The sequence below is a fragment of the Tursiops truncatus genome, chromosome 8, assembly GCF_011762595.2.
Source record: "Tursiops truncatus isolate mTurTru1 chromosome 8, mTurTru1.mat.Y, whole genome shotgun sequence".
Taxonomy (NCBI): Eukaryota; Metazoa; Chordata; class Mammalia; order Artiodactyla; family Delphinidae; genus Tursiops; species Tursiops truncatus.
In genome coordinates this window covers 25,014,044-25,158,222 of record NC_047041.1, presented here as the reverse complement: position 1 = coordinate 25,158,222, position 144,179 = coordinate 25,014,044, and the positions used below count along the sequence as shown (strand labels likewise).

The window sequence follows — 144,179 nt, the reverse complement described above, 5'->3', positions numbered from 1 at the left end:
GGTAAGTACATATTCATGGGTACTTGGCTTATTTCCATATCTTAGCTATTTTAAATAATGCTGCAATAAGCACTGGGGGGCAAATTTCTTTTCGAATTACTGTTTTCATATTCTTTGGATAAATACACAGAGGTAAAATAACTAGACCATATGGCAGTTCTATTCTGAATTTTTTTGAGGAATCTCCATGATGGTTTCCATAGTGGCTGCACCAATTTATATTCCCACCAATAATGTATGAGGGTTCTATTTTCTCCACATGCTCTTCAACACTTATTTTTTGTCTTCTGTATAATAAATATTCTAATGGGTGTGAGGTGATATACTATTGTGGTTTTGATTTCATTTCCCTAATAATGAGTGATGTTGAATATCCTTTCATGAACCTGTTGGCCATCTGTATGTCTTCTTTGGAAAAAATGTCTATTCAAATCCTCTGTCCATTTTTTAATCAAGTTGTTAGGTTTTTTGTGTTTTTTTGTTGATGTTGAATTGTATGAGCTCTTTGTATATTTTGAATATTAACTTCTTATTGGACATATAATTTGCAAATATCTCCCATTTGGTAGGTTGTCTTCTTGTTTGGTTGATGGTTTACTTTGCTGTACAGAAACTTTTTAATTTGACGTAGTTTCATTTTTTATTTTTGCTACTGTTTACCTTGCCTGAGGGGACATATGTAGAAAATTTGTAAGTCAAATGTTTTCTTCCAGGAGTTTTATACTTTAATGTCTTACTTTCAAGTATTTCATCAATTTTCAGTTGATTTTTGTGTATAGTGTAAGAAAATACTTTCATTCTCTTGCCTGTAGCTGTCCAGCACCATTATTAAAGAGACTGGCCTTTCTCCATTGTATGTTCTTTGCTCCTTCACATATGAATTAACTGTTCATATATGTGTGGGTTTATTTCTGGGTTCTTGATTCTGTCTCATTGATTTGTGTGTCTATTTTTCTGCCAATACCATGCTCTTTTGATTACTATGGCTTTGTAGTATAATTTGAAATCAAGGTGTGTGATACTTGTAGGTTTACTCAGGATTGCTCTGGCTATTGGGAAGCTTTTGTAATTCCATTAAAATTTAAATAATTTTTTGGTCCTTTTTCTGTGAAAATTTGTCATTGGGATTTTGATAGCATTTACTTTGAATCTGTAGATTGCTTTAGGTAATATGGACATTTTAACAATGCTAATTCTTCTAACCCATAAGCATGGAATATTTTTCCATTTCTTTGTGTCTTAAATCTCTTTCATCAATGGTTTTATAGTTTTCAGTGTAGAGATCTCCTTGATTAAATGTATTCCTAGGTATTTTGTTCTTTTTGCTGCTATTGTGAATAAGATTGTTTTCTTAATTTCTTTTTCTGCTTGTTAGTTGTTAGTGTATAGAAGTGCAGCAGACTTTGTATATTGAATTTGTACCCAGAAATACTTGTTTATTGTTTCTAATAGGCTTGTGGTAGAGTCTCTAGGGTCTTCTGTATCTAAAATCATGTCATCCACAAATAGTGACAGTTTACTTCTTCCTTTCCAATTTGTATGCTATCTATCTATCTATCATCTATTGATTTATTTATTTTTGTGCCTAAGTGCTCTGGCTAGGACTTATATTACTGTGTTGAATAAGAGTGGTAAGAGTGGGCATCCTTGTCTTGTTCCTGATCTTAGAGGGATAGTTTTCAGTTTTTCACCACTGAGTATAAAGTTAGCTGTGGGTTCCTCATATATAGTCTTTATTATGTTTAGGAAAGTTCCTTCTATCCCCATTTTTTTGAGAGTTTTTATCATAAATGGTTGTCAAATGATTTTTCTACATCTATTGAGATGATCAAATTATTTTTATCTTTCATTTTGTTAATGTGGTGTTTAACATTGATTGATTTGCAGATATTGATTCATTCTTTCATTGCTGGGATAAATCCCACTTGATCATGTTATGTGATCCTTTTAATTTAACTGTTGTATTTCTTTGCTAATATATTGAGGACTTTTGCATCTGTGTTCATCAGACATCCTGGCCTGTAATTTTCTTTCTTTGTGTTGTCCTTTGCCTGGGTTTGGTATCAGGGTAATGTTGGCCTTGTAAAATTTTAGAAGTATTCCATCCTCTTCAGTTTTTTTGGAAGAACTTTAGAAGGATAATCTTTGAATATTTGCTAGAATTCCCCTGTGAAGTCACCTGGTCCTGGGCTTTTGTTTTTTTGGTAGATCTTCACTGATTCAATCTCCTTACTAGTGATCGTTTACTCAGATTTTCGTTTTCCTCATGATTCAGTCTTGGAAGTTTGTATGAGGCTAAAATTTCTTCTAGGTTGTCTAATTTCTTGGCATATAGCTGTCCATAGTTCATTTGGGATTTTCCGTAACATCTTACGTGAACGAACTTTTTGGCCAATCTAATAGTTTCTATAATCCTGTGTGTTTCTTTGGTATCTGTTAATTCTCCTCTTTCATTTCTTTTTTCTTTTTTCTTTTTTTTGGCTGTGTTGGGTCTTCAGTGCTGTGTGTGGGCTTTCTCTAGTTGTGGCAAGTGGGAGCTACTCTTCATTGCAATACGTGGGCTTCTTGTTGCAGAGCATAGGCTCCAGGTACGTGGTCTTCAGTAGTTGTGGCATGTAGGCTCAGTAGTTATGGTGCATGGCTTTAGAATGCAGGCTCAGGAGCTGTGGCATGCAGGCTTATTAGTAGATCCATGGTATCTTCCTGGACCAGGGATCAAACCCATGTCCCCTGTATTGGCAGGTGGATTCTTAACCACTGTGCACCAGGGAAGTCCCTCCTCTTTCATTTCTGATTTTATTCATCTGAACTTTCTCTCTCTTTTTTTTAATTGAGTCTAACTAAAAGTTGGTCAGTTTATCTTTTTAAAGAACCAGCTTAGCTTCACTGATCTTTTTCTGTTGTCTTTTTAGTCTCTTTTTATTTCCACTCCGATTCTTTTTTTATTTCCTTCATCCTACTGAGGCTTCATTTGGGCTTCATTTATTCTTCTTTTTAATAGCTTCTTTAGATATAAAATTAGATTGTTTATTTGAGTTTTTTCTTGAGGTTGGCATGTATTGCTATACACGTCCCTCTTAGTATTGCTTTTGCTGCATCACATACATATTGGTATGTTGTATTTACATTTGTCTTCACATATTTTTTAAATTTTTTTGATTTCTTCATTGACCCAACAGTTATTCAGTAGTATGTTGTTTTGTCTCCACATATTTGTGACTTTCCCAACTTTCATCTTTTGGTTGATTTCTAGTTTCATACCATTGTGGTCAGAAAAGAGGCTTGATAGGATTTCAGTCTTCTTAAATTTATTGAGATTTGTTTTATGTCCCAACATATGGTCTATCCTTGAGAATATCCATGTGCACTTGAGAAGAATGTGTATTCTGCTGCACTTGGATGGAATCCTCCGTATAAATCTATAAAAGTTCTTTTGATTTAATGTTCCATTTAAAGCTGCTATTTCTTTTTTTTTTTGCTGTACGCAGGCCTCTCACTGTTGTGGCCTCTCCCGTTGTGGCGCACAGGCTCCGGACGCGCAGGCCATGGCTCACGGGCCCAGCCGCTCCGCGGCATGTGGGATACTCCCGGACTGGGGCACGAACCCATATCCCCTGCATCGGCAGGCAGGCCCTCAACCACTGCGCCACCAGGGAAGCCCCTAAAGCTGCTGTTTGTTTATTTTCTGTCTGGATGACATATCCACTGGTATAAGTGAGGTTTTAAAGTCCCCTAATATTACTGTGTTGCTGTCAGTTTCTCCCTGAGGTCTGTTAATAATTGCTTTATATAGTTTGGTGCTCTTTTGATAGGTTCATATATATTAATAACTATTATATCTTCTTGATGAACTGTCTCTATTATTAGATACCGTTCAGTTTTGTCTCTTGTTACCTTTTCTGACTTGAAACCTATTTTGTCTGATATGAGTATGGCTACACCCAGTTTCTTTTGGCTGCCATTTGCTTGTCTTATTATCCATCCTTCACTTTCAGCCTATATTTGCCTTTAGAGCTGAGTCTCCTGGAGGCAGCATATAGTTGAGTCTTATTTTTTAATCCATCCAGCCACTCTATTTTTTGATTGGTGAATTCAATCTGTTTACATTTTGTGTGATTATTGATATATGAGGAGTTAGTACTGCTATTTTAGCTTTTGTTTTCTGGTTGCTCTATATCGCTATTATTTCTTTTTCCTTGTATTTCTATCTGTCATTTTGGTTTGGTAGTTTTCTATGATATTTTTCTCAGTTTCCTCTGTTTTTTAATGTCATGTTTCTGCTCCGGATTTATATTTTGTGATTGTCATGATGTTTGTATAAAACATCTCATAAACAAAATAACCCTTTCTCTGCTGATAACATCTTATCTTCATTTGCCTATATGGATTCCATTCTTCTCATCTTCCTCTTTTATGTTTTTTTGTCTCAAATTATCCCTTTTTATGTTGTAAGTTCATTACCAAATTGAAGTAGCTATAGTTTTTACTGCTTTTTCCCCCTTTAACATTTATGATTTAATTAAGCATAAATGTTATGCTTAATTAAGCATAAACTCTATTCCTGTATAGAGTTGCAATTTTCTGATTTTATTTTTCACCTTACTCAATGTTTTGTGTACTTTTACCTTTCATTTCAGGTAGACTGCAGCTGCTTTCAGCATTTCTTGTAAGCCAGGTCTAGTGGTAGTTAACTCCCTCAGCTTTTGTTTATCTGGGAAAGCTCTTAGTTTTGCTTCACACCTGAAGGGTAAATTTGCCAGATTTTTGGCTGACAGCTTTTAATCTTTATATATGTATATATATATATATATATATATATATATATATATATATATATATATATATATATATATACATATATTTTTTTGCGGTACATGGGCCTCTCACTGTTGTGGCCTCTCCCGTTGCAGAGCACAGGCTCTGGACGCACAGGCTCAGTGGCCATGGCTCACAGGACCAGCCGCTCCGTGGCATGTGGGATCTTCCCGGACCGGGACATGAACCCGTGTCCCCTGCATCGGCAGACTCTCAACCACTGCGCCACCAGAGAAGCCCTAATCTTTCAATATTTTGAGTATGTTATTTCACTGTCTCCCGACCTGTAGAGTTTCTGCTGAGAAATCTGCTAATAACCTATTCAGGGTTCCTTTGTAGGTTACTGTCCTTTTTCCCTGGTTGCCTTTAAAATTCTTTTTTGTCATTGACTTGGCAATTTAGTATTGGAGAAATTCTTTTTGTTGTGAGGTAGTTAGGTATTCTCTTAGGTATTCTCTTAGCTTTATGGACTTGTATATCCAGTTCCTTTCCCACATTTGGGAAGTTCTCAGCTATTATTTCTTTAAATAAACTCCCCATTCCCTACTCCTCCCTTCTCCTTCTCCATTATCCTTATGTTGCCCTTCTTAATGGAATCGGATAGCTCTCGTAGAATTTCTTCATTTTTTTTTTAGATCGTAGTTCTCTCTTCTACCTGTATCTTTTGTAGATTTCTTTCTTAGAGCTTACTAATTCTCTCTTACATATGTTTTGTTCTGTTTCCAATGCTTTCTAATGCATTTTTATCTCATTTATTGAGTTTTTCAGCTACAGAATTTCTGTTTGGTTCTTTTTTAGAGTTTCAATCTCTTTGGTACAGTGTTGCTTCAGTTCATTAATTTTATTCATGAGCCCATTGCCCTGCCTTTCTGAGTATTCTTGTAGCTCACTGAGTTTCTTCATGAGAGCTATTTTTTTTTTTTGGCCACACTGTGCAGCTTGTAGGATCTTAATTCTCGATCAGGGACTGAACCTGGGCTCACGGCAGTGAGAGCATGGAGCATGACAGCTAGTTGAATTCTCTATCAGTTACTTTAAGTTTGGTTTCTGGAGAATTGTCATTTTCTTTTTACGATATTGTGTTACATTGGTTCTTCATGGTGCTCAATGAGTTGTTCCTCTGTTAGCATATTTGAACTAGTGAAACCTTTCTTTAGGTAAAGCTTTTTTTTTTTAAACTTGATTTTAACTTAACAGGTCAGTAATTGGAGGCCTTTCTTTGGTTTTTCAGTAGGTGGCACTATAGAACAAGGTTTAAGTTTCTGTTGCCTGAACTGCCTCTGGTTATGGAGTAGGCACTTTCCACCCTGTACAGTCTCTGCCAAAAGTGTTCTCTGGTGGCCTTGTTGTCACTGCTTGTGCCTCCAGGGTCACTGGCACCTTGCTGCTGCTGTTGTTGCTACTGTCACTGGCGTTGCTGCCTGGGGCTCTCGAATGGCAGGCACCTCCACCATGTCCAGTGTCGCCTGGGTTGTCAGCTCTGCTGCTGCTGGGAGTGTGGTGGTCAGAGTTACAGGCATTTCCATTGCTAGAGGGATGGGGTCTCAGGCCCTCCTGCTGCTGCTTCTTGATTACCTGTGTAGCTGTGGCTAGGTTGTGCAGGAAGCTGTGCACCATCTCCCCTGCTACTATTAGGTTCTCTGGAGTTGCATATCAGCCTCTGTGGTCAGGGGGCCTGGATTAGCACCTCTTCTGATGTTCCTCACGTTCTGCCTCCATGTGTTCCAGTCTACCCACCTTTTGATGTACAGATGTATGAATTCTCTGGTGTCTTGATATGTTGGGCAGAGGAACATTTGTTGTGTTATGCATGTTTTGCTGGTTGTAGATTGAAGGGGAGCGACAAAGGGAACATTTCATGCCACCATGATGCTGATATCACCAAAATGTGCTTTTTATTTTTTTTAATTTTTTTGTTGTTACAAATGGGGTTTTCTTTTCTACTGTTTTTTTTTTAAAAAAAACTATGTATATAATTAAGAAATTGTGCATTAACTGGTATCTTATATAGGTGAGATTTTCAAATATTTTTGTCGTATTACTCCTTTTCACTCCTAAAAACTATTGTGTATCCCAAAGAGTTTTTGTTTATATGATTTTTATCTATTTGTATTTACTACATTAAAAATTAAAACTGAGGAATTTTTAAAATATGTATTTGTTGACATTTAAAAAACAAGAAGCCAATTTCATAATAATCTATTAGCACAATTTTAATGAAAAAATTGGCATATTTTAAATACCAAAGAGAAAATTAGTGAGGAGTGGCACTTAAACTTTTGCAAATCATTTTCATCTTTAGCTAAATAGAAGACAGCTGTATTCTCATGTCTGCTTCTTCAGTCAATCCATTGCTATGTCACATATCATATAATCTCTGGGACACTCTACTGTACACTATTGAGAGAATGACAGTGAGAAAAGCACATAATGTCATAGTATTTTTATGATAATTTTGACCTTGCAACACCCTTGAAAGAAGACTGCTGGTGTAGAGTGTTGTTTTTGTTTTCTTACAAATTTATTTATTTTTAAAAAATTTTTGGCTGTGTTGGGTCTTCATTGCTGAGCATCAGCTTTTCTCTATTTGTGGTGAATGGGGTCTACTCTTCATTGCAGTGCACGGGCTTCTCATTTCAGTGGCTTCTGCTGCAGAGCACAGGCTCTAGGCATGTGGGCTTCAGCAGTTGTGGCACATTGGCTCAGTAGCTGTGGCTGGTGGGCTCTAGGGTGCCGGCTCAGTAATTGTGGCGCATGGGCTTAGGTGCTCTGCAGCATGTGGGATCTTGCCGGGCCAGGGCTCAAACCTGTGTCCCCTGCATTGGCAGGCGGATTCTTTTTTCTCCTTATATCTATTAATAATATGTGAATTTTCTTAATGTGTTGTTTTCTTAATGTGATATTGAATTTCTTTGTTTTTATCTATTTAGGACTTTTATTTCTGTAATGAAATATTTACTGTAAAGTATCACAATGGTATTAATTTTGGCATTAATATTTCCATGTTTCAGAAAAGCCTAATACATAATTATGTAATTTCTCTAATGTAGATATCTATGATGCGAGGTAGAATAAAGCAACATTTTATCATGAGCCCAAATGATGGATTACACAAAGCTTGACAGAGAGAAACATTTTGCTTACTTCTATTCCCAATCCTCCGACCATGCATAAGCTTTACACACTGTGGTTTCTCTTCATTTATATTTTCCCCCTCTCAAATGCTAAGGACTAGGGAAAAGCTAATGCAGCCACAAAGTTCGATGTTGTGCATCAAAAGAGTAACAGCAGCTAAAAAATACGTAGCTCAAATACCAGTTACTGCCTAAGTGTGTGATTTTACTAAATGTCTTCAAGTCTCAGGGTCCTCATTTGTTAAATGTGGATAATAATACCTACCTCATCGGTCCAGTCAGAACACTTTGAAATAATATGTGTAAATTGCTTTTATGTACCCGGCACATAGTCATTGCTTAATGATTGGTGGTTGAAGTTTTTTTAGTAACCATGCTTTTAAAGGGAGACAAAAAATGCAGGAGTAAATGAGTGTAGAATAGTTGGCATTATACCTTTGACCTGGTTTAATCAGGGAAGACTTTTGGGGATCAGAAAACTTGAATTAAGGTTTGAAGCTTGAGTAAATGTATTAGTATCTATTGTCGCATAACAAATTGCCCCCAAACTTCACAGGATAAAATAACAAATTTTTGTTTGTTTGTTCTGAGGGTCAGGAATCTGGGAGTTGTTTTCCTGGGTAGTTCTGGCTTAAGGTCTCTCATGAGATTGCAGTCAAGTTGTTGGCCTGGGCTGCAGTCATCTGAAGGGACTGGAGAATCTGCTTCACTCAAATGCTGGGTGGGAGGAGGTGCTTCAGTTCCTTACAACATAGATCGCTACATAAGGATACTCAAGACATGGCTTCCCCTTGACAACCCAAGATAGAAAGAGCCCAAAGTCAGAAACTTCATCTGAACTAATCTCAGAAGTATCATACCATCACTTGCACAATGGTCTATTTGTTCACACAGACTAACTCTGGTACAACATGGGGACTATACAGGGTGTAGATACGATGAGGAGGAGGTCATTAGGAACCATTTTGGAGGGTGAGTATCACAGAAGAATTTGGGCAATGGAAAAAACAAAACTGGGAGGAAAAAAAACTAGGTCAGATCCTAGCATGAACATCCCTGTCCTTGACATGGGTGACCCATGCAGATACTGATGGAGCTATCTTACGGTAACCTCTAAGCAAGAGGTGGAGAAAAAAGAGCCCTGGATCAATGGAGAAGGGCTAACGCTACACACTTCTCCCAGTTGAACAAGATAATTTCCTTGCCAAACCACCAGAGGAATAACATGAAAGAATAATTCCTAAAGAATGCCTCTTGCTACCCATATTAACCTTTAGGCAAATTATGTATATGTTCTCAACTTTAATTTCCACATTCTCTAAGCAGAGCTATAATCTCTCTCACAATATTGAGCAAAGCAAGCATTGAAAGTCGAGTGACAGGCATGAGGTGGTAATCATCCCCTTATAAGAAGATAGAGTCCTAACACATATAGTCTGCTTGCCCCTAACTATATTCAGCCAGTGCCAGGCATATAGCAACCTAATGTTGTATCATAGATGTATTTTGATTCACCAGTGAATTAATAGTACCTGCTCTCCCTTGCACACACCTTTTGAATGACACTCATTGGCGTAGTTTAAAAGGCACACAGGTTTTTTCTGTCACTGGGCTCTATTTGAGCCAATCAAGGGATCGATGGTCAGGTTCAAATCAATAGAACTTTGTCAGCTATCACAAACCTCAATGATTTCTGGCATTGGCCATACACTAAAGGTACTTAGCTGTTCAAGCTGTGCCTCTGTTCAGATGTACGTTTTTCAACTGAAACGCATGTTTAATGTGTACAACATGGACATGAGTATAATAATACACATGGATTTCTGTTGATGATAAGAATATTGATTAGTACCTTTATGGAAGTATCTGATTACAAAAGCTTTTTGCATACATTATGTCACTCATACTTTACAGGGACCTTGTAGGGTGGGTAACTATTGTCTTTAATTTACAAACAAGAGAAGCAAAACGCTGAGGCGTTTTGTTGACGATCATACAGCTAAGTCTCAATCTTTACTTATGACTAAAAGATGGGCATTTGCTCCAAAACTCAATGTAATCGCTATTAAATAGTATGTAATCTTTCTTTGTCAATTCATAGTGTATATCAGGATATTTCATTGCATGAGGGTCAGCTTTGTGCACATTAACTAGTTTTTATTTCATATTACTGAAACTCTGCAACTGGAGAGGCCACAACAGTGAAAGTCCCGCATACCGCAAAAAAACAAAAAACACTTTTTCCTAAAGGTGAAAATAAAATAAAGTTTTGGTATTTAGTGATAAGTATGTAATCTGGAAAATAACTTTATTTGAAACCATCTTTTCTGACAAAACCGAATAAAGTACTTATCTTTTTCTACTTTTGGAAATCAAGATTAATGCAATATAGTGTGTTTCTGAAATCTTCCTTTCTACAGAGGTCTTGCTAACTGAGATTTCTGTTACATGCAGCCTTTCTCTGTGTGCCTGGCCTGTAAAGGGAGGTACACCTCTCCATGTGGAACATATGACTTAGGAATCTCTCATATCCGTTGGAATTCAAGGCTATTGAATTCAAGGTCACTTTTGTAATTCAAGGCACTATTACATTCAATATATGTAATTCATCATATATTCCAGTATATGATGATTTCTATGAGCTTGTCATTTTCTAGTTGTCTCATTGTTATCTATTGTAACAATTATTGTAAGTCTTTGAACTTACTGTGTGTTATTTATACTGGCAAAATTTTATTTGGTTCTTCTTCACCACTTACATTACACCATTAAATCACCAGTACTAGCAATAGTAATATTTACAAAATTAAAAATTGTTTTCACCAATTCAGTAACTGATTCATATCCCTCCTTTTGGGCTCTTCATTTTTATGGTGTAGAAATTTGTTGTTGTCATCAGAAAGCTGGCTTAGGTTTCATTCCTTCATTCTTACATTCAATAAGCACCTTAAGAATTAAAGTCAAACTTTTTAACTCATTTAATGATATGATGATATGGCCTGAGGACCAGGGATTCCAAAATTTTGTGTTGCTCCTTGAATGAGATCCCAGAGAAACAACACAATGTGAAACAAAATGCCACTTCACTGATGGTTACAGAAGTGCCCTTGAAGTCAATCCAGAACTCCTCAGTTTATGGCAAGTTGGAGCTTGTGTGTTAAATCCAAGAGGGGCTTTTTCGTCTCCCATTTGAAAATCTTTGCATATCCCCAAATTGCAAGTAGAGTTTTGTAAGGAAAAAAATCATAGAAAGTGCTGGGTATCTGTCACTTGTGTACATGGCAGGCTAAGTGCAACAGAACAGAAGGATCCATGCACGTCTGCCTCAGGCCTTTGTCTCTTCAAGGAGCTCATATTTTATTCAAGGTAAGTAAAACAAATCAGCCTCTACTCAGTAATATTTTTTTTATTCCTAAATGATTCTTGCTGGGAATATTTTCAGTATTTTAAAGCTGAACCTGAAACATGAGTCATGCCAGTGATCACAAAAGCAAACTTACTTGTTAGACTCCTATTGGTAACTTACTGAGAACTGTGACAGTCGTCTGTGCCTACACCACAAGTAGTTTATAAAAAAAGGAATATCACTGAAGGATGAACAGAAAGGTCACAGATGTTAAATGGAAGTGGTCTGATTTCAACCAAAGCAGATTAGGAGAATGTGAAGAATAATTTAGGGAAGTACAGCAGAGGCTCTGAGTAATAGGAGGCTGCTCTACCACCCTCTTGGTAATTGACCAGTAGATAATAATCTTGCACAGTCAATGATGTGCTCATATTGCCAATGATGATGCAGAAAGGCAAAGACCCAAAAGGGTGGGCCAAAGACAGATTATTGTACATTTATGCTGGAAATGATCTAAGTCATGAATCTTGATTGGGACTGCACAAAGAGCTGCATTCCAACTGGAGAATTCAGTAAATATTAAAATTGTCTGTAAATACAATCCCGGAGTCATCCTTGATTCCTGTTTTCACTTACATTTATTTCTCTCCCAGGATTCTTCACCTCTCCCAGGCTTTCTCTTCCCAGTTGCCAAAACCTAGGAGTCATCACTGACTATTCTCTTCCCCTTAGATTCCTGACCCAACCCATCAGCAAGTTTTAACACAGATGTGCAGATGCCATCACCATGAGCTCTTGCCTAAATTATTGCAATAACCCTGTTACTGTTGTCCTTGCTTCCACTTTTGCCCTGACCTCATCCCAATAAACCGTCCCCAAAGTAATCACAACTCCTGAGTTTTTTTTTTAAAATAAGCTTTATTTCTTAGAGCAGTTCTAGGTCCACAACAAAACTGAGCAGAAAGTATAGATAGTTCCCATATCCCCCCTGCTCCCCCCACACACAACCACCCCCATTATCAACATCACCAGAGTGGTACATTTGTTATAATTGATGAACCTACATTGAAACATCATTGTCACCCAGAATCCATAGATCACACTAGGGTTCACTCTTGGTATTGTACATTTTATGTGTTTGAATAAATGTATAATGACATGTATCCACCATTATAGTATGATACAGAGTAGTTTCACTGCTCTCCCAAATCCTCTGTGCTCCACCAATTCTTTACTCCCTCTCCCCAACCCCTGGCAACCACTGATTTTTTTACTCTCTCCTTAGTTATGCTTTTTCCAGAATGTCATATAGTTGAAATCGTACAATATGTAGACTTTTCAGATTGGCTTCATTCACTAAGATGCATATCAGTTTCTTCATGGCTTTTTATGTTCAACAGCTCATTTCTTTTAAGTGCTAAAAAATATTCCATTGCGTACCTGTACCACATTCAGCTACTGAAGAACATCCTGCTTTTAAAATTTTTATTGGAATATAGTTGCTTTAGAATATTGTGTTAGTTTCTACTGTACAGCAAAGTGAATCAGATATACATATACATATATCCCCTCTTTTTTTGGATTTCCTTCCCACTTAGGTCACCACAGAGTACTGAGTAGAGTTCCCTGTGCTATAGAGTAGGTTCTCATTAGTTATCTAGTTTATACATAGTATCAATAGTGTATATATATCACTCCCAATCTCCAAATTCATGCCACCCCCCTCCTTGGTATCCAAATATTTGTTCTCTACGTCTGTCTCTATTTGTGCTTTGTAACTAAGATCGTCTATACCAATTTTTTTCAGATTCCACATATATACATTAATATACGATATTGTTTTTCTCTTTCTGACTTACTTCATTCTGTATGACAGTCTCTAGGTCCATCCACGTCTCTATAAATTACCCAATTTCATTCTCTTTTAGGGCTGACTAATATTCCATTGTATATATGGGTCACATCTTCTTTATCCATTCTTCTGTTGATGGACATTTAGGTTGTTTCCGTGTCCTGGCTATTATAAATATTGCTGCAATGAACACTGGGGTGGATGTGTATTTTTGAATTATGGTTTTCTCTAGGTAGTGGGATTGTTGGGTCATATGGTAGTTCTACTTTTAGTTTTTTAAGGAACCTCCATACTGTTCTCCATAGTGGCTGTATCAATCTAAATTCCCACCAACAGTGCAAGAGGGTTCCCTTTTCTCCACACCCCCTCCAGCATTTATTATTTGTAGATTTTGTGATGATGGCCATTCTGACCTAAGGTGATACCTCACTGTAGTTTTGATTTGTATTTCTCTAATAATTAGTGATGTTGAGCAGCTTTGCATGTGCTTTTGGGCCATCTGTATGTCTTCTTTGGAGAAATGTCCATTTAAGTCTTCTGTCCACTTTTTTGATTGGGTTGGTTTTTTTTTTTTTTTGATATGAGCTGCATGAGCTGTTTGTATATTTTGGAGATTAATCCTTTCTTCGTTGATTCATTTGCATATATTTTCTCCCATTCGGAAGGCTGTTTTTTCATCTTGTTTATGGTTTCCTTTGCTGTGCAAAAGCTTTTAAGTTTAATTAGGTCCCATTTGTATATTTTTGGTTTTATTCTCATTACTCTATGAAGTGGGTCAAGAAAGATCTTATGCTGTAGTTTACGGCAAAGATCATTCTGCCTGTTTTCCCCTAAGATTTTTATAAAGTCTGGTCTTACATTTAGGTCTTTTAATCCATTTTGAGTTTATTCTTGTGTATGGTGTTAGGAAGTGTTCTAATTTCATTCTTTTACATGTAGCTGTCAAGATCTTCCAGCACCACTTATTGAAGAAGCTGTCTTTTCTCCATTAGGTAGGTTTATTCCTACGTCTTTTTGTTATTACTGTTGCAATAGGAAATGGGACTTTTTCCTTAATTTCTTTTTCTGATCTTTTGTTGTTAGTGAATGGGAATGCAAGAGATTTCGCTGCATTAATTTTGTATCCTGCAACTTTCCAAATTCATTGATTAGCTCTAGTATTTTTCTGGTGGCATCTTTAGGATTTTCTATGTATAGCATCATGTCATTTGCAAATAGTGACAGTTTTACTTCTTTTCCAATTTGGATTCCTTTTATTTCTGTTTCTTCTCTGATTGCCATGACTAGGACTTCCAAAACTGTGTTGCATAAGAGTGGTGAGAGCGGACATCCTTGTCTTGTTCCTGATCTTAGAGGAAATGCTTTCAGTTTTTCACCATTGAGAATGATGTTTGCTGTGGGTTTGTCATTTACAGACTTTATTATGTAGATGTAGGTTCCCTCTATGCCCACTTTCTGGAGAGTTATTATCATAAATGGGTGTTGAATTTTGTCAGTAGCTTTTTCTGCATCTATTTAGATGATCATATGGTTCTTATTCTTTAATTTGTTAATATGGTGTATCACACTGATTGATTTGCATATGTTGAAGAATCCTTGCATTCCTGGGACAAATCCCACTTGATGATGTTGTATAATCCTTTTAATGTGTTGTTGGATTCAGTTTGCTAGTATTTTGTTGGGGATATTTGCTTCTATGTTCATCAGGGATATTGGTCTGTAATTTTTTTGTGTGATATATTTGCTTTTCGTAACAGGGTGATGGTGGCCTTGTAGAGAACGAGTTTGGGAGTATTCCTCCATCTGCAAGTTTTTGGAAGAATTTGAGAAGGATAGGTATTAGCTCTTCTCTAAATGTTTGCTAGAATTCACCTGTGAAACCTTCTGGTCCTGGACTTTTGTTTGTTGGAAGATTTTTAATTACAGTTTCAATTTCATTACTTATGATTGGTCTGTTTATATTTCTAAATCTTCTTTGTTCAGTCTTGGAATGTTGTACCTTTCCAAGAATTTGTCCATTTCTACCAGGTTGTGCATTTTATTGGCATATAGTTGCTTGTAGTAGTTTCTTTTGATCCTTTGTATTTCTGTGAAGTTAGTTGTAATTTCTCCTTTTTCATTTCTAATTTTATCGATTTGAGTCCTCTCCGTTTTCTTTCTTGATGAGTCTGGCTAAAGGTTTATCAATTTTGTTTTTCTTCTCAAAGAACCAACTTTCAGTTTTATTGATCTTTGCTATTGTTTTCTTCGCTTCTATCTCATTTATTTCTGCTCTGATCTTTATTGTTTCTTTCCGTTTACTAAATTTGTGTTTTCTTTCTTCTTTCTCTAGTTGCTTTACGTGTATTGTTAGACATGGTGTATGGTTTTTGAGATTTTTCTTGAGGTGCTATTGTATTGCTGTATTGCTTCCCTCTTAGAACGGCTCTTGCTGCATCCCATAGGTTTTGGGTCACAATATTTTTATTATTATTTGTTTCTATGTATTTTTAAATTTCCTCTTTGATTTCTTCAGTGATCTCTTGGTTATTTAGCAGTGCACTGTTTAACCTCCATTTGTTTGTGTTTTTTATAGTTCTTTTTTCCTGTAATTGATTTCTAATTCCATAGCATGTGGTCCGCAAAGATGCTTGATATGATTTCAAATTTCTTATATTTTCTGAGGCTTGATTTGTGACCCAAGATGTGATCTGTCCTGGAGAATGTTCTGTATGCATTTGAGAGGAAAGTGTATTCTTCCGCTTTCCGGTGCTATGTCCTATGACTATCAGTTAAATCTGTCTGGTTTATTTCATCATTTATTTGTTTTAATAAATTTATCTATTTATTTATTTTTTGGCTGCATTGCTGCGTGTGGGCTTTCTCTAGTTGTGGCAAGTTGGGGCTACTCTTCATTGTGGTACACAGGCTCTAGGTGGCTTCTCTTGTTGCAGAGCACAGGCTCTAGGCACACATACTTCAGTAGTTGTGGCACATAGTCTCAGTAGTTGTGTCTCGTGGGCTCTAGAGTGGAGGCTCAGTAGTTGTGGCACACAAGCTTAGTTGCTCCGTGGCATGTGGGATCTTCCCAGACCAGGGCTCAAACCTGTGGATTCTTAACCACTGTGCCACGAGGGAAGTCTCTATTGTGTCATTTAAAGCTTGTGTTTCCTTATTTATTTACCATCTAGATGATCTGTCCATTGGTGTAACTGGGGTGTTAAAGTCCCCCACTATTATTGCGTTAGTGTTGATTTCCCCTTTTATGGTTGTTAGCATTTGCCTTATGTATTGAGGTGTTCCTATTTTCGGTGCATATACATTTATAACTGTTATATCTTCTTCTGAGATTGATGCCTTGATCATTACATAGTGTCCTTCCTTATCTCTTGTAACAGATTTTATTTTAAAGTGTACTTTATCTGATATGAGTATTGTTACTCCAGCTTTCTTTTGATTTCCATTTTCATGAAATATCTTTTTACATCCCTTTACTTTCAGTCTTATGTCTCCCTAGGTCTGAAGTGGGTCTCTTGTAGACAGCATATATATGGGCCTTGTTCTTGTATCCATTCAGCTAGTCTGTGTCTTTTGGTTGGAGCATTTAATCTATTTACATTCAGGGTAATTATCAATATGTATGTTCCTATTACCATTTTCTTAATTGTTTTGGGTTTGTTTTTGTAGGTCTTTTCCTTCTGCTGTGTTTCCCACTTAGAGAAGTTCCTTTAGCATTTTTTGTAAAGCTGGTTTGTTGGTGCTGAGTTCTCTTAGCTTTTGCTTCTCTGTGAAGCTTTTGATCTTTCTGTTGTATATGAATGAGACCCTTGCTGGGTAATCTTTGTTGTAGGTTTTTCCCTTTCAACACTTTAAATATACCCTGCCACTCCTTCTGGCTTGCAGAGTTTCTGCTGAAAGATTGGCTGATAACCTTATGGGGATATCCCTTATTTGTTATTTTTTTGCTTTTCCCTTGCTGCTTTTAATATTTTTTCTTTGAATTTAATTTTTGTTAGTTTGATTACTATATGTCTTGGTGTGGTTCTCCTTGGGTTTATCCTGTATGGGACTCTCTGCTCTTCTTGGACTTGGGTGGCTATTTCCTTTCCCAGGTTAGGGAATTTTTCAACTATGACTTCTTCAAATATTTTTTCATGCCCTTTCTCTTTCTCTTCTTCTGGGACCCCTATAATTTGAATGTTGATGTTTTATGTTGTCCCACATGTCTCTGAGGCTGTCCTCAATTCTTTTCATTCTTTTCTCTTTATTCTGTTCTTCAGCAGTTATTTCACCAATGTATCTTCTGGCTCACTTATTCGTTCTGCCTCTGTTTTTCTACTATTGATTCCTTCTAGTGTACTTTTCATTTCAGTTATTGTGTTGTTCATCTCTGTTTTTTTGTTATTTAGTTCTTCTAGATCTTTGTCAACATTTCTTATATTTTGTCAATCCGTGCCTGCATTCTATTTCCAAGATTTTGGATCATCTTTACTATCATTACTCTGAATTCTTTTTCAGGTAGCTTGTCTATATTTCCTCTTCATTTATTTGGTCTTTTGGGTTTTTACCTTGCTCCTTCATCTGTAACATATGTTTTTGTCATCTCATTTTCTTTGATGGGTGGGGCTGTGTTCCTGTCTTACTGGTTGTTTGGCCTGAGGCTTCCAGCACTGGAGTTTACAGGCAGTTGGGTAGAACCAGGTCTTGGTGCTGAGATGGTGACTTCCAAGAGACCTCACTTGATTAATATTCCCTGGGGTCTGAGGTTGTTTGTTAGTCCAGTGGTTTGGACTTGGTGCTCCCACCACAGGATCTCAGGCTTGACCCCCAGCTTCTGAACCACGATCTCACAAGCCACATGGCACAGGCAAAAAAAAAAGAAGCATAACATAACAAAGAATAAAAAATAATAAGTAAAAAATATATTAGAAAAATATATATAAATGAAACAACAGCAAGGTAAAACAGAACCACAATAGAAAAAAAGAAGCCAGAAAACGTCTTGGCTGTGGGGGTGGGGCTTAGGCAGGGGAGGGGCCTAGACTCAGGACACTCACAGTTGGAAAATGCCCTGGGGGTGGCACTGGGGCAGGGAGGGGCTTAGTCTGGGGGGGCGGCAGGCCTAGGCTCAGGACCCCAAAAATGCCCTGGGGGTGTTGAGTGGTAGATTTTAGGTTCTGCTTGCCAGAGGGGCCTCAGAGTGCGAGGATCAGGACCAGTACCCAAGCAGGCTCCATAGGGCCCAATTGGGCAGGGGAAACAGTGGCCACATTCCCTTCCAATCCTCTGACCCCCCAAGGTTTTCTCCCCATCCTTGTTGATTCCCTCATGGTGAGTGGGCCCCTCCGAGTGTAGAAACCCCTCCCCTTCCCGAGCCACCCCTCAGGGTAGTGGTCCCATTCCTCCTCCACTTCTCCTTCCCCCTTGCTCTCCCCCATGTCCTACCTGGTCACTTGGGGGTTCCTCGTGTTCTCTTAGGTGTCTGAGGTCCCCAACCAGTGCCTGGTATGTGCCCTAGTGGTGAGGAGATGCAAACTCCTCATACTCCTACTCTGCCATCTTAACTGCACCCCCAGAAAATTTTAGTTTTATTGAAGTTCAATTGATCAATTATTTCTTTCATGGATTGTGCCTTTGCTGTTGTATTTATAAAGTCATCACCAAATCCAACGTCACCTACATTTTCTTCTATGTTATCTTCTAGGAGTTTTATAGTTTAGCATTTTACATTTAGATCCATTTTTGTGAAAGAAAAAAAGCTTGAGTGAGCTTTCAAAAATTTAAAGCATGCCAAGTCACTTTCATGTTTAAAACCCTCCAATGACTTCCACTTGTGTTTAGAACTGAACCAAAGATTTTACCATGGTCTATAATTTCTACCTAACTTAACCACTTTCCACGACTCCAAAGTGTCATGGTACATTTTCCTCCCCTCTGCTACAGCAGACTTCCTCGTGCCTCTTGACATGTGGAATTCATTCATAAAATACATTGAAGTAGGATTACTTAATTAAGAATCTATAGCCAACAAATAAGATTGAGCAGCAATCAAATGAGTATTATAGAGGAATGTGAATGGAAGGAATTCCAGGGTAATTGCCACAAACAACTTCTTTCAGTCTGTGTTTAGCGTTTAATAAATGGGTGGGTCAGCAAGGCTGAAAGAATCAGAAGCTAAATCAATTGGCAAGTGCCCAAAACAGAAAGAAAAGCTTGAATTGGCTCTTTAAAAAAAATATCCTGAGGTTGAACACTTCAAAAATCTAGAATTAGTTTGTATAAGAGTAAGGGATCATTTTAATTGAGGTACAATATACTGCAAATTGAGTTTTTAAAACTGGTACAGTGTTACAGAAGGACAAATCATTTTCAATAATTTAAATGTGTTTGAACCAATAAATATATTCAAAATTTTAATTTTCCCAGAGTCATGTCTGATTTTTAAATTTCCAGGAATATGTGTATTCCTTACTGTAAGCTCTATATGCCACCTCATTCTTAAATCTCCACTTATTTGTCATTTAAGACATTGTTTTGCCGAGTTACACATCAGCTACAGTTGATTGAATTTAAAGAGTTGTTTTCCATTACTATTAATAGTGCTGCTCCTCACCAAGGATCCTTAAGATATCCTAAGTTATCCTGAAAACAAGTGTGCTTTCCACTACAACTAATAAAAATGCATTATGTCATGAGAGGAAATAAATGACTTTTAGATGCTTTTAAATAAAATATCAATAATGAAAGCAAGGGAGGGTGGGAGGGAGGGAGACGCAAGAGGGAAGAGATATGGGGACATAAGTATATGTATAACTGATTCACTTTGTTATGAAGCAGAAACTAACACACCATTGTAAAGCAATTATACTCTAATAAAGATGTAAAAAATAAATAATAAATAATGAAAGTAAGAATCCCAGCTTCTGTTTTGCAACTCATTAAGACACTTAAATGAATGTTATGGCAGTAATATTTCTCAATATTATGATCATTTTGCCCCTTCAGGAATGGATTCCAAGACATTAAACTCTACTTTTAATAAATAGTATTATAGTAATGTTACAGCACAGCTTATGTCTGTTTAAAATAAATTCATCCTTGAATTATTAGAAATAATGTATGCTTCTTTTCTAGGCCAACGTAAATACAACTTTATTATTCCTTAAATCCAATAATACTGTGTACTTAATATTATATATGTAAAATAGTACCTATTTGAACATTTTTACTGAGTGCCTACTTGATAATGGTAACGTTATTTATATCTTATTGGGAAGATATGTTTTGTAGTTCAGAAAAACAATTTATGCATTACATTTCAAGCAGATCTGCTGGCAGCTAGTGGTATATATTATATATGCTTCAAAAAGATAACTGCCTTTTTAAAATACCAAGGCCAACAAGGTCTTACTGGGATTAAAATTGCTTATAAGCAAAATTTTTAAAAATATTTATCTGCCATATTGGTGAGGTCAAACAGAATGTACAAAAGAATGGATGTCTGAAATGTTCTGTTGTTGTGTAATGCCCTCTGACAACTTCTGTCCAGTCCTTGTGCTCCTACATTGCAATGATTCATCTGTCTGGTATCCTTATTATATTAACAGAATATTGAGGTATGGTCATACCTTCCTTTTTTTTTTTAATTTTTTTTTTGCTGTACGCGGGCCTCTTACTGTTGTGGCCTCTCGCATTGTGGAGCACAGGTTCCGTACGCGCAGGCTCAGTGGCCATGGCTCACGGGCCCAGCCGCTCCATGGCATGTGGGATCTTCCCGGACCGGAGCACGAACCCGTGTCCCCTGCATCGGCAGGCGGACTCCCAACCACTGCACCACCAGGGAAGCCTCATACCTTCATTTTTATATCTTACCATTTATCACTAGATCTGACAATTAGATACAGAAATAAATTTTCTTAAAATTATTTTAAAATTCCCCCTCAAAATATATTGTTGTATTTCATTCGCCACAGTGCCTGATGTCTGAAACCAGTTATTTTGCAAGTATCAACACTAGGTCATGACCTTAATTATTCAGAAATATACCAGATGACTTTGGGCATCTAAGCTTTTTTAATATTCAAGAATCCCCTATTTAACTTAGGTACCAGAGATCTAAGCATTAGCTGTCCTAAGAGGCTCTTTAGAAATGAAAGGAAGCTGGAAGGTCACTGAGACATGCACCCCAGGTCCAGTTAATTATTTTAACCATTTTGCCATTAGCAAAAAATTTTGAACTGGCATATTTCATTAGCTTGGAATGGGAGCAGAGTTATGGGACATTACCTCAGGGTTCAGTCTTCTAATACTGTTTACTTCTAGGATCAATGCCTTCTTATTAATTTGCTGATTAATGGTGTTAAGAATTGGTTCAAATAGAATTTTAGATGTCTTCTAATGGCTCATTAACTAAATTTGAAAAGCCATACTCTTTTAACTCTGAAAATGAAAATTCTAATTCTTTTTGAGACTGCAGTCAGATACACTCTTATGCAGGGGAAAAAATCTTTCCTCTTCATGCCTTCAGTGGTTGACACAATTTCTGGGGCCATTTGTCAATACCCACGTGGTATGACTTGGTATGAAGTATGATTGATTTAGAATTCTAGCTTATAACAGAAGTTTTCAAGTTCTATTAGTTCAGACTTCTCATGTGCATAAAGAAAATATATTTTCTTTTTTTTTATAATTGCCCAATTCTTCTCAGAAACCCATTTGAAAGATAGTTTTCAACGTCATGCGCTGCATGATACAATCATTTAAATCATCTGCTAGGAATCTTTTGGATAAGTGATCACACTTTCAATTTATTTTCCACCTCTCCCTGCTGCTATGCAAGGTTGTTTTTGATAGCAGTTTGGGGTACAAATGTTTTATTTTTATATGATCTTCTGGCTTCTTTCTGATTTCTGCTTTAGCTAGGCCAGTGGAGTCTATTCCTAGGACTGCTATCATGAGGGTACCATCTCATGTCTGGGCACTCACTGTTGGAGTTTGTGTTCCAGACATTTGCTCCCAGTGTAAAATCCCTGCACACCTCAGCCTTGGTCTCAACCTTAGGCTCCCAGCCATCTGTTAATCTTGTCAGAACTTCTGCCTCCTTTACTACTGAGGCATGCAACAAACTCTGGGTCTCTTGCTTGCTGTATACAAGCCTCGGGAAACACTATTTCAGGTTCATCTCTCTTGCCAACTCCAATTGTAAAGATTCATGTTGGCTGTGATAGCATGTGGTGATTTTTCTAGGTATATAAATGGGACTAGCTAAACCACCCATACATTTCAGACTCCCTCATAATTGTCTGACCATTTCTATCACTCTTTTCTTTCCCCCTGGGTTTCTTCTTTAGAGGAGGAAAACGAGGACATCTGTTGAATGCTGCCTCTTACCTTTATTTTACTTTTTCCCCTGGTCACAGAGGGACATGCCTTCCTTTTCCTGTATAGCAGATCCTCATTTATCCCACTCCTTAACGTATAGAAGAAAATCTCCTATGATCTATCTTGCCATGCTTGGCTCTTGATATATCGATGAGAGCTTAAAGAATTTCACTGCCTACACTTCCCTAATGAGCTTAGGGGTGGAAGGCTGCAAGGAAATGGAAATTGAATAGGAAATGAGCACACATTGTTCATGTTTTAAAACATTATCATTGTTACTTCTAGATCAATGTTTATGACTCCTGGTGAAATCACCAGGTGAGGAGCAGTTGGTGGGGAGGCTAAAACATACTTATGCTTAGACCAGCCACAGAAAATTAAATCAGAATATCATATATTGATCAGCCTCATGCTGATAAAGTTTAAGTGAATTGCTCAGTGTCAGTAATAAGTCTCACCCAGGAGGATGCTCTTCCTTCCTCCTACACTTCCAAGCAGACCACGGTGCTAAACCAGGTATTTCTATTCTTAGATATGCAAACCAAATTTATAGTTTACTTAATGTTTATAGGACAGTGTATTACAGTATATGTATATTTCACATAAAACCTACAAAGAAAAAAATGATTTACTTCTTTATCACTTACAACATTATGGTGGAGTTTTGTCACAATTGTTGTACTATCTGGGGAGGGTTCTTTAAGGAAAATGTCCTATGTCCTCATTATACAAAGAGCTAATCCCTATTGCTTACCAGCGCTTGTGGAGAACTTCTTTCCCTAATCACATCAGTGCTGCCTTTTGCCTTTCCCGCCACCCCATCCCAACTCCTCAAAAGGATTGTTTCCACGTTCATATTTTCTCTGGAGTCACTTTCAAGGATAACTGATGTTTTAATGATCTTTCAATCTGTGGGGGGGAAATAGAGCAATTGAGCAGAGATGTGCAATGTAATGTTTTACTAGTAACGGAGATCCCTACATCCTGTATCAAAACTTGAAAGTAAAGGAAACACAACCATGTAACTGACAACTTTCAATCACTTCTAAAGGATAAGTGATGTCTGAGGACCTTTCTAGATTTAAGATCCCAAGTATTTTTAAGTCTCCTTTCTTCTGTTTCCTGATTCATATTTTCTCTCCCCTACCTCCTCTCTCTTTATATTTCTCTTCCCTTTCTTCTCCTCCCTCTTCCTTTTTCTCTCTCTTTCTCTTTTCTTCCTTTCTCCCTCTTCCTCTCTTCTTCTCCAAATAAAAAAGAAGCTTTACAGCTCTTTGTTTCTTTGCAACAGAATGATAAATCTGGCAAAATGACACTTCTGTTGTTGTCAAAAAACAAGGAGCAGGCTGTCCACCCTTTTCCTCCAATCCACCCTGTTTTAAAGGGGTTCACCTGCCTGTGGGAAACAAAAAAGAAAGTCAGGAATTCCTGAGAAGAAGCATGGTATATTCATTCCCAGTTGCTTTCTTCATCTTCCTCATTTTAACCATTACTCCATTGCACATTCTGTCTATAGAAAACAAACATTCCAAGTCACTGGATTTCATGAATCATTGTAGAAAAATTACTCTGGGATATGAGATGGTTCAACTGAATGTCATTGGATTTCTAACTTAGGAGAAGAAAGCAACTATCAGTGTCTTTGTCATCAGAGAGGGTACACTCTGAGTGAAGTGGAATGCAGGTATCAGCTGGGGGTATCACCCCATTTAGTCTCTGGACACCCTTGCTCTAAATCTCTTGGGTTAGCAGCTACTAATAATACTAACACCCACTTTCACATGCAAATCTCTTGTATTTCTTTTTCCTGTTTCTCTGGGAGTTATTCTAGAATGGTATCTGAAGGCTTTTAAAGTTGAGGAGTAAAAGAGTGCAAAGCATTTCATCACTGGCTACTGCTGAGAGAAGTGTCTGTGGCCATTTGAAAAGGGCGGCCAGGGACTTGTGTCATCAAAGCATTTGCTCAGGTTCTGGAGAGTGAGTGCACTGATCAAAAACTTTACACCCAAAGGTTCCTTTGTCTTTCTGTTTTCCATTTCTAGCCTGGATGCATAAATACCACTGAAGTGGACATTAAGAAGTCATCCAGAATGAGAAATCCACACAAAACACGAAAGGTAAAATTGACGTTTGTTAGGCTGATCTTGGTAATGTGTTGGACTGTTTAGAGGATGTCAAACACACAAAAAAACCTTTTATTCCATTTCATGAGTACCTTGTAGTATCTTCCCTGCTCTTCCTTGTTGCTTGGCTGGAAGAAAATCTGGAAGTTCAAGCCCTGGACTTCTGTCAGTTCCTCTGTCCCCAGGAAATAGCCCCCATCCTGATTCTCAAGTGTGACAAGGTCCCAAAGTGTGTGTGTGTGGGGGGGGGGGATGGCTGTGAAAGGAAAAGGATGCTGAGAGAAGAGCCATTAACAGAAAAATGTATCTCTTTCAGTGCCCAGGAAATGAGGAAAAGTAGGTAGAGATTATCTGAGAAAAAGTGGTACTCATGAGAGAAGAGCCTTGTTAGAGAAAACTATGAAGGAAAAAAAGACACCATCATAAAGATGTTTAATTATAGTTATCGTATGAGGACCATGTCTTAACATCAGAATTTAATTTATAGTAACACAACTATAGAATAGTGGTTATAGGTTCAAGATCTCTTATGTGAGGAAGTATGTAACAAAAACAAAGTGCTCTTCTGAATTCAATGACATATAATTGTTTGAAAACACATAGCAGAAGTATCTACATTTTCTAAAGTAACACATACATGTAGAAGACATTTTTATTTATTCCATAAAAAATGGTTGATGCACGTAAGAATGTCTGGCCTATAGCAATCACTCTGAAGACACAGCCGAAGGTCAGTGCCACTAGATCAAAGCATCCCACAAACTTCAAGACCTTCGCTTCCGTAGCTTTTTTCTTATGCAGCATTTTCCAGGATATGTGCCCCAGCAAGTACTAAACATTTTTTTTGTAGTCTTATTTCTTATCTTCTTCCATCCCTAGAAACATAGCATTATGTTCAAAGGCCCCAAAACAGTCCAAGTACTTTTTCTTTCTTGTAAGACAGTTTATCTTGATGTTAGGATAAAGAAGCTACAGGAAAAGTGCCATAAAATCCATTCAGATGAGGTGCTCAAAAGCTTTTGCCCCTAGCATATCACTGAGAAAAAGAGACAAAGCCAGACCAAAGCAAGCCTATTGGCCCCTCTCTCTTATGATCAGCCCTACTCCGTTCCTCTCATCCTCTGCTCACAGCATGGCCTGAGTGTACCGGGACGAGCTTTGTGAAACGAAATTCAAAAATCTATCAGCTCTCCCAAAGTACATTAAGCCACTTCTCTCCACTTTCTGACTTTTGAATTCAGAATACATTACTTTGTGTCGTTTCCCCCAACAGACACCAAGTGAGCTATGCTCTGATTCATAAGGAAAAGTATATGGATTGATGAGATAGAACTTAAAGAATAATAAAGTAATTGTTTACACTCTCCCTTTAGCACTTAGTGAAGATGTCTTACCAGTGCATCATATTGCATCATTTTTTTGAAAATTTGGGAAGAATTAGTTTGCAGTGTTTATCGCTGTTTATACATGAAAATATTGGTATTTCTTTATTTCCATATGCAAAATGTGGAAATTTAAATTTTAATGTGTTATAAAATGGGATAAATTAGTCATATCTTAGAGCAGCACAAAAGTGTTTTAAATAAGACGTACAATAAACTTGCAAGCAAAGAGAAACTCTGCTCAAGATAGATAAAAGAGTGGAATAGTCTAAAACCTTGGGAGTAGGCCAGGGCAGAGTTAGCCCCGGATATTACTGGACACAGGGACTCAGACACAGGCAGAGCTCTCTCCCTCATTCTTCTCTAGTCTCCTTTCTCTGCCCTCCGTCTGCACTGGCTTCCTCCACATGGCATCAGATATCGTCACAATCATTCTCCAGTTGAGCTGAGAATCCAAAGGAAAGAGAAATATTCCCTCCCTCGTCACCAGTTAGAAAAATCCCAGAAATTCCATTCCACATAGAAAGTCATAAAAGCTTCCTGCACTCTTTAGTTCTTATTTTAAAGTCCCCTCCCCTTGACCAAAAAAAAAAAAAAAGTAGGAGAGAATTTTCTTAGATCTCTTCTGAAATGTAAAGTGAAATCACATATGAACACATTTAAGTAGAAAGTCAAATCTGTTTCATTTAATGAATAACCTATTCAATATTCATTTAGACGATACTACATATGAAAAGTGCTCATCCAGGCACCCTGGGGAATAAAAGCTGTGTTAATCAAGTAAAAGCATCTTGGTTTAGTAATTATCTTTGCTATTAAAATGCAAAATGGATCCCAATTAGTTAATTTGATTTTCCTCTATCTGCAAATATTAAGACACTGAGAAAATTTTATCTTTCTCTCTAGCCTTACCCACCCTGTGCCAAGATTTCTAATACATTTAATTTTTCTAAAATATGCAAATCCTTTTACATTGCAAATGATCCTCATAACTTGTCAGTTAAAATAGGATCAATTTTCTTACCTCCTTTACACGTAAATTAAGCCCTGAAAATAAAATTACATTATTCGTGGCTATTTTCACTCTAGCCAAGAATCAAAGTTAAAAGCTATCATTGGTCCCCAGAAAATGAAGCTATCTGGGTCCAGCTATCACTGGTCCCTGAATCATGAAATGGAGAATTCATGATGTTTACTTACATGTAACGTTAAAAAGGAAACTTCTCAGAGCCAGTGGCCAGGCTGCTGGAAGATTACTTGAAACAACACTGCCCAACGGCTTGGGTCTTATATAGAACTTCATGGAGACGATATGAAATGCATGCATATTGAAATAATAATAGAAATGTAGAGCTAGAAGATAAGTTATGGACCATTTTACTTCTATGACACCATAAATTGTGTTTTTTTCTAGAAATTTTCTAGAATTTTTCTATAAAGCTTGACCTCTCCTGTTGCGGAGCGCAGGCTCCGGACGCGCAGGCTCAGCGGCCATGGCTCACGGGCCTAGCCGCTCCGTGACATGTGGGATCTTCCCGGACTGGGGCACGAACCCATGTCACCTGCATCGGCAGGAGGACTCTCAACCACTGCGCCACCAGAGAAGCCCTAGAAATCTTTTAAATTATTTTAAATCTTAACCAAAAAACTTACTGTTAGGACTGTCAGCTATCTTGTCTTAAAAGCATTGTTTTACATGAACTAGAGATTCTTATTAAAGAACTTTAATTAAACCAATGTAAGCAAGAATGGAAAAACCACACCTTAGAATCTTTTTTATTTTCTTTACCAAAAATTAGCGTGAGACAACTGAAAAAATACATTGGATAGTACGATTGTTTCATTATTAGTGATCTTTCACTTGCCTAATTTTTTTGGTTTTTTTTGCGGTACGCGGGCCTCTCACTGCTGTGGCCTTTCCTGTCGCGGAGCATAGGCTCTGGACGCGCAGGCTCAGCGGCCATGGCTCACAGGCCCAGCCGCTCTACGGGCATGTGGGATCCTCCGGACCGGGACACAAACCCGTGTCCCCTGCCTTGACAGGCAGACTCTCAACCACTGCGCCACCAGGGAAGCCCCACTTGCCTAATTTTTAAATAGCCACCTCAGCTGTTATTTCAGAGTTCAGATGGTTATGGTATTTAATCGGCCTCAAAAGCAAGTAGTAGTAGTTCATGTAGGGCTTTTCTGTTTCTTCAGTGGAAATTAAGTCTCCTTTTGTTCTAGGCACTATGCTTTTGTCATTCTTTTCTTTCATGATACTTATCACAGTTTTAATCATGTTTATTTGTGTGATTCTTGTGTAACCTTTAGGTTGTGAGTTCCAATGAAAGAAGAAGCATACCTATTTTTGTTTATTTCTATATCCCTAATGCTTAGCATTATATCCAGCATATAGCAGGTGTTCAATAAAAGTTGAATAAATGCCAAAAGGAAAGAAAAAGAAACAGTCCAATCCATTTAGTTCAGTCCTGTTACTAATTAATTCACAGCGTATGTGCTACTCCTTGGGTTGCAATGTATGCCCAGTAACAAGAATTGAGTTTTAAGATACTGGGGCTATGGCAAAGGAGGGAAGATTGAAGGACCTACCAAAGATAGTCTGAAAACCAAGTCAAATATGTTAAAGATGGGCTAAGATCAAAATAACAGGGAGTCATAAGGAAAAAGGGCCCAGGTATAGAACCAAAAGCTTAACATTAAGAAGAGGTGGAGTCCAAGTGAAAACAGGTCAGTTAACAACACATTTGAATTTAGAGTTACTGGTAAGGTTGGTGATGGGCCTGAAAATTGGCTTGGTTAAGCATCTATCCTCTGCTGATTTTAATAGTTTCTTTCCACTATTTGGTAACTTTAATTCTTCTGCAGGGCTCATGAAACTTCATCATGTCCTCATCCTTCATTCTCATGTCCAAAGAAAAAGTGCTCAGTAGCTACACTAAGTTCTTTATTTTAAAGTAATAATACTTTGAATTTAAACAAAAATTAATTTGGCCGCTTCCTTGAGTTGACATATGAGATATCTCACCTTCAGTTGGGAATGAATTTTTGTCCCTTTAAGTCCCCAGATCTTTATTTAAATATACTATGGGTCTTTCTCAAAATAGAGCGTTCCTAAATAGCGGGTTTGACCTTTTGACAAAATAGTAAAGAAGCACTGGAACATTAAGAATTTCAAAGATGTGCAAACCTTAGGGGTCACTGATGTTTGCAAGTGGCACCCAATGGAACCAAATGACAAGGCCAGTATTGTAAGGTAAATAACCCAATTTTGAGATGGGAAAGTAGGAGCACCCTGGAGTGTCTTTATCATACCATCAGAGACCAAATCAGCAATGGAATTCTTAACTTAGTTTCTCTCCTTAGTACTCCATTCCTTTCCTATGTAAAACAACTCAGATTATTTTTAGGCTGGCTTATTACATTTCTATTCTATTCTATATCCACCTCTATTTTATTCTGAAATCAATATGTATTAGATGTTGTGTTGTGTTGTCATTCCCCAACTTAGTACTCTCAGCCCACCCCCACACTTTATCACACTAAGCTAGTTTTTTTTTCATATAATCAATTATTCTGTCAGTTAATCTAACCACGTATTTTTTCCAAAAAGCTGTGCTTCTATTTTACATCCATATTTGTGATAGCATTTACGATAGCAGTGCCTTTTGAACTTTGATCCAGTATGCAGCAAAGCTTTGAGTTACCTTACTGGATATATAACACGAAACTACCTTTTAGAAAGTCTGTGACTATAAATGGTATTTTGTCCTAACATATTTTGCTTTTATTTTGATATAGTCTGTCTATGGTCTTCAAAATGATATTAGAAGTCACAGTCCTACCCACACACCCACACCAGAAACTAAACCTCCAAAGAAGATGAGTTACAACAACAGGTGAGTCAACCTATAATAACGGTTTACAGGGTACATGGGTTACATACAGAGTAGCAAGTATGAAGACCAGCTGTTGATGTTAATAGTAGGTATTTTAAAAACTGATTTTTAGGATTGACTGTTTCATATAGATTTGTAGTGAAAAGGTGATTTTAAGATATGTAGTCACTTGAAAATGTATCAGTATATGGAGATAGCTTTCAAAATTCTTCACTCTTTAATTCCCCAAATCCTTTTTCCTCTAATCAATTTTTTAAAATTACACACACTGATTTATCGGTGCCTCCATTATTAAGGGTTACTTTATACTCCAGAACTCTGTCTTAAAGAATGAGAAGACAAGAGGTTGGTGACATTAGGTCATGTGTTTTCCACCTCCAGTCATGTGGCATGATCTTCACAAAAGAGTGCTTAATCTTGTTTCTGCAGTACTGATATCTATAAGCCTCTTGAAGTTTTCCCTCATTAACACTGAAGAACAGTCATGGTATGTATTGTTTCTTGTTTCATACATTGATCAATAGCGTTGGCTTCAAGTAATATTTCAAAGCGAACACCAAGGGTCTTATATCAAATCATAGTTAAATCTCTTGGTTAGTTAAGTCATGGGATTTTTCTCCTTTTGCTTATTTTCCCCTAATATTTTATTGTAACATGGTTTATCAATTGTGTAATACATACTTTTTCTACTATATTTATAGCCACCATGAAGGAAAAGTAATTCAGAGAGTTTTAAATTTTCCACGTGTTATTATGTCCAAGAATTTGTCCTGAAATGTTGATACAATTATTCTTAAAACAAATATCACTGATGCTTTTGTTGGGTTAGTATTAGGAAGTAGGGTTTATTTTGAAATTATAGTAACGAATAACGAACATTTATTTTCCGAATTTAATGTTTGAGGGAGAACTGATTCTGATTTGGATAAATGCTAAAATTTCTACAACACTTTTAAAATAAAGTTACATTTTGTTAAAGCAGGCAGAATGTTCAAATTCACTGCTGTTCTGCAATACGGGTTATGTTTACATTCAAACAGTTTAATTTTTTGTTAACTCTTTTAAAACCCCCATGTCTGATTTTTTTTCTACAGACTTTGAAATTTTACTGGTTGAGAACATATTCTTGTTTAGAATTGCTCAGTCTATCAGAATTTAGAGTTGAAAATTATGAGAATGTAACTACTTATCTCTTTTTTCAGTTAAAGTATTGGCAAATACAGTTAGATAGACACCGGTTAAAAATGTCAAAAGTTGCTGATAGGTAAGTATTGCAAGACACCCATATAAATTAAAAAATTTTCATATGACAATTAAATGTGCTCAATATGGTAAGAGAACTAGTGGGAGGAAAATTGTTATAAATAATTGGAGCCCTGTAAGAAATATTATTTTCCTTTTCCTTTTTGAACATGGAAAACTTTCAAAGAGCTCTTTTGTTGTACTTCGAATGATAGAATAATCATTATTATCCTAGGTCTCTAGAGGTCCAATCTTTGTGCAACCAGAATCAAATACAGAAGATAATTCCAAGGAGTTGAATCTTTTCACTCCTGCTAGGAGAAATGAAACTTTCAATTTATTAAGTTACCTTTTGGCAACTTAGAAGCTCTTTGTAAATTCATCTTAACATTCACACTACTCAGTTATTTTATGACTTCAGAATTTGAATTAAACTCAGATTTTATATATTTTCCTATTTTTCATTTAACTCTGTTTTTAATGCATTCATGTTCTTCACTTTGGGGCATTGCCAGATCCTACCTCTCCAACTTTTTTCCTCTCCTTTTTCCCTTTAGGTTTTTTTTTAGATATTTTTTTTTCAAATACTTGTCACTGATTCCCCTTTACCTAATTCCTGTAAATACTTTTGACAAAAAATTTCCATTTAACCCCTTCTTCAAGTTGAGCTAAACTTCTCTGTTGTGCTGTGGGTGGGCTAGTTGACCAAGGATTGGAACTGACCTTTAGCACTTCCTTTTACACAGTGACCTTTTCCATTTTGCCTCATTTTAATGGAGGGATATTAATTCATATTGCTTAGGCATGGGGGAGAGAGAGAATCCTTAGCCATATTTGTCTTCCAAGAAGCACAATAAGTTGATGCATTAAAGTTATTGAAACATGAAAACTGCTATTGGATTTCATTCTATAAGCAAGCAAGGATTCCTTGGCCAGATGTTTTGTTTGTTTGTTTGTTTGTGGTATGCGGGCCTCTCACTGTTGTGGCCTCCCCCACTGTGGAGCACGGGCTCCGAACACGCGCAGGCTCAGAGGCCATGACTCATGTGGGATCTTCCCGGACTGGGGCACGAACCCGCGTCCCCCGCATCGGCAGGCGGACTCTCAACCACTGCGCCACCAGGGAAGCCCGGCCAGACGTTTTTATAGTGTCCCTTACAAAGATCAGATAAAACCTCAGACAGAAAACTAAGGAAAATGAAAATGTTTCTCTCGAGTCTGCTAAGTTACACGGAACAGTATGTAGAATATGACCCTTTTCTTGTGCCACCTGACCCTTCTAACCATGGTTGTCTGCTTCTGGGAACTTGAAGCAAGGTAAATGACATTTTCTCTTCCTTCCAAATATTTCATTTATTTCAGAGTTTGATTGAAATAGGAAGAATCTTATGGCTAATTGTAAAAGTAATTTTACTCTGTGTCTACATTAGCCATGATATAAAGATCTTGTTCAAAGTAATGGTTTTTGAACGTTAGATATTTGCATTTATATTAGATTTGCATTTCCAGAAAGAATGGCACAAAAAATTAGAGGTGCAAGCGTTTCAAGGAAGACTAGTCAGAATTGGGTTTTTGGTTCTTAAAATTTAGCTCATTGTTTTTAGCTTCCTTGAAAATCTGCATAGCCACAAAAGCCCATCTACTCAAGTAAAATGAATGCTACATCCATAGTTACTTACGCCCAATACAAGTATGCCTTTATAAATTCAATTTTAAAACAAAATGAATTTACCATAAACACTCTAAGAGAAACTGACTTCTTAAGAAAACCAAAGCACAGTTTAAGACTCCCTGTTTTCTTTCATCAGCTATATAAGGGAAGAATTATATCATCAATCTTGATGGAGTCATAAAACGATCATTGCATACCCCTTTACAGAGTGAGGATTTAGTATTCTGCAGCACTCCTCTAGAATGCATTTATGGACCTTCTCTTCCATCCAGTGGTTCTTAAATGCTTGACAAGTACAGATCTCTTCATCCGTTAAATTCTAGATTTTATAGAAAGATGGAACTCTTTCTATAAGATAAAACTCTTTCCATAAAGATGGAAAGTTGGAACTCCAAAATGTTGTGACTCAACCAGGACTAGGTCACACATTTAATCAACAGCAGAGTCATAAACCAGGATTTAAGTCTTTTGAGTCTCAATGCATTTTCCTCCAATACAACCTGCCACCATGAGACTTCATTGTGTAGTGGTTAAGAAATTGAGCTCTGGGGTAGGAATGTCTGGAATATTATCTGTTCAACATTGGCAAGTTATAACCCTCTTTCTGCCTCGATTTCTTCATTTCTAAAATAAGAATTATAATAGGATCTGTCTCATAAAGTTGCTGAAAAAATCTAAAAGAGAGAATCAATTAGATATATAAAGATATATCTAATGCTTATTAAACAAATTTTTATTATTAATGCCTAACTTTCATCTCATGATTTCATGCAGATCCATCAGATTTTTTTTCTGAAAAATATGCTAAAGATGGGAAATTAAAATCATATATGATTGTGAGGGGAAATATAATAGCAGAAGATAGAATTTGTAATGAAAGGAATATATTTGGCTTTGTTTTATCTTCTATAGCAAAGAACCAAGCCAGCAGAGGGTTTTGGCATGGATGAAGCATTGAAAGATCCAGTTGGGAAAGAACAGTTCCTTAAATTTCTAGAGTCAGAATTCAGCTCAGAAAACTTAAGGTAAACCATGTTGTTTGAATCTTATACTATATGAAAGAGAGACCTACCTGTGATAAGTCTGGTTATTTTCGCACTTGATAGACCAGTTACTATCCCACCAACATCATGATGATACGGGTCCATTGAATTACTGCCTCCTGTTGGAAGAAGAGAAGGTAATGAAAGCAAAGCACTTTGTCCAACATTATCACTTCCTTCATAAAGGTTTATTTTACACTTCTCCTGATCTTTTAACTATGTAAATCTGATGCATTTGAAATGGCCTGCATAAAGAAGTGTAACAGACTAGTATTTGGCAAAGTGTGGAATCATTGATAATATTTATGCAGTTTAATTAAAATATCACCTATTTATCAATATTGGTCTTCTTTGTATATTGCATCTCAAGTAAGATGTAGAAAAAGAGATTGAGTGCTTCTTAAAACTTGAAACAAGACTATGGAGTACATTTACTTTGTACACTTAAATACAGCCTCAGTGCAGTTGAGAGCAGCACCTCACTGAGCCCTGCTGGAGGGGTGCGCTTCCTTCCCATCTGTTGTAAACAGCATCCTTACATATTTTTGAAACTTTTCTGACTTGAGGCCCCTGGAAATTGAATTTTTAAATGTGAGACATTGGAATAGATTTGAATGTCTCTAAGATCACTGAAATGAGTGATAACTTTCCACTACATAAAATGGTTTTTTTACAAGCTCTTTCATTCATTATTCTTTTGAAACTTAACACCCTAATTTATTTTCCCATTACTTATGCAGTCCTATGAAATTCATTTACAGAAAGGCATCAGCATTCGTTTGTTTTCACTGGAAATAAGCAGCTCCATAAAGTCACATTCTTTTCAGGAGCGTTAACAGACCAACACCAAACCATTCAGAAATACATAAAATTTTGACAGATGTCCCATGGATTAAGCAAGTTGTCCACAGACAGAGTCTGGAGGAATTTAATTATATGTGCATGCCTGTCATGGATTGTTGGGATGCAGCTTCCTATTCTCTTTCAAGTTTATGAGAACACTTGTTTGACAAGACTTTCACAAGGTCTGCAGTTGCTAAGGATTTTTATTGGACCTACTAAATAATATTTTCTATCCTGAGGTCACTTATCAATTATTGAGTACAAGAACGAATAAAAATAAAGCAGAGATAAAGTCTATTTTTAGGCTTTTAGTGGATGGGGAGGTGGAGTTTCCTCTAATTCTCTAAGTATTTGAAAAAATGCTGACATCATGGGTTTCATGATGAAGAAATAAATAAGCAGTGCCCCACCAGTATCACTTCATCGAATAAACATCTTCCTGCTCTTAAGTACAGCCTAATGGTGAATACAGAGAAGAAAACATCACAACACAAAATCATGGGTATTAGATCAGAGAAATACAGAGGAATGGCAAACCCAGAGGCGGAGATCAGTAAAGGCATCCTAAGGGAAACAGTAAAGGCATCCTAAGGGAAACAGCTTCTAGGCTTGGATGACACGGAGATAACCAGGTTAAAAAGGAAGAGGGAAGAAGTTTGGGGCAAAAGGAATAGCATGTGCAAACTTTGTTTCATGAATGAAATTGAATCACTGCTGTTTTCTTAATCCGTGCCTTAACTATTTCTTATCTCAGTAATTCTATGCCACACAAGATTGCCTGATTAAGTAATTACATATAAGAAATAGTACATATTTCATTATGAGAAAAATGTATAAATATCATCCAAAAGGCTTTCTGTCCTAAATTTAAAAAATACATAATAATTTGAAGTAGTCCCGGCCCTAGTTCTACAGGGCTTAGATATTTAATATTTTTATGGAAGAAGCATTTAGTTCTGGAAAAGGTAAATGCTTGCATATATTTTTGCAGTCTAGGATCTCCCTTACTCCATTTCTTCCTTTAATTTAAATGGCCACATGTATATGTCTTTTCCTGCTGTGTTAGGAAAACAGGGGCTGGATATCCCAAGAATCAGAGGTTATATAAAAATATTGCACATAGCAGACATAAATATCTACCAAATGCTATCGTAAATTTTGGGCTAAACTGATCATTTGGAAAGACTTATTATAAGTGTTTAATTAGAGCAATTTCTTAAATCTGAACTAAATTGCTTTTAGAGTCCTTTTTCTTTGTAAGCATTGTAAATGCTAATAAATCCTGTTAATTTTTTTTACTGCATGTTATGTTGAAATAAAAACAAAGTAAAATTAAAATATTATATATTTCATATATAGTTACATATATATTTCTTGAGTATATACCATAAGCGTTATGTTTCCATACTGATTGATAAATATAGATATAATTCTTGAATACCTTCTATATGCTATAATATGCTTCATATTTACTACTTTTATAAGTATGCCATGCTGTATTTTGTATTTATTATTTCTGATTATCATTCATCTAATCATAACTTCAGAAATGAAATGTAAATATTCTTGCCCCATTTTACAGGCAAGCAAAATATGACTGGAAGAAGTTAAGCATCTTTCAGATTCAGGTTACTAATAATTGGCATCCTAGGCTTTCTATAATCCAATACCAAGCTGCTGTCCACTGCTCCCCCAACCTAAACCCCCTGCTTCTGCCTAGGTATCTGTTGTCACAGACCGAGGGAGACAAAACAGTCAAGTTAGCCAGCAGGGCTAATTACACCTAAATAAGTCTCAATGCATCTTATTTAGCATCTGTTATTTAGGGAAGTGTGACACTTATATGAGCATTTTCTTCTAGTATTGAGACAGAAACAATAGTCAAGAAAAACTGCTTATTGATAAGTACTTATTCCTCAAATATAACTTCTGCTCTCCCTTGGTGTATTTTTGCTCATTCCTTTTTCAGGTAAAGCAGAATAAGTACTATGTAAATGTAATAATATGAATGTTATATGAGTGCCTAAAAATATGTCAAGCACTTCAAAAGTGCCCTTTACATAATTTATCTCATTTAATCTAATGGAAACCCAGTGAGATAGGCATTAGCATTCCATTTTACTGATGACAAAATCAAGGCTCAAAGACATTAAGATAATTCCTCATAGTCCAGCTACCATATAATAAAGGGCTATAATAAATAGCCAGTGCCCTTTACATTCTACTAAATTATTACAATGACTATGCTGAGGATAAGAAAGGCAGTGATACTTTTAAAGAGGCATTCAAGAGAGTGGTTTTGAGCATGCCATCTGCTGTAGATCTGGGGGCAAACCATAGCTGTGGCACTCAGAGAGGGTAACTTAAATAAGTGACTTATCCTTCATATCTTCAGTTTTCTCTAAAGTGGGGGAAATATTAACACATACTCTGTGAAGTTGTAGGGATTGCATGAATTAATATAGCTAAATCACTTAGAATAGTGCCTGCACTTACTTGTCAGTGTAGATGCTGTTAGTATTACCTCTTTAACCTTTTGATATTTCACCCGTAATTTCAAGTCTATTTAAGATGTCACTGCATCTGTACAGCCTTCCTAGAACTCCCTTTTCCAAGCCAGTACTTGCCCCAGCAGAGGGGCTCCTTCCTGCTCTGCATTCCCAGACTATCCGGTTTGTGCTATTCCTTGAGAATCTCTCATGTGCTTCCTTGTATTATGGCCATTTGAATTGTGTATCTTTGCTAGTTCAAGGACAAAGACATTATTTTTATCTATGTGTTCAAAGAGTGCTGAAATGAACCTGAATGAGCTTGAATTATAACACATGTTCCCTCAGTTTGCACCTAGCATTCCTATTAGATTGCACAGTGTCAGAATCTGTAGTTTAAAAGGAAATGGTCTTGACCTTTCCCTTCTGAAAGCAACCCATGGTAGTTTTATGTTTAAAGCATTCATGTTGGATTATCTACTGTCATCTATCTACAGGAAAATGGTATCTAGAAACTGGAAACTTACTAGGTTGACTAATATTTGATATTCTAATTGTAGCTCAACTACTTTATTACTTATTTTTGAACTTTCATTAATCCGCAAGTTAAAACATAATAGTTATGAAGGTACTGCTTATCCCCTTCTACCTTAAGACTCTAGCCTGTAGTGACCTTCACCTCTGTCGTCATCTTTTCCATTTCATGATCACATCTGGCCTCTGTTGAGGATAATATAGACCTAGTACTTCCTTTTTCAAGTATCTTTTTAAATTTTAAAACACTATATGATGTGTTATATACATATTCATTTTGTCATCATTTCTAGGTTTAACCAAAAAGACATAATATAGAGCAAAATTTAAAAAAATGAAACCCATTAATAGAATGTGACTTCTTATTAGACTTTGCTATTTGCTTTTATCAAGCAAAACATGTTCTGGTGTTCTTTCCTTTCAGAATATACTATATTCTATACAGAAGCATATCAAATATATTTTTATATTTAGCAGTGAGTCAGTATTATTTTTTCCAAACCTTCTGAATTATTATAATGCCTCTGCAAATTTAAGCCTTTTGAACGATTAAAGCTTGCTGCTTCTGTCATTTCATAACTCTCTGAATTAAATCGCCTAAAATTAGTTACTTGCCCTGATTTCTCCACTTAGGGCATTTTCTAATCTGTGTCCAGGCCTCTTTTAATTCCAGTAAAGCTTCACTGTAATTCCCTTACCTGGTAAAGCAGAAAATCCTCTCCATACTAACCCTCATTGCTCAAATGGACAAAAGATCCAAAAGATAACTATGTGGCATACTTTATCCCCCCCAATCAGATGATCCACGTCACTCACCTTAATGCTCTTCAAACTCCTCTTCCTTTCTAATAAATGGTTCTTTAGCAGTGTTCCTTTGTTTCAGTAAAACTTAAGGTTGTACAGAATCAGGACCCTGGCAGATCTGTTTTTAACAGAGAACATCTAAAAGAGATAGTTTTCAAGATTTCCTTTCCCCAAATGTTATATCTTTGAATGCAACTAATTTTAAAAATCGGTAAAGGCATGTTTCTGGAAGCGCTCAGAGAAAATGAATACATTATTATGCTTCATTGTGAATTGAATGATAGGTCAATAATTTAAGAATTTTCGGATTATGAGTAAATGTTTGGTGTCACATTTTGCATAGATTCTGGCTAGCAGTGGAGGACTTGAAGAAAAGGCCTATTAGCGAAGTCCCCTCTAGAGTTCAGGAAATAGGGCAAGAATTTCTGGCTCCAGGAGCCCGCAGTGCTATTAACTTGGATTCTAAGAGCTATGACAAAACCACACAGAATGTTAAGGAGCCTGGGCGATACACATTCGAAGATGCTCAGGTTGGTACATGGATGGGCCTCACATTGCATCACAAGTGTTCTCCTGAGAAGTTGAAAATTGGAATACTTTTGTTTTTTTTCATTGTAATTGGGGGCTATATCTAGTATTTTCAATTTAGGTAACTATGTAAAATAACTAATTGATATATAAGAGAACAGAGATGCTTTAAAATAAGTTTTTAAAGCCTGGGAATTTTTGTAAATTTGAATGTTTTTACATGAAAATTTCTTGAAGGGAATTATGTTAAATATTTGAAAACCTTTTACTTTATTTTCTATGTTTTCACCTCAGTAACATGTATTTGAACTCTTTAACTTGTCTTCCAATGAGGAGATTCTAAGATTCTGACATTCCTAAATAATTTATTATTATAGTCAGAACTAAACTAAATTAGCTTGAAGTTAAGTAAAACTCAAACCACTTTTGTCTCTGATGATAAAATGAAATAGTAAATTTAGGCATTTGTTATTTTTCCAAGTTAATTTTTTAGTCAGCAAAAAGAAGAGAAAAGGAAATTGATATTAACATCCTAAGATAAATTTTTATGTTTTTTCTTTTTTTCTCAAACTGGGTGTAATTGCCTCCTTAGCAGCAATTTGAATTTCTACTTTTTCTAAAAAAATGTTGTGCTCAATAGGAAAAATAAACATGAAATGAGAGGATATTATTTCCTAAAGAAGTGTTGAAATTGGCTTTTAAACCAGAACATGCATGCTTCAAAATTTCTTAAAACCTCTTTTAGAGAAGAATGTTAGCTCTAGAAAGTATCTTGTTTTTTAAATAACTACATTACTAAAACAAAATATAGAAGTTGAAGAATAAGGTACACAAATTTTCTTTCTTATTTTTACTCTCAGTAGAAAATATATCTACCCTTTGCTTTGGTTTAAAAAGAAATGAAACACTGTGCAGAAAACTAACACAAGTTGAAACAGCCAACAAAAAACCCATTCATTCGCCCTGGATCTGCTATGTGGAAATAATTACGTTATATGGAGACACATGAGAGAGAGAGCAGGATGAAAATTCTGGCTCTGTTGCTTATTTCTCTGCTGGTTTTTCTTTCTTGCAGTTCAAGATAAACTTTCAAGCATTTTTCTGGAGCCAAAAGCATGTAAAATATTTGAAATTACTCTCCCCAAATCTTAATATTAAAAAGAACATTTCTTTGTTATCTTTGTCATTGAAGAATATTCTTGCTTATTGGGTCTTCTATAAAAGGAAAAGGCATGATTTTCTATAGAAAACACTACTACCTGACTGTAGAAAGGGTATGAAAAAATATTCGAAGAGATTAGAGTCAAAAACTTCCCTAACATGGGACAGGAAATAGCCACCCAAGCCCAGGAAGCACAGAAAGTCCCATACAGGATAAACCCTAGGAGAAACACACCAAGACACATATTAATCAAACTAACAAAAATTAAATTCAGAGAAAAAAAATAAAAGCAGCAAGGGAAAAAAAAGTACAAGGGAAGCTGATTCTTCTTGCAGGACATACTTAAAGTGATGAAAGGGAAAAAACTACAACCAAGATTACTCTACCCAGCAAGGATCTCATTCATATTCAACAGAGAAATCAAAAGCTTTATAGACAGGCAAAAGCTAACAGAATTCAGGACCACCAAACCAACTTTACAACAAATGCTAAAGGAACTTCTCTAGGCAGGAAACACAACGGAAGAAAAAGACCCACAAAAACAAACCCAAAACAATTAAGAAAATGGTAATAGGAACATACATATTGATAATTACCTTGAATGTAAATGGATTAAATGTTCCAACCAAATGACACAGACTGGCTGAATGGATACAAGAACAAGACCCATATATGTGCTGTCTACAAGAGACCCACTTACAAGAGACCCACTTCAGACCTAGGGATACATACAGACTGAAAGTGAAGGGATGGAAAAAGATATTCTGTGTGAACAGAAATCAAAAGAAAGCTGAAGTAGCAATAGTTGTATCAGATAAAAGAGACTTTAAAATAAAGACTGTTACAAGAGACAAAGAAGGACACTACATAATGATCAAGGGATCAATCCAAGAAGATATAACAATTATAAATATTTATGCATCCAACATAGGAGCACCTCAATACATAAGACAAATGGTAACAACCATAAAAGGGGAAATTGACAGCATCACAATAATAGTGGGGGACTTTAACATCACATTTACACCAATGGACAGATCATCCAAACAGAAAATAAATAAAGAAACACAATCTTTAAATGACACAATAAACCAGATGTATTTAATTGATATTTATAGGACATTCCACCTGAAAGTGGCAGAATACACTTTCTTCTCAAGTGCACACAGAACATTCTCCAGGGCAGATCACATCTTGGGTCGCAAATCAAGCCTCAGAAAATTAAAGAAAATTGAAATCATATCAAGCATCTTTTCTCACCACAATGTTATGAGATTAGAAATCAATTACAGGAAAAAAACTGTAAAAAACACAAATACATGGAGGCTAAACAGTGTGCTACTAAATAAACAAGAGATCACTGAAGATATCAAAGATGAAAAAGAAATACATAGAAACAAATGACAATGAAAAAACAATGACACAAAACCTATGGGATGCAGCAACAGCAGTTCCATGAGGGAGGTTTATAGCAATTCAATCTCACCTCAAGAAACAAGAAAAATCTCAAATAAACAATCTAACATTACGTGTAAAGCAACTAGAGAGAGAAGAACAAACAGAACCCAAAGTTAGTAGAAGGAAAGAAATCATAAAGATCAGAGCAAAAATAAATGAAATAGAAATGTAATCAACAGCAAACATCAATAAAACTAAAAGCTGGTTCTCTGAGCAGATAAAACTGATAAACCTTTAGAGAGACTCATGAAGAAAAAAAGGCAGAGAACTCAAATCACTAAAATTAGGAATGAAAATGGAGAAATTACAACTGACTCCACAGAAATACGTAGGATCATAAGTGACGACTACAAGCAACTATATGCCAACAAAATGGACAACCTGGAAGAAAGGGACAAATTCTTGGAAAGTTATAACTTTCCAAGACTGAACCAAGTAGAATTAGAAAATATTAAAGCACAGCAGTAGTGACAGCTGAACAGCTCAGTAAACTGAGCCCAAGCTCCCCGGTGCCGCCTGTGACAGCATCGCTCTGAGGACGAAGGGCTGACTGCAGGAAGACTGAACGAGCACTGGGTCCTTGGGCCAGACGCTCAGTTCGCGGCCCCACACTTGGGGCAGTGACTGGGAGTTGCTGAGCTTCCACGAACACTGACAGCAGCCCCAGAGCCTCACAGGGCACGGCGCCCCCTGCCCCAGAGCCTTCCCTCTGGTTCTCATCATCGGCTGTCACCAGAGTTGCATGCAATATTCCTTTCTTTTCTTTTTTCTTTTCTCAGTCCCTCAGCACGCAAAGGGGTGAAGCTCTGACACTCGCTGCCATGTGGATGCACCCTGAGCACACGATGCTCGGCGAGAGAAGTCGGACACAGAAGGACACACAGGGTGTGGCACCACTGAGGAGAAACGTCCAGAACGGGTAGATGCACAGATTCCGAGAGCGGGTTCCTGGTTGTCAGGGTCTGCCGAGGGGGCGGACTGATAGGTAAGGGCGTGAGGGACATTTTTGGGGTGATGGAAGTGGTCCAAAGCACACCAGTAGGGACGGCTGAACAGCTCAGTAAAGTGTCCCCATGCTCCCCGTTGCAGCCTGTGAGAGCATCGCTCTCAGGACAAAGGGTGACTGCAGGAAGAATGAACGAGCAGTGGGTCCTGGGCCCGGACACTCAGTTGGTGGCTCCCCACTTGGGGTAGTGACTGGGAGTTGCTGGGCCTCCACGGAGACTCACTGCAGCCCCAGGGCCTCACAGGGCACGGCGCCCCCACCCCAGACCTTTCCCTCTGCCTATAATCCCTGCTGTCAGCAGAGTTGCGTGTAATATTTCTTTCTTTTGTTTTTTCTTTTCTTAGTCCCTCAGCACGCAAAGGGATGAAGCCCTGACACTCGCTGCCACGTGGATGCACCCTGAGCACACGATGCTCAGCGAGAGAAGTCAGAGATAGAAAGGCACCCAGTGTGTGTCACCACTGAGGAGAAACGTCCAGAAGAGGTAGATCCACAGAGTCAGAGAGTAAGTCCCTCGTTGTCAGGGGCTGCCGAGGGGGAGGAGTGATAGCTAAGGGCATGAGGGACGTATTTTGGATGACGGAAAGGGTCCAAAACATGGTGGTAGTGATGGCTGCAGAGCTTAGTAAACTGTCCCCTCTCACTGGTGCTGAATGTGAGAGCATCGCTCTCAGGACAAAGGGTTGACCGCAGGAAGACTGAACGAGCGGTGGGTTCTCGGCCAAGATGCTCTCCTGACGCCCCCCACGTGGGGAAGTCACTGGTATTTTCTGAGCCTCCTCGGAGACTGGCAGCAGCTCCAGGGCCTGACAGGACATGGTGCCCACGGCCCCAGAACCTCCCCTCTGTTTCTCATCGCCGGCTGTCACCACACTTGCATGCAACGTTCCTTTCTTTTCTCTTGTCTTCTTTACGTCACAAGGCCATGCAAAGGGATGAAGCCCTGACACTCACGGCCGCGTGGATTCATCCTGAGAACACGATGCTCAGTGAGAGAAGTCAGATACAGAAGGACACCCAGTGTGTGTCACCACTGAGGAGAAACATCCACAACAGGTAGATCCACAGAGTCAGAGAGTGGGTTCCTGGTTGTCAAGGGCTGGCGAGGTGACGGAGTGATAGCTAAGTGCATGAGCGACATTTTGCGGGTGACGGAAGTGGTCCAAAGTATGGCAGTAGTGATGCCTGCACAGCTCAGTAAACTGTCCCCATGCTCCCCGGTGCAGCCTGTGAGAGCATCGCTTTTAGGACGAAGGGCTGACCGCAGGAAGACTGAACGAGCGGTGGGTCCTGGGGCCACACGCTCAGTTGGCGGCCCTCCACTTGCGGAAGTGACTGGGATTTGCTGAGCCTCCACGGAGACTGGTAGCAGCCCCAGGGCCTCACAGGGCACGGCAACACCTGCCTCAGAGACTTCCCTCTGCTTCTTATCACCGGCTGTCACCAGACTTACATGCAATATTCCATTGTTTTCTTTTATCTTTTTTCCGTCCCTCAGCATGCAAAGGGGTGAACCCCAGACACTCGCTGCCACGTGGATGCACCCTGAGGACACGATGGTCAGCGAGCGAAGTCAGACACAGAAGGACACACAGTGTCTGACCCCACTGAGGAGAAACGTCTAGAACAGGTAGATCGACAGAGTCAGAGAATAAGTCCCTCGTTGTCAGGGTTGGCCGAGGAGAAGGAGTGATAGGAAAGGGCATGAAGGACATTTCTGGGGAGAAAGAAATGGTCCAAAACATGGCAGCAGTGATGGCTGCAGAGCTTAGTAAACTGTCACCCGTGCACCGGTGCAGCCTCTTAGAGCATTGCCCTCAAGACGAAGGGCTGACCGCAGGAAGACTGAATGAGCAGTGTGTTTTCGGCCAAGACGCTCAGCTGGCGCACTCCACATGAGGAAGTCACTGGTACTTGCTGAGCCTCCAAGGAGACTGGCAGGAGCCGCAGGGCCTCACAGGGAATGGCGACCCGGGCCCCAGAGCCTCTCCTCTGTTTCTCAACACTGGCTATCAGCAGACTTGCATGCAACGTTCTTTTCTTCTATCTTCTCTTTTTTACATCACTAGGCCATGCAAAGGGGTGAAGCACTGACACTCGCTGTCAGGTGGATGCAGCCTGAGAACACGATGCTCAGCGGGAGAAGTCAGACACAGAAGGACACACAGTGTGTGACCCCACTGAGGAGAAACGTCCAGAACAGGTAGATCCACATAGTCAGAGAGTGGGTTCCTGTTGGTTAGGGGCTAGCGAGGGGACGGAGTGATAGCTAAGTGCATGAGGGACAGTTAGGGGCTGATGGAAGTGGTCCAAAGCACGGCAGTAGGGACGATTGCACAGCTCAGTAAACTGTCCCCATGCTGCCCTTTGTAGCCTGTGAGAACATGGCTGTCAGAGCGAAGGGCTGACTGCAGGAAGAGTGAACGAGCAGTGGGTCCTGTGCCCAGACTCTCAATTGGCGGGTCCCCACTTGGGGTAGTGACTGGGAGTTGCTGAGCCTCTACGGAGACTCACTGCAGCCCCAGGGCCACAGGGCACGGGGCCCCCGGCCCCAAAGCCTCCCCTCTGTTTCTTATCACCGCCTGTCACCAGACTTGCATGCAACGTTCCTTTCTTTTCTCTTGTTTTCTTTACGTCACTAGGCCATGCAAAGGGGTGAAGCCCTGACGCGCACTGCCACATGGATGCATCCTGAGAGCACGATGCTCAGCGAGAGAAGTCAGACACAGAAGGACACACAGGGTGTGACCCCACTGAGCAGAAACATTCAGAAGAGGTAGATCCACATAGTTAGAGAGTGGGTTCCTGATAGGTGTTAGCGAGGGGAAGGAGTGATAACTAAGGACGTGAGGGACATTTTTCGAGAGAAGGAAATGGTGCAAAACATGGCAGTGGTGATGGCTGCAGAGCTTAGTAAACTGTCCCCCATGCACCGGTGCAGCCTCTGAGAGCATCGCCCTCAGGACCAAGGACTGAGTGCAGGAAGACTAAACGAGCAGTGGGTTCTCGGCCAAGATGCTCGGCTGGTGCACCCCACGTGGGGAAGTCACTGTTACTTGCTGAGCCTTCAAGGAGACTGGCAGGAGCCCCAGGGCCTCACGAGGCACGGCACCCCCAGCCCCAGAGCCTCCCCTCTGTTCCTCATCACCGGCTGTCACTAGACTTGCATGCAACGTTCCTTTCTTTTATCTTGTCTTCTTTACCTCACTAGGCCACGCAAAGGAGTGAAGCCCTGAAACTCGCTGATATTGGATTCACCCTGAGACCTCTACCCTACGGGAGAGAAGTCAAACACAGAAGGACTCACAGGGTGTGACACCACTGAGGACAAACGTCCAGAACAGGTAGATCCACATAGTCAGAGATTGGGTTCCTGGTTGTCGGGGGCTAGCGAGGCGACGGAGTGATAGGTAACGGTCTGAGGGACATTTTTGGGGTGATGGAAGGGGTCCAAAGCACAGCAGTGGGGATGGCTGCACAGCTCAGTAAACTGTCCCCAGGTTGCCTATTGTAGCCTGTGACAACATCGCTCTCAGGAGGTAGGCCTGACTGCAGGAAGACTGAACGAGCAGTGGGTCCTGGGCCCAGACGCTCAGGAAGTGACTGGGAGTTGCTGAGCCTCCACAGAGACTGGCAGCAGCCCCAGAGCCTAACAGGGCACGGTGCCCTCATCCCCATAGCCTCCCCTCTGTTTCTCATCACCATCTGTGGCTAGATTTGCATGCAACATTCGTTTCTTTCCTCTTGTCTTCTTTACCCAACTAGGCCACGTAAAAGGGTGAAGCCCTGACACTCGCTGCCTCGTGGATGCACCCTGACAACACGATGCTCAGCGAAAGAAGTCAGACACAGAAGGACACACAGGATGTGGCCTCACTGCGGAGAAACGTCCAGAACTGGTAGATCCACAGAGTCAGAAAGTGGGTTCCTGGTGGTCAGGGGCTGGCGAGGGGACGGAGTGATAGCTATGTGCATGAGGGACATATGGGGGTGATGGAAGTGGTCCAAAGCACAGCAGTAGTGACGGCTGCACAGCTCAGTAAACTGTCCCCATGCTCCCCTTTGTAGACTTGAGAACATCACTCTCAGGATGAAGGGCTGACTGCAGGAAGATTGAACGAGCAGTGGCTCCTGGGCCCAGACGCTCAGTTGGTGGCCCCCCACTTGGCGTAATGATTGGGAGTTGCTTATCCTCCACGGAGACTTGCAGCAGCCCCAGGGCCTCATAGGGCATGGCGCCTCCGGCCCCACTGCCTTCCCTTTGGTTCTCATCACCAGCTCTCACCAGACTTTCATGCAATGTTCCATTGTTTTCTTTTATCTTTTTTACGTCCGTCAGCACGCAAAGGATTGAAGCCCTGACACTCGCTGCCACTTGGAGGCACCCTGAGCACACGATGCTCAGTGAGATAAGTCAGACACCTAAGGACACACAGGGTGTGACAGCCCTGAGGAGAAACGTCCAGAAGTGGTAGATCCTCATAGTCAGAGAGTGGGTTCCTAGTTGTTAGGGCCTGGTGAGGGGATGGAGTGATAGCTAAGTGCAATAGGGACATGTTTCGGGTGATGAAAGTGGTCCAAAGCATGGCAGTAGGGACGGCTGCACAGCTCAGTAAAGTGTCCCCCGTGCTCCGGTGCAGCCTGTGAGAGCATGGCTCTCAGGCAGAAGCGCTGTCTGCAGGAAGACTGAACGAGCAGTGGGTCCTGGGCCGAGACGCACAGTTTGTAGCCCCTAACTCGAGGAAGTGACTGGGAGGTTCTGAGCCTTCACGGAGACTGGCAGCAGCCCCAGGGCCTCACAGGGCATGTCGTCCCTGCCCCCAGAGCCTTCCCTATGGTTGTAATCACCGGCTGTCACCAGACTTGCATGCAATTTTCCTTTCTTTTCTTTTTCTTTTCTCCGTCCCTCAGCACGCAAAGGGGTGAAGCCCTGACACTCGCTGCCCCATGGATGCACACTGAGGACACGATGCTCACCGAGGGAAGTCATACACAGAAGGACACACAAGGTGTGACACCATTGAGGAGAAACGTCCTGAACAGGTATATCCACATAGTCAGAGCTTGGGTTCCTGGTTTTCATGGCTGGCGAGGGGACGGACTGGTAGCTTAGGATGTGAGGGACACTTTTGGTGTGATGGTAGTGGTCCAAAGCACGGTAGTAGGGACGGCTACACAGCTTACTGAACTGTCCCCATGCTCACTACTGCAGCCTGTGAGAGCATCTCTCTCAAGACCAAGGGCTGACCACAGGAAAACTGAACGAGCAGTGGGTCCTATGCCCACACATGCAGTTGGCAGACCCCCACTTAGGGTAGCGACTGGGAGTTGCTGAAGCTCCACAGAGACTGGCATTACCCCCAGGGCCTCACAGGGCATGGCGCCCCCAGCCTCCTAGCCTCCCCTCGTTTTCTCATCACCGGCTGTCACCAGACTTGCATGCAACGTTCCTTTCTTGTCTCTTGTCTTCTTTACGTCACTAGGCCCCACAAAGGGTTGAAGCCATGACACTCCCTGCCACGTGGATGCACCCTGAGGCCACTACACTACGCGAGAGAAGTCAGACACAGAAGGATACGCAGGGTGTGACCCCACTGAGGAGAAACGTCCAGAACAGGTAGATCCACAGAGTCAGATAGTGGTTTCCTGGTTGTCAGGGGCTGCCGAGGGGATGGAGTGATAGCTAAGGGCATGAGGGACATTTTCGGGACCATGGAAGTGGTCCAAAGCATGACAGTAAGGAGGGCTGCACTGCTCAGTAAACTGTCCCCATGCTCCCCGGTGTAGCCTGTGAGAGCATCGCTCTCAGGACTAAGGGCTGACCGCAGGAAGACTGAACGAGCAGTGGGTCCTTGGCCCAGACGGTAAGTTGGCAGCCCCCCACTTGGGGAAGTAACTGGGAATTCCTGAGCCTCCATGGAGCCTGGCAGCAGCCCCAGGGCCTCACAGGGTATGGTGCCCCGACCCCAGAGCCTTCCTTCTGGTTCTCATCACCGGCTGTCACCAGACTTTCATGCAATGTTCCATTGTTTTCTTTTATCTTTTTTACGTCCGTCAGCACGCAAAGGATTGAAGCCCTGACACTCGCTGCCACTTGGAGGCACCCTGAGCACACGATGCTCAGTGAGATAAGTCAGACACCTAAGGACACACAGGGTGTGACAGCCCTGAGGAGAAACGTCCAGAAGTGGTAGATCCTCATAGTCAGAGAGTGGGTTCCTAGTTGTTAGGGCCTGGTGAGGGGATGGAGTGATAGCTAAGTGCAATAGGGACATGTTTCGGGTGATGAAAGTGGTCCAAAGCATGGCAGTAGGGACGGCTGCACAGCTCAGTAAAGTGTCCCCCGTGCTCCGGTGCAGCCTGTGAGAGCATGGCTCTCAGGCAGAAGCGCTGTCTGCAGGAAGACTGAACGAGCAGTGGGTCCTGGGCCGAGACGCACAGTTTGTAGCCCCTAACTCGAGGAAGTGACTGGGAGGTTCTGAGCCTTCACGGAGACTGGCAGCAGCCCCAGGGCCTCACAGGGCATGTCGTCCCTGCCCCCAGAGCCTTCCCTATGGTTGTAATCACCGGCTGTCACCAGACTTGCATGCAATTTTCCTTTCTTTTCTTTTTCTTTTCTCTGTCCCTCAGCACGCAAAGGGGTGAAGCCCTGACACTCGCTGCCCCATGGATGCACACTGAGGACACGATGCTCACCGAGGGAAGTCATACACAGAAGGACACACAAGGTGTGACACCATTGAGGAGAAACGTCCTGAACAGGTATATCCACATAGTCAGAGCTTGGGTTCCTGGTTTTCATGGCTGGCGAGGGGACGGACTGGTAGCTTAGGATGTGAGGGACACTTTTGGTGTGATGGTAGTGGTCAAAGCACGGTAGTAGGGACGGCTACACAGCTTACTGAACTGTCCCCATGCTCACTACTGCAGCCTGTGAGAGCATCTCTCTCAAGACCAAGGGCTGACCACAGGAAAACTGAACGAGCAGTGGGTCCTATGCCCACACATGCAGTTGGCAGACCCCCACTTAGGGTAGCGACTGGGAGTTGCTGAAGCTCCACAGAGACTGGCATTACCCCCAGGGCCTCACAGGGCATGGCGCCCCCAGCCTCCTAGCCTCCCCTCGTTTTCTCATCACCGGCTGTCACCAGACTTGCATGCAACGTTCCTTTCTTGTCTCTTGTCTTCTTTACGTCACTAGGCCCCACAAAGGGTTGAAGCCATGACACTCCCTGCCACGTGGATGCACCCTGAGGCCACTACACTACGCGAGAGAAGTCAGACACAGAAGGATACGCAGGGTGTGACCCCACTGAGGAGAAACGTCCAGAACAGGTAGATCCACAGAGTCAGATAGTGGTTTCCTGGTTGTCAGGGGCTGCCGAGGGGATGGAGTGATAGCTAAGGGCATGAGGGACATTTTCGGGACCATGGAAGTGGTCCAAAGCATGACAGTAAGGAGGGCTGCACTGCTCAGTAAACTGTCCCCATGCTCCCCGGTGTAGCCTGTGAGAGCATCGCTCTCAGGACTAAGGGCTGACCGCAGGAAGACTGAACGAGCAGTGGGTCCTTGGCCCAGACGGTAAGTTGGCAGCCCCCCACTTGGGGAAGTAACTGGGAATTCCTGAGCCTCCATGGAGCCTGGCAGCAGCCCCAGGGCCTCACAGGGTATGGTGCCCCGACCCCAGAGCCTTCCTTCTGGTTCTCATCACCGGCTGTCACCAGACTTTCATGCAATGTTCCATTGTTTTCTTTTATCTTTTTTACGTCCGTCAGCACGCAAAGGATTGAAGCCCTGACACTCGCTGCCACTTGGAGGCACCCTGAGCACACGATGCTCAGTGAGATAAGTCAGACACCTAAGGACACACAGGGTGTGACAGCCCTGAGGAGAAACGTCCAGAAGTGGTAGATCCTCATAGTCAGAGAGTGGGTTCCTAGTTGTTAGGGCCTGGTGAGGGGATGGAGTGATAGCTAAGTGCAATAGGGACATGTTTCGGGTGATGAAAGTGGTCCAAAGCATGGCAGTAGGGACGGCTGCACAGCTCAGTAAAGTGTCCCCCGTGCTCCGGTGCAGCCTGTGAGAGCATGGCTCTCAGGCAGAAGCGCTGTCTGCAGGAAGACTGAACGAGCAGTGGGTCCTGGGCCGAGACGCACAGTTTGTAGCCCCTAACTCGAGGAAGTGACTGGGAGGTTCTGAGCCTTCACGGAGACTGGCAGCAGCCCCAGGGCCTCACAGGGCATGTCGTCCCTGCCCCCAGAGCCTTCCCTATGGTTGTAATCACCGGCTGTCACCAGACTTGCATGCAATTTTCCTTTCTTTTCTTTTTCTTTTCTCTGTCCCTCAGCACGCAAAGGGGTGAAGCCCTGACACTCGCTGCCCCATGGATGCACACTGAGGACACGATGCTCACCGAGGGAAGTCATACACAGAAGGACACACAAGGTGTGACACCATTGAGGAGAAACGTCCTGAACAGGTATATCCACATAGTCAGAGCTTGGGTTCCTGGTTTTCATGGCTGGCGAGGGGACGGACTGGTAGCTTAGGATGTGAGGGACACTTTTGGTGTGATGGTAGTGGTCCAAAGCACGGTAGTAGGGACGGCTACACAGCTTACTGAACTGTCCCCATGCTCACTACTGCAGCCTGTGAGAGCATCTCTCTCAAGACCAAGGGCTGACCACAGGAAAACTGAACGAGCAGTGGGTCCTATGCCCACACATGCAGTTGGCAGACCCCCACTTAGGGTAGCGACTGGGAGTTGCTGAAGCTCCACAGAGACTGGCATTACCCCCAGGGCCTCACAGGGCATGGCGCCCCCAGCCTCCTAGCCTCCCCTCGTTTTCTCATCACCGGCTGTCACCAGACTTGCATGCAACGTTCCTTTCTTGTCTCTTGTCTTCTTTACGTCACTAGGCCCCACAAAGGGTTGAAGCCATGACACTCCCTGCCACGTGGATGCACCCTGAGGCCACTACACTACGCGAGAGAAGTCAGACACAGAAGGATACGCAGGGTGTGACCCCACTGAGGAGAAACGTCCAGAACAGGTAGATCCACAGAGTCAGATAGTGGTTTCCTGGTTGTCAGGGGCTGCCGAGGGGATGGAGTGATAGCTAAGGGCATGAGGGACATTTTCGGGACCATGGAAGTGGTCCAAAGCATGACAGTAAGGAGGGCTGCACTGCTCAGTAAACTGTCCCCATGCTCCCCGGTGTAGCCTGTGAGAGCATCGCTCTCAGGACTAAGGGCTGACCGCAGGAAGACTGAACGAGCAGTGGGTCCTTGGCCCAGACGGTAAGTTGGCAGCCCCCCACTTGGGGAAGTAACTGGGAATTCCTGAGCCTCCATGGAGCCTGGCAGCAGCCCCAGGGCCTCACAGGGTATGGTGCCCCGACCCCAGAGCCTTCCTTCTGGTTCTCATCACCGGCTGTCACCAGACTTCATGCAATGTTCCTTTCTTTTCTTTTTTCTTTTCTCAGTCCCTCAGCACACAAAGTGGTGAAGCCCTGACACTCACTGCCACATGGATGCATCCTGAGAACACGATGCTCAGCAAGAGCATTCAGACACAGAAGGACACACAGGGTGTGACACCACTGAGGAGAAACGTCCAGAACAGGTAGATCCACATAGTCAGAGAGTCAGTTCCTGGATATCAGGAGCTGGCGAGGGGACGGAGTGATAGCTAAGGGCGTGAGGGACATTTTGGGGTTGATCGAAATGGTCCAAAGCATGGTAGTAGTGACGGCTGCACAGCTCAATAAACTGTTCCCATGCTTCGCGTTGCAGCCTGTGCGAGCATCACTCTCAGGACGAAGGGCTGACCGCAGGAAGACTGAACGAGCATTGGATCCTGAGCCCAGACTCTTAGCTGGCAGCCCCCGACTTGGGTAAGTGAGTGGGACTTGCTGAGCCTCCTCGGAGTCTGGCACCCACCCCAGGGCCTCACCCAGCACAGCGCCCCTGGCGCCAGAGCCTTCCCTCTGGTTCTCATAACCAGCTGTCAGCAGACTTGCAGGCCACGTTCTTTTCTTTTCTTTTGTATTTTCTAAGGCAACTCCTGAGTACATGTACTTAACATGCAGGGAACCAGCCCTGACTCCTTGATCTGGGTCTTCCAGCCTCTAGAGCCTCGAAGGCATCCATATTCGTTGTTTTCGCGCCCAGTGCCTGGGGTTTGATGATGGAAACTGACACCGAGGGCGTCGCCACGTGTGGGGTGACATCAGGGAAAGAATCCCATGGCGAGGGCCTGCCTGAGGCCCATGTGCTCCTGGTACCTCCCCACCCCCTGCCTGCAGCCGTGCGCCTGGGAGCGGAGCTGGTGCATCCCGCGCCCAAAGTCATGGAAGTAGGTCTCCCACTCATCATGCTGCAGCAGGGAGGGCGTGTTGGGCGTAGGCTTTTTGAAGTTGGCCACCATGGCCACAATGGCGATCTGTAGCTCCCATCGTGCTGCAGGCAGCCCGGCCCCAGGCGTACGCCACCTTCTCTGGGGCCACCTCTCCGGTCTGCGGTGGGTTTCTCCTGGGGCCCCCCGGTCACCACAGAACGAGCATGGCCTGTCTGTAGCCCAAGAAGGTGGGGACACAAGACTGTCCCCTGTGCCCCCCACATCACCCGCGAGGCCGAGCGAGCACCAGTGGTGTCTGTGGCGAAGATGAAGGGCTCATGCACAGCCCCCATCTACAGAAGCACGGACTGCAGCCACATGCGCTATGGAACAAACACAAGTGTCCATGCAGGACCCAATGTCTGAATGTCAAGGCCGTGCCCGGGCCACAGTGAGAAGGCCCATCCCCCATGCAAGCCACAGAGAGGGGATGGGGGGCCATCTGCGACTCTGAGCTCATCGGGCATCACCCCAGAGGGAGAAGGCGAGAGAGAGAGGTAGACAGAAGTACAGAGGGAGAGGGAGAGAGAGGGAGGGAGAGGCGTCTCTCCCTTCCCTGGGGGTTCTCTAGTGCAGCCAAGGCTGAAAACCACTGCATCTTGGGAGATGGGTCCTCGTGGAAGAGTTAAATAGTAGGTCATGGCATTATCGACACATACTAAAAAGGCCCCAAATCTTGGGGAGTCAGGGAGGGGAGTGTGGGCTGCCTCATAAACGAGGAGAGATTGGGCATCAGAGGAGGTGCCTGTGCAGCCCACCGCCCAGGGCCCCGCAGACTTCATCTCCCAGCGGTGGTCCTGGGCTGGAAGTCAGCAGGGAGGTCAGGCTGTCCAAGCATCAACGTTGACTTCAGGACTGATCTAAAAGGCACCTGGTGTTTGTTGAAGCAGAAAAAAGAGAAAGCAGTAGGGAGAGGATGGGAGTGGGAGGGGGAGGGAGCCCCCTTCCTCAGCATTTCTACCTCTCTCCCTCTCTCTCTCTCTCCCTTTCTCCCTCTCTCCCTCTACCTCGCTGCCTCTCACTCTCCCTCTCCCTCCATCTCTCCCTCTGCCTCTCTCCCTCCCTCTCTCCCTGTCGCTCTTTCCCTGTCCCTCTCTCTCTCTCCCTCTTTCCCTCCCCCTCTCCCTCTCCCCCTTTCCCTCTCCCTCTCTCCCTCTCCCTCTCTCCCTTCCTCTGTCCCTGTCCGCACGCTCTGGCTCTACCTCTTTCCCTCTCCCTCTCCCTCCACCTCCTTCCCTCTCTGGAGAGGGAAGGAGGTGGAGGGAGAGAGAGAGAGAGAGATGGAGAGGGAGGGGGGAGAGAGAGAGAGAGGGTGGAGAGGGAGAGAGTGATAGAGGGAGGGAGCGAAAGACTTCTCTCCCTCCCTTCCTCTCTCCCTCCCTCTCTCCCTCTCCCTCCCTCCCTCTCCTCCCTCTCCCTCTCGCCCCAACTCTCCTTCTCCCTCCGTCTCTCCATCTCCCTCACTCCCTCCCAGAGAGGGGGAGATGGAGGGAGAGGCAGAGGTAAGGCAGAGGGAGAGAGGGAGAGGGAGAGAGGGAGGGAGAGGGAGAGGGAGGAAGAGGGAGAGAGAGAGGGAGAGAGCGAGGGAGAGGGAGAGAGAGAGAGGGAGAGAGGGAGAGGGAAAGAGGTCTCTTCCTCCCTTCTTCTCCCTCTCTCCTCCTTCTCTCCCTCTCTCCCTCTCCCTCTCTCTCTCCCTGTCCCTGTTTCCCTGTTCCGTTCTCCCTGGCAGTCTGCAAGAAAAGACGTCTTCACCGAGGAGCGAATGTGCTGTTCCTGCCTTCCCAACGAGATGCGGGGCGTGTTAGAGATTCTAGTTGTTCCCTGAATGCACTTTACAGACTGCAGCTGAACAGTGGCCTAAGCACAGAGAGACCTGCAACAATAACCTTCTAAACTCTCACTGGGCATTGACTGGATCTCTGTGCTCACCGCCCTAGTAGAAAAGCTAACCTCTGCAAACCCGGAGAGAGGCAGGTCTCCTCTGTGGTATTACATGCTATGCTGTCTCACGAGCTCAAAGAAATGAAATCTTTGGCAACTGTTGCTTCTGGACAGGGACCACCATAACCCAAGCAGATGATTAATGTTGGGCCTTAAGTCCCAGCAACGTAACCCTAGGGTTCCATGAGGAGACCCGGTGTCTCACTGTCCAGAAGTGCCACACTGACCCCCAGGGTGGCTATAAGCATTTTCAAGGCACGTACACCTCAGAGTCTCCCAGAGTTGCCAGATTTCCTTTAATTTATCCGAGCACACGGGCGGAGATGTTCTTGGGGATGTGACCGTGTGCTGTCTCTTGGAAAGTTCCTTTTTGGAGGGGGTCAGAGGCGTTTCATCCTAACCCTGTCAGTGTAACACTAGAGTTTCTTACACTCACGTCCCACTGAGCATTGTTCCATGCACTTGTAAAAGCAGTCATTGTGTCGCTCCATCACGTGGCAATCAATCTACGGGGTGTCAACGGGATTGGAAGGAACAAAATTTCAGGAGGCCTCATCACGCATGAGTCTCGAGAAGAACTGTTGCCTCTTGTTTCTTACCACCACAGAGGAGTTCTGTGCACCGTGTTGGTTCCTGGAGTGTGAGATACACTCGAAGTGTGGATGCAGTTAAGTATACCGGGGCAGACATCTGTTCAACTGCTTCTCCTACCATAACTATCAACACTGCCCAGAGGGCACTGTGCTCCAAAAGAGTGGGAGTGAAGGCCGACCAGCCAGAGCAATGGCCTCTTTACCCTGAGAGAACTTGGAAGCATTTCCTACACTCTTGTAAAACTCGGTTTTGTGCAGGATGTTCGGGCAGGCTGTGGATATTGTCCACGCAGTTTGGACGGGCGCTGAAAGGCAGGCGAGACCTGCAAACCTACCTTTCCTAGCTGGCCATGGAAGCAGCAGTTACCACTCTGCCCCATGGCAAAAAAAAGCTGAGCTGGGGAGGATTTCGGACTCCACGAAGAGGCATGCTTTTCGTGCAGTTAAATGTACGTGTTTCTCAGGAGCATGTTCTGTATGTCTTATTTCTCCTCATTTAGCGGTGTTTGGCGCCTGTCAATATGATCTACACCCTTGAATGCAAGAGCCTTTCACGGGGCCTTTGGCAACGGGATATCCATAGAAGGAGAAGGAGGCCATTGTTTCCTCCCATCAAGCTGCAGCTCCTTTGTGTTTCATAGGAAGTAAGACGGAATGAATGGGGACACACGGAGTATATTCTTTAACACGTGTACGGCATTGAGGGAAGGGGTCATTTGAACGCTATGCCAAACTCGGTGTTCTGAAAAGGGGTAGGAGTCCAAGCCTGGCAGGCTGTAAGAAAAGGCTTCTCGGTCGCTGAGGGAAGGTTCTGTTCCTAAATAACAAGGTGCGGGAAATTGTAGAGTTAATGGCACCTTACAGTTGGAAGCTGAGCACGAGCCAATGGCAGGGAGACCTGCAACATGATCTTTTTTTTTCATCATTATAGCAGCTGTTTGACCATTTTTATTTTTTAACATCATTATTGCAGTATAAATCTGCTATATAACAAAGTGAAGCACATACATATACATATATCCCGATATCTCCTCCCTCGTGCATCTCCTTCCCACCCTCCTTATCCCACCCCCTATGTGGTCTCAAAACACTGAGCTGATGTCCCTGTACTATGTGGTTGCTTCCCACTAGGCTACCTATTTTACCCTTGGTAGTATATGAAAGTCCATTCCACTCTCTCACTTCGTTCCACCTTACCCTTCCCTCTCCCCTTGTCCTCAAGTCCATTCTCTCCATTTGCGTCTTTATTCCTGTTCTGCCCCTAGGTTCTTCTTAACCATATTTTCTTCTTTTTTTCTAGATTCCACGTATATGTGTTAGCATACGGTATTTGTTTTTCTCTTTCTGATTTACTTCACTCTGAATGATAGACTCTAGGTCATCCACCTCACTAAAATAACTGAATTTTCTTTCTTTGTATGGCTGAGTAATATTCCATTGTACATATATGCCACATCTTTATCCATTCATCTGTTGATGGACACTTAGGTTGCTTCCATATCCTGGGTATTGTAAATAGAGCTGCAATGAACATTGTGCTACATGACTCTTTTTAAATTATGGTTTCTCAGGGTATATGCCCAGTAGTGGGATTGCTGGGTGGTATGGTTGTTCTACTTTTGTTTTTTAAGGAACCTCCATACTGTTCTCCATAGTGGCTCCATATCAATTTACATTCCCACCAACAGTGTAAGAGGGTTCCCTTTTCTCCACACCCTCTCCAGCATTTACTGTTTGTAGATTTTCTCATGATGGCCATTCTGACTTGTGTGAGGTAATACCTCATTGTAATTTTTTTTTTTTTTGTGGTACGCGTTACTCTCACTGCTGTGGCCTCTCCCGTTGCGGAGCACAGGCTCCAGACACACAGGCTCAGTGGCCATGGCTCACGGGCCTAGCTGCTCCACGGCATGTGGGATCTTCCTGGACTGGGGCACGAACCCGTGTCCCCTGCATTGGCAGGCAGACTCTCAACCAGTGCGCCACCAGGGAAGCCCCTCATTGTAGTTTTCATTTGCATTTCTCTAATGATTAGTGATGTTGAGCATTCTTTTATGTGTTTGTGGGCAATCCATATATCTTCTTTGGAGAAATGTCTGTTTAGGTGTTCTGTCCATTTTTGGATTGGGTTGCTTGCTTTTTGATATTGAGCTGCATGTGCTCCTTTTATATTTTGGAGATTAATCTTTGTCAGTTCGTTCATTTGCAAATATTTTCTCCCATTCTGAGGGTTGTCTTTTGGTCTTGTTTATGGTTTCCTTTGCTGTACAAAAGCTTTTATGTTTCATTAGGTCCCATTTGTTTATTTTTGTTTTTATTTCCATTTCTCTAGGAGGTGGGTCAGAAAGGATCTTGCTGTGATTTATGTCAGAGTGTTCTGCCTATGTTTTCCTCTAAGTGTTTTATAGTGTCTTGCCTTACATTTAGGCGTTTAATCCATTTTGAGTTTATTTTTGTGTACAATGTTAGGGAGTGTTCTAGTATCATTCTTTTCCATGTAGCTGTAAAGTTTTCCATGCTCCACTTATTGAAGAGGCTCTCTTTTCTCCCTTGTATATTCTTGCCTCCTTTATCAAAGTTAAGGTGACCATATGTAAATGGGTTTATCTCTGGGCTTTCTATCCTGTTCCATTGTTGTATATTTCTGTTTTTGTGCCAGTACCATACTGTCTTGAGTACTGTAGCTTTGTAGTATAGTCTGAAGTCTGGCAACCTGATTCCTCCATCTGTGTCTTTCTCAGGATTGTTTGGCTATTCAGAGTCTTTTTTCTTTCCATACAAATTGTGAAATCTTTTGTTCTAGTTCTGTGAAAAATGCCTTTGTTTTTTTGATAGGGATTGAATTTTATCTGTAGATTGCTTTGGGTAGTATAGTCATTTTCACAATGTTATTCTTCCAATTCAAGAATGTGGTATATATCTATCTGTATCATCTTTAACTACTTCCATCTGTGTCTTACAGTTTTCTGCATACAGGTCTTCTGTCCCCTTTGGTAGGTTTATTCCTAGGTTTTTTTTTTTTTTTTTTGCAATGATAAATGGGAGTGTTTCCTTAATTTCTCTTTCAGATTTTTCATCAGTAGTGTATAGGAACACAAGAGATTTTTGTGCATTTTGTATCCTCCTACTTTACCAAATTCACTGATTAGCTCTAGTAGTTTTTTGGTAGAGTCTTTAGGATTCTCTATGTATAGTATCATGTCATCTGCAAATAGTGACAGTTTTACTTATTCTTTTCCAATTTGGATTCCTTTTATTTCATTTTCTTCTCTGATTGCTGTGGCTAAAACTTCCAAAACTTTGTTGAATAATAGTGGTAAGAGTGGGCAACATTTTCTTGTTCCTGATCTTAACACTGGAGAAGCGGGCTAACGGCAGAGAGACCTGCAACACTATCCTTCTAAAGTTTCACTGGGAGCTGACTAGAGCTCCGTGTTCAACGGCCTAGTAGCAATGCTAACCTCAAACCATGGGGAAAGGCGGATTTCCTTCTCTTTGGTACTGCATGCTATGTTATGTCTCACAAGCTCCAGGAAAAGAACTCGCTGGACACACTGTTGTTTTTGGAGAAGGACCTTAACCCAAGTGGCTGAGGAATGTCATGCCTTAGGTCCCAGAAGTGTAACACTAGGGTTCCATTAGGTGAATTGGTATCTCACCTCCCAGAAGTTCCTCACTGACCCACCAAAGTGGCTGTAAGCCTCTTCAACCCACGTACAGAGTAGAGTCTGTACGTGGAGATTTCCTTTTTTTTTTAACCAAGAACACAGTAGAAATGTGTGTGGGGATGTCAGTGTGTTCTTTCTCTAGGGAAGTTATTTTAGGGGAGCAGAACATAGACGTTTCATCCTAACACTTGTCAATCTAGCATTTGTTTTTCGAGCTCATGCTGTACTGAACGTGGTTCCATAAACGTTTTTTTTCTTTTTTCCAGTACGCAGGCCTCTCACTGTTGTGGCCTCTCCCGTTGCGGAGCATAGGCTCTGGATACGCAGGCTCAGTGGCCATGGCTCACAGGCCCAACCACTCTGTGGCATGTGGGATCTTCCCAGACCGGGGCACAAACCCGTGTCCCCTGCATCGGCAGGCGGACTCTCAATCACTGCGCCACCAGGGAAGCCCTCCATAAACTTTTAAATGCAATCATTGTGTCGCTTACATCACATGACTTTGAAGCTACGTGGTGTCCAGGGTATTGAAAAGAAAAGACTTTCATGTGGCCTCATCGTGCACGAGTCTCCTATAAGAAATGTCGGCTTTGGTTTCTTACCATCAGAAAGTACTGCGCACCATGTTGGTTCATGGAATATAAGACACACTCGAAGTGCAGATGCAGTTTCATTACGGTTTCATTAGGGTTCATGGAATGTAAGACACACTCGAAGTGTGGATGCAGTTTCATTAGGGTTTCATTAGGAGACCTGGCGTCTCACCTCCCAGAAGTGCCTCAATGACCCACTGAAGTGGCTATAAGTCTCTTCAATCCGCATACAGCATAGGGTCTCCCATAGTCCCCAGGAGATTTTCTTTTTTTTAAACCAAGCACACAGCAGAAATATTTTTGGGAACGTGACCGGGTTCTTTCTCTAGGGAAGTTATTTTGTGTGTGTGTGTGTGGGGGGGGGCAGGGAATATAGGCATTTCATCCTAACACTTGTCAATGTAGCATTTGTGTTTCTTAGCTCAAGTCGCAATGAATGTGGTTTTATAAACTTGTAAACGCAGTCATTGTGTCACTTACATCACGTGGCATTAAAGCTACGTGGTGTCAATAGGATTGAAAGGAAAAGACTTTCAGGCAGCCTCATCATGCACGAGTCTCCTATAAGAAATGTTGGCTGTTGTTTCTTACCATCAGAAAGGAGTATTGTGAACCGTGTTGGTTCATGGAGCATAATACACACTCGAGGTGTGGCTGCAGCAAATATACCAGGGCAGACATCTGTCCTACTTCTTCTCCTGTAGGAACCGTCAAGCCTGCTCAGAGCACATTGTTCCCCAAAGCAATGGGAGTAAAGACTTTTCACACCGCAGGAAAGGCCTTGTTTCCCTTAGAGAAAATGGAAGCATTTTGTACACTCTAGTAAAACTAGGTTTTATGCAGGCTGTTTATGCAGGCTGTGGAACTTGTACTCGCAATTTGGACAGGCGCTGAAATGCTTGGGAGACCTGCAAACCTAGTTTTCCTACCTGTCCTTGTAAGCTGCGGTAAGTTCTCTGTTCCAGAGCTAAAGAAGTTCAGCAGTGGAGGCTTTCAGGCTCTACAAAAGGCTTCTTTTTCGTCCCGCAAACATATGTGTTTCTCAGAAGCAAGTTGTTGTGTATCTCGCATTTCTCATTGTTTAGCGATGTTCCACACCCGTCGGTATGCTCTATACCGTTGAAAGCCAGAGCCTTTCACGAGGCCCACGGAAACGGGGATATTTATAGAAGGAGAAGGAAGCCCATTGTTTCTTACTATCAAGCCAGAACTCTTGTGCGTTTTTTGAAGGGTAAGATGTAGATGAAGGGGGACACATGGATTATATTCTTTTAGAGAGATGTATGGCGTTTATGGAAGGGGTCCTTTGAATGCTGTGCCAAACTCGGTTTTCTAATAAGGAATAGGAGTCCAAGACTTTCAGAGTGCAGGAAAAGATTTCTTTACCGCAGAGAAAGTGTGCGTGTTCCTTATGAGCAATATGCGTGAAGTTGTAGAGTTTATGGCTCCTCACTGAATGCACTTTACAGACAGAACCTGGAGTAGTGGGCTAACGGCAGTAGACCTGCAACACTACCTTTCTAAACTTTCACTGGGAGCTGCCTGGAGCTCCTTGTCCAACGGCCTAGTAGAAATGCTAACCTGTTAAACGACCAGGAAATGCTGGTTTCCTTGTGTTCGGAATTGCATGGTATGGTATGTCTCACGTGTTCCAAGGAAAGAATTCATGGGGCACACTTGTTTCAGGATAAGGACCTTAACCCAAGCAGCTGAGGAATGTAGTCCCTTAGTTCACAGATGTGTAACTTCAGTGTTCCATTAAGATACTTGGTGTCTCACCTCCTGAAAATGCCTTACTGACCCACTGAAGAGGCCACAGGCCTCTTCAACCCTCATACAACCCAGAGTCTCCCATAGTCCCACAAGATTTTTTTTTTAAACCAAGCACAAAGAAGAAATATTTTTGTGGGTGTGACCGTGTTCTTTCTCTAGGGAAGTTGTTTTTTAGGGTAACATGTGCATTTCATCCTAACACTTGTGAATCTAGTATTTGTGTTTCTTAGATCATGTCTCACTTAACGTGGTTCCATAAACTTGTAAATCAAGTCTTGGTGTCTCTTACATCACGTTGCACTTCAAGGTACATGGTGTCAATGGGATTGAAAGGAAAAGACTTTCAGGCAGCGTCATCATGCACTAGGCTTCTATAAGAAATGTCGGAAAGTTGTTTCTTACCATAAGAAAGGAGTGCTGCACCATATTCGTTCTTGGAGCATAAGATACACTTGACGTGTGGATGCAGGAAATGAACTATTGAAGAGATCTGTCCTACTGCTTCTCCTATAGGAACCATCAAGCCCACCCAGAATGCATTGTTCTAAAAACCAATGGGAGTGAAGTCCTTTCACACCGCAGGAAAGGCGTTTCCCTTAGAGAAAATGGAAGCTTTTCTTACACACTAGTAGGAGTAGGTTTCATACAGATTGTTCATGGAGGGTGTGGAACTTGTATCCGGGATTTGGAGCAGCTGCTGAAATGTTTGGGAGACCTGCAAAGCTAGTTTTCCCACCTGTCCTTGCAAGCTGCGGTGGAGCTCTCTTCCATGGCCAAAGAAACTGAGGGCGGGAGGCTTTTGCACTCTACAGAGAGTCTTGTTTCTCATTCTGTAAATGTATATGTTTCTCACTAGGTAGATGAAAGAACTTTGAGGCAAAGGGGATGGAACTCAACCCAGGTGGCTGAAGCAGGCAGTGTTTGATTTCCTAGACTAGGAACTCTTTTGTTTGTATAGGCTACCTTGAATCTTCCTATATGCAGTAGCTCATGGAGAAGATAATGGGATCAAGGTGAAGATAATGGGATCAAGGCTTCTTCAACCACCTGACAATGAAGAGTTCCTTAGAGTAACCAGAAGATCTTGTTACCAAGCTACCAAGCACAAAGTTTTTCTAACAATTTTATACCTTGTGGTTTGCCTATGTGTATCCAGCACTTATTATTCTTAAAGGATGTTGATCTCCACTTACTGTGCTCTCTCCAATTGAAAGCAGAATCCTTTCACTGGGCATAGGTAAACATGATTTTCATAGAAGGAGAATGCAGCCAATTGTTTCCTAACGTAAGAAATAAGTACTATGCACTTTGTTCTTTCATTGAGTATAAGATATATTTGAAGTGTGGTGTATGTATAATAATATAGTTTTTCAGAGATCCGCACAACTGCTCTTTCTCAAGGTACTTTAAAGCTGTGTCAAGGTTCGAGTTCTAAAGGTAAGAGTGAAGGCTTTTAATACTGTAAGAAAATGCTAGCTTCCCAGATAGAAAATATATTGGTTTCTTATAATCTAGATGAACAAAGTTTTATACGGATTGTTCTTTCAGTGTATGGAACTTGTACACAGGATTTGGAGTAGCTAGTGAAATGTTTGAGATACCTGCCAACCTACCCTTTCTAGTGTGGAGATGTATAAATGTCAATCACTGGCCAGGCTGGTGGAAATCTGACCATGGCTTCTGTGACTGTCTGCGGTCCCCAGCAGGGGTCTTAATTTTTTTCTAATAGAATTTTGAAAAACTATCTATACTCTCCATCATTTAAAAAGCTATATCTAAATTTTCACCTTAATTTTAAAGAGTTTTCTTATATAAATACAAATGTTGAAAATAAATTACCTTACTCTTTAAACATAAAATAAGAAAATCATCTATTCCATCTAGATGTTAAAATTTATTAGTATGTGTTAAACTTCAAATTGTGATGTAAAGTCCTAGAATGTATATCAGAAATAAAACTATTTTTCACCCTGCAATTCTTTCTTCCCATATCATGAACCTTACAAATTCATCTATAGTGAACAATTATAATCTTATTCAGAAATTCCACAACAAAATAATCAGTGTCTCATCTAAGACTGATTTTTGATGACTATGTTTTGAAAGCTTAATGCTGAAGATTAGCATCACTAACATATAGTAACAAGATATATAATTGCCTGCACAGCCATCGTTCACAGAAAGAGTTTTTTCTTTAGGTAGTCTAAAGCATTACTACTACAAAGCAATGCATGCTGAGAGTACAGTATTAAGAATAAACCATAATTCAAAAAGAGTCATGTACCAAAATGTTCATTGCAGCTCTATTTACAATAGCCAGGACATGGAAGCAACCTAAGTGTCCATCAACAGATGAATGGATAAAGAAGATGTGGCACATATATACAATGGAATATTTCTCAGCCATAAAAAGAAACGAAATTGAGTTATTTGTAGTGAGGTGGATGGACCTAGAGTCTGTCATACAGAGTGAAGTAAGTCAGAAAGAGGGCTTCCCTGGTGGCGCAGTGGATGAGTCCGCCTGCTGATGCAGGGGACACGGGTTTGTGCCCTGGTCCGGGAAGATCCCACATGCCGTGGAGCGGCTAGGCCCGTGAGCCATGGCTGCTGAGCCTGCGTGTCCGGAGCCTGTGCTCCGCAACGGGAGAGGCCACAACAGTGAGAGGCCCGCGTACCACAAAAAAAAAAAAAAAAAAAAGAGAGAGAGAAAAATACTGTATGCTAACACACATACATGGAATCTAAGAAAAAAAAAAAAAAAAGGTCATGAAGAACCTAGGGGTAAGACGGGAATAAAGACACAGACCTACTAGAGAATGGACTTGAGGATATGGGGAGGGGGAAGGGTAAGCTGGGACAAAGCGAGAGAGTGGCATGGACATATATATGCTACCAAATGTAAAATAGATAGCTAGTGGGAAGCAGCTGCATAGCACAGGGAGATCAGCTCGGTGCTTTGTGACCACCTAGAGGGGTGGGATAGGGAGGGAGACGCAGGAGATATGGGAACATACGTATATGTATAACTGATTCACTTTGTTATAAAGCAGAAACTAACACACCATTGTAAAGCAATTATACCCCAATAAAGATGTTAAAAAAAAAGAACAAACCAAAATGTTTTCCCTTCTGCATGATAATTTGACCTCTGTGCCTCCTGGAAGCTTGACATAAGGTATGTTAACTGGGTAACTATGGCATATATGTAGGTAAAACATAATCCCTGATTGCACTGGACTGGAACAAACTATGAAAGAACTAGAAATACCCAATAATGACACCATAGCTTTGGCTAACAGAGAATAATTAGGTCTAACTGACAATTCTTAAGTTTTGCTATTTAAATAAAGGAGTTAAAAGATCATATTTGTGGGGCTTCCCTTGTGGTGCAGTGGTTAAGAATCCGCCTGCCAATGCAGGGGACATGGGTTCGAGACCTGGTCCGGGAAGATCCCACATGCTGCAGAGCAACTAAGCCCTTTCACCACAACTACTGAGCCTGCGCTCTAGAGCCCGCAAGCCACAACTACTGAAGCCTGTGCACCTAGAGCCCGTGCTCCACAACAAGAGAAGCCACCGCAATGAGAAACCCGTGTACTGCAATAGAGTAGCCCCTGCTCTCAGCAACTAGAGAAAACCGGCATGCAGCAGCGAAGACCCAATGCAGCCAAAAATTAAATAAATGAATAAATAAATTTATAAAAAACAATTTAAAGAAAAAAGAGCATATTTGCTGGGACTTCCTTGGCAGTCCAGTGGTTAAGGGGGCGAGGATTTGATCCCTGGTCGGGGAACTAAGATCCTACATGCCACTCAGCCAAAAAAAAAAAAAAAAAAAGAGCATATTTGGGTTGCCTTTAGCATCCAGACCAATGCATTAGGAATACCAATTAACTCTTGGTAATAACTATAGTCAGGATTAGTAGTTATTTCAGCCCTTTAAAAATAACCTTTTGTTCTCACGTGAAACCCTCTGTTTTAATTTTTTTCCATAGCATTTATCACCTGTATCTGTTTGCTTATTGTCTGTCTTTCCTTCTAGAATGTAAGCTCCATGAGGGCATGGACTTTGTTTTTTTCTTGTTCACTGTTCCCCTTCCAGAACTTAAAATAGTAACTGGTACAGAGTAGAGGTTCAATAAGTATTTACTGGATGAAAGTTCCTATATTAATATATGGGTACTATCCAATTGACTAAAATTTTACTGAGTACCTACTATGTGTCAAGCCCTGTGCTAGTAAGGTGTAGTGACAGAGTGGTTATCATCTATGATTTTACAGAGCTAACAATCACAGATAAAACTTCAGACAATTTTCTACTGAACAGGAATATTTTCTTTATTATTGATAAAATGTTATGTGATTACTTCACTAAGATTCTATACGATTTAGTTCATTTAGTAACACTTTATAACAAAAGTTTATCTTTAAAATGCTGTGCTCTTACCCTAGGATCCCAAATATTTCACAAACTACTTCAATCACTTTTAAAAACCATCCCTGTTACTCCCTATAGGAGAAGCCTACATTTATGGATTAAATGATGTCAGCAATAGTAGAAGATCGAATATTTCCTAACTAATCTCTACTTACAATTTCTCTCAGGCACTCTCCTTTGATACTTTTCCTCACGGTTTCTCTTTAACTAATAATACAGGTAATTTAATCTCCTTTTTTTTTAAAAAAAGCTGAACATTTATTCACTGTATATATGTTCATAGAGATGATCAGACCTTTTGAAGAATCACACACCAGTTCCCCTGATCATAGTAGCTTTGCAGTATGCTGATATTACTCAAAGTCTGGCAGGCAGCTTCCATTTCTCCCTCACAGAACACATGGTAGTAACGATGAAACACAGGACCTGGGTCATGGGATCCTAATGGTCCAAATGGCTCAATAGACTTGCCCTTACCAGGATTTTCCTTAAGGTGCCAGGGAACCAGTAAGTCTTGAGAATGAAAAGAAGTCCTATTAGTGTGAATAGGCAACTTGGAATTAGTAACTTTCCTTGAATTATATCCTCTATCCTGAAAGTCATTAATGGAGGGAACAGAAGGTGCTGAATCGTGATTGCCCACATCAGGCATCTGCTTCACAAGCAACTCTTGCACTGATGTATCATTGCTGATTTCCTCTTTCTTTTCTTGGCTAATTCTGTTTTCTCTAAGATACTTGGACTTATTATTATTATATTCTTGTTCCATTGCCCAAACATAGATGAGTGCCTTCCCACCAGGTCTTAGGAGTCGAACAAGTTCTTGGAGAGCTGCCACTCTACGCTCCTAGTTAAAACAAAAAAACAACAAAAAACCATATTGCCATTTATCAATGAGAAAGAGATACAGAGAGGAAACAGGAAAATATAACTGACTATAGGACTATTTTCAATTAAGATGGACAGTACAGAAAATCAAACATGAAACAAATCTTATAGTTAAAAAAAAGGGGGGAAAAAGGAGAATTTTGCTCTGCAATTGAGAGGAAAAAAATGGTTGATAAAAGGGGAAAACTTTTTTTTTCTTTCTGATAATAATACAGAGGCATAGAGGCTTTTCTGCTTTGTTTGAAATTCAGTTGAGATCATAAGATATATTGAAACTGCCAGGAATTCCAGCACAAAGGGATCTATAATGTTATTGCTTAGATTGGGGGAAACGAGTAACACCTAGGAATAATAAGATTTTTTTTCCTATAAGAAAAATATAAAATATTAAATTCACTTATTTTAAAATTAGAAGCAGAGTGACTAATTAAAAGCATCAGCATACTACTACCATATAAATACCTGAGTTTTGAAGAAAAGAACAGGAAAAGAAGAAAAATAGAATGGGAAGAACATGAGACTCAGATGTCAGGAATGAGAGTGAGAGCCGAGAAAGCAAAATGGGAAACGGAAATAAAGAAGAAGCTCAGAGGCTGAGGAGACAGAGAGAATACTCAAGAGGCTTAGAGCTGATGATCTCTTAAAGTCTCTTACAGCTAAATTCTGCGACTCTGTGGGTTTGAGGAAGACATTTAAAGATGAGTAAGACCCAGGTAGGAAAAAGGCAGAGATGTGCAGCAATAAATGCATAGTCTCATCAGACCTCTGTTTAAGTAATCACAGCTCCCATGTAACTCATCTCCATTCCACAGGCTTTCTTTAAAAACTGCAGTAAACTGACAAGAAAAGAGAATGGAAAGAAAGGAAAAGCTAAAATGGGGTCCAAATCAGTAAAATCCATGAACATTTCCTGCCACTTAGTTACAAGTTCTTGGAGCAAGAAAGACAATACTTACTGCTGTAGCAAAATGGTGAATAACAGCAATGGAGATGCAAGCATCACAAGACCCACTGCGGACTGGTACTGCCAAAGCATCACAGACAAAGGCCTGATAATGCTTCTCTCTACAAATGTCCACAAGGTTTTGGCTACGATCACAGCCAATCTATAACAGATAAAGAAAGAATTTCAGAACAACTTGTTTAAATGTCATAAAGTTATTAGACAGATTTCATATTCATTGTGAAAGGGTCTAAGACCATGATATTATAGGTTCTTACAACCAGTACAAAGTCAGCTTATATAATTTACAGGGCAGCATTTATTACCTTAACAGGTATCAAACAATTCAAATTAGTGAATGGAAACAAAATAACTAGAATAAAAATAACATTGGTGGAAATGGGAGGTCCTAATTGGCATCTAATTAATCACGACCCAGAATCTTGATCTTTTTGTAATATCACACTTTATTTTATTTTATACCTTATCGTATCTTATATTCTGCGCCACACGGCATGTGGGATCTTAGTTCCCTGACCAGGGATCAAACCCACACCCCCTGCAGTGGAAGTGCAGAGTCTTAACCACTGGACCACCAGGGAAGTCCAATATCACACATTTTAAAATGGAAATTATCGCATAAACATAGACATTTAGTCTTTTGGGGGAAGCTACAAATAAAGAGGTTCTAAGGTATCTCTTATTAGTATATAAACTATTCAGTAATGACCCAGATATCAGGAGGATGGCTTATTTTTTTTCCTTCTCCTTTATACTTTTCTCTATGTATTACTTGCACCATCATAAAATAAAATCTTCCCAAATAAAGTTAAATAATTTATTTCATTTTTTAAAGCCATTGAGTCTTGTTCTGCTAAATACCTGAATTCAAAATTTGTAAAATGCTATTGAATTAAACCTTTTGGCATAACCAAACCATTCTATGGGAATGATAACACTGAAGGCAGCTGGCAGCATCCTTTCATCTCCCCAAGCAGCTGAGGCCTAACATGCCTTATGCATATGTCTGGTTCTGTGGCAAGTATTTGTGGGCTAGGACTGCCTATATGCTCTCTAGTTTTGTTGTTGTTTTTGTACACAGTTTTGCTGTTTAGTTCTAAAAATACCATATATAGAGAGAGACAGGAACAAAGACAGAGACAGAGAGCACACACAAGCACGTGCAATGTGCACATATAAATTGAGGGAGGAATAGGAGGAGCTTAAAGAATGTTAAATCACTAATAATTATCTCCAGATATTTCTTCTTAACCCAATCTCTACAAGAGAGAAAAGATATGTATAAGTAGATTTCATCTAACAGAAGTAGCCACCTCAGGTTCATTTGAATTTTTGCTATAAGTAAGCATTGATCATTGCTAAGGGATCAGGGTTCCCTCAGTCCATCTGAGAATAAAGATATGAATCTTCATGTCAAAACAATTCTTATTAAGTCACACTGCCATGCCAATCATACCTAATATGAATTTGCTCAGTTTCTAATAAATATTAAATAGCTTCGGTATTCCAGCCCACAGCTGCATTAATATCTGAGGTATAATAAAAGGTACCAAGCTAGAGGTAAAGTATAGCAATATCATTTTGGTATAATTTTAAGATGGAAAAGTACTAAGGGCCCATTAATAACAACAGTGGCACAATTCCCACTTAATTGCTCCCTTTACCTGTATAAGATATATAACTGGCTATTACTCTTATTTATTTTCTTCCATATCTTATGCCAATAGTCACAATATCAAGATGACAGTACCACTCAAACAATATGTATATTATATTTTGGTCTTTGCCAGGTTTTATTACAATAAAATTCAGTTCATGGAAACAGAAGTTTCAAGTATGCCCAACTATTACCTTGCTAAAAGTCAACAAGAAGAAATCCAATGTGCCTATCCCCAGAGATAGAGCTTGACAGTTACTCAGAGGAGGAGAGTTATTATCTGAGGATCACAGATAAAACAGAACAAGGAGAAGAGCAACCGAACAAAAACTAGAGAAAATTTCCTTCTTCTTCCTGCCAGACTCTTACAATTATTTGTACAGAGCACTCCTTTTCACCAACAAATGAAATCAGGGGCAATTTTAGTCATAAAGTACCAGGTCTAATGTAGTCCTGACTCATACCTGGCTCAGTACTTTCACCTTTCACTTATTTTGCCTGAGTCTTCCAAATACTATAGTCAAATCAACAGTATTTTCTTCTCTTCCCTTTCTATTTTTAAATTCCCTTAAGTTTTTATACCAAGGATAGTACCAGATATTTGAAATTCTCCCTAATAATGCTACATAATGTCAAAAACAGGACAGAAAATAGCTTATGTATAAATACTCATTAATGGTAAGGGACTCATGTAAAGCTACATATTTCTGTATGTGGGATGGAGATGAATGACAATAAAAACACATATTGGTTGGGCTTAAAATGTATACTTTATACTTCTATATAATTTTTAAAGTCTTCAACATAATATTAAATATGAAATTCTGGAAGTACTGGTAAAAATGAAAAAGTATCCAACTTAGTAATCAAACTAAACAAGGTTTAACTTTTCTCCTATTAAAGTATCAAAAATATTTTAAAACCAAAGTATACCACAGTGATAGCACTGTGATACAACTTCCTGTCATAAAGTGTTGTTGACAGTACAAATTGGCTAGGCCAATTTTAAAAAGCCATTTGGCAAACCATTTTTTTTTTTTTTTGCAGTACGCAGGCCTCTCACTGTTGTGGCCTCTCCCGTTGCGGAGCACAGGCTCCAGAAGCGTAGGCTCAGCAGCCATGGCTCACGGGCCTAGTCGCTCCGCGGCATGTGGGATCTTCCCGGACCAGGGCATGAACCCGTGTCCCCTGCATCAGCAGGCGGACTCTCACCCGCTGTGCCACCAGGGAAGCCCTGACAAACCATTTTTTAAGAAAGATAAAAATGTTCACAATTTTTCATCCAATAATCATTCTTCAAAAAATTTATCCTAAGAAAATAATCCAAAATATGGAAAAAGGTAAACAGGCTAATGAAATTGCCTTTAAAGAATACCCACCATATGTTAAAGCAGATTCTTTATATAAATGTACTTAACTCTTGACAGTGGTGGAAACAAGATGGTGGAGTAGAAGGACTTGAGCTCACCTCCTCTCACAAAAACACTAAAGTCCTCTCAAGAAAACATCAAAATTGCAACTAACTGCTGAACAAAAAGCAACAAAAAAGATATTCTACATCCAAGGACAAAGAAGAAGCCACAACGAGACAGTAGGAGGGGCACATTTGCAGCACAATCAAACCCCATTCCTGCGGGTGGGTGACCCACAAACTGGAAAATTCATCACAAAGTTTCTCCCACGGGAGTGAGAGTTCTGAGCCCCATGTCAGGCTCCCCAGTCTAAGGGCCTGGTGTTGGAAGGAGGAACCCCCAGAGCATTTGGCTTTGAAGGCCAGCAGGGTTTGACTGCAGGAACTCCACAGGACTCGGGGAAACAGAAACTCCACTCTCGGAGGGTGCACACAAAGTTTCACGCACACCGAGACCCAGGGACTCAGAGACTTCATAGGAGCTTGGCCAGAACTACCTGCTGGTCTTGGAATGTATCCTGGAGGGGTGGGGTGGGGTGGCGGCTGTGGTTCACTGTGGGAATAAAAACACTGGTGGCAGAGGTAGAGGTAACAGGGAGTACTCATTGGTGTGAGATCTCCTGGAGGCCGCCATTTTGATACCAAGACCTGGCACCACCCAACAGCCTGTAGGCTCCAGTGCTGGGATGCCTCAGGCCAAACAACCAACAGGGAGGGGACACAGCCCCGCCCATCAGCAGACAGCCTGCCAAAACTCTTCCTGAGCCCACAGCCACCTCTAAACACATCCTTGACATGGCCCTGCCCACCAGAGGGACAAGGCCCAGCTCCACCCACCAGTGGGCAGGCACCAGTCCTGCTGACCAGGAAGCCTGCACAACCCTCTAGACTAGCCTCACCCACCTATAATACTGCAACCTGCAGCCTGCAGCCTGCAATCTACAATCCTGCAGCCTGTAGAACAGAAACTGCAAACACAGAAAGTTAGACAAAGTGAGATGACAGAGAAATATGTTCAACACAAAGGGAAAGATAAAACCCTAGAAGAATAACTAAGTAAAGTGGAGACAGGCAATCTACCTGGAAAAGAATTCAGAGTAATGATAGTAAAGATGATCCAAAATCTGGGGAAAAGAATGGAGGCACAGACTGAGAAGATACTAGAAATATTCAACAAAGATATAAAGAACAAACAGAGGTGAACAATACGATAAGTAAAATGAAAAATACACTAGAAGGAATCGATAGCAGAATAAATGAGGCAGAAGAACAGATAAGCGACTGGAAAGACAGAATGGTGGAATCACTGCCATGGAACAGAATAAAGAAAAAAGAATGAAAATAAATGAGGACAATGTAAGAGACCTCTGGGACAACATTAAATGTATCAACATTTGCATTATAGGGGTTCCAGAAGGAGAAGAGAGAGAGAAAGGACCTGACAAAATTATGGAAGAGATAATAGCTGAAAACTTCCCTGACACGGGAAAGGAAAACATCACCCAAGTACAGGAAGTGCAGAGAGTCCCATACAGGATAAACCCAAGGAGGAAAATGCTGAGACACACATTAATCTACTTGACGAAAATTCAAGACAAAGAGAAAATATTAAAAGCAACAATGGAAAAGCAAAAAATAACATACAAGGGAATCCACATAAAGTTACAGATGATTTTTCAGCAGAAACTCTGCAAGCCAGAAAGGAGTGGCACAATATATTTAAAGTGATGAAAGGGAAAAACCTACAAACAAGAATATTCTACCCATCAAGGCCCCCATTCAGACTTGACAGAGAAATCAAAAGCTTTACAGACAAGCAAAAGCTAAGAAAATTCTGCACCACCAGACCAGTTTTACAACAAATGCTAAAGGAACATCTCTAGGCAGAAAAGAAAAGGCCACAATTAAAAACAAAATAACAAATGGGAAAGCTCACTGGTAAAGGCAAACATACAATAAAGGTAGGAAATCATCCACACGCAAATATGATATCGAAAACCAGCAACTGTGAGGAGAGTACAAATGCAGGATATTGGAAATGCATTGGAAATTAAGAGACCACCAACTTAAAATAATCTTGTATATATACATATAGACTGCTATATCAAAATCTCAAAGTAACCACAAGCCAAAAGGCTACAATACATACACACACACAAAAGAAAAAGCAATCCAAACACAACACTAAAGACAGTCATCAAATCACAAAGCAGAACAAAAGAGGAAGGAAAGGTTCTTGAAAATATAAACAAAATTGATAAACCTTTATCCAGACTCATCAAGAAAAAAAGGAGAGGACTCAAATCAATAAAATTAGAAATGAAAAAGAAGTTACAACTGACACCACAGAAATACAAAGGACCATAAGAGACTACTACAAGCAACTATATGCCAATAAAATGGACGACTTAGAAGAAATGAACGAATTCTTTAAAAGGTACAATCTCCCAAGACTGAAACAGGAAGAAATAGAAAATATGAACAGACCAATGACAAGTAATGAAATTGAAACTATGATTAAAAGCTCCCCAAAAACAAAAGTCCAGGACCAGATGGCTTCACAGGCGAGTTCTATCAAACATTTAGAGAAGAGTTAACATCTATGCTTCTGAAACTATTTCCAAACATTGCAGAGGAAGGAACATACCCAACCTCATTCTATGAGGTCACAATCACCCTGATACCAAAACCACACAAAGATACCGCAAAAAAAGAAACTTAGAGGCCAATATCACTGCTGAACATAAGCGCAGAAATCCTCAACAAAATACTAGCAATCAAAATTCAACAACACAGTAAAAGGATCATATACCATGTTCAAGTGGGATTTATCCCAGGAATGCAAGGATTTTTCAATATCCGCAAATCAATCAGTGTGATACACCATACCAACAAACTGAAGAATAAAAACCATATGATAATCTCAATAGATGTAGAAAAAGCTTTCAACAAAACTCAACACCCATTTATGATAAAAACTCTCAAGAAAGTAGGCATAGAGGGAACTTACCTCAACGTAACAGAGGCCATATATGACAAACCCACAGCCAACATCATTCTCAATGGTGAAAGACTGAAACCATTTCCTCTAAGATCAACAACAAGGAAAGGTTATCCACTCTCAACACTATTATTTAACATAGTTTTGGAAGTTTTAGCCACAGCAATCAGAGAAGAAAAAGAAATAAAAGGAATCCAAATCAGAAAAGAAAAAGTAAAGCTGTCACTGTTTGCAGATGACATGATACTATACATAGAGAATCCTAAAGATGCTACCAGAAAACTAATAGAGCTAATCAATGAATTTGGTAAAGTAGCAGGATACAAAATTAATGCAGAGATCTCTTGCATTCCTATACACTAATGATGAAAAATCTGAAAGAGAAATTAAGGGAACACTCCCATTTACCATTGCAACAAAAAGAATAAAATACCTAGGAATAAACCTACCTAAGGAGACAAAGACCAGTATGCAGAAAACTGTAAGACACTGGTGAAATAAATTAAAGATGATACAGAGAGATATACCATAGTTTTGTATGGGAAGAATCAACACTGTGAAAATGACTATACTACCCAAAACAATATACAGATTCAATGCAATCCCTATCAAACTACCAATGGCATTTTTCACAGAATTAGAACAAAAAATTTCAAAATTTAGGGCTTCCCTGGTGGTGCAGTGGTTGAGAGTCCACCTACTGATGCAGGCGACACGGGTTCATGCCCTGGTCTGGGAAGATCCCACATGCCGCGGAGCGGCTGGGCCCATGAGCCATGGCAACTAAGCCTGCGCATCCGGAGCCTGTGCTTCACAACGGGAGAGGCCACAATAGTGAGAGGCCCACGTACCGCAAAAAAAAAAAAAAAAATTTCAAAATTTGTATGGAAACACAAAAGACCCCAATAGCCAAAGCAATCTTGAGAAAGAAAAACGGAACTGGAGGAATCAGGCTCCCTGACTTCAGACTATACTACAAAGCTACAATAATCAAGACAGTATGGTAATGGCACAAAAACAGAAATACAGATCAATGGAACAGGATAGAAAGCCCAGAGATAAACCCATTTACATATGGTCACCTTAACTTTGATAAAGGAGGCAAGAATATACAATGGAGAAAAGACAGCCACTTCAACAAGTGGTGCTGGGAAAACTGGACAGCTACATATAAAAGAATGCAATTAGAACTCTTTCTAACAGCATACACAAAAATAAACTCAAAATGGATTAAGGACCTAAATGTAAGATAAAACTCTTAGAAGAAAAGATAGGAAGAACACACTTTGACATAAATCACAGCAAGATCGTTTTTGACACATCTCCTAGAGAAATGGAAATAAAAACAAAAAGAAACCAATGGGACCTAATGAAACTTAAAAGCTTTTGCACAGCAAAGGAAAACATAAACAAGACGAAAAGATAACCCTCAGAATGGGAGAAAATATTTGCAAACGAAGCAACTGATAAAGGATTTATCATAAATGGGTGTTGAATTTTGTCGAAAGCTTTTTCTTTACCTATTGAGATGATTATATGGTTTTTCTCCTTCAATTTGTTAATATGGTTTATCACATTGATTGATTTGTATTTACTGAAGTATCCTGGCATCCCTGGGATAAACCCCATTTGACTATGGTGTATGATCCTTTTAATGTGCTGTTAGATTCTGTTTGCTAGTATTTTGTTGAGGAATTTTGCATCTATTTTCATCAGTGATATTGGCCTGTAGTTTTCTTTCTTTGTGACATCTTTGTCTGCTTTTGTTATCAGGTTGATGGTGGCCTCTCAGAATGAGTTTGGGAGTGTTCCTCCCTCTGCTATATTTTGGAAGAGTTTGAGAAGAATAGGTGTTAGCTCTTCTCTAAATGTTTGATAGAATTCGCCTGTGAAGCCTTCTGGTCCTCGACTTTTGTTTGTTGGAAGATTTTTAATCACAGTCTCAATTTCAGTGCTTGTGATTGGTCTATTTGTATTTTCTATTCCTTCCTGGTTCAGTCTCAGAAGGTTGTGCTTTTCTAAGACTTTGTCCATTTCTTTCAGGTTGTCCATTTTATTGGCATACAGTTGCTTGCAAGTAATCTCTCATGATCCTTTTTATTTCTGCAGTGTCAGGTGTTACTTCTCCTTTTTCATTTCTAATTCTGTTGATTTGAGTCTTTTCCCTTTTTTTCTTGATGAGTCTGTCTAATGGTTTATCAATTTTGTTTATCTTCTCAAAGAACCAGTTTTTAATTTTATTAATCTTTGCTATTGTTTCCTTCATTTCTTTTTCATTTATTTCTAATCTGTTCTTTATGATTTCTTTCTTTCTGCAAACTTTGGGTTTTTTTTTTCTTCTCTCTCTAATTGTTTTAGGTGTAAGGTTAGATTATTTATTTGAGATGTTTCTTGTTTCCTGAGGTAGGATTGTATTGCTATAAACTTCCCTCTTAGAACTGCTTTTGCTGCATCCCATAGGTTTTGGGTTGTCGTGTTTTCATTGTCACTTGTTTCTTTTTTGATTTCCTCTTTGATTTCTTCAGTGATCTCTTGGTTATTTAGTAGTGTATTGTTTAGCCTCCATGTGTTTGTATTTTCTACAGATTTTTTCCTAATCTAGTCTCATAGAATTGTGGTGGGAAAGGATACTTGATATGATTTCAATTTTCTTAAATTTACCAAGGCTTGATTTGTGACCCAAGATATGATCTATCCTGTTGAATGTTTCATGAGCGCTTGAGAAGAAAGTGTATTCTGTTGTTTTTGGATGGAATGTCCTATAAATATCAATTAAGTCCATCTTGTTTAATGTATCATTTAAAGCTCGTTTCCTTATTTATTTTCATTTTGGATGATCTGTCCATTGGTGAAAGTGGGGTGTTAAAGTCCCCTACTATGATTGTGTTCGATTTCCCCTTTTATGGCTGTTAGCATTTGTCATGTAGTGAGGTGCTCCTATGTTGGGAGCATATTTACAATTTTTGTATCTTCTTGGATCGATCCCTTAATCATTATGTAGTGTCCTTCTTTGTCTCTTGTAATAGTCTTTATTTTAAAGTCTTTTTTGTCTGATATGAGAATTGCTACTCCAGCTTTCTTTTGATTTACGTTTGCATGGAATATCTTGTGCCATCCCCTCACTTTCAGTCTTTATGTGTCCCTAGGTCTGAAGTGGGTCTCTTATAGACAGCATATATACAGGTCTTGTTTTTAAGTTAAGTATTTATCTAAGAAACACATTCAGACTGAAGGTACTCTAAAATCAATGCACAGAACATCATGTAGTGAATAAGCTAGACCAAGCTCTGGGTATGCACATCTCATCTATTATTGGTACAGTTATAAAGGCAATAAGTTTCTTGAAGGTATAAAATCTTTCTTATAAAATTTAACTCTGAAAATAAAGCCAACAGCTAATGCTGATGCTAGGAATTATGGAGTCTAAATAAGAAATGTTTCTTAGTTAGAATATAGAAATTTTGAATTAAAGAGCAGAAGAACAAGCTCATGCATAACTCAGATCAGATAAGAACAGATTCACCACATTTACTTCTAAGAGAAATGAATAGTTGTTTATAAAACTATTTCCATGAGAGCCCCAGCTAGTATTTTTAAAATATACTCTGTAAAGGAAATTATATAAAATAGTGATACTAATAATTTTTTAAATTCTGAGACTATCTTAGATATACATTTGAATACCCAGAATGAATGTCTCAGGTCACATCCTCTCATGAATGTCAAGAAATGCACATATTTTCATGCTCAAAGATGGCTGTTCAAAATACACTCAAGTATCATTGCTCCATCCAGGTTGGAGCCTCAGCAGCTTAAAAAAGTAGTTTTTTCTTTTACCATACATAATTCCATTTCTTGTATAATGAAAACCATAACTCCAACCCAGACAAGTAGTTTTCATTCATTCATTGAACCACACCTACTGAGCCTTCCCTACAGGTCAGACAATGGCAGTAGGTTCCAGAAAGAGCAGACAGGAAAGAACACATGCAGACTGCCACTGATAAAATGAATGTAGATTATGGAGAGTGAGTACACTTATGATTTTCTATTTCTTCTGAATATATTCCTTCTTGAATCAGCTTCAGGTTTTTGGTTCAGTTTATCAAGAAATCATTTTTCTTAACTGTAACAGGATAATATTATCATATGACTAAGTCAGTGTGTTTGACTTCAACCTAGTTTCACTGTCACAATTGATACCTGACTAGACATAGCCACAGGTTATCATCAAGAAAGTGTAAAAGCAGAGCTTCCTGAGAAACATTTTTGGATAGTACCTTAAGATTAAAACATCAGAAGATATACTTTAAGCTGTGGTTAGAGTTGTGACAAATCTAAAACCTATTTCCTCTTCAACATGAACAAACTTAATTCACTAGACCTTACTCTTTATAAACTAAAATTTAATTGTAAACAGGATGACAATATATGAATACTTGTCTTCTCTTGATGAAAAGCGATTCTTTCATCTGCCTCTTAATGCACAAAGTCTACATTTCCTCAATTGCAGTAGTACTGTTCTTTCTTCATGTAGGTGTACAATATCTAGGATGAGGTTAAAATAAAGATTACAAGCAATCTGACATACTACAACAGCCCATGAAGGTAGACTGCTCTCATTCTCCTTATATACTCCCCTTACTCTAGTCCTTCCTCCCCTAATCTTGAGAAAGGGAAGCTCCAGTCCTCACAGAGCAGTGTTGACACAAGTACTTACAACAATGCACTAATGCAGGGAGAACTTCCTACTTCTTAGCACAGCAGAGAAAAAAGTGATCCATTAGAAAAAGAAATTATAACAACTGAAAACAGAAACTTTGGCATCAGAGAGAAGTGGGTTCAAGTCCTAGGTCTAGCACTATAACCTTGGTCAAATTTTTAATCTACTTGAGGTTTAATTTTCTCAACAGTAAGACAACAATAAATACTAACCTTTTTTTTTTTCTATTATGAGTAAAAGAACACTAGATTTGGAGTCATAAGGCATGGGTTCAAGTTCCAGTTACATCCTCTAATAATATAACACCAAGGAAGTAATATAACCTCTGTGAGCCTCAGTTTCTTCATTTATAAAAGATGGACGAAAATATCTGCTTTATACTTCTCATACTTACAAGGAACTAGGAAAGAAAATGGTTTCTATAAAAATCCTTTATAACCTGTAAAGAGTTTTATAAATATAAGACAGTTTTACTGATAAAATAATCTTAGAAAGCAAAATCTGAAGGGACCAAAAAAAAAAAAAAAAAAACTGCAAATAATGGCATGCCCATAAATTTCTAGAGGAATAAAAAAGAATGGGAGTGTTCATTAATTTTCAACCTGTTGGTTACAATTTTCTGCAGTGACCTAAAAACACAGCATTATATCATGACGAAGGGATAATAACCCTTACAAATAAAGCAAAAAGAAAGCCAGAAGCAACAATTACTTGCCATATATAACTCCTTATTGATGCCAAGATATTTTCCATTTCCACATCCAATATCAGCAACTAATGAACCACTTGGCAAAGCTTTCAAAAACTCCACGATGTGTGGCCAAGGGGTATGTCTCGTGCTGCTAAAGTGTCTAGCAATTTCTTCGTAAACTTGATGGACATATTCTTGCTCCAGTTGTGAGGCTTCTTTATCACTCTCTGGAAATGATGTGGAAGCCTCCTTCATCTGGCTGTCACAGACCAAAGGGTAACCTAATGAATAAAAGAAAGCAATATAAACCATTTACTTATTTGTTTGTTTTTTTAATTTATTTTTTGGCTGCACCACGTGGCATGTGGGAGCTTAGTTCCCTGACCTGGGATTGAACCCACGCCCCCTGCATTGGAAGCACAGAGTCTTAACCACTGGACCACCAGGGAAGTCGCTAAACCATTATTTTTATCCAAATGATTCATAAGGTATGATTGTTTTCTCAAAAGAAAAAGCAAATCAATCCACGTTTGATGACTAGGGTTAAATAGGCTCTGATTTATCAGTTAAAAAAAGTAGTTCTTACCTAGCAAGTCCAATTATGTATGTGAGGGGTCTAATACAAGAAGGGGTAAATCCATTTGAAACAAAATATGACTGTAATTCTGCATGCCTTATAATGCAGATGCCTATTTTATCTTGGGATTAAGGGTCCTCTTATTCAGGAAAGCATCTTGATGGGCCTGGTGTAACCAGAAGAAATTTAGCAATTAACAGGATTTAGGGTTTTTGTCTTGGTAGGAGTTCTGGGGACCCTAGGACTCTCAGAAGAACCAGACCTAGAAACAAAGTGTGATTTGGTAATAATCACAAGATTTAATGAATACTGTTTGAAGCGGTTTACATATATTGTCTCAATCCTCACAGTAACACTATGAATAGGTATTATTACATTCATTTTACAGATGATGAAACTGACTCATGGAATATTAAATAATGATCCCAAAGTGACAAAGATGTTAAGTCATAGAGTCAAGATTTGAACCCAGGCAGTGGAGACTCCAGAATCCACATTCTCAATGACTACACTGTGTTGCCTCCTTCAATAGAATGAGCAAATCCTAAGGAGAACACCAGCAAGTAGAGGAGATGACAGAGGAAATTTAGGATACAATGTCTCAAATTAATTTTGAAGTGTTCCCTGTTCTCTGCAATAACGTCTAATATTCATTTCGAGTCCTTGCCTTTTCTTGGCTATGCTATAATTTCCCTTTGTCTTCAGCCAGTCTGTGGCACACAACATCTTTTTATGGGTAGTATACTAGAGAATAAAGAAAGAAGTAGTGTTCCCAGAGAAACCACAGACAAGACTTAGCAATAATTAGAAAGCATGTGGCAGCAAAGAATTGATGGCTTCAGGAATTTTCCCTAAATATAACTAGAAGATTCCAAACTTTGAATGGGAGTGGAACTATCTAGTCCCTACTAATGTGTAAAGTGAAGCTCTAAACACTTTATGTAGACATTTAAGAAAAGGGTAGCCCCAGAAAGCTTGAGAGCTCTAAAACATACATGTGGAAACAGATGGGTTACATTATGTTGGTTACATCAGAATTACAATTACACTACAATATACATTACAATTATCTTAAGCTGGTCTTGCTAAAAATTTTATTCTCTTGGAAATTAGGAACATCTCAGTTATGTAAAAGGAGGATCACTTAAATCCACAAATTTTGACCAAAAGTATCCAAAAGATGGCCTTGAACTTTTAAAAAATCTGTAAACTGAATATATAATCAGAGCTTCTTATAGCAACCCTTAAATTAATGCCCATAACAAAAAAACATTTGCATAAGAAAACTAACTTGTCTCTTCTACTAAATTTCAAGTTCCTTGAGAACAAGAGCCATGCTTTATTTTTCTATACATTGTAAAGCTACTGGCAGTGTTAGATGTTCATCAAATACTAAATAAATATTTTTTAATTGATAAAAAAATTTTGTTTTTAAGTCCTTAGTGACATTTTTAGCAAAAGAAACAAAAACCTGTTAAAACCTATTTTAAGCTTCACTAACACGAAGTTATCAAATATGAAGAGTCCAAGTTTCCTAACAGAATAATATCTTATACATATAATAAAGATTTTTAATTTAAAATGTTTTTAAGATGACTAAATCCAAAAGCTCCTGCTAAGATACCACCTATAACTGAAACCACCAGGATGTAAAAAGCTCATAACATCACTGTTATTGTAAAATATTATTTATAAAACACAAGGGGTTTTTATTTGAGTCCAAGAAATACAGGTCATGATGCACTTATACAGACAATTCAGAACAGCATCCTTGACAAGTTTTTGAGCACTCCTTTCCAAACTGACTAAAACAAACACTGTTTATCCCCCTAAAGTTATCCACTTACTATAGAACAGTTTGTCATTTCCAACTTCCCTGTTAAGTTAATGAGAAGTAATTGAGAAATGTGACAAGCTGTTTCCAAAAAAACTTATTCTTGTACAAGTGATATTTTATTTATTTATTTTTTTCCCCACCGTGCAGTGACCTTTTTTTTTTTTTTTTTTTGCGGTACGCAGGCCTCTCACTGTTGTGGCCTCTCCTGTTGTGGAACACAGGCTCTGGACGTGCAGGCTCAGTGGCCATGGCTCATGGGCCCAGCCGCTCCGTAGCATGTGGGATCTTCCCGGACTAGGGCACGAACCCATGCCCCCTGCATTGGCAGGCAGACTCTCAACCACTGCGCCACCAGGGAAGCCCCTACAAGTGATATTTTAATGCCCCCAAACTGTAGTATTCTTAACCATGACTATAATAAATAAAATATTCATTTAGAATCCAACTATGCTCAAGCACTATGTTTGAGGAAAATAAAGATGAGTAAGATGCAGTCCCTGCCCTCAAGGACTATAAACCTAACCACGGGGGTGGTTAAGAAAAGTATATGTCAGTACAATACAAGGCAGAACACAGGAAATGCCATTAGAGAAGTTAAGACAAAGCTCTTCTCAGTTCTTATGGGACTTTAAAAGATTTTCATAGTAGATTTACTCCATTTTACAGGAGGACCAAAATTATATACTTACTACAATTACAAGGTGTTTGCCTCACTTTCCTAAAGGTAAATGATGTCCGTATTCCCCTCTTGCTTAAAGTTAAGTCTTCAACATCTCCAGTGATAATTCCACTTTTGTGACCCCTGGACGCTTGAACAGTATCAAATTTTCTGGGTGTGATTCTAAAAACAACAGTCAAATTAGTTTATTTAACACTGTATTCAGAAAAATATTTCATGTCCTTTAAAAATATTAAGCGAATAGAGTAAATCTAGAAGAATTTATTGCAAATATCTATTGGATTCCCTGAATTGCTAAGCATTGTGGAAAAAATTCAAAGAAATAGAAGTCTTTGTCTCTTAGGAAATTAGCTCCAGGGTAATCATTTACAGCTAACAAACTATGCAAGGGGGAAAAGTAGAAAAATAACAAATGCTTAATTAATACCAATGCCAAGGAAGAAAAAACACGAAACAGATGGAACAAAGAGGAAACAAATAGATAGTAAAGTTAAATCCAATTATCAGTAATGTTAAATGTAAAAGGACTTTAAATCCAATTAAAGAACAAAGAATTTCAGATTGGATGTTTCTAAAAATCCAACTATGTGCTGATTACAAGAGACACACCTTATAAATAAGGACAGAGAATGGTTGAAAATGATAGAAAAAAAAGATACAACATACAAAAAACAAATATTTTGCATATACCTAGCAAAACCAAAAGAAATGTGGTATAGCTATACTAATCAGACAAAGTAGACTTTAAGGCAATAAGTGTTAATAGAGATAAAAAGGAACATTTCATAATGATAACAGGGTCAATCCAACAGAAAAATATTATGTAAAAACCCTATATATTTGTATGCATCTAACTAATAGCACAGCCTCAAAATATATAAAGCAAAAAGTGAAAACAAAATCTAAAAGGAGAAACAGACAAATACATAATTATCACTGGAATTTCTAATATATCTTTCTTAGTAAGTGAAATCTAGCTGCAAGTCAAGGACATCATCAGAAAACAACAGATAATGGAACAAAAAAGTATATGATTAACAGATAAAATAAGTAAAACAAAGATTGAAAACTAAAGAGAGAAAAGTACAAGCCATTGTAGATTATAAGAAAGTTTAAAGGGAATCTTGGAAATAAGATCAAATTTTTGAACGGGAAAAAGGAATCATTTAGTAAGAAAATATGGCCTTTTCAAAGTTAAATTTATAGGGTGAAATGCACATATCTTAAGTGTACAGTTCAATGAATTTTGACAAATGCACACAACCATGTATCCACCATCCCAATCAAGACAATTACCCAAGGAAATTCCCTCGTGCCCTTTTCCAGTCAGTCTTCCCCGCCCCCCTCAAAGCAACCACTATTCTGATTTCTATCCGTATAATTTTGCCTGTTCTTGAATTTCATATATAGTTGGCACTATTTTGTATCTGGCTTTGTCCATTGAACATAATTTTGAGATCTGGCCATGTAGCTGTGTGTTTCAGCAGTTCACTGTTTTTCTTTAATCACTGAGTAAAATTTCATTATATGAACATGCCATAATTTATCCTAAATCTCCTGTTTATTGATATTTGGCATTCTTAGTTTGGGACTATTACAAATAAAGCTTATACACATCTTTTTCAGATATATACTTTTATTACTCTTGGGAAAATACCTAAGATTGAAATTGGTGGGTCATAGTGTAAGAAACTACCAGTTTTCTAAGATGGTTGCACATAATTTTACACTCCCACCAGCAACATATGAGAGTTTCAGGCTGCTTGACATTCTCACCAACACTTGGTATTGTCTAAGTTTTAAATATTAGCCATTTTAGCAAGTAGCAAGTGATATGAAATTTCAGTTATAATTTGTATTTCTCTGATGACAAATGATATTGTTTCTTTTCATGTGCTTTTTAGCCATTCATAGATCCTTCTGGTAAAGGATCTGTTCAAATCTTATACCCAGTCTTTTATTAGATATATGTATTGTGGATACTTTTTCCCCCATGTATAGCCTGGCTTTTCATTTTCTTAATGCTGTCTTCTGATAAGCAGAAGTTTTAAATTTTGATGCAGTTATTTTGTCTTCTTTTTCTTTTACAGTGTTCTGAAACCTTTCTAAAAAAAAACTTTGCCTACCCCAGAGCTGCAAAAGTATCCTCTTGTATTTTCTTCTAGACATCTCCTAGTTTTTGTTTTTACATTTAAATTTATGATCTACCCCATATTAATTTTTGTGAATGGTGTGAGGTATATCAAGGCTCATTTTATTTCCACATAGAGCTCTGATTGTCCCAGCACCATCTGTTGAAAATTTTCCTTTCCACAATGATTTGTGTTGCCATCTTTGTCAAAACTCAACTGACACCATATCTATGAATATATTCTGTCCCACTGGTCTATTTGTCTATCTGTACAGCAATACTACACTCTTTTGATTAGGTAGCTTTATATACAGTAAATCTTAAACGTAAGGTAGAATAAATCCTGCAACATTGTTCTTATGTTCAAGATTGTTTGGATTATTCTTTTTTTTTTGCAGTACGTGGGTCTCTCACTGTTGTGGCCTCTCCCGTTGCGGAGCACAGGCTCCAGACGCGCAGGCTCAGAGGCCATGGCTCATGGGCCTAGCCGCTCCGCGGCATGTCGGACCTTCCCGGACCGGGGCACGAACACCTGTCCCCTGCATCGGCAGGCGGACTCTCAACCACTGCGCCACCAGGGAAGCCCTGGATTATTCTTGATCACTCACGTTTCCTGGTAAATTTTAGAATCTGCTTATCAATTTCTACAAAAAAAGTCTTTTAAGATTCTGATTGGAATTACACTAAATCATTAGATCAATTTGGGAATAACTGATAACTTAACAATATTAAGTTCCCTACCCATGATTATGTCATCTCTATTTCTTCATTTATTTTGCTCTGTAATTTCTCTTACCAACGTTTCATGATTTTTAGAGTATACGTGTTGTATATCTTTTGTTAAATTTATTTCTGAGACTTAAATCTTCTAAAGCCAAGTTGTCTGCTTGACCCACTCTACCAAGGTTATCTGCCTATAGAAGTGGGTTTCATACTCACAGGGAATGTGCCAGGCCTGAAAGATCTCGGCAAACTTTTAAAAAGCATAATTTTATACTAAAGTTGTTGATACTGCTTTATCAAGAATCAGATATGTTGACTACACATCTAGAAAAGTATCAACCATATAATTAAAGTACAAACCATGTCTACCAGACAGCCCACAGTAGTCTGCCCGCCACAACTTAAGGAACCATGCAGTCCACATAGAGGGCACCCCTAGAGCATATAGATCTGGTGTCCAAAGGGCAGTGTGCTGCTGGGCCCCATAGGACACTTCCTAGGTAAGATCACTTCTCTGAGATTGAGAAATATAACCCAACAAGTACATAGAAATAAAAACAGCAAATTAGGCAAAATGAGGTGACAGAGGAATATGTTCCAAATGAAAGAACAAGATAAAAACCCCAGAAGAAGAACTAAGTAAAGTGGAGATAAGCAATCTGCCCAACAGAGAGTTCAAGGTAGTGATTGTAAAGTTCATCAAAGAACTCAGGAGAAGATTGGGTGAACAGAGTGAGAAGTTAGAAATTTTTAACAAAGAGTTAGAAAATATAAAGAAGAAACAAACAGAGCTGAAAAATACGACCACTGAAATAAAAAATACAGTAGACGGAATCAGTAGATTAGATGACATATAGAGAAATGGATTATCGAGCTGGAGACAGAGTAGTGGAAATCACTCAAGCTGAACAGAAAAAAGAAAAAAGAATAAAAAGAAATGAGGACAAGAGACGAGGGGAAGATGGAGGAAGAGTAAGACGCGGAGATCACCTTCCACCCCACAGATACACCAGAAATACATCTACACGTGGAACAGCTCCTACAGAACACCTACTGAATGCTGGCAGAAGACCTCAGACCTCTCAAAAGGCAAGAAACTCCTCACGTACCTCGGTAGGGCAAAAGAAAAAACAGAGACAAAAGAATAGGGACGGGACCTGCACCAGTGGGAGGGAGCTGTGAAGGAGGAAAGGATTCCACACACTAGGAAGCCCTTCACGGGCGGAGACTGCGGGTGGCGGAGGGGGGAAGCTTCGGAGCCGCGGAGGAGACCGCAGCAACAGGGGTGCGGAGGGCAAAGCAGGGAGATTCTCGCACAGAGGATCAGTGCCGACCAGCACTCACCAGCCCGAGAGGCTTGTCTGCTCACCCGCCAGGACGGGCGGGGCTGCGAGCTGAGGCTCGGGCTTTGGTCAGAGCGCAGGGAGAGGACTGAGGTTGGCAGCGTGAACACAGCCTGAAGGGGTTAGTGCACCACGGCTAGCCGGGAGGGAGTCCGGAAAAAGGTCTGGAGCTGCCGAAGAGGCAAGAGACTTTTTCTTCCCTCTTTGTTTCCTGGTGCAAGAGGAGAGGGGATTAAGAGCGCTGCTTAAAGGAGCTCCAGAGAGGGGCGTGAGCCGCGGCTAAAAGCGCGGACCCCAGAGACGGGCATAAGAAGCTAAGGCTGCTGCTGCCGCCATCAAGAAGCCTGTGTGCGAGCACAGGTCACCATCCACACCTCCCTTCCGGGGAGCCTGTGCAGCCCGCCACTGCCAGGGTCCCGGGATCCAGGGACAACTTCCCTGGGAGAACGAACAGCGAGCCTCAGGCTGGTGCAATGGCACGCTGGCCTCTGCCGCCGCAGGCTCGCCCCGCTCTCCGTGCCCCTCCCTCCCTGCGGCCTGAGTGAGCCAGAGCCCCCGAATCAGCGGCTCCTTTAACCCGTCCTGTCTGAGCGAAAAACAGACGCCCTCCAGCGACCTATACGCAGAGGCGGGGCCAAATCCAAAGCTGAGCCCCTGGGAGCTGTGAGAACAAAGAAGAGAAAGTGAAATCTCTCCCAGCAGCCTCAGAAGCAGCGGATTAAAGCTCCACAATCAACTTGATGTACCCTGCATCTGTGGAATATATGAATAGACAACGAATCATCCCAAATTGAGAAGGTGAACTTTGAGAGCAAGATTTAGGAATTTTTCCCCTTTTACTCTTTTTGTGCGTGTGTATGTGTACGCTTCTGTGTGAGATTTTGTCTGTATAGCTTTGCTTCCACCATTTGTCCTAGGGTTCTATCCGTTCGTTTTTTTTCTTAATAATTATTATTGATTGTAATAACTTTATTTTATCTTCTTTCTTTCTCTCTTTCTTTCTTTCTTTCCTTCGTCCTTCCCTCCTTTAGACAACGAATCATCCCAAATTGAGGAGGTGGACTTTGAGAGCAAGATTTATTTTTTCCCCTTTTCCTCTTTTTTTGAGTATGTATGTGTATGCTTCTCTTTTTTTTTTTTTTTTTTTAGCAGTACGCGGGCCCCTCACTGCTGTGGCCTCTCCCATTGCGGAGCACAGGCTCCGGACGCGCAGGCCCAGCGGCCATGGCTCACAGACCCAGCCGCTCCGTGGCATGTGGGATCCTCGCGGACCGGGGCACGAACCCATGTCCTCTGCATCGGCAGGCGGACCCTCAACCACTGCGCCACCAGGGAAGCCCTATGTTTCTCTTTGAGATTTTGTCTGTATAGCTTTGCTTCCACCATTTGTCCTAAGGTTCTATCCGTCCATTTTTTTAAAAATTTTTTTCTTAATAATTATTTTTTAATTTAATAACTTTATTATATTTTACTTTACTTTATCTTCTTTCTTTTTTCCTTCCTTCCCTCCTTCCTTCCTTCCTTCCATCCTCCCACCGTCCCTCCCTCCCTCCCTCGCGCCCTCCCTCCCTCCCTGTCTTTCTTTCTTTCCTTCTTTTCTTCTTTCTTCCTGCCTTCCTTCCTTTCTTTCTCTCTTCCTACTTCTACTAATTCTTTCTCTCTACTTTTTCTCCCTTTTATTCTGAGCCATGTGGATGAAAGGCTCTTGGTGCTGCAGCCAGGAGTCAGTGCTGTGCCTCTGAGGTGGGAGAGCCAACTTCAGGACACTGGTCAACAAGAGGCCTCCCAGCTCCACATAATATCAAATGGCGAAAATCTCCCAGAGATCTCCATCTCAACACCAGCACCCAGCTTCACTCAACAACCAGCAAGCTACAGTGCTGGACACCCTATGCCAAACAACTAGCAAAACAGGAACACAACCCCACCCATTAGCAGAGAGGCTGCCTAAAATCATAATAAGTCCACAGACACCCCAAAACACACCACCACACGTGGACCTGCCCACCAGAAAGACAAGATCCAGCCTCATCCATCAGAACACAGGCACTAGTCCCCTCCACCAGGAAGCCTACAAAACCCACTGAACCAACCTTAGCCACTGGGGACAGACACCAAAAACAATGGGAACTACGAACCTGCAGCCTGCAAAAAGGAGACCCCAAACACAGTAAGATAAGCAAAATGAGAAGACAGAAAAACACACCGCAGATGAAGGAGCAAGATAAAAACCCACGAGACCTAACAAATGAAGAGGAAATAGGCAGTCTACCTGAAAAAGAATTCAGAATAATGATAGTAAAGATGATCCAAAATCTTGGAAATAGAATAGACAAGATGCAAGAAACATTTAACAAGGACCTAGAAGAACTAAAGATGAAACAAACAACGATGAACAACACAATAAATGAAATGAAAAATAATCAAGATTGGATCAATAGCAGAATAACTGAGGCAGAAGAACGGATAAGTGACCTGGAAGATTAAATAGTGGAAATAACTACTGCAGAGCAGAAAAAAGAATGAAAAGAACTGAGGACAGTCTCAGAGACCTCTGGGACAACATTAAACGCACCAACATTCAAATTATAGGGGTTCCAGAAGAAGAAGAGAAAAAGAAAGGGACTGAGAAAATATTTGAAGAGATTATAGTTGAAAACTTCCCTAATATGGGAAAGAAAATAGTTAATCAAGTCCAGGAAGCACAGAGAGTCCCATACAGGATAAATCCAAGGAGAAATACGCCAAGACACATATTAATCAAACTGTCAAAAATCAAATACAAAGAAAGCATATTAAAAGCAGCAAGGGAAAAACAACAAATAACACACAAGGGAATCCCCATAAGGTTAACGGCTGATCTTTCAGCAGAAACTCTGCAAGCCAGAAGGGAATGGCAGGACATATTTAAAGTGATGAAGGAGAAAAACCTGCAACCAAGATTACTCAACCCAGCAAGGATCTCATTCAGATTTGATGGAGAAATTAAAACCTTTACAGACAAGCAAAAGCTGAGAGAGTTCAGCATCACCAAACCAGCTTTACAACAAATGCTAAAGGAACTTCTCTAGGCAAGAAACACAAGAGAAGGAAAAGACCTACAATAACGAACCCAAAACAATTTAGAAAATGGGAATAGGAACATACATATCGATAATTACCTTAAATGTAAATGGACTAAATGCTCCCACCAAAAGACACAGATTGGCTGAATGGATACAAAAACAAGACCCATATATATGCTGTCTACAAGAGACTCACTTCAGACCTAGAGACACATACAGACTGAAAGTAAGGGGATGGAAAAAGATATTCCACGCAAATGGAAACCAAAAGAAAGCTGGAGTAGCAATTCTCATATAAGACAAAATAGACTTTAAAATAAAGACTATTAGAAGAGACAAAGAAGGACACTACATAATGATCAAGGGATCGATCCAAGAAGAAGATATAACAATTGTAAATATTTATGCACCCAACATAGGAGCACCTCAATACATAAGGCAAATACTAAAGCCATAAAAGGGGAAATCGACAGTAACACATTCATAGTAGGGGACTTTAACACCCCACTTTCACCAATGGACAGATCATCCAAAATGAAAATAAATAAGGAAACACAAGCTTTAAATGATACATTAAACAAGATGGACTTAATTGATATTTATAGGACACTCCATCCAAAAACAACAGAATACACATTTTTCTCAAGTGCTCATGGAACATTCTCCAGGATAGATAATATCTTGGGTCATAAATCAAGCCTTGGTAAATTTCAGAAAATTGAAATTGTATCAAGTATCTTTTCCGACCAAAACGCTATGAGACTAGATATCAATTACAGGAAAAGATCTGTAAAAAAACAAACACATGGAGGCTAAACAGTACACTACTTAATAAAGAAGTGATCACTGCACAAATCAAAGAGGAAATCAAAAAATACCTAGAAACAAATAACAATGGAGACATGATGACCCAAAACCTATGGGACGCAGCAAAAGCAGTTCTAAGAGGGAACTTTATAGCAATAGAAGCCCACCTTAAGAAACAGGAAACAACTCGAATAAACAACCTAACCTTGCACCTAAAGCAATCAGAGAATGAAGAACAAAAAAACCCCAAAGTTAGAAGAAGGAAAGAAATCATAAAGATCAGATCAGAAATAAATGAAAAAGAAATGAAGGAAACAATAGCAAAGATCAATAAAACTTAAAGCTAGTTTTTTAAGAAGATAAACAAAATAGATAAATCATTAGCCAGACTCATCAAGAAAAAAAGGGAGAACACTCAAATCAACAGAATTGGAAATGAAAAAGGAGAAGTAACAACTGACACTGCAGAAATACAAAAGATCGTGAGAGATTACTATAAGCAACTCTATGCCAATAAAATGGACAACCTGGAAGAAATGGACAAATTCTTAAAAATGCACAACCTGCTAAGACTGAATCAGGAAGAAATAGAAAATATGAACAGACCAATCACAAACACTGAAATTGAAACTGTGATTAAAAATCTTCCAACAAACAAAAGTCGAGGACCAGATGGCTTCACAGGCGAATTCTATCAAACATTTAGAGAAGAGCTAACACCTATCCTTCTCAAACTCTTCCAAAATATAGCAGAGGGAGGAACACTCCCAAATTCATTCTACGAGGCCACCATCACCTTGATACCAAAACCAGACAAGGATGTCACGAAGAAAGAAAACGACAGGCCAATATCACTGATGAACATAGATGCAAAAATCCTCAACAAAATACTAGCAAACAGAGTCCAACAGCACATTAAAAGGATCATACACCATGATCAAGGGGGGTTTATTCCAGGAATGCAAGGATTCTTCAATATACGGAAATCAATCAATGTGATAAACCATATTAACAAATTGAAGGAGAAAAACCATATGATTATCTGAATAGATGCAGAGAAAGCTTTCGACAAAACTCAACACCCATTTATGATAAAAACCCTGCAGAAAGTAGGCATAGAGGGAACTTTCCTCAACATAATAAAGGCCATATATGACAAACCCACAGCCAACATCATCCTCAATGGTGAAAAACTGGAAGCATTTCCGCTAAGATCAGGAACAAGACAAGGTTGCCCACTCTCACCACTCTTATTCAACATAGTTTTGGAAGTTTTAGCCACAGCAATCAGAGAAGAAAAGGAAATAAAAGGAATCCAAATTGGAAAAGAAGAAGTAAAGCTGTCACTGTTTGCAGATGACATGATACTATACATAGAGAATCCTAAAGATGCTACCAGAAAACTACTAGAGCTAATCAGTGAATTTGGTAAAGTTGCAGGATACAAAATTAACGCACAGAAATCTCTGGCATTCCTCTACACTAATGAGAAAAATCTGAAAGTGAAATCAAGAAAACACTCCCATTTACCACTGCAACAAAAAGAATAAAATATCTAGGAATAAACCTACCTAAGGAGACAAAAGACCTGTATGCAGAAAATTATAAGACACTGATGAAAGAAATTAAAGATGATACAAATAGGTGGAGAGATATACCATGTTCTTGGATTGGAAGAATCAACATTGTGAAAATGACTCTACTACCCAAAGCAACCTACAGATTCAATGCAATCCCTATCAAACTACCACTGGCATTTTTCACAGAACTAGAACAAAAAATCTCACAATTTGTATGGAAACACAAAAGACCCCGAATAGCCAAAGCAATCTTGAGAACAAAAAACGGAGCTGGAGGAATCAGGCTCCTGACTTCAGACTATACTACAAAGCTACAGTAATCAAGACAGTGTGGTACTGGCACAAAAACAGAAAGATAGATCAATGGAACAGGATAGGAAGCCCAGAGATAAACCCATGCACATATGGTCACCTTATCTTTGATAAAGGAGGCAGGAATGTACAGTGGGGAAAGGACAGCCTCTTCAATAAGTGGTGCTGGGAAAACTGGACAGGTACATGTAAAAGTATGAGATTAGATCACTCCCTAACACCATGCACAAAAATAAGCTCAAAATGGATTAAAGGCCTAAATGTAAGGCCAGAAACTATCAAACTCTTAGAGGAAAACATAGGCAGAACACTCTATGACATAAATCACAGCAAGATCCTTTTTGACCCACCTCCTAGAGTAATGGAAATAAAAACAATGAACAAATGGGACCTAATGAAACTTCAAAGCTTTTGCACAGCAAAGGAAACCCTAAACAAGACCAAAAGACAACCCTCAGAATGGGAGAAAATATTTGCAAATGAAGCAACTGACAAAGGATTAATTTCCAAAAGTTACAAGCAGCTCATGCAGCTCAATAACAAAAAAGCAAACAACCCAATCCAAAAATGGGCAGAAGACCTAAATAGACATTTCTCGAAAGAAGATATACAGACTGCCAACAAACACATGAAAGAATGCTCAACATCATTAATCATTAGAGAAATGCAAATCAAAACTACAATGAGATATCGTCTCACACCAGTCAGAATGGCCATCATCAAAAAATCTAGAAACAATAAATGCTGGAGAGGGTGTGGAGAAAAGGGAACACTGTTGCACTGCTGGTGGGAATGTCAATTGGTACAGCCACTATGGAGAATAGTATGGAGGTTCCTTAAAAAATTACAAGTAGAACTACCATATGACCCAGCAATCCCACTACTGGGCATATACCCTGAGAAAACCATAATTCAAAAAGAGTCATGTACCAAAATGTTCATTGCAACTCTATTTACAATAGCCCGGATATGGAAACAACCTAAGTGCCCATCATCGGATGAATGGATAAAGAAGATGTGGCACATATATACAATGGAATATTACTCAGCCATAAAAAGAAACGAAATTGAGCTATTTGTAATGAGGTAGATAGACCTAGAGTCTGTCATACAGAGTGAAGTAATTCAGAAAGAGAAAGACAAATACTGTATGCTAACACATATATATGGAATTTAAGAAAAAGAAATGTCATGAAGAACCTAGGGGTAAGACAGGAATAAACACACAGACCTACTAGAGTACGGACTTGAGGATATGGGGAGAGGGAAGGGTGAGCTGTGACAAAGCGAGAGAGTGGCATGGACATATATACACTAACAAACTTAAGGTAGATAGCTAGTGGGAAGCAGCCGCATAGCACAGGGAGATCAGCTTGGTGCTTTGTGACTGCCTGGAGGGGTGGGATAGGGAGGGTGGGAGGGAGGTAGATGCAAGAGGGAAGAGATATGGGAACATGTGTATACGTATACCTGATTCACTTTGTTATAAAGCAGAAACTAACACACCATTGTAAAGCAATTATACCCCAATAAAGATGTTAAAAAAAAAAAGAAATGAGGACAGTTTAAGAGACCTCTGAGACACATCAATTGCACTAATATTCACACTATAGGGGTCCCAGAAGGAGAAGAGAGACAGAAAGGGGCAGAGAACATATTTGAAGACACAAGAGCTGAAAACATCCCTATCCTGGGAAAAGAAACAGACATCCCGGTGCAGGAAGCACAGAGAGTCCCAAACAGGAGCAACCTAAAGAGGACCACACCCAGATACACTGTAATTAAAATGGCAAAAAATAATGATAAAGAGAGAATATTAAAAGCAGCAAGGGGAAAGCAACACGTTACATACAAGGGAACTCCCATAAGGTTATAAGCTGACTATTCAGCAGAAACTCTGCAGGCCAGAAGGGAGTGACACAATATATTTAAAATGATGAAAGGGAAAAATCTACAACCAAGAATACGCTACCCAGCAAAGCTTTCATTCAGACTTGAAGGAGAGTTAAAAAGTTTTACAGACAAGCAAAAGCTAAAAGAGTTTAGCATCAGCAAGGCAGCTTTGCAAGAAAGGCTAAAGGGACTTTTCTAAGCAGAAAAGACCATAAGAAATATGAAAACTGTGAAAGGTAAAATCTCATTGGTAAAGGCAAATATATAGTAAATGTAGTAGATCAACCACTTACAAAACTAGTAGGAAGGCTAAAAGATAAACCTGGTTTAAAAAAAAAGCAAACATGATAAAAATATGATCAAGTTAAGATGAAATTTATTATCTATAGAATTCTAGTGTAAATTAAAGGGAAAATAGAAAACAACTGACTACAGTTTAATCTATGTGCCACTGCAAAAAAAAAAAAAGATCAAGAACTCAATAATAGGCAGAAGATCTGAATAGATATTTTTCCAAAGAAAACATACAGATGGCTAATGGGTACATGAAAAGGTGCTCAACATCACTAATCAGTGAAATGCAAATCAAAGCCAGAATGAGATTACCAGCTTATACCTATTAGAATGGCTATTATCAGGCAGGACAAGGAAGCAACCTAAGTGTCCATTGACAGATGAATGGATAAAGAAGATGTGGCACGTACATACAATGGAATATTACTCAGCCATAAAAAGAAACAAAATTGAGTTATTGTAGTGAGGTGGATGGACCTAGAGTCTGTCATACAGAGTGAAGTAAGTCAGAAAGAGAAAAACAAATACCATATGCTAACACATATATATAGAATCTAAAAAAAAAAATGGTTTTCAAGAACCAGGGGCAGGACAGGAATAAAGATGCTGACGTAGAGAATCGACTTGAGGACACAGGGAGGGGGAAGGGTAAGCTGAGACTAAGTGAGAGAAAGGCATTGACATATATACACTACCAAATGTAAAACAGATAGCTAGTGGGAAGCAGCTGCATAGCACAGGGAGATCAACTCGTGCTTTGTGACCACCTAGAGGGGTGGGATAGGGAGGGTGGGAGGGAGACACAAGAGGGAGGGGATATGGGGATGATTCACTTTGTTATACAACAGCAACTAACACAACAATGTAAAGCAATTATACTCCAATAAAGATGTTAAAAAAATTGTGAAAAAAAAAGAATGGCTATTATCAAAAATACAAAAATAACAAGTGTTGGCAAGGATGTGTAGAAAAGACAATCCTGTACACTGTTGGTGGTTATATAAATTGGTGCAACCCTTATGGAACAGTATGGAGATTCCTCAAAAAATTTTAATATAACTACCATATAACAAAGCAATTCCACTTCTGGGTATTTATCTGAAGGAAACAAAAAGACTAACTTAAAAAGATACCTGGGGGCTTCCCTGGTGGTGCAGTGGTTGGGGGTCCACCTGCCAATGCAGGGGACGCAGGTTCATGCCCCGGTCCGGGAGGATCCCACATGCCGTGGAGTGGCTGGGCCTGTGGGCCGTGGCCGCTGGGCCTGCGCGTCCGGAGCCTGTGCTCCGCAATGTGAGAGGCCACAACAGTGAGAAGCCCACATACCGCAAAATAAAAAAAAAAGATATCTGTACCCCCTATTCATTGCAGCATTATTTACAATAGCCAAGACATGGAAACAACTGGGCATTATGCTAAGTGAAATAAGTCAGAGAAAGAAAGCAAATATCATATGATCTCACTTACATGTGGAATGTAAAACAAAAATAAAACAAACTTATACATACAGAAAACAGACTGGTGGTTTGTGAGGTGGGTGGGGTGGGGTGAAGTGGGGTGGGGGAAGGTGTGTGAAATGGTAAATGTGGTCAAAAGGTATAAACTTCCTGTAATAAAGTAAATAAGTCCGGGTGCTATAACGGTGTCGATAGTTAATAATACTGTATTGCATATTTGATAGTTGCTAAGAGAGTATATCATAAAAGTTCCCAATAAAAGAAAAACAAATTTGTAACTGTGTGGTGATGGATGTTAACTAGACTTATTGTATTGACCGTTTTGCAATATATACATAGAGCGAATCAGTATGCTGTACATCTGGAACTAATACAGTGTTATATATAAATAAAATCTTAATTAAAAAATCAGAATTTCCAGGCTGACAGCTTCTGAAACTGTTTATTTTTGAAACTAATTAATTCAGAGTATTGGAAAAGAAGTATTTTACAGGTTGTAACCGAGCAGGACCTTATGTGGTCTTCCCCAGACAGATCCCTCCCCCACATCCTCTGCTTTTAGCTCCTCTCTGAAGTACCTAGATAATAGTATCTGATGCACATTTCCTGAATTGTTTTACAGATGCTAAAACCCCTACTAAATGAAAGAAATTAACTACTTGATGACCATGAGCACCCATGACCTACTGGCACCTAAGGATTGATAATATTAACCCCTGTAACACCACCCTGTTACTTCAACATCAACCAATCAGAGAACTGTGCACAGGCTAATCACATACCCTGGGATACCCCTCCCTCACCCTGCCTTTAAAAATACTTTGCTGGGGTTTCCCTGGTGGCACAGTGGTTGAGAGTCCGCCTGCTGATGCAGGGGACACGGGTTCGTGCCCTGGTCCGGGAGGATCCCACATGCCATGGAGTGGCTAGGCCCGTGAGCCATGGCCTCTCAGCCTGCACATCCAGAGCCTGTGCTCCGCAACGGGAGAGGCCACAACAGTGAGAGGCCCGCATACTGAAAAAAACAAAACAAAACTTTGCTGAAACCCATTGAGGAGTTTGGGATTTTTGAGCACTAGCTGTCCGGATTCGTTGTACAGTGCCCAACAATAAATGCTCCACTTTCCTTCACCCACAACCTGATGTCAGTAGACTGGCTTTTACTGCGTGTGGGCAAGTGAACCCAAGTTTGTTTTGGTAACATGGTCTTGATACTATTTTAAAATGGATTTTATTTCTTTCCCCCAAAATTAATTTTTTTTTTGCTGTACGCAGGCCTCTCACTGTTGTGGCCTCTTCCGCTGCAGAGCACAGGCTCTGGACGTGCAGGCTCAGCGGCCATGGCTCATGGGCCTAGCTGCTCCGCGGCATGTGGGATCTTCCCGGACCGGGGCACGAACCCGTGTCCCCTGAATCGGCAGGCGGACTCTCAACCACTGCGCCACCAGGGAAGCCCAAAATTAATTTTTGATTATTGACCTTGTATGCTACAAACTTGTATGCTATATTTAGTTATTAATTCTAGTACTTTGTAGATTTCCTAGGATTTTCTACATCTACAATCATAAAGAGTTTTACTTCTTCCTTTCAAATACATATGATTTTCACTTCTTTCTCTTGGATTATTATACTAAGACATCCAATACAATATTAAATAGAAGTGATGAGAGCAGAAATCCCTGCCATGTTCAATATTTTAGGAAAAAGCATTCAATATTTTATCACTAAATATGATGTTGCCTGTGGGTTTTTCATTGATGCCCTTTATCAGACTGAATAAGTTTCCTTCTTATCCTGGTTTGCCAAGTTTTTATCATGAGTGGATGCTGAATTCTGTCAAATACATTTTCTGCATCAATCAAGATGACATGATTATATACTTTTTCTCTTTTGTTCTTTTAATGTTCGGTTTCCAAATGTTAAACCTATCTTACAATCCTGGGATAAACTCCACTTAGTCTTGATGTGTTTTCTTTTTTATATATTGCAGGATTGGATTTTCTAATATTTTGTCAAGGACTTCTACCATCTCTGAGAGATACTGGTCTGTAATTTTATTTTGTTGTAATGTCCTTAACAAATTTTGGTGTCAGGGTAATGCCAGTCTCATAAAACGAGTTGGGAGAATGGCTCTTTTAAAAGAGCTCATGCTAAAAGCAATTTTTTAGAAGTAAAAGCAAGCGAAAAATGCCTGAAATTATATGATTGTTACTCTAATAGCTGAAAATGATTAAAACTATGGTGTTGAACAAAAGTCAAGATATTTTAGAACAATGAATATCTTGAAACTCTTATTAGCAATTCTCTCTTGGGTACTAAGTAGTTCTCTATAATGGCTCTCTGAAGTCAATGACTTCACTTGCCTAGAGTTAAATCTTAGGCAAAGGTCAAACAGTACTTACTGCTTTGGGTACCAATCTCAGATTTTTAGGAAGAGGTAATCCATATGTTAAAAATAATTAATTCTTTACATGTCTCTGAACATCTTTTTTCCCCCTGTACTTAAATTATAATCTAGTTGGGAAAATATTAAATAAAAAGATAAAAACAGGGCTTCCCTGGTGGCGCAGTGGTTGAGAGTCCGCCTGCAGATGCAAGGGACGTGGGTTCGTGCCCCGGTCTGGGAAGATCCCACATGCCGCGGAGTGGCTAGGCCCGTGAGCCATGGCCACTGAGCCTGCGCGTCTGGAGCCTGTGCTCCACAACGGGAGAGGCCACAACAGTGAGAGGTCCGCGTACCGCAAAAAAAAAAAAAAAAAAAAAAAAAAGATAAAAACATTTTTATAGATTTAAATAACAGTTCAATACAATAGAAAAGACATCACAAGCCAGTAGGAGACAATACAGTCTTTAGGAGTTAAGAGAGAAATTATTTCAGGCTACTGCAGTCAGAAAAATCTTTATACATTATAAGGGAAATAAAAGTTGAGCTACATGTTAAAAACAAGTGAATGGAAGGGAGAAGGAAATTTATTGCATTAAGAGTTGACAAAAGTCTGAAGGCTACAAGGCACTGTATAAATTCAGATGAAAGGGAGCAAACAAGTTTAGCTATAACAGTATGGTTAAGAGCACAGATCCTGAAGCCAGACTCCCTGGCTTTCTGGTCTTGTGTCTGCCCTTTAATGGTTTTGTAACTTTGTACAAGTTATGCTCCAATTTCCTTTAAAAATGGGGACAAAACCAAGAAAAAAACTTTCCACTGTGACGATATGAGTTAAATCAGTTAATATATGTAAAGCTTTTAGACAATGCCTGGCACAAAGAAAATGCTCCAAAAATAATTTAAAAGGAGAGCTCACACAAACTCGTGAACTAATGCAACCCAAGGCTAGTCAACTAACATAAATGAGTGAAGCAGGTAGATTTGTTTAGAAATATATTGTTTGCCATTAAAAACATAGGAATTGTCTTCATTTAAAAAAACAGTGTTCTCTTCCATTTTTCTTAAAACACATGTTCCTGCTCATTCTACCTTTTTCCCCCACTTTTAAAACAGACATGAGTTTAAGAAATATTTAATTTTCACTTAACTCTGTTTTAAGATAAAAACAACAGTACAAGCACAATGATAAATGACAACTGATACTCAGCCGTAGTTCGGGGAGTCATAGAAAGTGGTAGGAACTCTAGAGAATCTGAAAATGTAGGTCTCACCTATAGAAAGCCATTGATAGTCTCAGCTACTGCTGCCAAAAGATACTGTGGTTTCAGATCTTCTCAATTTTCAAAAGAAGCTGAAAATTCAGATTCTTGTGTAAAAGCTCCTAATTTTCACGTGTAACCAATTTTTTAAAATGCCACAACATTGAGCACTACCACACCAGCCAAACAGCCTGACTGCTATATTTGACCCATGTGTTGCCAGTTTGCCATATTTGATTTAGGGCCTGCTGGCTAGAATAGTAAACTATATATCAAATTAAAAGTATTTGGAATTGGCCGCGTTAATCAACAACCTTCTTCAGTAGTGCTTTCTAGTGCTTTTTTAGCACAGAGATCAAACTGTTTTTAATCAAGGTTTATTTCTATAGTTTATATGTATTTTTAAGTGCACTAAATGTGCTTTTTCAATTTATCTTCCCTTCCATCCAGATTCCAAGGAACCCGTCAGTAGTTGATATACCATTTGTTTGGTCAGTCTCTCTCTGTTCCTGTTTCTGTGTGTCTTCCCTTCCCTTCCCTCCCTCCTTCTCTCTCTCTTCTTGACACACACACACACACACACACACACACACACACACACACATACAAATCACATTACAGATAACGGGTATCAGTGGAAGCCTTTAAAAATAATACTGAAGGTTCTTTTTCCCCTGAAATTATTATAGAAAATTTTCATTCTAGAGAAAGGTTTAAAAATAAATATTAACCTGCAAGTCAATCTTCCAGAGATCCTACTCCTAACATTTAACAAGAAAATAATCTGATGAAGATGATGTTTAGGAGAAGTAATCTATACTATTACCCAGAACAAATTAAAATATTTTCATAACATAGGCCTATAGAAAGTGATTTCTTATTTTGTATTTGTTGTACTGCTATTACTCTTAAGTTTAAATGGTACCAATAGTAAAAATCCTTGAACCTAACACAAAAGAAAATGTGAATATTCTCAAAATTACAGGAATACTTTAAACACCACTAGATCACATCACCATTTTCAATTACTGAAAGTTAAAAATATTTTAAATGGCTGTGAAAAAGAAATCAGGTAAATTTAATCCTTAGTGCACAAAATCAGGCCATCTGTTTTTATGGCTCATTTAAGACAGGTTACAAATTCATTTACATGTTCACTTCCTTGAATTTTTTTTTTTTTTTTTTTTTTGTGGTACACGGGCCTCTCACTGCTGTGGCCTCTTCCGTTAAGGAGCACAGGCTCCGGACGCTCAGGCCCAGCGGGCATGGCTCACGGGCCCAGCTGCTCCGCGGCACGTGGGATCTTCCTGGTCCAGGGCACGAACCCGTGTCCCCTGCATCGGCAGGCGGATTCTCAACCACTGCGCCACCAGGGAAGCCCCTTCCTTGAATTTTTATAAAAATGCATCAGCTAAAATCTCCAACCAGGGCAGTATTAATAAGTACAGAGCTCAGAAGTATTTTAAGTGACATGACAATATATGTAAATTTTAGCAGTGTGATGCTTCCACCTCAAAAGGCTAAGGATTCATTCCTGCCAAAAGTGAATAACCCATTTCTTTCAGATTAGATTCAATCGAACAAACTCAAATTTAGGGTCATTCTGTAAAACAACTGGCCTTCTTAAAAGCATAAATGTCATGAAAGACAAAGAAAAGTTGAGGAATTGTTTCAAATTAAAGAAGACTAAAGAGAATTGACAACTAAGTGTAATGCAGGTTAATGGGCCAAATCCTAGATCAGAGGGAAAACTTACCAAGAGGTACTGACAGATTCTCTCCGTGACCAAACTTTACTCAGGTTCCTCTGAGCCCAAATAGGCCCTATCCTTGGGTATGTTCTAGATCTAGCCCCATTTTAGCAAGAATTCTGCTAAGTCAGTTTAGCCTGAATCCCCCACCCTCGATATCTGATCATCCTTGGTATCTGACCAAATTCCTTCCTGCATCTTTCCCCCAGGTGATGTCTGATCGTCCTGGCCTGCCTTCAGCAAGAATCCTATGGTTGGTTTAGCCAGAATTCTCCCTTACCACTGATGTTTCCTCTTAGTTTTCTATCCACCCACACTGCCCCATTCCCAATCCCAGGCTCCTTGCCTATAAAACTCCATTTCTCCTTTTTGTATTGAAATTGAGCCCACTCCTATACTGAGGTCTCTTTTCCCCTGTTGCAATAGTTCCTGAGTAAAATCTGGTTTTGCTGCTTTAACTACTGTCAGGGTCTGGTTTTTCTTTGACAATACTATAAAGTACAACTAGCACAATTTCATGATGGATTGTATAAGAGTATGATAAGAGTATTTTACAATGTTGAATTTCCTGAATTTGAGGCTTACACTGCAGTTTCATAAAACAGGGGCTGGCAAACTTTTTCTATAACAGGGCCAGATAGTAAATATTACAGGCACAGAGAGCCACATATAGTCTCTACCACATATTCTTTTTTGGTTTTGTTCTTTACAACCCCTTAAAAATGTAAAACCAGTTTTAGCTCAAGAGCTTTGTAAAAATAAGGGCTGAATTTGACTCACGAGCCATTGTTTGCCAACCCCTGATACAGACAATGTCCTTGCTCTTTAAAAATATGCAATGAATGGGCTTCCCTGGTGGCGCAGTGGTTGAGAATCTGCCTGCTAATGCAGGGGACACGGGTTCGAGCCCTGGTCTGGGAAGATCTCACATGCCGCGGAGCAACTAGGCCTGTGAGCCACAACTACTGAGCCTGCGCTCTGCAACAAGAGAGGCCGCGATAGTGAGAGGCCCGTGCACCACGATGAAGAGTGGCCCCTGCTTGCCACAACTAGAGAAAGCCCTCGCACAGAAATGAAGACCCAACACAGCAAAAATAAATAAATAAAATTAATAAACTCCTACCCCCAACACCTTCTAAAAAAAAATAAATTAAAAAAAATTTTATAAATTAAAAAAATTAAAAAATAAAAATATGCAATGAAGCATGTAAGGGTAAAGAGTCATGATGGCTGCAACTTACTCTCAAATGATTCAGCAAAAATAATAATAATGATAACATGTGAGAGAGAAAACGCATAGCAAAATATTCACAATTTGTAAATCTATGTGAAAGGTGAAGGGAATTAACCATACTACGCTTACAACTTTTCTTTAAATTTGAATTTTTTAAATAAAAAGTTTTAAAAAAGCCATAGATGTCCCTGGGGTTTTAAACCCAGAAGCCTCAATGTGCAAGCCTGGAGCATGGTTCTGGTGGCTCAGGAAGAAAAGAATGAGAACTCCCACAAAGCAAAAGGTATCCTGTCATCAAGCTCATTTCAGTACATACCCATGGGTCCAAAGGTATCTAGATTCTCCTGTCATCACCAGCAAACTCCTACAAGGCAGCATAACAGGCACTGTGACACCACCTGGGTGCTTAAAATCCATGACAATCTTGAAGTAAAGACAAAAGCATAAAGATCAATCCAAAATGTCATGTACTCCAAGAATAAGAATGATTCTGGCTATCCTTCTAGGCTAATAGAGATTAAAACATGGTAATGCTTATAGGATGGCATAGCACAGAGGTTCTCAAACTTTAGTGTACATAAGAATCAACTGAATGACTAAAAAACATATTTAATCCACAGAGAGACTCAGTAGATGTATCATGAGGCTCAGGAATCTGCACTTCTAACATAATTCTAACATAATTTCTAAGGAAATTATGATGCGGATGGTCTGAGGAACACACATATACTATGCAAAACACTAGGGTAGTGGTCAAACACAAGGACTTAGGAGCTGAAACATTCATATCCTGGATTTTTCATTTACTGGCCATATGATTCAGGACAAGTCATTTAACCCTTCTGTGTCCAGTTTCCTCAACTCTTACAGGATTGTTAAGTGGATATAAATTACAGTATCTGGTACAACATAAATACAAAAAACACTTATTATTCATAGAAATATTAATAATTCATAATATAAGGGGAAGTAACTATTAGATGCAGATTCTCATATAATCCATTTGTCTTTAAAGTCATGCAACATTTTGGATTTTAGAGACTGATTTACAAGAGATAAACAAAGAACACAGGAGGATTTTCAGCAATTCTTCCTAAATTATGATCAAATATTATAAATAGCAACATATAAAGGTACAACAGCCGAGAAAATGTTTTTGTGCTCAGGAACCCAAACACTGATGACTTCAGTCTAAACGTAGCAGCAGCTAACAAATGTGAATTTTAAAAAGGCGTGTGACAGGGCTAAAAAATATTTAAATGAACAAATCAATCCACCTGAAAAATAAATATGACAACCAAATATCAGTGGGATAATATAATTTAGCATAGTACCTTCATTAAAGGTAAACTTGGCACAGTACCTGGCATCAAAGAAAGCATTCAGTAACTGTTACCTACTATTATTAATAATAATATTGGATCAAATTAGATAATACACATGAAAATTCTTTGTAAACTATACAAAATTATACAGATCTAAGCTGGTTTTTTCCCCTTCTCATCTGCCATTCCAATCTAAGTATGGAAAATAAAGTAAGATGATAGAATTTAATTTTCCAAACAATTATCTGTTCCAAATGATGACATATAATTTCAAATAGTCATACTCCAAAAGCATTCTATTTTATAAACACTGTAGATAAATTCTGAAGTTTTGGGTGTGAAATGAAACTTCCCTGAAATGTATAAATAAAAGATGGACTGACAGACAGAGGGTGGTTAGATGAACAGATATTTAATAAAGCAAGCATATTAAAATGTTAACTGTAGCATCAGGTGGTGAGTATATAGGGATTTACTGTATAATACTAACTTTTCGGTGTGAAAATTTTCATAATAAAATGTTAGGAAAAGGGGAGAAAACCCCACTGTGGCCCATTTTTAAGCCATTATATATAGGCTTCAATTTTCTGAATAGACACTAAGGTCCACACATAAGAAAAAATAATAGCGTATTTATTAATTACATTATTAGAGATGATCAGTTGTGGCTTAAAGGAATGAAAACTGTCTGGGTGAAAACTCTTGATGGGAAAATATTCTGAGAGACTAGACTATAACTCATTCATTAGACAAATATTTATTAATCACTGTGTGAGGCATCAAAGACTCCAATGGTGAATAAGAGACATATTCTCTGCCCACCTAGAGATTACAGTTTCTGGCTAATTAATATTCCACATGTTTTAAAAATACAAAATACATATATATTTGTGAAATTCAAACACATCCCCTCCTATCAACAGAGTAATGATTTTAAAATAGGGAAATCTCAGTTTAAACAAATGATTAGAACTGACAAGACAAATACAAACATGACACTAATTAATGTGGAAACATTTGTGCTGAAATATAAAAGCCAAGTTTCAAGGAAGAAAAATACACTACCAAATAATCCAAATGTTATGGGAATTATGTTAGAAAATGTACAGAATACTTATTAATGATTATAATTGATGATTATTGATTTACTAGAGAAGCTCACAGAACTCAGGAAGACAGTGTACTTACTGTTTATCAGTTTATTATAAAAGGATATGATAAAGCATACAGATGAACATCAGATGCAAGACATGTATAGGACAAGGTAAGGAGTACAGAACATCCATGCCCTCTCTGGGCACACCACTCTCCCAGCACCTCCACGTGTTCATCAACCTGGAATCTCTCTATACTACTGGGATTTTTATGGAGGCTTCCTCATGTAGGCATGATTAATTATTAACTCCATTTCCAGACCCTCTCCCCTCTCTGGGAAGTTTTTGTGAATTTAAATTACATTTAATTTTATAAATAAGGACTCTTATTTATAAAATTAAATGTACATTTTCTATGAAAATCAAATTTTCCCTAAAATATTCCATCATAAAAATAAAGTATTATCAATATCATCACAGTATCTGTATCTGAAATATAATGCTTGTGGGACTTCCCTGGTGGCGCAATGGTTAAGAATCTGCCTGCCAATGCAGGGGCCATGGGTTCGATCCCCAGTCCGGGAAGATCCCACATGCCGTGGAGCAGCTAAGCCTGTGCACCACAACTACTGAGCTTGTGCTCTAGAGCCCGTGAGCCACAACTACTGAGCCCACGTGCCACAACTACTGAAGCCCACATGCCTAGAGCCCACGCTCTGCAACAAGAGAAGCCACCAAAATGAGAAGCCCATGCACCGCAATGAAGAGTAGTCCTCACTCACTGCAACTAGAGAAAGCCTATGCGCAACACAGCCAAAAATAAATAAATAAATAAATTTTAAAAATATATAATGCTTGTTAAAGGCCAAAAAAAAAAAAAAGATTTTTTTCAAAAATTCACTAAGGACTCACAATAAATAGTGCTTGCCAGCAACTGCTGAATCATTCTGCCCTGTGACAGCTTTGTTCCACAGGAGCTTTTTCCAATTATTCTTTTTGGCTTTACCTATATTCTTTATTTTCTGAGATGGCAGAGTCAATAAAGATCAAGTTCCCAGCAAGCTCATGGTAAGACAGGAGGGAAGGGGGCAGGGCACAATCATTAAAAGAATGACACAGCCATTGAGGATACAATAAAAACTAATCCGCCTAATTAGGCCCAAGATGGCAGAAGATTTGACTTCCAGTAGACCTTGAGCCTTATTATAATGCATTAGCTTATTGTAACACATTAGCATGCTAAATGACACACCCATAGGCACAATGATGGTTCCCAGGCTGACCACAAACGGCCAAAAAGTGGGCTGTGGCCCAGTTCCTGGAAATCTCCATCCCTTCTCCAAAACAGTTAGAATATTCCTCCCACTCGTTAGCATATGTAATTACCCAGCCCATAAACACTAACCACCCCCACAGCCTGGGACCCCGGTCTCACCTTCTGAGACTGACTACATTCTGTCTATGGAATGTGTCTCTCTCTAAACAAACTTTCATTTACTATGGATTGCCCTAGAATTCTTTCCTACGTGAAGCCAAGAATCCTCACTTGGTAGCTCATCCCAGGAATTCACCCAAGACCTGGGACATGACCATTCTCTCACACTCCCTTCTCCTCCAACAATGGGGCATGACTGAGGGTAATGTTCAGTTCAAAGCAAACAAACAAAAAATCCTAGACATTCTGATCTTATAAAACCTTTAACACAACCAAAATACAACAGAAAAAAAAACCCAGACACAGCTATCACTCAAGTATTTACTCAAATAAAGATAAGATGCAGGGACTTCCCTGGCGGTACAGTGGTTAGGACTCCGGGATCCCAAGGCAGGGGGCACAGGTTCAATCTCTGGTCGGGGAACTAAGATCCTACATGCCCCATGGCACAGCCAAAAAAAACGATAAGATGCATAACAGAAAGTACATGAAACAGATCTCCTCCATGTTGGCTAAACAGGAAAATGAAAAAACATATTGCTACTGGGAACACTTCTGAGAAAGAAGACAAACTTAATCCTGATCCTTATTGGTTAAAAATAGGCTGAGACCTTTAATCTTTTGAAACCCTTGAGGGTATATCAATAAGAGACAATAAGAGGTAAAGAATGATGTGTGATTTATACAGAATGATGAAAGCTGAGAGGACAGAAGTGACTATATTTAGCTGGAGAAAATATTTCATACCTGAGAATTTAGCAGACTAGAAAGAAGTCCACCTGTTTCCCATAGCCTGCCAAATCTAAGTTGCCCTAACTGGACCCACCTGTAACTGAGCAGGACCCTATGGGGTCTTCCTGGGACAGACCCCTCCCCCATATCGTCTGTCTTAGCTCCTCTCTGAAGTACCAAGATAATAGTATCTGACGCATATTTCCTGAGTTTTTTACATGCTAAAACCACCACCAAAGGAAGAAATTACTTAATGATTATGAGCACGTAGCCTCCAAACCATCTGGCACCTAAGGATTGATCACCATCAATCAGTCAGAGAACTGTGCAGAAGCTGATCACATATCCTGGGACACCCCTCCCTCACCTTGCCTTTAAAAAAACTTTTCTGAAACCCTTCGGAGACTTTAGGGTTTTAGAGCATGAGCCACCCATCCTCCTTGTATTGGCACCTTTACAATAAATGCTGCCCTTTCCCTCACCACAATCCAGTGTCAGTAGATTGGCTTTACTCCATGCGGGCAAGCAGACCCAAGTTTGGTTCAGTAACAAAATGAAGTAAGTTTGCTTTTTATTTTAAACAGCAAACAAGTGATTCCACATACCTCATCATGGCCATGTCTGCCATGTTTGGACACGTGAGAAAGGAGAAGAGGAAAAAGGGAGACAGACACAACTGCAAGGATACAAGACTGAAGCTACAAACTACTTACAAAGGAAGAAATACAACAATATCAAAAATGTCTGTTAACATACGTTCCCTGGATTCATAAATATAGAATCCCACCATATCATGAGATAATTAGTCTATTGTGAGGGAGAAGAGCAACCCTGAACATTTTTAGTAAAACAAATATAACTTTTTGTCCTTCTACAAAAGATGACACTCCCAGAAGTATACTTTCCTAAGCTGAAAAGTAGCTGAAAGAGAAGCTTGTGGTATACCATATTTTTCCAAAGCAGAGGAATTAATAGGAATTTTGCCTAGGATATGTTGGAGACCAACAGCTGCTGTCAGTGACCTTTAAATCTCCTACCTATACTACATAAGTCTGCTTAGTTTCCATCCTTTAAGAAAAGTTAAAATCAAGGACCACAACAAACCAGTTTCCCAACACTAGGAGCCATGAATTCATTTGCTAAATTCTTTGAAAACTGGAATCTCAAGATTACCAAGTCTTGTGAAACTCAAAGGAAGGAGACAATGGCAGTAACAACACACTCTGGAATCAACACACAGCACATAGGACCTCCCATGTAAAAATGACTAAAGAAAGAAAACGAGCTCTGCTCCCTTGTCCTACAGTCAGAAGCAATTTTCTAAAGTACAGGCCTTAATAGTCTTATCAAGAGGGGGAAAAAGATCTCATACATGAAGTTGAGATGGTACCTTACGGCATATAACAGTGATCTGCAAGTAGTAGATGCAGCAGCTAAATACCATTGGGGCCCAAGGAACTTATTTCTCACTGCTTCTGAGAGAGCGTGTAAGAAGCTGAGCATCATTTCATGTTTCTAGCGTGAAAACTTTCCTAGTTGATCAGATACCATGAATACATTTAGGGGACATACCTGGGAACTTGTCTACAGTATTGCCTATGTGAAACAAGCAAAATTAGATCCGATTAAAAGTTTAAAAGAAAACACCACAAACAAATCTACTCTAGAGCACAACGTCAGCAAATTCCACCTTTCAAACACAACTCTACCTTACAAAACTAGGTCTCAACAGCTGAATAATAGATTCTGCCCTCTCTTCCTCTTCAGCCCCAAATACAGATGATTTTTCAATGGTTTTATATGGCTGAGCTCAAGAGGAATGTAAAATTAAAAGAAAAGGCATCTTTTAGTTTAATGGTCTAAGCACATTGCCAAATGCCATAAAAGAGAGCAAAATATACATTGCGTAACAGAAAAATAAGCTTGAAAATGAACAGATGCCCAATTAGAGGCACTTTAGCCATCACTGAATATTCAATAGCTTAAACACCTATGAGATAATATGATCATGCTTATGTGTTTGCACTGAGACCACTTGCTATCAGCTCTCATTTATCACACTGTGGCTTCATTTGTTTGCAGGTACTGTGAAGTGAAATCCACCACCATCCAAATAAGGACTCTCAAAGCAAGATCAGTCACAAACCACCTCAGTAAAATTAAGTTTTCCTTTGTACATGATAAGGCTACATAGGTAATGAAACATTTTAGCTTAAATAAAAAGTTTTTGGATTTTATCCTCATTTACTTGTTAGATTCTGTCTAATAGATTATATTCCACAAATATTTTGGGGTGAATAAATGAATGAATAAGTTCATCATAAATAATTTATTTGAAAATATAGGTGGTGTATCGTACATTTTTGGAGAGAAGGCTTCCTAAATTCCATTTATTTATGTCCTGGGCTTTCCTCCTTAAGCAAAATAAATCACCAGATTCATATACACAGATAACCCAAATAAGACAGCTAGCACAACAAGAACAATAGTAGTTGTATGTATATCTATTCCTGAGGACCTGGCTATTCCTCATGAGGAAAAACTTACTATAGTACCTACCTCAGGCCTAGCATAGAATAGGTGATTGCTACACAATGAGGTATCACCTCACACCTGTCAGAATGGTGATTATCAAAAAGAAATAACAAGTGTTGGCATGGATATGGGAAAAATGCAACCTTGCATGCTGTTGGTAGGAATGTAAATTGGTTCAGCCACTAAGGAAAACAGTATGAAAGTTCCTCAAAAAATTAAAAATAGAACTACTATATGATCCAACAATTCCACTTCCAGGTATTTATTCAAAGGAATAAACACTAACTTGAAAAGATATGTGCTCCCTCATGTGCATTATTTACAACAGCCAAGACATGGAAGCAACCTAAATGTCCATTAATGGATGAAGAAAATGTGAGATACACACACACACACACACACACACACACACACACACATTATTCAGCCATAAAAAAGGAGGAAATTTTGCCATTTGCGACAACAGGGATGAACCTAGAGTGTATTATGCTAAGTGAAATAAGTCAGACAAGAAAGACAAACATTGGGTTGCCCAAAAAAGTTCGTTCCGGTTTTTTCTGTAAGATGTTATGATCTCTTACATGTGGAATCTAAAAAAAACATAACAAAACAGAAGCAGACTCAGATACAGAGAACTGGTGGTTCCAATGGGGAGGACGATGGAAGGATGAGTGAAATAGGTTAGGGAGATTAGGAGGTACAAACTCCCAAACTTACAAAATAAATTGGTCACGGGGATATAATGTACAGCATTACAATATTATTGACTATATTCTGTATCGCAACATATGGCAACTAGGCTTATCGTGGTAATCCTCTTACAACGTATAAAAATATCAAATTTCTATCCTGTACACCTGAAACTAATATAATACTGTAAGTCAATTATACTTCAATTTTTTTAAAAAAACTGGAAAAAAAAAGTATATGCTTCCAGAGACACCAAATGGAGAAAACAATTACAGCAGATTTTCAGTGCAACTCGAGGTAAGTTTTCCCCTCTTTACCAGTTTTAATTAAAAACTATAGAGGGGGGCAGAGTCAAGATGGCGGTGTGGGAAGATGCAGAGTTCACGTCTCCCCATAACTGGGGCGCCTGCCGGACTCTGCTCGGGGAGCCTAACACCCAAGGAGGATGGTAGGATGTGGGGGAACTGAGGCGGGGAGAAGTGGAGTTTGGACAGGACCGGCACCGCTGAGGGGTGGCTGAGAGGGGAGAGGGGTTCCCACGCCTGGAGGGACCCTCAGGGGCTCGGATCGGGGGGAGTGGGCCCAGCATTTCCCCTACCACATTGGCTGGGGAAGTCTGCCCGGTTCTCAGGCCGGGTCCTACGCCCTCAGAGGTCCCCTCCAGGCTGGGTTGGTCCTGGGGGAGTAGGAGGGAAGCCGGGAGAGAAGGATAGGCAGGCAGAAGGAGCCCTCAGGACCAGAGGAGCAGGAAAGGAGCAGAGGGCATTTGCCCCTCCCACTTGGGCACGGGGAGCCTGCTGACCTCCCAGGCCAGTCCCCCACCCTCCAAAGCCCCCTCCAGGCTTCATGGGCCCTGGGGGCATATGAGGGAGGCCGGGGAGATCAGCAGAGGCAGGTGGAAAGGGACCTCCAGGACCGGAGGAGCAGGAGAGGAGTGGAGGGCGTTTGCCCCGCCCACTCAAGCCCAGGAAGCCTGCTGGGCTCCCAGGGCAGGGTCCCCCACCCTCTGAGACCAGGGGCAGGAGGCACTCCTGAGCCCCTTCTGTTCTGTTGAGCTTAAGCCCCACCCCCCACCCCACCACAGCCTTTCCCAGCCCTGTTGGTCCTAAACATAGGCCCACCCACTGCCCAAACATCACCCCTGCTTCGGCCCCACCCTCCACAGCCAAGGCCTTTCCCACCTTTTCTCTTCCTTTTTTTTACCATCCCGTAGAACTTGCAGGATCTTGGTTCATGAGCCAGGGGTCGGGCCAAAGCTCCTGCAGTGGGAGCTCTGAGTCCAAACCACTGGACTAACAGAGAACCTCAGACCCCAGGGAATATTCATCAGAGTGAGGTCTCCCGGAGGTCCTCACCTTAGCACCAAGACCCAGCTCTACCCAACAGCCTACAAACTGCAGTGTTAGAAGCCACAGGCCAAACAACTAGGAAGACAGGAACACAATCACACTCATTAAAAAAAGGAAAAAAAAAAGAGAGAGCAAAACAATATGTCACAGATGAAGGGGCAAGGTAAAAACCTACAAGACCAAATAAATGAAGAGGAAATAGGCAATCTACCTGAAAAGGAATTCAGAGTAATGATAGTAAACATGATCTAGGATCTCTGAAATAGAATGGAGACACGGATTGAGAAAATACAAGAATGTTTAACAAAGATCTAGAAGAATTAAAGGACAATAAAACAGAGATGAACAACATAATAACTGAAATGAAAAATACACTACACGGAATCAATAACAGAATAACTGAGGTAGAAGAACGAATAAGTGAGCTGGAAGACAAAATGGTGGAAATAACTGCCAAGGAGCAGAATAAAGAAAAAAGAATGAAAAGAATTGAAGACAATCTCAGAGACCTCTGGGACAACACTAAATGCACCAACATTCAACTTATAGGTTCCCAGAAGAAGAGAAAAAGAAAGGGTCTGAGAAAATATTTGAAGAGATTATAGTCGAAAACTTCCTTAACATGGGAAAGGAAATAGTCACCCAAGTCCAGGAAGCACAGAGAGTCCATACAGGATAAACCCTAGGAGAAACACACCAAGACACATATTAATCAAACTAAGAAAAATTAAATTCAAAGAAAAAATATTAAAAGCAGCAAGGGAAAAACAATACATAACATGCAAAGGAATCCCAATAAGGTTATCAGCAGATTTTTCAGCATAAACTCTGCAGGCCAGAAAGGAGTGGCAGGATATACTTAAAGTGATGAAAGAGAAAAACCTACAACCAAGACTACTCTACCCAGCAAGGATCTCATTCAGATTCGATGAAGAAGTCAAAAGCTTTTCAGAAAAGCAAAAGCTAAGAGAATTCAGCACCACCAAACCAGCTTTACAACAAATGCTATAGAAACTTCTCTAGGCGGGAAACACAAGAGAAGAAAAGGACCCACAAAAACAAGCCCAAAACAATTAAGAAAATGGTAATAGGAACTTCCATATCAATAACTTTGAATGTAAATAGATTAAAGGCCCCCCAAAAAAGACACAGACTGGCTGAATGGATACAAAAACAAGACCCATATACGCTGTCTACAAGAGACCCACTTCAGACCTAGGGACACATAAAGACTGAAAGTGAAGGGATGGAAAAAGATATTCCATGCAAATGGCAATCAAAAGAAAGCTGGAGTAGCAATACTCGTATCAGATAAAATAGACTATAAAATAAAGACTGTTACAAGAGATAAGGAAGGACACTACATAATGATCAAGAGATTAATCTAAAAAAGAAGATGTAACAATTGTAACTCTTTATGCACCCAACATAGGAGCACCTCAATACATAAAGCAAATGCTAACAACCATGAAAGGGGAAATAGACAGTAACACAATAATAGTGGGGGACTTTAACACCCCACTTACACCAATGGACAGATCATCCAAACATAAAATAAATAAGGAAACACAAGCTTTAAATGACACAATATACCAGATAGATTTAATTGATATTTATAGAACATTCCACCCAAAAGTGGCAGAATACACTTGCTTCTCAAGTGCACATGGAACATTCTCCAGGATAGATCCCATCTTGGGACACAAATCAAGCCTCTGAAAATTTAAGAAAATTGAAATCGTATGCAGCATCTTTTCTGACCACAACGTTATAAGATTGGAAATCGATTACAGGAAAAAAACTGTAAAAAACATAAATACATGGAGGTTAAACAGTGCACTACTAAATAACCAAGAGATCACTGAAGAAATTAAAAAATACATAGAAACAAATGACAACAAAAACACAACAACCCAAAACCTTTGGGACACAGCAAAATCAGTTCTAAGAGGGAAGTTTATAGCAATTCAATCTCACCTCAAGAAAACAAGAAAAATCTCAAATAAACACTCTCACTCTACACCTAAAGCAACTAGAGAAAGAAGAACAAAGAAAACCCAAAGGCAGTAGAAGGAAAGAAATCATAAAGATCAGAGCAGAAATAAACGAAATAGAAATGAAGAAAACAATAGCAAAGATCAATAACACTAAAAGCTGGTTCTTTGAGAAGATAAACAACATTGATAAAGCCAGACTCATCAAGAAAAAAAGGGAGAGGACACAAATCAATAAAATTAGAAATGAAAAAGGAGAAATCACATTTGACACCATAGAAATACAAAGGATTATAAGAGACTACTACAAACAACTATACGCCAATAAAATGGACAACCACGAAGAAATGGACAAATTCTTGGAAAGGTACAATTTTCCAAGACTGAACCAGGAAGAATTAGAAAATATAAACAGACTTATCACAAGTAATGATATTGAAACCATAATTTAAAATTTTCCAACAAACAAAAGTCCAAGACCAGATGGCTTCAAAGGCGAATTCCATCAAACATTTAGATAAGAGCTAACACCCATCCTTCTCAAACTCTTCCAAAAAATTGCAGAGAGAGGAACACTCCGAAATTCATTATATGAAGCCACCATCACCCTGATACCAAAACCAGAAAAAGATATCACAAAAAAAGAAAATTATAGATCAATATCACTGATGAACATAGATGCAGAAATCTTGAACAAAATACTAGCAAACAGAATCCAACAACATAATAAAAGGATCATACACCATGATCAAGCAGGATTTATCCCATGGATGCAAGGATTCTTCAATATATACAAATCAAGCAATGTGATACACCATATTAACAAATTAAGGAATAAAAACCGTATGATCATCTCAATAGATGCAGAAAAGCTTTTGACAAAATTCAACACCCATTTATGATAAAAACTCTCCAGAAAATGGGCATAGAGGGAAACTACCTCAACATAATAAAGGCCATATATGACCAATCCACAGCAAACAGCATAAGCAATGGTGAAAAACTGAAAGCAGTTCCACTAAGATCAGCAACAAGACAAGGATGTCCACTCTCGCCACTCTTATTCAACATAGTTTTGGAAGTCCTAGCCATGGCAATCAGAGAAGAAAAAGAAATAAAAGGAATACAAATTGGAAAGAAGAAGCAAAACTGTCACTGTTTGGAGATGATATGATACTATACATAGAGAGTCCTAAAGATGCAACCAGAAAACTACTAGAACTAATCAACAAAATTGGTAAGGTTTCAGGATACAAAATTAATGCACAGAAATCTCTGGCATTCCTATACACTAACAACAAAAAAATCAAAAATATAAATTAAGGAAACACTCCCATTTACCATCACAACAAAAAGAATAAAATACCTAGGAATAAACCTACCTAAGGAGGCAAAAGACTTTTACTGAGAAAACTATAACACATGATGAAAGAAATCAAAGATGACATAAACAGATGGAGAAATACACCATGTTCTTGGAATGGAAGAATCAATATTGTGAAAATGACAATACTACCCAAAGCAATCTACAGATTCAATGCAATCCCTACCAAACTACCAAGGGCATTCTTCACAGAATTAGAACAAAAAATTTTACAATTCATATGGACACAAAAGACCCCGACAAAGAAAAATGGAGTTGGAGGAATCAAGCTCCTGATTTCAAACTATACTACAAAGCCACAGTAATCAAGACAGTATGGTACTGGCACAAAAACAGAAATATAGATCAATGGTAAAGGATAGACAGCCCAGAGATAAACCCACGCACATATGGTCACCTAATTCATGAATAAAGGAGGCAAGAACATACAGTGCAGAAAAGATAGCCTCTTCAATAAGTGCCAGGAAAACTGGACAGCTACATGTAAAAGAATGAAATTAGAACACTCCCCAACACCATACACAAAAATAAACTCAAAATGGATTAAAGACCTAAATGTAAGACCAGACACTATAAAACTCTTAGAGGAAAATATAAGTAGAACACTCTATGACATAAATCACAGCAAGATCTTTTTTGACCCACCTCCTAGAGAAATGTAAATAAAAACAAGAATAAACAAATGGGACCTAATGAAACTTAAAAGCTTTTGCACAGGAAAGGTAACCATAAACAAGACGAAAAGACAACCCTCAGAATGGGAGGAAATATTTGCAAATGAACCAATGGACAAAGGATTAATCTCCAAAATATACAAACAGTTCATGGAGCTCAATATCAAAAAAACAAACAATTCAATTAAAAAATGGGTGAAAGACCTAAATAGACATCTCACCAAAGAAGACATACAGATGGCCAAGAGGCACATGAAAAGATGCTCAACATCACTAATTATTAGAGAAATGCAAATCAAGACTACAATGAGGTATCACCTCACACCAGTCACAATGGCCATTATCAAAAACTCTAGAAACAATAAATGGTGGAAAGGGTGTGGTGAAAAGTGAAGCCTCCTCCACTGTTGGTGGGAATGTAAACTGATACAGCCACTATGGAGAACAGTATGGAAGTTTCTTAAAAAACTAAATATAGAACTACCATATGACCCAGCAATCCCACTACTGAGCATATACCCTGAGAAAACCATAATGCAAAAAGAGACATGCACCACAATGTTCATTGTGGCACTATTTACAATAGCCAGGACATGTAACCAACCTAACTGTCCATTGACAGATGAATGGATAAAGAACATGTGGCACATATATACAATGGAATATTACTCAGCCATAAAAAGAAACAAAATTGAGTTATTTGTAGTGAGGTGGATGGACCTAGAGTCTGTCATACAGAGTGAAGCAAGTCATAAAGAGAAAAACAAATACCGTATGATAACACATATATGTGGAATCTAAAGGAAAAAAAAATGGTACTAATGAACCTAGTGGCAAGGCAGGAATAAATACGTAGACATAGAGAATGGACTTGAGGACATGGGGGAGGGGAGGGGAAAGCTGGGGCGAAGTGAGAGTAGCGTCGACATGTATACACTACCAAATGTAAATAGCTACTGGGAAGCAGCAGCATAGCACAGGGACATCAGGTAGGTGCTTCGCAATGACCCAGAGACATGAGATAGGGAGGGTGGAAGGGAGGCTCAAGAGGGAAGGGATATGGGGATATATGTATGCATATGGTTGACTCACTTTGTTGTACAACAGAAACTAACACAGTACTGTGAAGCAATTATACCCCGATAAAGGTCTGTTAAAAAAATAAAAACTATATAATGGGACTTCCCTGGTGGTCCAGTGGTTAAGACTTCACCTTCCAGTGCAGGGGGTGCGGGTTCGATCCTTGGTCAGGGGGAGCTAAGATCCCACATGCCTCATGGCCAAAAAACGAAAATATAAAACAGAAACAATATTGTCACAAATTCAATAAAGACTTTAAAACTGGTCCACATCAGAAAAAAACAACTATATAATGAACTTTTAGGGTGTTGGAGGAACACTTAGGCCCCATTTTTTATATTTCCCTAGGAATGGAGAGAATCTCTATAGGAGTGAAAGTAATAAGAACAAACCTCGCTCTTCTCCATTCCTTAACTTCCAACTCCCCAGGAGAGAAGGCACCTCAGCTGATTGGTTAGCCTGGAGCCAAACCTGCTTGGATGAGCCCTTTCCTCTCTCCTTCTCAAATCCCGCTGGTTTGCAGAATCTAATTTATGCTTCCTCATGTCCTCTGTTATAGGGGCAGCCTCTGCCTCTATAGGAAAAGTCTCCAGTTGTACCAGTGTAAAGGACAGTATGTCTAATTCATAGGTGAATTATTAATAAGTCCACTTGGCTACAGATCCAAAGCCATGATCTTCCATGTTTTCTCAGTAGTTAAGTTGACAGTCTGATATTCATTTATCTTTCATTTCATTTCTCAATTGGTTACACAGAAGGAAAAAACAAAGATGTTCTTTACTGGTCCCCTAAAGCTACAAGCCAGGATAAGAGGTAAAATTAAAATAAACCAGTCAGAGAAGAGCTCTTTTCCCTTCCTGTCCTCATTATTTTTGAAAGCACTTAATAAGAATCCACACATGTAGTTGATAAGATGGTTGTCTTATCAAATACACTAGCTCTGTAGTCACATTATCAACATAATCACACAAGCTCAGCAAAAGTTAAAAAGCCAAAGCACTATAGTTAGTGATAAGAACTAAGCAAATGCAAACAAATACTAGTAAACAGTATTTGCATCCAGCAACAAGATCAGATTTTGAAACAACCTCATATTTTAAAGATTCTTACAGATCTGAAATTCTGATTTCTTTTTTTTTAATTGGAGTATAATTGCTTTACAGTGTTGTGTTAGTTTCTGCTGTACAATGAAGTGAATCAGCTATACGTATATCTATATCTCCTCTCTCTTTTTTTAAAATAAATTTATTTATTTTTGGCTGCATTGGGTCTTCGTTGCTGTGCGTGGGCTTTCTCTAGTTGCAGCAAACGGGGGCTATTATTTGTTGCAGTACACGGGCTTCTCATTGCAGTGGCTTCTCTTGTTGCGGAGCATGGGCTCTAGGTGCACAGGCTTCAGTAGTTGCAGCACACAGCCTCAATAGTTGTGGCACATGGGCCCAGCTGCTCCGCAGCATGTGGGATCTTCCCAGACCAGGGCTCGAACCCATGTCCCCTGCATTGGCAGGCAGACTGTTAACCACTGAGTCCTCTCCTCCCTCTTGGACCTCCCTCCCACCACCCCCATCCCACCCATCTAGGTCATCACAGAACACCGAGCTGAGCTCCTTGAGCTATACAGCAGGTTCCCACTAGCTATCTATTTTACACATGGTAGTGTATTTATGTCAAACCTTATCTCCCAATTCTTCCCACGTTCCCCTCCCCCCCATGAACACATGTCCGTTCTCTATGTCTACATCTCTATTCCTGCCCTGCAAATAGGTTCATCTGTACCGTTTTCCTAGATTCTACATATATGTGTTAATATACAATATTTGTTTTTCCCTTTCTGGCTTACTTCACTCTGTATGACAGACTCTAGGTCCATCCACATCTCTGCAAATTACCCAATTTCATTCCTTTTTATGGCTGAATAATATTCCATTGTACATACGTATCACATCTCGAAATGTCATTGGACATTTTGGTTGTTTCCATGTCCTAGCTACTATAAACAGTGCTGCAATGAACAATGAGGTACATGTGTCCATTTCAATTATGGTTTTCTCAGGGTATATGCCCAGTAGTGGGATTGCTGGATCATATGGTAGTTCAGTTTTTAGTTTTTTAAGGAACCTCCATACTGTTCTCCACAGTGGCTGTATGGTTTACATTCCCACCAACAGTGCAAAAGGATTCCCTTTTCTCCACACCCTCTCCAGCATTTATTGCTTGTAGATTTTTTGATGATGGCCATTCTAACCAGTGTAAGGTGATACCTCATTGTAGTCTTGATTTGCATTTCTCTAATAATTAGAGATGTTGAGCATCTTTTCAAGTGCCTCTTGGCCATCTGTGTGTCTTCTTTGGTGAAATGTCTATTTAGGTCTTCTGCCCATTTTTTAATTGGGTTGTTTTTTTTTTTTATATTGAGCTGCATGAACTGTTTGTATATTTTGGAGATTAATCCTTTGTCCGTTGCTTCATTTGCAAATATTTCCTCCCATTCTGAGGTTGTCTTTTCGTTTTGCTTATGGTTTCCTTTGCTGTACAAAAGCTTTTAAGTTGATTTCTATCTAAAATTCTATCTGCAGTTTGCAAGGATTGCTTTAAATCAGACTTTTGATAGCTTCTTTAGCAGTTCAAATAAAGTACAACTATTAAAAACAAGTCAATGAATAAACATGAACCTCTTATTATTCATTTGTAAAGATAAGGACATTACCCTCTACTACTCAAAGTTGTTGAAGGGACTGAATCATATACTATACGTGAAAAAGTTTATCACAATTCCAGACACTTACATTTTAGTTTTGTTTCTTTCATCTATAGCCTGCAGCTACTATCTTTAGCCACTAGATGGTAATGCTGCTACAGTAAATTATTGCAAAATGGAAGTCTGGATTTTATTTAACTTCTAAAAGTAAAATGTAAAAATTAACTTACAGGACTTTTCCTGGCATCTGATGAACTGATAGATAAAACTTTGGACACCTAAAAGAAGAGACTGTGATAATTTCACAGTCTGTAAGAAATGAAACTGTTAATGGTGCCTTTACATTTCATTTTTAAATCTTAATTCACTTGGATTAAGAAATGTGAGAAATCCTATGAAAAGGGCATTGTATAAGGTAAGGCATTTGTTGATAGCTAATAAAAATGTTTGAATATTTACCTCTGACCCCAAACTGAGAGAAACGATCTCATCCTCAAACGCAGAATGTGTGTCAATATGAGCAGGAATTCCTGAGATGGAAGATAGGATAACAGGTCACTTCATTTTTCCTTTTAGTAGATTTAAGACAACTCTAAATATAGCCTCATAGTATTAGAGTGAAAACATCATTTGATAAACTGGAACGTACTGTAATTTTAGTTAAAAGGAAACATTTAAGGTCAATGTGAATAAAATTAAACTAAGTCTAAACTAAAAATATAACTTCATGTTAAAGCACCATTGTGACCTGACTGTAAAATCAAGATTTGAGAGTCACTCCTTAACTAGAACATTTACTCAATCCCAGCCCAAGAGGAAGTGTGAAATATAACTAACAAAGTCATTTTGACCTCTGAATACTGGATTCCCAAGTACCTGTAGAACAAAAACAACAGCCAGGTGTGAAGACTAATCTTATCAATAACTAAGATATGGCTTCTTCCACCAGTCTCTCAATCTATGTTAAATGAGTATCTCTTACTTGAAAGGAACCTTGCTACATGGTGAGGGTACCTAAACCTAGTAAGACACAATCTCTGTCCTCAAGGAGCTTATAGACCAATGGAAAGACTGATAGGTAAATAAGCTATCATAAAACATCCTGATAAATGCAGAGAAGGAAAAAACGCCACAACTCCTGCCATTAATAAAACCCTCAATATCATTTGATTAGTACAAATATCAGACGAAGATGCTGCTAACAAGTGCAAAAAATCAATAACCTAAAGATTTTTTACTAAAATGTCATCCTAGAATTGTCTTCCACATTCTCGACAGAAGAGAAAGAAGAGCATGATGATCCAACCAGTTAGTCTTCTTCTATGTACCTGTAAATTATTTGATTTCTTCCACTTTACATGCCTCCTTTGTTTTTAAAGCAATCTTCTCCCTCTCTAAAAAAAAAATGTTGAGGGAGAACAAAAGAAAATCACAAATAGCAACTGTGTCTGTTTACACTTAGAGATGCAAATGCCTCAAGAGACTGAGCGGAGACTTGCAAATGGATTGAAATCAACACAGGTAACAAACATAAGCGTATTAAGAGTCAGTTCGAGCTAAAAAATACTATCTTTGATCTTAGAGTTATATAACCCACTTAGTTATGAAATATATGACTGGAATTTTAGAAGAAGAAATATTCACCATGCCCAGGTTCATACTGGTTAACAGTCAGTTGATCAGGTTTATGTTTAATGAAACCTTCCTTCAACCATTTCTCCAAAATGCTATCACAAATGTCCGGAAGACCTGAAACCAGTAATCATAAAGGTGAAACATATTAAAATATTTACTTTGCATGTTTTACCCAAGAATGAAAAAATAGTCACTATGATAAAAATCACACAGCTTTGGGGCTTCCCAGGTGGCGCAGTGGTTGAGAGTCCGCCTGCCGATGCAGGGGACACGGGTTTGTGCCCTGGTCCGGGAAGATCCCACATGCCACGGAGTGGCTAGGCCCGTGAGCCATGGCCGTGAGCCATGGCCGCTGAGCCTGCGCGTCCAGAGCCTGTGCTCCGCAACAAGAGAGGCCACAACAGTGAGAGGCCCGCGTACCGCAAAAACAAAACAAAACAAAACAAAATCACACAGCTTTTAGTTTAGTGGTCAGATCCAAACATAACAGTAAACTCACAAGCAAAGTAAAATTAAAACAAAATTTTAAGAATCTTTTAAAGTTATTTTATTGATTTTATCAAATAAAATGTACAAAAGAACAATTTTGCAGACAACAATTTTGGTATTTTGTAAAACAGAAATAAGATTATAACATTTATGATATTATATACTGGAAATTATCCTGACCACTTTCTTTTTTGTTATTTTAAATTATTAATTTACTTTAAATTTAATTATTTTAAATTATTTCTCTTTAAAAAACATGCTTTTCAAAGTGGAACTAACTTACTTTTATTGGAGTCATAAATGTTATTTCATGAGGCAAAGGAAATATTTAAATAAGATTAAAGTCATAAAAATACAGATAAATTTAACTCCAACGAACAATTCTACCAAAGGATTAATATCCTGATTATGTAGCAAATTCTTATTAATATATTTGACCACCCATTAGAAAAAACTGGTAAAGAAGATGAAAAAGAATTCACAGAAAAGGAAATAAAAATGGCCAACCTCACTAGTAATCAGGTGATTATAAAGTTAAAAGTTTTACAATATCACATGCTGCTAGGGGTAGGGGGAAGGAGGTGCACACTTCGTGAGAGTATGTTGGTATAGCTTTTTTAGGGTGCAATTCGTCAGTGTCTATTGACATTTTTAAACGAACATAACTCTGACACAATTCTAATTTAGTAGTTTCCCTTGAGCAACTCTTGCTTTAATGCATAAAGAGGTGTATACAAAGATATTCACTGCAGCACAACTTGTAACAGCTAAAAACTAGAAATAGCCTAAATGTCTAGCAAAAGGAAATTAACTGAATAAGCTATTATTGAACATTCAGTAAAATGAAAACCTATATAAGATCTCTAAGACATATTGTGATAATGTGGTAATATATGAATATACAATTTATAACATACAATGTAATACTACGTGTTAACACCTATATACGTTTACAGGTTATTTGGATGTAAACTCATTTATAAGGATTGAAATAGTATACACTAAACTGTTAATGGTACTACTTCTGAAGAGGAGTATGGGAGTATGGATAGTGTTCAAGAGAAATTAAATTTAGCTTTATTTATATGTATAACATTTTTAACACAAAACGACACTATTTAGTTAATTAAAATGGTTTAAATTTAATCAACTGTTTCATAAGTTTACCTACAAATGACAAATGAAAAATAATCTCAACCATGATATCTTAATATTATTAATATATTAATTTTTACCAGCCCTTATTATTTATTAACAGTTACTGGGTTTCCCTGGTGGTGCAGTGGTTAAGAATCCGCCTGCCAATGCAGGGGACACGGGTTCGACCCCTGGTCCAGGAAGATCCCACATGCCACGGAGCAACTAAGCCTGTGTGCCACAACTACTGAGCCTGTGCTCTACAGCCCACGAGCCACACTACTGAGCCCGCGTGCCACAACTAGTGAAGCCTATGCACCTACAGCCCATGCTCCGCAACAAGAGAAGCCACCGCAATGAGAAGCCCACGCACTGCAACAAAGAGTAGCGTAGCCCCAACTCGCCACAACTAGAGAAAGCCTGCATGCAGCAATGAAGACCCAATGCAGCCAAAAATAAATTAATTAAATAAATAAATTAAAAAAAATTTTTTTTAATGTATAAAAAAAACACAACAATTACTTACCCCCAGGTAATGGCTTATCTTTATCTACATGGTTGTTCTCATAGTGGAATTCATAGCCAAAATGCTTTACTCTTCTGTGTTTTAAGGATTTTTGAACTGTATGAAGAGAAGAAAGTAAACTATTTAGGAGAAAAAGAATTTGATTCCTCATGTATTTCAAAGTCAACTTTATGAATAAGGATTGGTTTAGTAATGGTAACTTTTGTTAACTGCTAAATTATTGTCTTTAGTAAAATGAAACATTCTACCTCATAGCTGCTATTAAGTCTAAAATTGAAACAAACTTTTAAGGGTTTCACCCAGTCAATCTGAAAGAGCTAAACATGTCCACTGCCACTCATAAGATTGCTAATGATCTGGAAAAGAGTCAAAGTAACGAATTTGTAAATTTCTCCAGGAGGTTCTTACTACATTATAATGATATGTTACTGAACTGCTGATTCCTCATAGGAAATTTGTCTTAGGGTGGAGAGAACCAAATAAGACAATATAGGGTTGTCCCTGGGTATCCTTGGGGGATTGGTTCCCTCAAATACCAAAATCCAAGGACAATAAAGTCTCTTACATAAAATAGTGCAGTATTTGCATGTAACCTTCATACAGCTTTCACATCCTCCAGCATGCTTTAAATAATCTCTAGATTATTTACAATACCTAGTACAACGTAAATGCTATGTAAAATAGTTGTAAATAACAACGTAAATGCTATGTAAATAGTTGCCAACATGCGGCAAGTTCAAGTTTTGCTTTTTGGAACTTTCTGGAATTTTTCTTTTTTCTTTTTCTTTTTTTTTTATTTATTTGGAATTTCTCTTTTTTTTCCAAATATTTTCAATCCATGGTTGACGGAATTCATGGATACGGAACAGACAACCAACTGTATATAAAACGGCTTATAAATGTTAGTTGCACAAATGTTGACTAATAAATATTAATCAGTTTGGAGTTTTAAATTGATACCTATATAAATGCTATTTATTATTAATGCTCTTAAGAATTGTTGGTATGACTTACCTAACATTGTATCCAGGGTACTTTCAGTAATTTTGAGGAAACAGAGTTTTAATAAACCAAAGGAGGATAAGGCATTTTGCAGAAACTTTTAAATACCAGATTTAAAGTTTTACTTACAATTTTGATTGTCTGTATCTTCTGTCCAGTTAACACTTTCCAAAAGCATTTTCTCATCCTCAGAAGAAATAATGTCTTCTATTACCATGAGGCCTGGAGGCAAGGCTTGAAGCCCCAACTCTTTCCACTGTGCTGGGGAAATGAAATTAAAATAGTCAAAATACAAAACTTAAAGTTCTCATAGACAAATAATTCTGTCCAATAGCCGTTTATCAGTTCATAAAACCCCAAACCTCATTTTTAGAAATAAGAATGCTGAAAGGCACACAACATATTAAAAACAAAAAATAAAGGCCAAGATAAAAATTATGGTACATTTTATCCACTGCAATTACCAATAGCAAATAGAACAGTATTTACTTAAATATTTTGTTTGAACACAATTAAGCCACTTTTTAAATCTCACTAAGAAAAAAGGTTTCTCATAATATCTACAGTATGCACCTCCATAAACAAACCAGATTCTAAATATTGAATAAAAAAATTTAAATACTCATTTTTGCTCCTATGGTCAAGTAATAGAAGAGTGTAAAACAACAGTATGGTGGTTTCTTAAAAAAACTAAATATAGAGTTGTCATATGACTCAGCGATCTCACTCCTGCACATACATCAGGACAAAACTATAATTCAAAAAGATACATGCACCCCAATGTTCATAGCAGCACTATTTACAATAGCCAAGACATGGAAGCAACATAAATGTCCATTGACAGATGAATGGATAAAGAAGATGTGGTAAATACAAACATACACATACACACACACACACACACACACACACACACACACAGGAATACTACTCAGCCATAAAAAAGAATGAAATAATGCCATTTTCAGCAACATGGAAGCACCTAGAGATTATAATACTAAGGGAAGTAAGTGAGAAAGAGAAAGACAAATACCATATGATATCACTTATATGTGGAATCCAAAATATGACACAAATGAAACAGACTCACAGACATAGAGAATGCACTTGTGGTTGGTTGCCAAGGGGGGCGGGCAGTGGGAGAGGGATGGTTTTGGGAGTTTGGGATTAGCAGACGCAAACTATTATATATAGAATGGATAAACAACAAGGTCCTACTGTATAGCACAGGGAACTATATTCAATATCCTGTAGTAAACTATTATGGAAAAGAATATGAGAAAGAATATATATGTATGTATATATGTATACATACATATATATTCTTTCTCATATTCTTTTCCACACACACACACACACACACACACATATATAAAACCGAATCACTTTGCTGTACACCAGACACTAACACAACCTTGTAAATCAACTATACTTCAATAAAAAATACATTAAAAAAGTACATCTGGACCTAATACAGGATTTCAAATAAAAAACACTCCAAAACTCATTTCATGCAATTTCTTACAGTGTTCAACATGCTGAATGGGGGAAAACCCAAGGACAATATTTTTTGATTAAGACTTATTCCTACAACATTGTAAAACAACTGTACCCCAATTTAAAAAAAAAAAAAAAGACTTATTCCTAAAGCATACAATTTTCAAAAACTGATCACAAACACAAAATACGAAAAAATCTAGTTTTCAAAATCTGAAAGCTTAAGTCAGATTTAAAATTAAGTACATATTGGATTTCCCCAGTAGCGCAGTGGTTAAGAATCCGCCTGCCAATACAGGGGCCATGGGTTCAATCCCTGGTCCGGGAAGATCCCACATGCAGCGGAGCAACTAAGCCCGTGCACCACAACTACTGAGCCTGCGCTCTAGAGCCCGCGAGCCACAACTACTAAGCCCACGTGCCACAACTACTGAAGCCGGCATGCCCAGAGCCCATGCTCCATGACAAGAGAAGCCACCACAGTGAGAAGCCCGTGCACTGCAACGAAGAGTAGCCCCCACTCACTACAACTAGAGAAAGCCAGCGTGCAGCAATGAAGACCCAATTGCAGCCAAAAATAAATAAATTAAAGAAATTTTTAAAGAAATTTTAAAAATTAAGTACATATAGACACTGAGAATTATAACTTCTAAAATATATCTATAAAGGAGTTAAAGTTTCCTTTGAACCTTATTTTATAAAACATAAATTTGATCATATTCTACTCTCCTACCCACTCCCAGCATATCTAAACAAAACTCTTTAATTGCCTAAATAGGTGGCAAATGAATATAATAGGAGGAGATTAGAAGTCTAAGTTCATCTCAATGTATCTCATTTCCATGGCTCAGTGGTGAAAAGATGTAATAATCCCTGCAGCAATTCTGTAAATCAGTCTACAAAGCTTTTATTTAAATTAGTTAACTTAATTAATTTAAATAAAATTAAATTTAAAAACCAAACAATCGTGTTGGACAGTACAGATATAAAATATGAACATATTTCCATCATCACAGAATGTTCTACTGGACATCGCCACTCTAAAGCTTTGGGGATCTTTGGTAGCTAAAGTTGCTCCTCCATAATCATGAACCTTGGCACGTAATCATTTGGATCACAATTAATTCCTAAGTGACTCATTGAAAGCTTCTGGGTAGACACTGTAAAATAAATTGGTGATCTAAATCCTCAACAATAAATTTTGAAAGACACAATTAGATAGCAGGGCTCCAAAATAACATGCATACATAATAAATGTATTGTTAGGTTGGTAAGCTATGTCTAAATCACCTCCCTTCAACTACTAGTCCCATGCCTGTACAAACTAGGCACTTAAAGAATGTTTGTTAAACAAAAAGGGGTTGCTTAACTGACATTCAATTCTGTTTCACAATAACTGAAACTTCCAACTGAGGTAAGAAAAGAAAACACACAAAAGCAAAAACCATTTTTAAAAAGATACCTGTATGATATACCTTTTTCCACAAAATTCAAGTACAGAATAATCTTTTGTCCTAAGTCATCCACTATTTCTTTTCCATTGAGAGTATCATAGGCTTTCTTGGATTCTTCTACAGTTTTGTATCTTACAAATGAGTAGGGCTTATTAGGTGGCATTAAGAGAGCATCCACCAATCCACACTTCTCTAACACCAGGAGCAGTTGGTTCCTACTCACTCGGTTACCCAAACCACCATTGGCAACAATCAGGCTCTAAAAAAAAACAAAAAAAAGAAAGTAACATGAGCAATTGATATCAATCTGTTATTTTTAAATGAAATTTAAAAATAAGATATTGTAAATAATACTGATTTTTAATAGCCTTTTCAGTAAAATATTCATTTCTTAATGACCATATACATACAAATTAAAAGATAGCTTTCACTGCTCATAAATTTAACACAATGAAACAGAAAGAGGAGGCAGAGAGAAGAAACAAGGATTTACATAATACTTGCCTTTTTTTTTTTTTTTTTTTTGTGGTACGCGGGCCTCTCACTGTTGTGACCTCTCCCATTGCGGAGCCTGTGCTCTGGACGTGCAGGCTCAGCGGCCATGGCTCACGGGCCCAGCTGCTCCGCAGCATGCTGGATCTTCCCAGACCGGGGCACGAACCCGTGTGCCCTGCATCGGCAGGCGGACTCTCAACCACTGCGCCACCAGGGAAGCCCAATACTTGCTTTTTTGCTAGACACTGTGCTATATGTTTTTACCTACTCAATCTTCATTAACATAATCTTCACAACAATCCTACAAAGTGGGTAATATAAGCCCCACTTCATACAGAAAGAAACTAAAAATCAGAAAAATGAGGTTAAGATGGTGATTAGTTGGAGCTGGGTTTCAAATTTACTTCTGTCAGTTTCCAGAATCCATACTTTTTGATATAACCATTATACAATATTTACTAAAAACTAAAGGTAAAGGTACTGGCTGGAAGAAAAAAACAATTACAAGTTCTATTGAACATAAAACAGGAAAAATTTCCTCTGTTTGTGGGTTATTCAGTCATTTTGCAATTAAATTTTTTTCCTTTGTAAATATCATGCTTACTTCCTGTCATTTGCAATCCTGTTCAACTTTACTCAAGGAATTAGGTAGGGGAGGTTTTCTATTTTTATTCTGATGCTTATAGCCTAGTGCCATTATAGTCTCTGTACTTAAAAAACATTCTACACAGCATTAAGATCTTTAAACTCTGTAGCATAACAAAAGTAAACAACTGATGGCCTACACTCATCAGTTTCATCATTTATACCAGGTATTGGCAAAACTTTTCTGAAAAGGGCCAGATAGTAAATATTTTAAGCTTCACAGGTCATATAAGCCTCTGCCACATAGTCTTGTTTTATTCTTAAACAACCCTTAAAAATGGAAAACTCATTCTTATCTCACAAGCCAGATTTGACCTGAAGACAGTAGTCTGCCAACACCTGATTTATGTGTAGAACATAATGTTTTAGCTTCATATGCATAAAATGGGAATATCTAGAACACTGTTTTAAAAGAATATAAAACAATTATTATAAAATTGGATAATAGGGCTTCCCTGGTGGCGCAGTAGTTGAGAGTCCGCCTGCCGATGCAGGGGACACGGGTTCGTGCCCTGGTCCGAGAGGATCCCACATGCTGCGGAGCGGCTGCGCTCGTGAGCCATGGCCGCTGGGCCTGCGGTTCCGGAGCCTGTTGCTCCGCAACGGGAGAGGCCGCAGCAGTGAGAGGCCCGCGTACCGCAAAAAAAAAAAAAAAAAAAAAAATTGGATAATAAGTAAAGCTCTGTTCTTTCATGGGGCAGCCAATACTTTATATGTATGTAAGTATACACACACACACTAATAAACACATTAATACAATACTATAAAATATGATTAAAGCTTCTAGAGATCTGAAGAAAAAAGTCAACCTCAACCAGAAACAAGTTTCAGAGGCAGCAAAGAAACTTAACCCATTTCTTTTCTTACCACTTGTCTTCACAACCCCTGTAAGGGGAAAAAATGCCAGTTATGCTTGAGAATTGATGAAAATAGGGTATATCATAAATCTTCTGAATGCCTCACAGCCTCAGTGGTCTTGGCAGGAAGTGCGTGCAGACATTAATTCTAATCTATTATCCACTCCATCCTTTTTTGAGGGATTTGGTTTAAATTCTCTGAAGTTATTGGGTTTGTTTTTTTTTTCATGTATATGTGCTTTTATTGAAGGTGTACTTCAGGAAAGGAAAAATTCTCCATGATGCTGGTTTTTTTGGATGATACCTTACAACTGTTTCTTCAGTGATTAGCGCTTGATGAAGATTTCGCACCTGCAAAGCACACTGCTCGTCCGCCCCATCCAGGCACTCCTGCCCTCCGTTGTAGAGCCAGGCCACAGGAATGCATCTCCCACCACAGGCAGCTTGCCTCATCACGTTACACTGTATTTCATCGGTCATGGAGCCCCCGAGCCCCCAGTGTGGCCAGCACGGGTGGCAGGAGCAGAAGGAGCACCTGGCGTCTCATGGCTGCGAGGGAACAGTGCAGGAACCTGGGCGTGAGGCACACTGTGCGTGGATGCCACGGGTGAGAGGGCCTGAAGTTATTAATATTTAAGAAAATATAAGTCTGGGCCTTTTACCTGCTAATATTAAATCTCCCTAAATAGAGCACTCATTCCTAAACTATGATGCAGTACGGAAGACAGAAAAAGCATTAGAGAAGAGTACTGGTCTGAGAATCAAGAGGTCTAAATTTTAATCCCAGCTTCACCTCCTAAATTTTATGTCTTTGGTCCTCAGTTAGATGCTAGCTAAGCTGCCTTACTACTGTTATCCTATATCTTTACAACCAGAAAGAATATGATAAGAATACTTTACATTCATGTGGTATTTTAATGACTAAGAAGTACTATCATATACGTGTTCTCTTTAGAATGTAACAATCCAATGGAATAAAAAGTATGTAATACTATGTCCTTACAAATGAAGAAAGCTGAAGTCAAAGGGTACTGCTCATGTACAAATACGTGGAGAAGCTAAGAGTTAAAATAAGTTCTTCTCATTCATAGCCCAGGAAGAGTTTGTGTGTATGTATGTATGTGTGTGTGTGTGTGTGTGTGTGTGTGTGTGTGTGTGTGTGTGTGTGTGTGTGTGTGGAAGGCGGGTGGGGGGGTATCTATACATACATACATATATATCATTTAATCATTGCCCATAAGAAAATAAAAAGGCTTTGTAAATGAGGTCTCATAAATAAGAAATGTTTCACAGCATATAATCAAATACTTTATAATAGAGATGAAGTTAGGAATAGAAGAAAGAAGACTGCATTAGGGTACAAAAGATCTAGCTTTAGGTTTCTATTCAGCACCTTATATCAATGGACATATCACAACCTTTCAGAACCTTAGTTTTCTCATCTACCTCATAAGGATTTCTAGGGAATTAAATATAATAATGAATATAAGTATGCTTTGTAAACTGTAAACAGTTGTATAGTGTTATTGTTATTAATACAGAATTACAACTTCCTCAGTGGAAATTCAAACTATACTAGGCTATGTCCCCAAATAGAAAGTTAGCAGGTCTTATCATATGTATATTTAACACAGATCGTAACACATGATGGAACAATTATAGCCTTCTTCTCTGAGCAATTATTAAGAAATATTACTTAGAACACACTAACATGGCAATACATTTACATTCAAATGATAATAATAGTTTTAGGTCACCTGAGTAGCATAGGATACTGTCTCAATGCCTTCATGTCTCAGCAAAGTATGCCTGGCTTTAATCTGTTTCCTTAAGAACTTCTTCTCAGTTTTACTGAGTTTGTAATTACTTTGGTGGTTGCTGTCCATGGCAATACTTAAAAAAAAAAAAAAAGTATAAAATGTCAACCTTAAAGAGTCCCAAGAAACAGTTATAATAATACTATTCATGTATTTTATAGTTTATAAATATTTCTATGCGATAATTTTTAAATGGTTACCATACTTGTCACCAACAAAGAGAAGTGAGAACAAACAGACGCATGGACAATAAAGGAATATTTAAGAAGGTAACAAAGAAGCAAGAACATCTAATAGCATCTCTGGTAGGTTCTACAAAACATGTCAATGCTTTAGTGCTATTAAGTGAGATATTTTCCCACATGCGTTCCCTTTACTTATGAAGTCCAAGGTAAAATGTGCCACAAACAAATCTCACAACATAATGTTAGGAAAGGAAAAAAGGGAGAAACAAACAGACAAAATTTACAGAAGAATATACAGTATGATTCCATTATATAAAGTTCAAAATCCAAAAGTAAGCCATATGTTGTTTAGAAATACATATGTAGCATAATGCAAAGAAAAGCAAGGAAATGATAAACGCAAAGTTCAGGAGAGAAGTTATTTCATGGGGGGAGGACAGAACTGTGATATGAAAGGGACACATAGAGGCATCAAAAATATTTAAGCTAGGTGGTGGTTTAGGTGTTTGTTTTATTATTTTTAAGCTATATGTTATATATTTTTGTATCTATAATTTTTAAAATAACAGGTATAAGAACCCCATAGAATTGTGTTTTCATTTTTTTTGAAATATGTCAATCAGCAAGTAGTTACTGAGTGCTATTCCAAAAAAGGTCTTTGCACTATCCAAATCAGCACCCTACATTATGCTTTATTATAGAAGTCTATTTTATTTTGTTCACAGAACTTAACACAATTTGTGATGATTAATTTGCTGGCTTAATTCCTCCATCAGGATGTAAACTCCAAGGAATGCCAGCACACAGTAGGTGCTCAACAAAAATTTGTTGAAGGGATAAACAAATGATAATGAGTGAATATACACATGCCTACTTATGGTCTCAGCACTCTACAGCATACAAATATAATACATAGTTTATGCTTTCAACCAGTTTATAAGTTAGTTGAGGAAAACAAACATTAAACAATGAAAGAATATGACGTGTCTTTAGATAATTAAGTATTAATGGTCTTTAGATGTGATACAAATTAGAGACAAAAAAGATAAGATCAATGTCAACTGGAAAAGTTTGGGAGAACTTCAAAACAAAAGGGGACTTGAGCTGAGTATCAAAGGACAAGAAATATACAGTCATGTGGAAGGGAGGGTATCCAGTGAGGCAATAAAGAACAGAAGCTAAAAATAGAAATAGATGTGTCTGGCAAAGACAGTGAGTAGTAGACATAATTTTTTAGAGCAGAGAATATTGGCTTATCCACTGATTCCACTCTTCACCCACTTGAAAGTCTTCAAAGTTAGCAAATGAAATAAGTTTAAGAAGTTAAATAAAATTATATTCCAGGGACTTCTCTGGCGGTGCAGTGGCTAAGAATCCGCCTGCCAATGCAGGGAACACAGGTTCGAGCCCTGGTCCTGGAAGATCCCACACGCCGCGGAGCAACGAAGCCCGTGCGCCACAACTCTAGAGCCTACACTCTAGAGCCCACGAGCCACAACTACTGAGCCTACGTGCCACAACTACTGAAGCCCACGCACCTAGAGCCCGTGCTCTGCAACAAGACAAGCCACTGCAATGAAAAGCCCGCATGCCTCAACGAAGAGTAGCCCCCGCTCACTGCAACGAGAGAAAGCCCACACACAGCAATGAAGACCCAACACAACCAAAAATAAATAAAATAAATAAATTTATTTTTTAAAAAATCAGGGCTTCCCTGGTGGCGCAGTGGTTGAGAGTCCGCCTGCCGATGCAGGGGACACGGGTTCGTGCTCCAGTCCGGGAAGATCCCACAGGCCGCGGAGCGGCTAGGCCTGTGAGCCATGGCCGCTGAGCCTGCACGTCCGGAGCCTGTGCTCCGCAACGGGAGAGGCCACAACGGTGAGAGACCAGCGCAGCGCAAAAAAATAAAAATAAAAATAAATCATATTCCAAAATAGCTCTCAAACAGTCAAAACTCTAATTATTAATCTTTATGTACAGAGAAAAATGCTGAGACTATTGAAACAACGGCCAGTAATCCAGTTTAACTAATACATGGAGCAGATGTGATAGGAGGTAAGGCCAGTAAAACAGGCTGGCTGGACAGCACAATAGGGAAATGAGAGGCAAAAGGACTTGCAATAACCCTGCTTAACAAGTAAAAATGCTGGCCTGATCTAGGGTGAAGGCTGTATGTAGGAAGAAAGGAAATAGGGAGAGAAGGGGAGAGGGCAAAAGAAAAGTTCAAGAATAATCAATAGTCCTGATGACTACTCGGACATGAGGGAGAGAAGAATCAGAGATCAGTTACTAGCAGGACAGAGTCTGAGTGACTGAGAGGCTAGTGATGTCATTCCAAAACTGGAAAGTCAGAAGAGGGTCAGGAAGAGCTGCTCAGTAAGGGAGGTGATAAGTCAGATTTAGGATATAATGTTTGAAGTACCGTTCAGATACACAGTTGCAATGTCTGGCTGGCAGATGAAAAACATAAAGTGGAAAAATGAGAAGAAATGAGGTTAGACAGAAAGGTTTAGGAGTCATCGTTACATAGGAAGGGGACAGCTGAATATATATTTTTAACATTGCACTAATTATTTGTTCTAATGTTTGTCCCCTTCCACTGGACTATGAGCTCTTTGATGACAAGAATTAAATCATATTTTTGTTTCCCCAGAGCCTCCTTCAGTTTTTTGAGACAGTATAGCACAGTGTTTAGGGGTCCAGGTTCTAGGTTTAAACCTCAGGTTTACAATTTACTAGCTATATGACCCTGTGCGAGTTACTTATTTCTGTGCTTAGGTTTCTTCACCTATAAAACAGGAAAAATAGTGCCTATTCTTGGCACATAACTCCATCCAAACCCTGCACTAAAAAACTTCACCAAACTCTAGCTTATAGCAGCATAAAGCCATACCCTAGGATGACCCCAGCTCCCCATTAAAATGGCTGCCTGAGAAAACTTAAAATGCTGCCTGGATATTTTACTATTTGTTCTAACATCTCCTAACAATAGGCCCCTGACCTCCCTTCTTTTTTAAAGCACTTATTAAAAACGGCTTACGGGACTTCCCTGGTGGCACAATGGTTAAGAATCCTCCTGCAAATGCAGGGGACACGGGTTCGAGACCTGGTCCAGGAAGATCCCACATGCTGCAGAGCAACTAAGTCCGTGCGCCACAACTACTGAGCCTGCGCTCTACAGCCCGTGAGCCACAACTACAGAGCCCGCGTGCCACAACTACTGAAGCCTGCGCACCTAGAGCCCGTGCTCCACAACAAGAGAAGCCACCACAATGAGAAGCCCAACAACGAAGAGTAGCCCCCATTCGCCGCAACTAGAAAGAAAGCCCGCATGCAGCAGCGAAGACCCAATTCAGCCAAAAAATAAATTAATTAAATAAAATTGCCCAAAAAAACCAGCTTACAGGGCTTCCCTGGTGGCGCAGTGGTTGAGAGTCCACCTGCCGATGCAGGGGACACGGGTTCACGCCCCAGTCCAGGAGGATCCCACATGCCGCGGAGCGGCTGGGCCCGTGAGCCATGGCCGCTGGGCTTGCGCGTCCGGAGCCTGTGCTCCACAGCGGGAGAGGCCACAACAGTGAGAGGCCAGTGTACCACAAAAAAAAAAAAAAAGAAAGAAAAACCAGCTTACAATTGTGAACATGTATCTCCTGCAACTCAGACATGTCTCTCTCAAGAACCTGAGAACCATTCCTTTGAAATGTTTTTTATTTTGTTTTGTTTTTTTCACGGCACCATGAGGCTTGCAAAATCTTAGTTCTCCCACCAGGGATTGAACCTGCGCCCTCCGAGTGAAAGCACGGAGTCCTAACCACTGGACTGCCAGGGAATTCCCCCTTTGAAATGTAATCATCAGGAAGGACAGGGCCTCTGTCTCTCAGTCTCTGTGACAGGATGGAATCCTAACTTTGACAACTGCCAGCTGGCCTAACTGCATTTACACTGACCCACCCTTTATAATTTTTTACTTCTCCGACTCTACTGAGCACCCACACACACACCCCCTAATCACTTCCACACAAACTGGAATGGAGTTTAGCTCTTTCTCCTACTGTCAATAATTACTAAATAAAGTCTGTTTTCACTGCTTTAACTAATGTCTGGCTGTGTTATTCTTTGACACTGTCTCATAACTTTGTAAAAAGTATTAAATACGTCTATTACTAAATTACTGTTAATTTCCAGAAGAGCCAGATAAGACTTCTTTAGGAAGACCAAGAAAAGCTGAGCACCCTCAAAAGAATTATCTTATTGCCACTCCATTCCAAGATCATCATTTTTGCAGTTAGCAATGAAGAACAGGGATGAATCTACTAAGAATTTTTTTCTAAATATGTTACATGAGCAAAGACTGCAAAGTGGAAGAAATGAGAAAAAAGATGATGCTGAATACATTTTTTCAAGTCTGACACTTAGAGTCCAGCACCAGTAGATGGAGCCTCATAATCACATTTCTGTCATCCCCTTTCCCTTCTTCCCTCAGTGAGGCAATATTACTCCATGTGAAGAAAGACCAGTAGAGTCACCTCACCAAGGAATAGGCTGATACCAGCTGCTGAGATGTGGAGGTGCCCCTTTCTAACAAGGCCACTTCTCTGGCCAAGGGATTTCCCACAAGGGATTTGCACAAAGGCTTGCGTGCTCCTTGCCATGTTACGGGACTGTTATGGGATGTTACAGGAGCCAGGTCACTATTTATTAGAACACCAGCCATGCTGAGTCCAGCCTAAGCACACTCTCCATAGGATAACAAGGGTTTATAAATCACATCTGCTCTGTTAGTAAGTTTAACCCCAACACATCCTATTGGATATTGCCTAAATGGTAATGGTAATATGTGTGTCTATGCTCTCCTTAAATAAGACAGCCTAAATGAACCAAGCAGTATAGACAAATGTTCCTATGCTAGTATGTAAATTAAATTTAATTAATAGCAAAGATTGGAAACAACTTCAATTCCTATCAAATGAGCCCTGGTTATAAAGTACAGTACAGGCATACAAATTATACATACAGGTTTCTAGAACATACAAGATATCAGTGATATGGGTTGCCACCAGGAAGGGAAAACAGGTAGAGTAGGTACAGGAATGAGAAGCTCCTCTTTTGTAAGTTTTGAATTTAGCAGCTATTCAAATTGCATTACCTATTTAAAAAAAATTTTTTTTTAATGATTAGAAAAAATTGACCCATCACTGTCATATCACCTCATTTTAATTCTTTGAAGAATACCTACTCTATATTTTCTAATGCCCTCAGTAATTGTCTTTATTCTGTCTTCCTCCTTTAACTTACTAGGAAGGTAAGCTCTATGAAAGTAGGGATTCTGGGACTTCCCTGGTGGTCCAGTGGTAAAGAATCCACCTTACAATGCAGGGGACGAGGGTTCAATCCCTGGCGGGGCAACTAAGATCCCACATGCCGCAGGGCAACTAAGCCCTCGCGCCACAGCTACTGAGCTCGCGTGCTTCAACTTAGAGCCCTCGTGCAGAAAACTACAGAGCCCACGCACCCTGGAGCCGACGCGCCACAACTAGAAAGAAGCTCACACGACAAAGAAAGATCCCGCATGCCTCGACGAAGATCCCACGTGCCTCACCCGAGCCGCCAATAATAAAGTAAATAAATAAATAAATAAGAAATAAGAAAAAAAGAAAGTAGAGATTTTTTGGTCTGTATTATTCACCCTGTAGCACTCAGCACGTAGAACAGGACCTAGCACCTAGGAGTTACTCAATAAACGCTTACTGAGTAATCCTAAACTTATTAAACTTGCCATCTTACCTCCTAAACCTCTTTGCCAGGATTCTGAGCTTGGTGGCCCTCTTCAATGTTTTCATTAATATCTAATGTGTATCTCTATCCCTGCAATTTTCACATTATATTATAATTCCCTGTTTGTGTGCTGGGCTCACCCAGAAGGCTGTGACCTACTTGAAGGCACATCACTTGAGTGCCTAGAGTTCAGCAAGTACTCAGTAAGTATCTGTTAAATGAAATCAGCCCAAACTATAGGCTCACAGTACCACAAGCCCAGGGGTCTCCGGTTTTACTCAAAAAAGGGCATAGGAAGATTCAGCTTTGTAAGCTACCAGACCACCAGCAACATCCTTTCTTCACTGCATTGGCAGGGTCAAAAAAAACCCTAAAGCTAACACCACTGACCAACACTCCTCAGGTTGCAACCGCCTGTCTCCAACCCCAAAAGAAACAGAACATTGACACAGACACAACGTGAGCACCCGCAACAAATACAAGCACGTGCACCTCAAACTCTGACAGGACCACCCCATGCACAGACAACCTACTGCCCACGGACCATCCCTCCTCTCCCTGGTGAGGTCCGAAGCTCTTGAGGCAGATAGAGGAGACCGGAAGAGGCCAAAAAGAGAAAGCGGCGATTTGCATCCATCATGTCCGCCAATAAGAAGTGCTACAAACCTCCGCCTTGACTCAGGCTGGGTTCTCGCCACGCGGGTGCTCTCTCCTTCGGCAGTTTCTCCCACTCTATCCCCAGAAGCCGCAGAGGGTACAAGCACATCAACTCTCCTGGGCGCAGCCATGTTGGAGAAAACTGCACTACATTTCCCATGAGTCTGCGGGGAGATGACCGGCGTTCCCACAATCCCTTTCGCCTCCCAGAGCTTTTAGTGCCTGTTTCTCTGCCAAGAGTCTTTGACTAGAGAAGGGCTTGCTCTCCGTTACAGTGAAAATTAGGTTGACTTTTGCGAGGGGCATAGCAAGGGTTGTTAGTGCAGCTTATTTGGGGTAGCTCCCCAAATGGACACGGTCAAACAGGTTTCTGTCCCTCGGTCCCTGAGTAATGACCCCCTCCGCCTTGGGCTCTGTGCGTCTTACCTCCTGAGTCTTAAGGGAATGGGAGAGAAGCTTGGGGTCTGAAAGATGACACCGCATAGACAAGAGAGTGGGAGGTGAATATGCGTGAATGTGCCAGGGGAATGGTGAATACTACCGGGTGATAGAAAGATGTGTGGAAGAATGTTGAGGGAGGTAGGAGAGGAAAGATGGGCTGTGCTACATTTTAGAAGAATTTACGCCATTCTGCTCTGTAGGCCTAAGGGGATCCCTGAAAGAAATTGGGTAATTTGACCGGAGCTTCTGGTGGAAGGTAGGAGGAGAGACTAAAAGAAGACTAGGTAACAGGCTATTGCAGTGGTGAAGTGAAAAGGGAAAAGATTTGGTAACAGATCAGAAATAAAAGACACAGGAGAGGGTGATGATTAGCTATTGTTCCTGCTCTAACGTTATTTGTGTGATATGAATGTATTATAATCATGCTGCTTGCATTGGATTATGAGCTGTGTGAGTGCAGGGAAGGAAACTTGGGAGTGGGAAGGAAATCACTTATGGTGTTGAGACAGTGCCCCCATTTGCACCCTACCACAGTGGACTATCAGTAAAAGTTAAGGTTGGCTGCTCAGGAAAAGTGGCATTGACAAGAGTGTTGTTGAGAGGATGAATGATTTGTATGGAGAAAAGATTAGAAGGAGGAAGGAACAAGTTGGGGAAGCAGATAGGCAGCCATTGCAATAGTCCAGTAAAACGAGTGTGAGACTGAAAATGAATAGCAAAAGTGAAGACACAAACTCAAGCTAGAGAAATCAAATCAACCAGATGTTGCAAACTACTATAGACGGCATAAGGGAAAACATGTTAAATCTCCCCATTGCATTCTTGCTTCTGCACTACTGGATGCTTTAAAAAAATACATTCCAGTAGAACTTTCTGTGATGATGGAAACTTTTTTTGAGTTGTCCAATATGCTAGCCACTAGCCACATGTAGCTTTTGAGCATTTCATATGTGGCTAATACAACTAAGGAGCTGAATTTTGACTTTTTAATTAATTTAAATGTAAATAGCTGCATTTAGCTAGTGGCTACCAAATTGGACAACAATGTAGAGACATGGATGAACCTAGAGACTGTCACACAGAGTGAAGTAAGTCAGAAAGAGAAAAACAAATATCGTATATTAATGCATATATGTGGAATCTAGAAAAAATGGTATAGATGAACTTATTTGCAAAGCAGAAAGAGACACAGATGTAGAAATCAAACGTAGGTATACCAGGGGGGAAAGGAGGGTAGGGGGTGGGATGAATTGGGAGACTGGGATTGACATATACACACTATTGATACTATGTATAAAATAGATAACTAATGAGAACTTACTCTATAGCACAGGAAACTCTAGTCAGTGCTCTGTGGTGACCTAAATGGGAAGGAAATCCGAAAAAGAGGGGATATATGTATATGTATAGCTGACTCACTTTGCTGTACAGTACAAACTAACACAACATTGTAAAGCAACTATACTCCAATAAAAATTAATTTTAAAAAGGGAAAAAATTGGACAGCAAAACAAAATATCACCTTATGTCCTGTTGACCAAATTCAGTTTATTTCATCTCTGCATCCACCCTGCTTGAAGGTACTGGAGCTTTTAAACCTTTTAAATTTCCTGGCCTCTGTGAAACAATTCTCTCCTAGTTTTCCTTACACATTCTGATCACTTGTTTTCAGAGTTTTTCACTAGCTTCTCTCCTTTTTCCATGATTAAATGCAGGCAATCCTTCAGGTTTTGTGTTTGACTCTTTTATTCTACAGTCTCCCTATCTGGCTCTCCAGAATTTTAAAGAGATTTGTGACTCTTCTAATCTTATCTTCAGTCCCTGCTTCTCTTTAGGAGACAGTTTGATTTAGTGAAAGCAATATGGTCATTGGAGTATGACGTGAAGCAGAAATTGCAAAACAGCATTTACCTTTGGGGATTGATATAACAATTTAACTAACATATATAAAGTAGCTATTAAATGGTTGTTCATTCCTTTTCTACTCTTCTGATCCTGAGTTACAGGCCCAAATTTCCAACCACTTGCTGTCCATTCTTATTTTCATATCCTTAGGAAAAAGCAGATACATATAAAAATTTTTTTTTAATTTGGCCACACTGTGCAGCATGCGGGATTTTAGTTCCCCAACCAGGGATCAAATCCAGGCCCCCTCAGTGAAAGAGCCAAGTCCTAACCACTGGACTGCCAGGGAATTCCCAATCCATATGAAATTTTGCATGCAATCCTTTTTATACAGGCCCTTATCTTTTGCTCAGAATATTGTGTGAATAATTTCTGCCAGAGAAGATGACTCCCTGAAGTGATTTCTAGCTACATTAAGACCCTGTTTTATTCATTATGTAACTCCAGTGTCTTCCATACTCTTGTAATAATAGAAATTCAATAAATGTTGAACTGAAAAGAAACCTAATTTGAAGGTAGAATTCATCTTTACCTGTGCCAAAAGCTTTACACAGTGATTTATAATAATTTTTCAAAGGTATTGAATGCTTACCTAATAACTCTTTCCTTAGTAAAACCCCAGTCTCAACTTCATGATAGGTGAATCCTCTTTGGGACTAGTGAGGTTGGCATGATTTTTCCATAAAGGCCCAGATAATAAACTTTCAGTTTTGTGGTCACATATTCTTTTTTTTTGTTGTTGTTGGGGGGCAGGTGGTGTGGAGTTACAATCTTTTAGAATACGAAAGCCTTTTGGACTTCCCTGGTGGCCCAGTGGTTAACACTCTGCGGTCCAAATGCAGGGGGCATGGGTTCGATCCCTGGTCAGGGAAGATCCCACATGACGTGTGGTGCAGGTCAAAAAAAAAAGACTATGAAAACCTTTCTTAACTCCATGGCTTATGCCAGCAGGCTTTGGCTCATGGGCTATAGTTTGCTGACCTCTGGACCCTCTTCCTGGACTCTGTAATTCTGAATACAGCCTCAAGGTGAAGCTAAGGTTGACACCACCACTGAAGACATTTATTATGAATTACAATATAAATTAATTTAATCAGATTGGCCAACACTACATTTTAAAGTGTAGAAAAGTAGAGATGTGTCCCACAGTACAGTTCCAGAAATCAGGGCTAGGAGCAACATAACATTTAGATTGCTTTTGGTTGCCAGTGACAGAAAACTGAACTGATTGCTTGTAAACAAATCATTACTTTTCATCAAATGACAAGCCATCCAGACAAAAGCAATCACTGGCATGGTTCTGCTATTCAAAAATATCATCAAGGGCTTCCCTGGTGGCTCAGTGGTTGAGAATCTGCCTGCCAATGCAGGGGACACGGGTTCAAGCCCTGGTCTCGGAAGATCGCACATGCTGGGGAGCAACTGGGCCCGTGAGCCACAGCTACTGAACCTGCACATTTGGAGCCTGTGCTCTGCAACAAGAGAGGCCGCGATAAAGAGTGGCCCCAACTTGCCCCAACTAGAGAAAGCCCTCGTACAGAAACAAAGACCCAAAACAGCCAAAAATAAATAAATTAAATAATTAATAAAAAATATCATCAAGAGGACCTAGGTGCTTTCTAGTCTCCTGCTCCACTATCCTTGGTATGTTGACTTTTATCTTCATTCTTGACGTCTCCTGGTTACAAGGTAGCTGCTGCCACTCCAGACACATTGTCCCCCACTAGCGTCTCTAGCTGGATAAAAAGAGCAGAGTCTCTATCTTTTCACCTAGGAAATGAAGCCTCCAATGGAATTCCCCTTTTTTCTTTGAATATTTATGTGTTACATATAATGGTAGGCAGAATAATGGACTCCCAAAGATATCCACACCTTAATCCTGGGAATCTGTGAATATGCAGATATAATTGTTTGCAAAACTTTAAATAGATTATCTAGGCGTCCAACATAACCACATGAGTCCTTAAGAGCAAAATGTTTACCAGGGCTGGAGCAAGAGAGACCAAGCAAAAGTCAGAAAGTTTCCAAGTGTGAAAGGTTCAACACACCCTTGCTGTCTCTGAGATGCAATGGTCCATGTGCAAAGACTGAAAAGATGCTCCTATGAGCTAGGGGCAGCCCCCAGCTGATAGCCAACAAGGAAATGGGGACCTCAGTCCTACAACCTCAAGGAACCGGATTCTACCAACAACATGAATAAACATGGAAGCAGATCCTTCCCAGAGCATTTTGATAAGAGCCCAGCCAGTCAACCCCTTGATTCTGTCCTTAAAAACTCAGAGCAGAGAAACCAAGTGAGCCAACCCCAACTTCTGGCCTACAGAACTGTGAAATAATAAATTTGTGATAATTTGGTACAACAGCAATAGAAAACTCTTACATATGCTTACCCCAGGCCAATCATTAGCTAAAGGGAGTGGGATTACTATGACTAGTGTAAGCTAGTGATGATTAATTCCATGGGGCTGGTATGAGACCCATCCTCCCTGAGATGAAGAGATCTTGATAAGCTACACTCTATCTGGAGAAAAATAAAATTAGGGTTCTATTAGCAAGAAAAAATGAGAGAACAGCAGTTGGATAGGTAATTAACAGCCTGTTCCATAAAGGGCTTGAAAATTTCATTTGGCTGGATTACCATAATATGGTCAATCTCAAAAGAAAGGGATACTAGAAGGAGGAGTACTCTCATCAACTAATAAACATTCAAAGGTAGAATTCTAATAGCTATTATATTTCATTCAAGATTCCTCACTCAGATAACATTGAAAATGTTCCCAGAGTCCTTGAAAATTGTAAATATTTATTATGGTTCTGAAATGTAATACCATTTTACTACAGTTTCAAATTCAATTCCTATACTTATGAGGTTCCTAATTTCCCCTCCTGCCCCCCCACCAGACCATCTGTTTTTGGCTATCTTCTGTTTTTTTCCCCCTCTGTCCCCAGTGGCAAGTGTGTTCGTTTTGCTTTTTTTCCTATTTTTGGTTTTTAAAACCCCCACACTTTTATTTCTCAGTCTTTTCTCTCCACTTATTTTATCCTTCCTGATTAAATGATAAATTTATATGAAATTCCTTTCCAAACGTTGCCTTCTCTGCTGCATCCCTGGATTGCTGGCTTCTTGAAACTCCATCAAGAATGTATTATGTAAAACAACTTGATGTTCATTGTGACATTTGAGGACTGAATGAATTATTCATGCTATAGTGATAAAAATTCAATGAAAAGTTTCCAGTTTTATAAGTCATATGGTGAAAATATTCCCATGCAGTAATGAGAGGCAAACGTTACCAAAAAGAAAAAGAAAAGGAGCCAGACTTTAATTTGTAATACAAAACATAAAACTCTGCTTGGAGGATTGTTTTTTGTTCCATTGCAAAACATGTTAGCTGCAAAGTATTGGCCAATTCCCACCACCACCCCTCCCCCAGAACATGGTTTATTCTAGAGGCTGAAGACCTGCTTACATCACAGAATATTGTTCTGCAACATATTTTTCAAGTAGAAGAGAGTAAAGAGATAACAGATAACTCAGGGTGCAGGAAAATCTTTAGGGTGGCCAGAGGGGTGGGATTTATGGATTTTTAAAAGTTATGATAAAACAATTTTTTTTAATGTTTCTCTTAACTCTACAAGAAAAGATTTATCTTAAAAATGAGGTATCACCTCACACCGGTCAGAATGGCCATCATCAAAAAATCTACAAAGAATAAATGCTGGAGAGGGTGTGGAGAAAATGGAACCCTCTTGCACTGTTGGTGGGAATGTAAACTGATACAGCCACTATGGAGAACAGTATGGAGGTTCCTTAAAAAACTAAAAATAGAACTACCATATGACCCAGCAATCCCACTACTGGGCATATACCCTGAGAAAACCATAATTCAAAAAGAGACATGTACCACAATG

General features: G+C 39.7%; 1 protein-coding gene and 1 pseudogene across 2 annotated transcripts; one reads left to right on the top strand and one right to left on the bottom strand.

The window, feature by feature from the left end:
• Window positions 1-24,555: 24,555 nt before the first annotated feature.
• Window positions 24,556-42,609, top strand: LOC117313281 (regulator of G-protein signaling 7-like; annotated as a pseudogene).
• Window positions 42,610-65,972: 23,363 nt separating this feature from the next.
• On the bottom strand, window positions 65,973-138,058 carry ALKBH8 (alkB homolog 8, tRNA methyltransferase). Of its 2 annotated transcripts, XM_019920572.3 has the most exons (12): window positions 137,931-138,058; window positions 131,245-131,380; window positions 127,512-127,749; window positions 124,669-124,800; window positions 123,538-123,633; window positions 121,395-121,499; window positions 120,210-120,280; window positions 103,077-103,183; window positions 82,537-82,688; window positions 79,458-79,714; window positions 67,943-68,092; window positions 65,973-66,945 (listed from the first exon to the last, which is right to left on the bottom strand). In XM_019920572.3, exons 1-12 carry the CDS (start codon window positions 138,050-138,052, stop codon window positions 66,388-66,390), a joined length of 2,124 nt encoding a protein of 707 aa, XP_019776131.1. In that variant the 5' UTR covers window positions 138,053-138,058; the 3' UTR covers window positions 65,973-66,387. The 2 variants fall into 2 exon arrangements, with proteins under 2 accessions (XP_019776131.1, XP_019776133.1); XM_019920574.3 differs by lacking the exon at window positions 131,245-131,380 and having other exon boundaries at window positions 137,931-138,051.
• Between the last annotated feature and the right edge of the window lie 6,121 nt (window positions 138,059-144,179).

Bases quoted from the DNA above. Each gene is read 5' to 3' on its own strand.
- ALKBH8 (XM_019920572.3), bottom strand. From the start codon at position 138,052: ATGGCTGCGCCCAGGAGAGTTGATGTGCTTGTACCCTCTGCGGCTTCT. The intron at 127,750-131,244 runs GTGACCTAAAAC...GTTTTTTTTTAG, and splicing joins CAGTATCCTATGCTACTCAG to AGCCTGATTGTTGCCAATGG. The intron at 66,946-67,942 runs GTAAGTATTGTC...TGTTTTAACTAG, and splicing joins TTCACCATTTTGCTACAGCA to GAGCGTAGAGTGGCAGCTCT.